We start from the raw sequence: 132,926 nt of genomic DNA, 5'->3' as shown, positions 1-132,926 counted from the left end.
TTTGTCATTGAAGGCAATTTCTCTCACAAAGCACAGCCTTGGCCGTCAACAACGTCCCCAGAACAAATGAGCTCACAGCCCGATGACTCACTCAGTCACCCAACCCCTCTGTTTACCAGCAACCTGTTGCCGTGACAACCGCAACAACACACACTCTCTGATCAGTGCAGAGATTGGGACCTCCACACTCGGCAAGGCCCACGGTCAAACATAAGGGGTCTCTCAGCATCCTGTCCGTTTCATGTTACGTTCATGCAATGCACAAATGTCTACACATACACAGATATGCACGCGCAAACAAAAAGACATGAGCTGACACAAAGGCACTCCCACAGAGGTGAATTATGAAAGGCCCGAACTGCAGCTTTTTACGAGCAGGCAAGCACAAGCAAGCCATTTAAAATTATTTAGAACCATTATGGCACTCCTTAAAATGTGCACCAGTAGGACTACCTCAGTCATTCACTACTGTGGTATTGGTTCACAAGATGGAAAACCCTGCTGATAAAAACCCCCTCCTCCCTAGGTGTTATGGCCCCAGGCCAGAGATGACACAGGTGTGGTCCGGAAATTAATCCCAACTGTAAGTCCCACAGGGTAATGCATGATGGGGATGCATCAAAGGCCAAGACCAAATGATGTAGCTGCATGTGCCACCTGACAGCAATTGTAACTCATTTATGATTTATGATTTATGATGAGCTAATTATCATCATATACTGTTACTGTGCTCATCAATGTAAAGTCCTGTGTCATTCATTGGCCCTCTAGAATAAATTCAAGAATCTCCCTCCACCCTTTAATAGTAGTACTCTCTGCAGGACTTAGACAAGAAGGGAACAGACAGGAAGACACAGACAGGTCAGGCACAGACAGCTGGCACAGACATGTGAGGCACAGACAGGCAATACACAGATGGCAGAGACACAGAAAGGTCATGCACAGACAGGCAGGGACACAGACAGCAGAGGCACAGACTGGAGAGGTATAGACCGGAGGGAAACAGACAGCTAGGACACAGACAGGTGAGGCACAGACAGGAGATAAACAGACAGTTAGGACACAGATAGGAGAGAAACAGACAGCTAGGACACAGATAGGACAGGCACAGACAGGTGAGGCACAGACAGGTGAGGCACAGACAGGAGAGAAACAGACTCAGACGGGTGAGACACAAACAGGAGAGGCATAAACTGCTAGGACACAGACAGGCTGGGCGCTGAGGCATGCAGACAGCCTGTAATGTTGTAGGACAAGTCGACATGAATGGGGAATATATTATTCATATGTTCATCTACAAGGTCAGTGTTTTTGTGTGGATTCTATAATATGTCAAATCACAACTGAGAGCACAGATAGGATTTACGTGGAATTTCCTTTTGTTTTTAAAAAGTAAAATCGCTTCTTTATACCTGTGATGTTCTTTTTTTAAGCATACTAGGGCATGTTCAAACAGAGCTACGCCACTAAGCTCCACATAATCTAAGCTTGACATTGGAATGTGACATGTGCTGCACCCATCTGTTCTCCAGTCATTCCACTAGAGGAAGCTCCTCCCAAACATGCTGCTTCCAAGGTGTGTGAGGCCTTAAAGCATCCCCAGGCTACTGAGACAGGCTAAATGGTTCCTGCAGTCAACCAGAACATAGGAGAGATGTAAGGGCTTGCAATGTATAACCTTACACAGCACACCAAACAGAAAAGGACAGTCTTTTTCATTGACCACTGATTGAAACTGATTGACTTAGTGACTACAGACATACTTTTATTGTTAGTAGTGATGATTTATATTAATGTGGTTCACACCTCTCTCTTCTAGACTGGCAAAGAAAACTAATAGCAAACCACACTAATCATCTGCCTGTGATATAGTTGTGCTTGCTGTCAGTAGATCCAGAGAACAGCATCTCAGGTATGCCCCATAATGTTTTGGACAAAGATACATTTTTTATTGATTTACCACAATTTTAGATTTGTAATCAAACAGTGTACACATGCTTAAAGTACAGATCAGGGGTAAAAATTATTGTTCCGGACTTTACTTTAGCACAGTTATTCAGCTAACTCAATCATAAATTCCATGAACGCGCTTTGGATTTAGAATTGTTTGGTCAACAATCCTACATACACAGGATACGAAAAAAAAAGCTGTGTCTATGCGTGTTTGATTAATCTGGTGGAATCTGGTTTGCTTCCAATTACATATACATTTATTGATAAATGAGGTCCAATGAGCTTGGAGGCACTTGCCTGAATGTAAGGAGATAAGATGCTTTTGTACACATCAAAATTCAACAAAATTCAAATTCTAAATTCTAAATTCTAAATTCAAACTGTCAATGAAGTGAGCCAGCTATACTTGCCCAAACCACATTATACCATGTTACAGAGATGGTATAATGTGTTTATGATCTGTTAGACAGGTTTTCTGGAGTTTTTCTTCATTATTGTGAGACTTCTTCTGTCATAAACCCTACCAGACCCCCTTTGCAGTTATTTGACTCACCAGTGCTCTCTTAATGATGTTCTTAACAGTTGATTGCAGTAACCCAAAGGTTTGGCCTATGATTGTTTTTTCTTATTTATCATTATGGCTTCCTTGATTTTCTATTGGCACAATTCTAGTCCTCATGTTGACAAATGCTAATAACAAACTCCAAAGGCAATACAAAGCCTGGAATTAAGAAAATAAGATGCTTAAATCTATATTATACCTGCAATAACGAAGCAATTGAACATAGAATTGATTGTACCTGACTAATCAGAATCACCTGCGAAGCCATTTGTCCCAAATGATATGGTGCCCTGAAATGGGAGGACCATGTCTAAAAAGGTCTCCTATTCACTTAGTGCATCCTCCATTAGCATGGCCAAGATGACACCCTCAGGCTGCAGATGACAGGCTGATATACAGCCTCTACTGTTTTACGCCAATGTATTTGTTTATTATTGTGAGGCTTCCCAGGCCTGCAACAGTCAAATTCACAAAATGCCTTCTGCATCTGAAAATTAAAAATCCTTCAACCTGTTTAATTAGTCCTGTGCTAATTACCCTACTGTGACAGTGTAATACTGTGCGCTTGAAGGGAGGTGGCTGTAATTCTGTGTCTGCATTCTATAGAAAACTGCTCCTTCAAGCTCAACCAGACAGATTCTTTCTAATTCAGACAACACTGAGGAATAGTACATTCCTTTACAACAGGAAAGAGAGACACACTGTTGACTCAAACAGATAATTATCACAATATAGGACTGATAAATGGCCACTGACCCAATGCAAGGCAAACAGACTTCTGAGCATGCGCAAGACTGATAACAGCACTCAGACTCATGCAGACTTATCCAGACAGGTCTTATCTGCTGATCTAGAGATGTGGTGGCAATCCAAAATGGTTTCCCACACCCATAAACAATCCACTTGCCACCTTCCTTCAGACAAATTTGAACAGACATAAAAAGTAATGAAGACTGAGGTGAGGGGGTATGAAAGACAGGGAGAGAATGAAAAAGAGAGAAAATGGCTGCCTGCTGACCCAGATACGTCCCTCCCTGACATCCCTCCCTGACTTGCAATTCGCTCCCAGCTTTCACCTGGCACGCCTAAATGCCATAGTGTGTTCTGAATAGCTGGGTGTGTCAAGGCGTGTCCATAGCCAATCGCACTGCAGGAAGGAGGGGACAATAAGGTGCCAAATTCTCCTCCTTCTCTTGCCCAAAAGGGCACATCCCAACAAGTACACTCGGAGTGCAAACCCTAGTTTACTCCCCTTGACACACCCAGACCTGAGTCCATCGGTAGAACATTCTGTAACTTACATTACAAATGTTTTGTGAATTTAATAGAATGTTTCCTCTAAGCATTGCTACTTTTTGCAATGCTCCCTGGGAGATGTTGTATAAACAAGTGACATTGGTTCAAGACTTGATGTATGTAATAGACCACAGTATAACAGTGTTTATTCTAATCTAATTCTATTTTAAAATATTCATGTAAGGTTTGGGTGCTCTTGAATACACCCACACACTCTTGGAGAACCATGACCTCCAACCTCAGTTTCAGTGAAGCACAGTGTGCATTATACAGGATCTGCCAATCAAAGCCTCCATTATTCAGCACCTCCTCCACCCCTTCCAACATGCCTGAGATGTCAGGAGTTTCTCACCCAATTAGAGAAGCAGGAGTTGTGACTGACAGATGCTCTTACAGTGCATAAACCCATCCCCCCTTTTGCTTTTCTCTCTTGCTCTGTTTCTTGCTTGCTGTTTGCGTGGGAAAGTGAGAAAGAGAAAAGGGGACACATAGAATAAGTGAGAACAAAAACAGTGTATTTGCACCCAGAAATTACTGCAAGACTACTCCCTCAGAAACACCCCCCAACACCTCCCGATACACACACACACACACACACACACACACACACACACGCACACACACACACTGTGCAGAAAATATTTTGGGCCTTGGGAGGTTCAAAGGAGGGGGGGCCAACTTTTTTAAAATGTTATACTGGAGGTTCACAGACAGGGATTTACAGTAAGAATTACTCCATCTGCCTAAAGGAGTTCCTTTAAACATGCTGTCCTTTTCCTCTCACTCAGGGTCTTCTGATTGACCGCTCTTCTTCTATGCCCACACAAAAATAAATCAAAATATACGGAGAATAAAACAGTTCAACACAGTGCTATAAACTATACTGTCTTTTTAAAAGTGCATGCAACCTATGTGATTATGCTGTTGTCTGTGTTTGCATATTCTGGTTTACCTGTTACCTGGTACCTGTTCTGGGCATGCTGCATTGGACTTTTCTACTTGCTCTTGCTCGGCATTGATGTGGGAATGTTCTAGATTGATTCCTGAATGTACCAGTGCCAGCAGTGGACCAGCTGTAGCCAGGAGCCTGGAGGGGAGGGAGGGTTTCAGTTGACTTCAGTGGCTCTGCAACTCTGCAGGTGCACTACAATCAGGTGTCCTATTTTGAATGTGCCAGAAGTTTCTGTGAACATTGCAGAGGTGGTAAATGGTAGATGCTTAAATTCCATAGTCTGGGTGACAGTACAGACTCGGTTAAGAGTGAGAGCGTCTATCAAATGTACTGACTGCGGTTGCGGTCTGTGGTTGGTCAGGACAAACACAGCCATAGAGTGCAATATGGGTCTACAGATTTACAGATTTATTGCACATACTGTTTGTGTGTGGGAGGGTTATTAATAGCCTAATAATTACAACACAGTGCATTTATCTTTGATTAATCATGTGTAGGTGATTTAGCTGTAGGGCAGCCTGTAGCGTAGTGGTTCAGGTAAATGACTGGGACACGCAAAGTTGGTGGCTCTAATCCCGGTGTAGCCACAATAAGATCCGCACAGCCGTAAGGCCCTTGAGCAAGGCCCTTAACCCTGCATTGCTCCAGGGGAGGATTGTCTCCTTCTTAGTCAAAAATGAACTGTAAGCATCAGCCAAATGACATGTAATGTTAGCTGAAACAATCTCTGTATTAACCTCTCTATTTATTAGTCATTGGATTGCAATAAGGACTACATTAGATCATTTTCCATTTGTGAGAATATACATGAATAAGAATTTGAGCTACTCTAGGAGAAAAAAGGAAGACCTACGGTAAATATTGACTGTGTTTTCATAAGCCCAAATTTCCTTCCCAAAATCCATTGCTGCAGCACTGTCTGCTGACAAAGAGGTAGGGCATTTCTAGGACAGAAAGAAGCAGAGGGGAAAGATCCGCCTTGATGAGTCACGTGCCTGTCAGCTGATCAGAACTCCATGTTGCCTCTCTCACCGGCCTTCCAAGTGAGTCAGCCTCAGCTGACCACACCTCATTTTCAGAGCAAAATACAGTCAAATGAAGGCTACACCCTGCTGTTAAAAATAAATATGTTGAAGCCCTCATACCCCATTCACACCTATACCATGGTGACCAATGTGGAGGCATTTAGCAGAAGCCATTACCAAGAGCAACCTAAACAGATTACATTTTACATAGAATCCATTTACACAGCTGGATATTTCACTGAAGAATTTGACATTACCCTGCTCAAGGGTATAAAGGCAGCTGCAGGATACTGAACCTGAATCTTTGAATTACAAACACGGTTCCCCAACAATCACACTACACTGCCACCATTACGCTCTGCAATATACTTCACATTTCACACTCTTAACATTAATTGAGATGCTGTATGATGGACAGCTGTGCTGGAAATGTTATACTGTACATGAGGGTATGAGGTTCACATTGAGTAACAAAACATGAACACACCTTTTACATACAGTGGTGTGAAAAAGTGTTTGCCCCCTTCCTGATTTCTTATTGTTTTGCATGTTTGTCACACTTAAATGTTTCAGATCATCAAACAAATTTAAATATTAGTCAAAGACACAAGTAAACACAAAATGCAGTTTTTAAATGAAGGTTTTTATTATTAAGGGAGAAAAAAAATCCAAACCTACATGGCCCTGTGTGAAAAAGTGATTGCCCCCTAAACCTAATAACTGGTTGGGCCACCCTTAGCAGCAACAACTGCAATCAAGAGTTTACGATAACTTGCAATGAGTCTCTTACAGGAAGTCTCTTGGAGGAATTTTGGCCCACTCATCTTTGCAGAATTGTTGTAATTCAGCCACATTGGAGGGTTTTCGAGCATGAAGCGCCTTTTTAAGATCATGCCACAGCATCTCAATAGGATTCAGGTCAGGACTTTGACTAGGCCACTCCAAAGTCTTCATTTTGTTTTTCTTCAGCCATTCAGAGGTGGACTTGCTGTTGTGTTTTGGATCATTGTCCTGCTGCAGAACCCAAGTTCGTTTCAGCTTGCGGTCACGGACAGATGGCCGGACATTCTCCTTCAGGATTTTTTGGTCGACAGCAGAATTCATGGTTCCATTTATCACAGCAAGTCTTCCAGGTCCTGAAGCAGCAAAACAGCCCCAGACCATCACACTACCACCACCATATTTTACTGTTGGTATGATGTTCTTTTTCTGAAATGCGGTGTTATTTTTACGCCAGATGTAATGGGACACACACCTTACAAAAAGTTCAACTTTTGTCTCGTCAGACCACAGAGTATTTTCCCAAAAGTCTTGGGGAACATCAAGATGTTTTCTGGCAAAATTGAGACGAGCCTTCTTCTTCTTTTTGCTCAGCAGTGCTTTTTGTCTTGGAACTCTGCGATGCAGGCCATTTTTGCCCAGTCTCTTTCTTATGGTGGAGTCATGAATACTGACCTTAACTGAGGCAAGTGAGGCCTGCAGTTCTTTGGATGTTGTTGTGGGGTCTTTTGTGACCTCTTGGATGAGTCATCGCTGCGCTCTTGGGGTAATTTGGTCAGCCGGCCACTCCTGGAACGGTTCACCACCGTTCCATGTGGTTCGCTGGAGTCCCAAAGCTTTAGAAATGGCTTTATAACCTTTTCCAGACTGATAGATTTCAATTACTTTCTTTCTCATTTGTTCCTGAATTTTTTTAGATCTCGGCATGATGTCTAGCTTTTGAGGATCATTTGGTCTACTTCACTTTGTCAGGCAGGTCCTATTTAAGTGATTTGTTGATTGAGAACAGGTGTGGCAGTAATCAGGCCTGGGTGCGGCTAGAGAAATTGAACTCAGGTTTGATAAACCACAGTTAAGTTATGTTTTAACAGGGGGGGCAATCACTTTTTCACACATGGCCATGTAGGTTTGGATTTTTTTTCTCCCTTAATAATAAAAACCTTCATTTAAAAACTGCATTTTGTGTTTACTTGTGTTTAATATTTAAATTTGTTTGATGATCTGAAACATTTAAGTGTGACAAACATGGAAAAAAATAAGAAATCAGGAAAACAAACAAACACTTTTTCACACCACTGTATGTACTATACACCCTATTTTATATGTGGTATATGGGTGTACTCTAGACTGCAGGTAAATGGTGAGGCTCGGTGGGTAAATTGGCTTGTCTTCTTATTCTCTTTTGTATGTTACTGTACGCTTGCTTCACTGACATGGGCTTGAAACAAAGGGTGTGAAGGCTATTGGAGGAAGTGGCCAGGAGCACAGAAACCCTGATAGGGAAGATGGAGACCTCTGTCCTGCGCATGTCCAGGGTGTCCTTCTGGTACTGAGGCCCTATGGGTAATTACAAGTGGTTCAGCTGTGGATCTGTGGCCATTCAGGATGTACAAGCAGTCTTGCTGGGCTTCGATGGAAACACTCAGTAACCACTTTATTATGTAGACCTGTACATCAGCGAAAAACAAAAAACATCCAGTGAGTAGCAGTTCTGCAGGCAAAAATATCCTGAGATCAGAGGAGAAGGGCCAGACTGGTTGAAGTTGACAGGAAGGTGAGAGTAATGCAAGTAACCACACATTACAACATCGGTATGCAGAAGAGCATCTCTGAATATACAATGTGTCAAACCTCTAAGTGGATAGGCTACAACAGCATAAGTCAAAAAAATAAGCCTAATAGCAACCTAATAAAGTGAGTTTATGTGGCAGTCAGAAAATGACCAGAGATCCTTACTAGCTGCACATTGGTCCTTGCATTCAAAAGCAGTGTGCTTCCATGTTATTTACAATGTTCAACATGGTTAGGCAACTATTGCTCATAAAAATGAAAGGTCTACACAGGATCTCATTGTGTCAGATAGGAGTTTTATACATCAAAGCCTGAATGTGTCGTCAGAGAGGTGACCCTAGATTTGATGTGCTGTCATTGGCTGCTTGATACTGTGGGCTCTTCCCCTGATAACCAAAATTCTAACCGGCAATGGGGGATCATAGAACAAAAATACCGGGACCAGTACCACCTGTGCCAATACTGTGCCACATGCTGTTTGGAACTAAGAGTGTAAAAGCCATATGAAGATTCAGACTGACACCTACAGATGACTGAATTCCGTCAATCGACTAGTCAAATTGGTCAATCGATCATTTAAACTAATCAAGCAGACAATTCAAATCCACTTTGGATTAGATGTTCCTGCAAGGTCACTGCATGTGTTCACTGACTACACATAAAAGCCTCAAAGCTAGCCTGAAACATACAATAACTATAATTTAAAGGGAACAAAATCAATGGTTGATGGTTCGTCCACCAATAGTATGGTCAAAAATATTAAACAATGAAGTAATACTAATCTTCTAGTTATTATATCCTATGCTGAAATCATGTGAAATGACTCACCAGGGCAGCCACACCCATTCTCACGAACCAGCAATTCTAGAAAAGCAAAGCACTTTTATTAGAGCACAGAATGGGTGGGGAATTATTTTATACACAGTCCCCAGCCAATCCCCCACCCACCCACAGGAACAGGGAAGAAAACAAGATGCTGCATTTAACTAACCAGCTTGCATGTTACATTGCCAAGCCAGTGAAACATGGTTAGCACAATTTCTTTAATTACTTTCAAGAAAAGCTATACATCGCATAATGTAATTCCAAATCCTTTGGAGCCTGAGTACATGGACAAGGAACTGAAAAGCAATAATACACAGCTGCATCAGCTAGCACTGATAGCATTTTTCCAAATAAGAGCAGTTTATTTAAATACCATGTCATCTCATACACACACTGTAGTCCATGGCACAACTAGCATTACAACAATGTAAGGAAGGAATTATGGCCCATGTAGTGGTGACACATAGCAGAGCTTTCCTGATGCACATATGCAAACAATATGCAGACAACTACAACTTTTGATTTGATTTACAGTAGAGTGATCAATACAATACAGTAACCCTGTAATTGGATGAGGTTCTGCTTTAAAATGTCCACTGCACTGAAAGCACTTTATTTTTTATTCACTCAATGCAAGTAGTCTTTCACAAAGTCTGCAACACTCATCTGAAACATCAAGCCTGATTAGTTAAAAGGAAGGAATAATCAAGTGTCTTGTGAGTCATAAACCGTTATATTTTGAGAGGTTTACAGACATGCAAAGTTAAAGTTTTAGCAGACACTTTTCCATAGAAAAAGCAAAGAGTGGAGCAATAAATGATTGATCGCCTTGACCTGAGGAAAAATAATACTCACATCACACACACCCGCCTTTCAATTATCCGTTATTAAGATTTGAAAACAATTGTTTCAAGGACAAACCTCTCCTTTACACATGGAGTGCTCACCTTGAGCTGTGCCAGCTAAATCACAAACCATATTGCATTGCAGATTGCAATGTAATGAATCCATTGGCCTTTGGCAAAAAAAACTAAATTAAATATATGGACAGAGTCTGCACATGCGGCAGGGAGTGCCTATTTTTTATGGCCCAACTCTACCCATGTGCCATTGGGGACAATAATGGACCATAACCTAAAATAATTGGCAATTGGATATTCCATGATCTGTAAAACTATTTTTGAGGTTTGACAGGGAATTGTCAAGTGTGAGAGGAAGGGTCACAATGTTGCCACATGGAGAGAAATAATTATTCTCCTATAATATACAACTTCTGTTCAAAACAGCATGCCTCATTCCCAGACTGACATAGTACATGCAAATGGACACGTTGCCCCAGTTTTGATGACACTAAATAAACAAGAACTTTTATCAGGTCTCTTCAGCAGCATTTCCTACAGAGTTGAAATGTTTAAAAACTGGGGTTAGAAAAGGTCCTGTAATTGGATAACTGGTTTTGTCATTGATGACGTAATCAAGCATGACTCAACAGGAACGCTGAAACTCTGGAGGGCTCTATTTGCATGTTGAAACAAACCATACAGGTTTGCTTTCACAGCCTGGCTGTGCCACACCCGCATACGCTTTTACTGACACTTCTGGGAATGGCTGAGGAGAAGCTGCTGCTTCTTTTATGAGAAGGCTACAGTTCAACAACAATTTAAAATGTAGTTTTATTCCTGTATGTCTTATAATTTTGCAAACGCCTACACTATATCACATATCAATACAATTTTTTCTGTTAATAATCTTAATTAATTATATTCATATTCACACACATAAAACACTAACGCCTGGGTTAATTAAACTAACTTTGAGAAACAAAGTGTCAAGTTAATTATTTTTTTAAAGTTGAATTACATTTTCAAAGTTGACTTTGATTGAATCCAGCCCAAACTTTGGGTATGGTACTGGCACACTTACAGGAGACAGTATATGAAATCACTTGCCAATGGTGTCCACAAGGGCATAATTTCAGTTTCAAATGTAAGTGCGGGTGGGGGGAAGGTAAAAATAGCACATCACATTCAACTAAAATTGGTAAACTTCTTAAGTGCAGAGGGTGTGGAGACTGCATCATGGGGTGCATTGGGTCTTGCCACCTTACAATGTTATTCCTTATTTAGAGTATTAAACTGGATATTTGGAAAATACATGCAGCAACAGAGCCTGAACCATTGAAACAAGCCAATTCGCCACTAAACAGAGCAAGGACCAGAATGGTTTAAAACCAATACAATAGACTACAGTATAATAAGGTCTGCAAGATGGGTATGGATGGACAGGAATGCATTTAGGAAGGTCGTGTCTATTAACGCTCTGAAATTCACAAGGAAATCAGAGCAAGGAAAATAAGATACACGCAATTTCAAGTGTCATATGAGGTATACGACACAGCCTCGAGCCTGTGCCAAAAATGTTTAAAATAGGACAATAAAACTCAGGGGAAAAGATACTCAAAATCTGTATGGTGATGACCTGTATATGTAGCACATACAATCGCTGATTTGACTACGAACAATCGTAATTAACGTCGTATTTACTCTAACGTTACAAAGCAAGCGAGGTCACTGACTCGGCTGACTGTGGCCTTAGATTAAACCTAGAACTTGGTAAGCACAGACGATGTTCCACAACTTCTTTGTCTACATCAGACAGACAAGTCGTGTGGATAACTGAACTCAATTGATGCTACAGTGGCTACTAGTCATCGGTGTTGTTAGGGGGGGCAAGATAACCATAGCAATGGTGTTTCTCCCTCGTTCTCATTGGTAGAAACCCCGTCGCCCAGCGCCAGTCGACAGGCCAGCTAAACCTGTCCCACAAGGCCCGCCTTCACTCCCCGCGCTAAGCTTTCACTGGTTAATATTCTGAACTATGACGGTTGACCAGATCAAAATTGACGTTCTTATTGGGGATCAAGTTAAACTGGTAACGCCTTTTCTATCATACTTGGTTGAGAAGGTATACTACTTTTTTTTTTTGCACCTCCCTCCATCCAAGCTCACGGCAGATCAATTCGGAGGAGCTGAACGTATTCTGGAACGTCAAGTAAGTCGCTTTTCATAAGGTCTGATCTTCGAATTTCGTGTAAAACATAGTGTCTGATTTGTGTCATTTTTTTAAACTAGGGCTTTAATGCTTTGTTTTCTGGAAGGAATGGAACAGATCTGCCACTGCGAAAGGGATAACTTAACAGTTACATCGCGGCACTTTTGCTGCATCCATCTTGTCATTGGTAGCTAGCTACAAAATAAAAATGCTTTGTTCTTTGCTGAAACGAGCACACCCCGCGGTCGCGCTTTTATTTTGTGGTATATGATGCTGTTTTAGGCATAGCTCCATTTTCAAAGAAAATAATGGAAACGTTATATATAACCTATACCGTATGAAAGAAGAATGAAGAATGGGTAATTTCTATGGGTCAATTGGGAAGTCTTGCTAACATAGCTAACTTTGCAGTCAGCTTGATAACGTAGACTGGTGTTTGGAACAGCATTTTTCGCTTCTTTTCACTATTGTTGGAAGCATTACTTATTAACTTGGCTAATATCTAGACTGGCTGCCTTGTTAGCCATGCAGCTCAACCATGTTGAGTAATTACCTAATTTATTCGGCAGCAGCAGTTAAGCTAACCTTAGTTATTGGGCTAACTTTGGTGATTAATCGAACAGCGAAAGGCCAATGAGACGTAACGTGGATAAACAGATTGATGGGTTGTTGTTAATTTTACTTTAGGCTCTTATTAGCTACTCTTCGTTAAGGTTTAATGCTATCCAATGGTAGGTTAGACTAAAGGTAGGCTACATTAAAATGGTGTAATTCATTCCACTAACATGCAAGAACGTTTAACCAAGGTTATGTTGTTGGTAGCAAATTGACATGCAGTGAGCACCATAATTCATTGGACAAGTTGAAGTCCAGACTGTCAGCTATTTGAGGGTATTTTCATCCGTACCGTTTCGAAATGGCAGCACCTTTTGTACCCACATTTTAAGGTACTACAAGTATTTGTTCAATTGGCTTCACAGATGTGTTTCGTTAGGCATTCATTTGTGTCGTTAGTAAATTGTTGATGTCGTTGACCGGATTCTAGACTTTGCAATTGCCTTTGGAGATTATTATTGGGTGTGACAATATGAGGAAGACAAGATGCAAACCACTGATAAACCTGAAGGACAGAAAGGCAAGATTAGTTTGTTGAAAAAGCACTAGTTTTGGAACAAAGTCTTGTGGACTGATGAGACAAAGATTAACATGCACCAGAGTGATGTAAAGAGGAAAGTGTGAAGAAAAAAAGGAAATGATCCAAAGCATCTATGAAACATGGTGGAGGGGGTATTATGGCTAGGGCCTGTATGGCTGCCAGTGGAATGGGCTTACTTGTCTTCACCGAGGATGTGACTGCAGACAGAATGAGGCCATGTACAAAAAGTTCTCTAATGGTGGTTCATGGATGAATATACGTCTGCACTTCAACCTCATCATTGTATCCTTTCAAACTGTATCCTTCAAACCACTAGAGTACAGAAGCAAAATAACAAAAAATACATCACTGTTCAATTAATTATGGTGCTCACTGTAGCTAATGTTATCCTCTATTTGACTATTGTTGAGCTAGCTTTTTATAGCTTTGTATTAAGACAGGTATAGCTACTTAAAGACAAGTTGAAATCAAAATGAACTGCAACAGTAAGCACTTATGACAACGTGCATCACAGTTAATGTTGTCTGTTTTCCACAGGTTTGCTTTAAAGAGTACATTACCTAACGCAAAATAAACGAGGCAAGGAACCAGGAATGGCGTCTTCTGATGTTGATAAGGCCAAGTTAGCGGAGCAGGCTGAGCGCTACGAGGATATGGCCCTCATAATGAAGACATTAACAGAGGAGAAAGGGAAATCCTTTAAAGAAAACCTGCCCAAAGAAGATGAAGAAATGAACCTGCTGTCCAACGAAGAGAGGAACCTGCTGTCTGTCGCCTACAAGAACGTGGTTGGAGCACGCCGGTCCTCCTGGAGGGTGATATCCAGCATGGAGCAGAAGAGCGACGAGGACAACAAGAATGGAATCAAGGAATACCGCAATAAGGTGGAAACTGAGCTGAAGAAAATCTGTAAAGAAGTACTGGTAAGTTATAGCAAGCCAACGCACTTGCCACTACGCGCACCAAATAAGCGTTTTGCATCCCAACATTTTAAAGTAAAACCCAGGCTGTGTTCAAAACAACATACTACATACTGCGTTAGTATGTACTGTGTACACTGTATACTGGTCTGCACAGTAGTATCCAGTATAGTATACAATAATTTTACCTCCGACGAGTAGGCACATTTTTCTATGAGAATACTATAGCAATCCGTAAAAGAATTCCCAGACTTTCCATGTTCGAGCCAATAATGAGGCTCAGAGGAAGCAAAGAGCGGCATTTTGACAAAAAATCCAGTGTTAGTGGCAGTATAACAAGCTAATAATTTAAACAGAACATATTTTATTAAAGGAGTAACATGGTGGTTGGTCACACTTTCCTGGGTTTTTATATGCAATTTGCACAAGAGGGCATTGGGGAAAGTTTTGGAGAAATAAGCATTTTAAATTTATCGTCCTATTTACAACCGGTTGAGTGTTCCTTTTGTAGTGCCTCACACGAGGATAACCACTCTCCTTATCCCTCCCCTATAACTTGTGACCTCAAAGTTTACGCTGCTGGCCTCCAGGCAAGACAATACAAATATTTCACTAACGTTAGGTTCACTTAAATTAGAGTCTTTTAAGGGCTACTAGACTATTTCTGGTTTTATTCATTTAGCGTTATCTAGCTAGCTAGTTTGGTTTCATAAGGTGACTATTGATAACGTTAGCTAGCTAATTTGTTCTCATAAGGACGTTAGTTGTGCTTTTGTCTCAACTTGGCTAGCTCGGTAGCTTGCAAAAATGATCATTGGATAAGTCAGCGTCCTTATCTTAGCTATCGATAGTTCATGTACTAAGTTAGCTAGCTTGTGAAAATTCAGTTTCCCAAGATGAGCACGCATCATGGAGATGGCTATGGTAACAAAAAAACAATGTGTGGAAAGTGGCAGCATGGTCTGTTAATCATAGCTAATTGACAGTTCTCATTACCACACCCAGACAGTTAGGGTGAACTCTTATAGTGGGAAATTTAGGCTTAAGAAAAATATGTTTTTAAAATACATTTAAATGACTGAATAATACAAAAATGATGCACACTTGTTTTGTTGTTGCCTAAAGACAACTGGCAAGTGGTCACACTCAACCACCATGTTGCTCCTTTAACGTTGTAATGTAATAGGGATGGGCATGGTTAATCGATTAACTGTTTAATGGAAATGGACATTCAACCGAAACCGGAAAACGTTATTTTATTTTTATTTATTTATTTTTTTCACATTTTAATATTTCTTATTTAATATTATTATTGGGCTATCCAACAGTATTGTCAACCTGAGCTTGAAGAAATAAACTTACTTTCCAATTAAACTTCAGTCATGTTTACCCTTAGGGTGTATATTTTGGAGTCCAGACTTAATTTGGCCATTGTATTAATGAAACAGCATTTCATTGTTTCTACTTTGCTGGATGCATTAAAGAATTAGGCTTTTTCAGTCAACTACATTTATAAATGCATATATGTAGCTATAGACAATTTATTTTTACTAGAAACAAATGTATTAATTGAAACACAATGTCCTTGTTGCTGAGAGAAAATGCTTTGCGCAGCCTAAAATTTCCTGCTGCGACTGAAAGCGAACTGCATCATCGCTGAAGGTCACTAGTTTACCATCGCTAAAAGTAAATATAAAGTTAGCCTATTAACTAATGTTGGTAAGTAATTTGTAGAAATTGGACACTGTATTCCAGACTAAGTCCAAGCCATGACACTTCCTCCACCGTGCTTCACAGATGAGCTGTTTTGGATGATGAGCAGATCCCTTCTTTCTCCAACCTTACCATCACTTTGGTAGAGGTTAATCTTGGTCTAATCAGTCCATAAAACATTGTTCCAGAACTTTTGTGGCTCATCTCTGTACTTCTTTGCAAATTGTAATCTTGCCTTCTGATTCTTACTACTGATCAGTGGTTTGCATCTTGTGGCATAGCCTGCCCTGTACAGAATGTTTGTGATGTCACTGACTGATGTCTTGGGGGCTTTTCGTCACAGCTCTCAAAATGTTTCTGTCATCAACGGCTGTAGTTTTAATTGGTCAACTTTCTTGTCTGTTACTCAGTATACCTGCGATTTCTTTCTTTTTCAGGATATTGTTGTTGTACAAGCTATCCCCAATAGTTGTGCAATGGCTTTGATCGATTTATCCTCTTTCCTAAACTTCAAAATGACTTGCTTTTCTCCCAAAGACAGCTCTCTGGTCTTCATGTTGGTTTATCTTTTCTACCCATCGTACAAACATTTGTATTTGTGTGTCCACAGCATGAGCTATTTATTTCCTAACCAATCAATATAACAGGACACATCTGGGCGAGAAACACCTGTCAGTCACATGTTCCAATACTTTTTCTCATCTAACTATTGGGTGGTCTGATAAACAAGTTAGAACATATCACCTTTTGTCACAAATCTAGATAAAAATACCAGGAATCCAAAGCTGAGATTTGGATCTGTCATCTCATGTACATCTTTTGACCTCAAACTATTGCAAAAACAATGGAATTGACCTTGCTGTTGCAATACTGTTGGAGGGGACTGTAAATAATGGCCTACTGATTTTTCTGGCAAAAATAGACCAGTATGGTATGATTTACAGTGTGATAAGTGTTATTGTAGCAGATTCTTTTAAAAAAACTGCTCTTTTTACTTCGCTGTTCCATATTAATTCTTTGCTCTATTTTTTGAAAGACACTCCTCTCTAGCTGATGGGTCAGAATTCTTGTAGGCCCTGAACCTGGCTACGCTCTCTTCCCTTAAAATGTGAAAACTGTACTTGTAAAACATTTATTAATTCTTAATGGTTAATAGGAATTATATTTACAAAAAGCTAAGTGTTGGATTCTCTAATGTTGTGTGTAATGGACATACATTCAGATATAATTTTCTAAAAATTTTCTAAAAAAGCTTATGTTAATTATGTTGTAATGTACATTAACTTAAATTAAATCTACAACACAATAAATTGTGCAAAAAGTGAAGGTGTCTGAATACTTTCTGAAGCCATTATATTGTACCAGTGAGTAAAAATGGTAAATTATTAACAGAGACTTATTAACCTTTTACCATAGCTTGGGGGTCCTTCAGAAGCTTCTGTATGATACCACTTCCTGTTTGATGACTTATTAAAGTAAAACATTTTAGAAATGTGCTCCGGATGAAATGTGCTTGGATGAAATTGCAGTGCTGGGACAAAGGCCTTCGGAGCCTAAAAATCAATTGAACTTTAATTTGTTAACTTGATAATTTAATGAAGTCAAAATGTCTCAAGTGTTTTTTCCCCCGAAGACCACACAGGGCAAAACGTCACCCATGGCCTGAGCCAAGCGATTACATTGATATATAATTTATTGTATATATATATTTTTTATTAATAGATCTCCCACAATTATTATTCTATTTACTTTTATTTATTTGGAGCAGCCCAGTTTCCAAATACGAGAGGCCAAATACTAGAAAGGTAGTGAAACCATATGTTGCAAAATTATTTTCTTGAAATATAGAATGGCACAACTGATTTAAAATTAAAACGATTAAGAACTAAACTTTTGTACCAAGCACCATTAACGTCATACTAGCCTCTCTGGTCATATCCAATGAGTATCAGGGTCAGGGTCGCTCTCCCGGGTGGGAAAACCTGGGTTGACCCTTTCACAGTGATAGCAAACACAGCAATAGCAAACACAGGACATTCCCGAGTCGTTGCATCCGTGTGAAAGGGGTATAAGGAAGCACATCAATTTTTCTTCCCTTGGGGAAGCCGCACCTTAACTGAGCTGGCACTGTGCTTGCGGAAAGGTATGCATGGATTTTTACAGCCTTTAAGTTCCTCATGACCTGTGCTTGAAGTTAAGATTTGATCGCACACATTAATTTAGCGAGAGGTAAATTTAGAGGTTATTGTGCAGAGTGACTTGCAATGAAAGAAAGCATAACTGCATTCATCTACATGAGCAACATTTTCAGAGCAATGAGTGTCTGCAACATAATTCTAATACTTTATTACGCAATTTACTGTCAAAATTCAAATATTTGAAAATGTGGGGGTCATGTTAGATGGTAAGGGCAGTGGTCTGGCAGACAGATGATTGCCAGTTTAATCCCCTCCCTGGGTGTGTCGAAGTGTCCCTGAGCGAGCAAGACACCTAACCTCCAATTGCTCTTTCAGAGCTGGTTGGTGTCTCGCATGGCAGCCAATTGCCGTTTAAGTGTGAGTTCATGTGTGTGAATGTGTGAATGAGAAGCATCAACTCTACGAACGCGCTATATAAATTCTGTCCGTTTATCATTTACGTGTTTTGGTGCCGATCTTTAAGTAAGGCTGCTTTGAGGTTTTCTTTTCGCTACGTGCCCCACCTTCACATGCATAATGAATGAAGTATTTCACAAAGGTTTAAGCGCAGGCCGAATGTGACAAAAGGACAGGGCTCTACACTACAGTGCTCCCATTTTAGGAGCATTTGCTGCTGAACTGATAATGTGTGTGAACTGACTAAATAATTTAGGAATGTATGAATTGGGGTGCATTAGTGTGCTACTCCTTCAACTTTCGGACCACGTGATCATTGGGGAAAATGTTAGCGTAAGCCCCTTCGGGAGCAGCTACATTAGTGACTCGCCAGGCAAAAGCCTTATACGGCAAAGGTATGTTTGAATGGGTGGAGTACCATTACAGTCATCTTCTTGAATGGCTGAATCCAATTCCTGTTTTCCTAGAGAGTACCTCCTTAGACATTTTCAAGTAATTTTTAAGCAATGGTTTCCTATGGAGCTAATTGGTTGCGAATTAGTTTCACAACTCGCATCTGTTTTCGCAACCACAAAACTCACGTGTTTACACATCGCAAAAGCGGTTTCACAAAATGAAAACCACGAATTGCAAACTACAATGCTCATGCTGTGGACACAAATACAAATGTTTGTACGATGGGTAGAAGAAGACACGCGTATGCACCAATCAAAATTAAGGTATCGGGTAGGGCTGCTCCAGATTTTTTTAGTGAATCCTTAGGCTGGAATTGCTTTGGACGCATAGGGTTTTTGTTGTGGAGCTTGCTTCCAATCGGGTAGTGAATTATAGAGGTTACACAGGCTGCGTAGTGTGTGCCTGCTACCATCCACTAGCGTGGGGGCTGAATGGGAGTGAGCTTCGCACAGCGAGCCCTACGCATCCCGTACAGTTCCAGTGTTAGGCTAGTGTTGCGAAAGCAAAACAAGTCGCGGCTTGTCAATTATACCAGAAGCGCTCTTCCAGGCACAGCGCATTTGTGTAGGCCGCTCTGAAACTGCCTTTAGAAACAATTTGCACGTTATTTTTTAATGAAACTTTCTTTATCACAATTAGTCACGTTTTAAAACTGGTTGCAGTGAAAAAAATATTCTTCGTGTTTTTGTAAATGAAACTTTCCGTTTTACAACCCCGGTGTTGGCTTCTATGTTTACGGTGTCCGTGCGGCCGTAGCATAAGCAACCTAGTCATCCATTTATTGATGTATGCTTATCAAATCTATTGTCTAGGAATATGCTTCTACTGCGATATGGTGACAGTATGACCGTCAACTACTAATTGCGTGCACTATGCAGCGTGTGTAACGGCTATAATTTACTAGCAGGGGTGCCGAATGGAAGCGAGCTAGACACCACAACGCTTTAGCTCGGCTACTTCAAATTGCACAATGGATTAACTTGTTTTGGATATGAAATGGGTGGGCTAACTAGGTGGCTATTTGGCTATTTAAATGTACAATCGAGGTAGGGGAAAACATTGATACAGCAGAGTTTTGCAATTCTTCCTTTCTGTGATTGAGTTCATACAGTGGAAGTATATCAGGCAGATGTCTAAATGGTTAAGGGTAAATTATATCTGTTATTTTAAAGTGTGGAACTGAAATTGCCAAAATCTGTCATACCCAAACTGAAAAAAATTCTAGTGTTATGAAGTGCAACAATAATTCATTTATGTTTTCGCAACTTATTTATGCTTTGTGTGAATACATTTTATGGCACATTTGGAAACCTACACTCACATGCCAACGGCGATGGGGTGCCATGCAAGACACTGACCAGCTCGTCGGGAGCTATTGGGAGTTGGGTGTCTTGTTCAGAGACACTTTGACACACCCGGGGTGGGGGATTGAACTGGCAGCCTTCCCACTGCCAGACGACCTCTCTCACCTCCTGAGCAAATGCCGCCCCTATTTAATTTTTCTATTAATCTGATGTGTGCAGTATATTGGCCTTACACGTTTGTTCCTGCTCTCCATGTAATGCCATTGGCTCTTTTTTTTCATACTTTTTTTTTTTTTTTTTTTACCTCAAGTGTATATGTATATTCATTAAATGTCATGGAATGGAGCAAGCAACTGTCCTCATTAAATGCTGCCACAGTGTGCTATATTAGAGAGAGCAGCATCCTGGCCTACTCTTCAGACTGGATCTGGGGCAAAGTCTATCTAACACACTTGATGCGTGTCCCCAGTGTAGCCCACTTTCCAATGACTTTGCAGGCTAAATATATCCTTTCCGCACAGCCCTGATACTGGTTCACTGCTCTGAGCGTGTATGTGAAAAGTAAATGTCGCTGCCAGATTTCCACATCCAGGCTTCTCCATTTCCAGTAAGATATAATTACATGGTTTGCCACAGCACTGTGAAATTTGTGGGACATTTTCCCAACTCTAGTCCCTGAACTTTGCATTCGCCAACATGATCCCTATATGGGCTTGCAAGTAAAACATTTTTTAAGGTTGTACCGTCGCGACTACAAAGTTACGTTTTAAAATGATTTGCTCATACGGCTTTAGTTCCCCCCGTGTACTATGTGACCTGGGGCCATTCACGACAGCTTGCGACAACTTGTCATAATCTCTAGCTTTTGAATGAGATGTGCTTTGTTAGGGTTTGAATGAAAACCTACAGGATCGTAGATTGCTTGTCCTATGTGCACATTATTGGCAAATAAGGGCGTAACTTATCCCACATTTATGCAGAATCTTAATTCTTAACTCCTCTTTCCTCAGACATTGCTGGACGACTATTTAATTCCCTACTCTACCCCCGCCGAGTGCAAAGTCTTCTATTACAAGATGAAGGGAGACTACTACAGGTACCTTGCTGAAGTTGCTGGAGACGAGAGGAAAGGTGAGTGTTAGAAGCATTTTCGGACCCTAGTCTAAATTTGAATGCACTATTTGGGCGTGCAAAGATAATGGTGCCTAATGTAATGTAATGTAATGTAGTGCAGTAATGTTATATCTCCGATTCCATACCCTGTTCGGTTTCTGAGTTTCATATCTCTGAGGGTTCTACTCTGTTAAATTACATTACATTACATTAAATTATTGAATGGGCGCCTTCAATGTGCTGGTTCTTTGATTTCTCGTAGCTTTCATTGTTGTTCCGTCCAGCCTTAGTCCTTAGCACTACGGATATATGTGCCATTACCACTCCTGTTATTACCCCCTTTGACCTGTCACTTCAATCTGTTGCACATGTGTAGTATTAGATGAAGTTATTCAAAATATGAGGGGGTCAATAGGTTCTATTTGAAAGTGGGGTAATTGGGCTGAGCAATATTTTATCTAAATGGTATTACGATGTTGGCACTTGAAATTACCGCGATTTTTAGGAGATACTGAGATTCATTGATATGCAATCTAATAATTAGAAGAAAGATCCTGAGAAAGAAGAGTAGGGTTTCTCCACAACAAGAATGTTTTCATTTAACGGATAAAACCGTATGCAATGGCTGCACAGTTTAGCTTGAAAAAGTACAACATAGCCAACAATATTTCAGGGTAGAGTATACTTTACCACAACATTTTTCTTCATCAAACAAAGTAGTATTTTTAAGTTAGTGGCTTCAGACCCCTTCACGTTTTGCACACTTTATTGCAGATTTTATTGTAGAAGTGAAAATTGTATTTTTATTGTTATTTCTGCAAATTTATTAAAAATCAAAAACTGAAAGTATTCAGACCTTTTGCTGGGGCACTCCAATTTCTGGTCATGTGTATCCCGTTTGCTTTAATTATCCATGATGTGTCTATAACTTGATTGGAGTCCACCTGTGATTCCATTAATTGATGATGTTTTTTGGATAATTACATTGTGTGGTAGAAGTTTCTGGTAGTGAATACTGTTCCAGGTGGTGTGCAGTGATGACTAAATATTGCCTGTTTTTTGTTTTTGTATTTGCTTTTGTGTGCAATAGAGACTATAGAAAACTCTCAAAAGGCGTACGAGCAGGCTAAAGAGGGTGCGAAGGCAATGCAGCCCACGCACCCAATCCGGTTGGGCCTGGCGCTGAACTTCTCCGTCTTCTACTACGAGATTCTCAACTCCCCCGAACAAGCCTGTGCTCTTGCCAAAACGGTCAGTCATTCCGCTGCATCTGTCCGTCAAACTGCGGCGTGCCGGACTAGCAACGTGCACGATACTGTCTGTAATGCAGTGTTCAACACTGTCCATAATTCTGTGCTCAACATTTCACAGGCAAAACATTTTCTGCTGTCACTGCCAACTGTCTCTGCTCTATGCGCTATGCTACAGTACTGACTTTGCTCCATGCCCCATTTTAATGTCAAGCCGTTATGCTCTATGTACCATGATGCTAACCGTTTATACCGTAACGGCACACTATTTTTGCTGTATGCGCTATTCTACATGCACTACGCTACAATGGCTTTCTGACGTATGCATCAGGCTACAATGCTAATTTCTCTGCTTAATGAGACTCATCAAGATGGGGAGGATTTGATGGTTGGATTGAGAGTGCAGCCAAAATGCTTGTGACCCTTAATGGCAAGATTGAATGAGTTACCTGTTTTCGGAACCTCACCCGGTCATGCACTGTACCTGTTTTATTTGTCACAGGCCTTTGATGATGCCATCTCTGAGCTGGATAAACTGAATGAAGATTCATACAAAGACAGTACTCTCATTATGCAGCTGCTAAGGGATAACCTTACAGTAAGTTTTGCGTTTCCCTCCAGCTGCTTCTGGACCTGTTACCTGTAATTCGCCCTTCTTTTGTCTTTGTAAAGATACAAGTTGAATTTCCTCTGTTGGCAGTAAAGCATGTTGGGGTGCAAATTATTTTTTGAATTTGAGGCTTTTGAGGACAGAAACGATAAATGAATTATTATTGTACGGCAATGCAATGTTTTCGTAGAGTGTCAGTCTGTCAACTTTTTGGAAGTGCTAGTGAGCCTTTTTCAATGATAGGAAGGGATGTACAATGTTTTAACACAAAAATCTTACCTGTTTTACCTTTAAATTGCAGTTATGGACATCAGACACCGCAGCAGACGAAGGTGAAGGTCAAGAGCCCGTCAAGAGCTAGACGCACAGACTCCTCCCAAATGGAAAAACGGGGAAAGAATTTACAAAACCTTTTTACACTTATCCATTCCTTATTGCTCCACATATACATAAGAAACTTCTAGCAATGAAAATGTATCAGTACTGAATACATGGAAATTCAGCAGTTTAGTTTTTCAGCTTTTGAAAAGAAATTGGGAACAAAAAAAACCTCCATTCCTTCATTTGTGTTTGTCCTGGCCTTCCATATGCGTACTTTCTGCTGTAGAAAAGTATTAAGAGCTTCACTTTATATTGATGTCAATTTCCCATTTAAAATACGATTTGAATATTAATGTGGCATTGCAGGGCGTTAACATAGTGTGACAAATCGCACTTAAAATTTCAAATGTGAGCGGTTGGCACACCATCATAGTGAGGGTTTCCTTGTGTTAAACGGATTTAAATTAACGTGTTTCTCAGACAATTTTCTGTGTTCTTTCTGCACAACGCTGCATGGTACCAGCTGCTGTAATAGTCCCCTAGCCTGCAGTGACCCTGTGCGTGCTGGCTGTTTGGTACTGCAGTGGAGGGAGGGTGTTGGTGTCACACAGCCAGTCTCTGACATTGTAACTTGCCTAAATGAACAGGGTTGGGGGACTTTCTGAAGACCAAAATGAAAATGACAAAAAAATACAAATAATAATCTTAATATTACATGTCCTACACTGGAGAGGGAAGTGATGTTGTGCTCATCAGGTCTAAGTGTTGGATCTAATACTTTTCAATGCAGGCTTATGCACATGTAAGGGGGTGTCTGGTTAATGCAGTGGGTGTCATTTTGGAGATTTGGACCACTATTGTGTTTTGCTAATCATTGATTGTACTCCCCAATAAGCCAATAAGTGAAAATGTCCAGTGCCCTACTTAATGCCTGTGTGACATGAATAAAAATGATTACATTTTATAAACCAAGCTGTGCAATGTTGTTAATTTATTCTGGGGTGTGTATGGTATGTGTGTGGTAGGGTTTTGTGAAAATCTAGAAATGTTTAATCCTATGCCATGGGCATTATTATTAGCTAGACATATTTTCCATTATTTCTTGCCAGTACTTTTTACCCATATTCCATCTTCCTTCATTGAACTTGCAGTTGTATCTAACAAGCATGAAGGGTTAAGACTTATTTCCCTGCCAACTGCCAACATTTCCATTGCAAATCAAATGTATGCAGTTTAAAATATTTCATACAAAGTAAAGATGTTAAATCGGTATTTGTTTACGTGTGGGACGTTTTTAGGCAACCAAGGTCTTAGAAGTAATTTAAATGGCTTAGATTTTCGTGCATTTTAGTTTACCTCCTATGACTTGTATACAGGACTGAAGTGGTACTTTCTGAAGAAGAAAGATTCAGTGGAGAAATTGCTTTACTTTTGAGCTCTGATCTGTAGGAGGTGAATAGTAGTAACTAAAGTGGAATGGTGTTACTAGATCTGAAAAAAGCATTTGATTAGATAGATTACAGCATCCCACCTGTAAATGAAAAGCCATTGGGTTTTAACCACTCATCTGTAAATTGGATTGTGTCCAAACAGAACTAGAGCAGTTTGATATTAATGGAACACTGTCAGACCTGAGATTGGCTGTGGGGTCCCACAGGGATGTATTCTTGGGCCTCTCATTTTCCTGCTGTACATAAATGACATGCAGACTGCCTGCTCCTGCAGACTTCCTCTATGCAGATGAATAGTCTGCAGTTGAAGAGATCCTCAGTGTAGAGCTGTCAAATTTGCCGTGCTGGAACAGAAAGACTTGAGTCCGGCAACTGTAATTAAGCCAGACTTGGCTGGGATTTGAGCCAGGAGCAGGCTACAATCGGCCCAAATTTGCGAGTACATCTGACTGGGGGATGCAGGAACCAACTGATGCATCTACCAAAGAGCTGTCTGTACCATAGACCATAAACTTTGGTTACTTTCTGTTCCACAATTTGAATGTGGCTGTGCGCTTCCAGCAACAAAATTGAGAAGGTTATATCTGCAGCCTGTCTACTGAGAGGCTTCTTGCTCTCAGTGGAAAGGCTCTCACAAGACAGGAAAAGGAAACTGATATCATGTATCAGAAAGAGGAAGAAGCATGAGATCAGAATTTTAGAAGAGCCAAAAGCGTGATTGTTGAAACGGATAAGAAGTTAAGCATGATAACAGCAATAGCTAATAATAGCTAATAACGAACAGATAATCGGATAAACGTAACGTTAGGTTGCATGTTATCAAAGATCAATAAGCCTGCTTATCATTGGCTGTCTTTATCAGTTTATCCAAATTTCAAAATGTGTGATGACCCAGGTAGCCTAAAACATTACCAAGTAGCATTTTCCCTCTTTTTGGTAGCTAATTTCATGATTTTCCATGTCTTCAGTGTGTTTTACTCACTTTATTAGGAACACTATACTAATACTAGGTAGGGCCTCTCTTTGCTATCAAAGCAGCCTCAGTTCTTTGTGGCATGGATTCCACAAGTTGTTGAAAACATTCCTTTGGGATTCTGTTCCATGCTGACATGATTGCATCATGCAGTTTCTGCAGATTTGTCCAGCTGCACATTCATGCTGTGAATCTCCTGTTCAACCACATCTCAAAGGTGTTCTATTGGATTCAGATTTGGTAAGTGGGAAGGCCAATTGTTTATGAAAACAGTTTGAGATGACTTTTGCTTTGTGAAATGGTGCATTATCATGCTGGAAGTAGCCATTAGAAGATGGATACATTGTGGCCAAGAAGGCATTCAAGATATTGATTGGTATTAATGGGCTCAAAGTGTGCCAAGAAAATATTCCCCACATCATTACACCACTGTTACCAGCCTGGACTATTCACACAAGGCAGGTTGGGTCCGTGGATTCATGCTGTTGGTGGTAATTTCTGACCCTACCATCTGTATGTCTCAGCAGAAATCGAGATTCATCAGACCAGGCTACATTTTTTCCAGTCTTCAACTGTCCAGTTTTGGTGAGCCTGTGCCCACTGCTTTCTCAGCTTTCTGTTCTTGGCTGACAGAAGTGGAACCCGACGTGGTCTTTTGCTGTTGTAGCCCATCCGCCTGAAGGTTTGACGTGTTCTGCAGTACCCTTCTGCTCACCACAATTGTACAGAGTGGTTATCTGAGTTACCGCAGAACTGCTGCTCACTGGATGTTTTTTTTGTTTTTCGCACCATTCTGAGTAAACTAGAGACTTGTGCTTGAAAATCCCAGGAGATCGGCAGTTACAGAAATACTCAAACCAGCCCGTCTGGTACCAACAATCATGCCACAGTCAAAATCACGATCACATTTTCCCCATTCTGATGGTTGATGTGAACATTAACTGAAGCTCCTGACCCATATCTTCATGATTTTAAACACTGCACTGCTGCAACAGGATTGGCTTATTATATTATTGCATGAGTAAGCAGGTGTACAGGTGTTGCTAATTAAATGTTCAGTGAGTGTATTTTGACAATGTTTTGGTTAAGAACTGCCAACTACCTCTTAGAAGTTAGAACTACTATTAGTAGCAATAATAACTGTTAATTTGGATACACTGATAGGCTAAAATCATTCTTTCATGTATTTTTTCTTATGGGTGAAAAACCACTGTTTGAGATCTGTATCACAAAGAAAGAGAAGAGAAGATTGAAAAGCCATTGGCATTACATGGGTTCTTGAGGAGACTATGTAACTTTGAACCTTTCATACCAGCACTCAGAACATGTTTTTTGTGTGTATTTTTAGTTTGTTTGATGTCAAATACAAGGGATGAGGTGGGACGAGGAGGGGCATACATATTTTTCTCTTTATTCTATTTCTATTTTTTTTTTTGGTACCAAACACATTTTTGCACTTTAGGAGATAACATTGTTTGCAGTGAGTCTGTAGTGATTTGAAAAACAATAATAAAACTGAAAAACAATACAATAAAAAGTTCATATATTTGGATCAGTTGCCATGACATTGCCTATTCTTTTTCAGGGAATTCATAGAAAACATCCATGTCCAAGTTAATTTATATAGCTTTTCAGGAACAAGTTCACAAAGTGCTTCACAGAGGCATAAACATACAAAATTATAAAATGAATAAAAATAATAAAATTAAACTAAAAATAATAAAACTGAAATAAATGCAAAGCCACAAAAACAGAGACCAAAAAAGAACTTTAGCTGAAAGCCACTCGATATAGGTGGGGTTTTAGCTGCTGCTTAAAAGTGTCCAACATTGCCCAACAATCTAATTGTATTGCCTTAAATCTAATGGGAGGCTGTTCCAGAGTTTGGTAGCCACTGTGGCAAAGGCCCAATTTCCTTTAGTTTTCAATCTTGATCTGGGGATTGCCAGCAGCCCTTGATCTGAAGACCTAAGAGACCTATGGCGGCATACGGGCTGTATATGTAATAATACGAATTTTGAACTTGATCCTCAATTTAATTGGAAGCCAGTGCAGTGATGCTAAAATAGACGTTATGTGCGACCATCGATTGAATCTTGTTAAAAGCCAGGCAGCAGCATTCGGTCTAGAGGGGATTTGCTAAAACAGGAAAAAGGGGCATTGCAATAGCCCACACGTGAGGAAACAAAAGCATGGATAATCATCATTATTAATGTATTACAAAAATATATATTTGACATAGGCTGTAAGTATAGAACATACTGTAAGTATAGAAGTATGGTGTAAATAAAAGGAGGGGGGAGCTTGTGCTGGCATTTGGAATGGTGTAGGGTCGTGTGAGAGTACAATGTACTTATCCCTCCCGAATTGATCTAATCGTCATGAACAGAATAGGACTATAGTCGCCTCCATTAAAGTCTGTGAAAAGTACAAAATGTACGGAATGAATAATGACTCATGCGAGTATTTAGGAGTGGGCATTGGCAGTGCTGATTTATTAATCCTGCACAATATCAGATATTAAATGTGAATATATTGGCCCCCTTCCCTCAAAGTGCCTGCCTCTCGGGTACAAAGCTTTATATTTCAATTCTAATCTGGACAGATTATGTGCCGAGTCATAATTATAAAACACTTTCTGGTTAAAAATAGCAAACGCATCTGGATTTGTATCAATTTGTGAATCTGTCATCTGTTGTGTTAGTATTCCTCGTTTTGCTGCAGAGTATTTCGAAAGGACTAAACTACGTTTGAAACTGGGAAAACTACAGAGAAATCACACAAAATCAAATCTGACTCTGGAAAGTGACGAATTTGTATAAGGTATTCCCACAATCAGATTGTTCAAAACCACTAATCTAATGACCGAAATGTAACCTTGTTGATGTCATTGTCAATATCGGAGAACTTCTGTCACGGTGGAGAGATTCTTCCGTTTGCGCTGTCAGAAGCTTCTCAGTAGACAAGCCTCAGTAGGCAGTCTGCGGCAGCGTACTTGGGAAAAATAAGCAATGAATGAGCCTCGTGTTTTCCTGTCTAGTTTCATGTCTATGATCTGCCTACGGCATCACAGGATTTTCGTCAACAATGAGAGTACTTCCGGATATGGATGGTTGCGTTAAGCCCTGCATTTAACAGCTCGGCGGCCGGTTAACTGTAAAATAGCAAAGCGCTTGAACGTTAGATTGTAGAAATGACGTTAGGTTGTTGCAATATATCCCCGATACTCCATTTTGATAGGTAGCTAACTGATTGGGTAGCTTCCTGGTAGAAGTTCAGGTCCAAGTTTCCGTTATTTCGCACTACAGTATTTGCTAGCTAGCTAGTTACCCAGTTTAGCTGTCACATCGTTCAGAATCCGTTTTGTGTTGACATCAATGGGAATGAATCGCTTATGACGAAGTGAAATCTGCCATAACCATCTTTACCTGCGTTGCATTATGCCTGTCGTCCTCGCTACGAAACCGGTTTTGCTTACAGTGCTGCTGCTGCTGCTAGCTTCTGTATGTTGGGTGCGTGGTAGGATAAAAGATTCGCAGGACTTTGAAGCACAGGAAGATGGCCAAGAATTTGGTGAGTACAGTGACACCACAAGCCAGAAAACAAAGAAAATGAAATTTTCTTCCCACATTAGCTACGACAAGGTGCGCGAATGTGACAGTACAGATAATGTTAAGGTATGGACATTATGTCACGCATAGGCTAATTTTCTGCCAAATAGCCAGAACATGAAGTGGGATCCAGAATTATTGGCACTAAAAATTAAGAAAAAGGCGGCATATGAAAAACTAGATTAATTAACATATTAAACATAGATTAATAATCTGTATGTTATATTCAAACATATGGGGAAACTACAGGTGCTTCACTTTTTGCACACTTTTTGTGTTGTAGAATTCTAATGATGATGGGCAGAAATGTCTACACTCAGTAACCCATAATGACAAAGTGAAAACATGTTTTTAGAAATGTTTGCAAATTTATTAAAAACCAAAAACTGAAATCTTTCATTTACATAAGTATTCAGACCCTTTGCTGTGGCTAGACGGTAGCCACTTTTGAGTAAAAGACTTATGAAAGCCCACTTGGAGCTTGCCAAATGGCATTTAAAGGACTCTGAGAGCATGAGGAAATGGTTCTCTGCTCTGATGAGAGACTAATTGAACTCTTTGGGCTGAACTCCAAGCACTATGTCTGGCGAACACCAGGCACTGCTCATCACCAGGGCTAATAGCATCCCTGCAGTGAAGCACGGTGGTGGCAGCACCATGCTAAGGGAGTGCTTCTCAGTAAAAGGGAGACTTGTCAGAATTGAGGGAAGGATGAATGCTGCCAAATACAGAGGGGTCCTGAAGAAAACCTGTTCCAGAGTGCACGCGTCCTCAAGACTGGGGCAACGGTTCACCTTTCAGTACGACAATGACATACGGCAAAAACATACAGCCAAGACGACGCTGGAGTGGCTTCGGGACAACTCTGACTGTCCTTGAGTGGCCCAGCCAAAGCCCAGACCCAGACCATACCCCATAGAACATCTGTGGAGAGACCTGAAAATGGCAGTTCACAGATGCTTCCCATCCAGTCTGACGGAGGTTCAGGTGTGCAAAGCTTGCTGCCAAAGGGGCTTCTAAATGAGATATTTCAGCTTTAGATTTTTAATAAATTAGTAAAGAAAAACATGTTTTCACTTTGTCATTATGGGTAATTGAGTATAGATTGATGGGCAACAATGGCAATTCTATCCATTTAAAATGAAATCTACAATACAGTGCAAAAAGCGAAGGGGTCTGAATACTTTCTGAAGCCACTGTATATTTTAATTTACATTATAAAACATTCATAAGTAATTTCTTGAGGCTGTGATTTGAAATTAGACCGTCTTTTAAGTCCCTGAACCATTTACTATTAGCATTTGGAGTGATACCAAAACAATAAACCCAATGAACAGATTTTTCAAGTTAATCAAGCATGTAGCTAAGCATTACGATTATACTCCATTTAAAAAGAGGAACAGTCCACCGTGGCTATATTGGTAATTGCAATTGGACTCTTTAATTTTAGATTACAGGGTTGTTCGAGGTATGTAAAGATGTATGAAGTTAGGATAGTTGTAAGTGTTGTATAAACAAAACCCACTGAGTGCCAAAGCTAAATCTTTCTAGAAAGGTTTATTACTTTTCACCATATCCAAAGTAGATAATCTTGGTTTCCAGGCAGGGCATGTGCCAAAAATGGGCAAATTGAATCATCCAAAGGTCATATACACTCACTGAGCACTACTTATTCAGACAATTATCTAATCAGCCAATTGTGTGGCAGCAGTGCAATGCAAAGAAATCATGCAGATACAGGTCAGGAGTTTCAGAATGGGGAAAAAATGTGATCTCAGTGATTTCGACCGTGGCATGATTGTTGGTGCCAGGCGGGCTGGTTTAGTATTCCTGTAACTGCCAATCTCCTGGGATTCTCATGCACTACAGTCTCTAGAGTTTACTCAGAATAGTGCGATAAACAAAAAACATCCAGTGAGCGGAAGTTCTGCGGACGGAAATGCCTTGTTGATGAGAGAGGTCAACGGAGAAAAGTTATAGTAACTCAGATAACCACTCTGTACCATGGTGGTGAGCATATGCACAACTAGTCAAACCTTCAGGCGGATGGGCTACAACAACAGAACACCATGTAAAATTAATGCTATTAAAACCTTAGTTTCTGTGGAGTAAACATAGATTATCAATATAAAACATTTTTGAATACTTATACATGTAACCATAATTTTGGATTCGGTTATTTGAATAGACGTGCACATTCCTAACCGAAACACTGAAAAAAACATTGTAAAAGAAACTACTACCTACAATTTCAAAGGGTTCATCTCTCCTCCTCCCACCCTTCTCTGTCTCCCTGTACGATGTCTTTCAGCCACGTTACGCTCCATGCTGGCAGAATTTGAGGTGCTTCCGGTGTCCGGCCTGGTTCAGCACTCAGTCAGGAAGCGGGAAGTCCAGACGCAGTCTCAGGCCGAGCGCCTGCTCAGTTTCACAGCCCTCAACAGGTGAATCCTCCACTCAGCCATCGCACCTGCCATTCGGGCTCAAAAGGCTCCCTGCTGTCTGAACGATGTCTCTTATTAACTGCAGTGTTCTTCAGACTCACCGAGGTCAAATGTTACTCTTTATCTACCATAATTGTTACCATAATTGTTATTAACATTCAATTATTATTTGAAATGCAAAGACATTTGTAGGAGCGCCGCATGGATCAACTGATAGTCAAAAAGGTGCTCTTTGTAAAATAGAGGAAATGGAAAAATATCTTGAAAAAACATTTTGGTTTGCCAATCAAAAATGAGGAGAGATAAACATGGAAATTAAATGGAAGTCCAAGGCGCTCTTGGAAAATCCGAATGTATAATTAACACACTGATTTACTCGTGTAAGTAGTACACGTATCGGAATGGCAAGGTCAGTTCCTTTGTTTTTGCTATACACTACAAGACAATTGAGTCTGAGGTCAAAAGATGTACGTGATGACAGATCCAAATTTCAGCTTTTATTTCCTGGTATATTTATTTGTTAAACAACTTTTAATGTGAGTGAAATGTGAATGTGTTGGGACGTGACTGACAGGTGCTTGTTGCCCAGATCTGTCCTGTTAGATTGATTGGTTAAACAATAAATTGTCCTGAATACCTACTCTTGGTTTTAGCCTTGGGTTTTGCCTGTGAAGACTGAATTTGTGTTAGGAAAGATAAACCAACATGAAGACCAGAGAGCTGTCTTTGGGGGAAAAACAAGCCATTTTGAAGCTTAGAAAAGAGGGGGAAACGATCAAAGCCATTGCACAAGCATTCTGGATAGCTTGTACAACAACTTGGAGTGTCCTGAATAGAAAGAAATCGCTGGTGTACTGAGCAACAGACATCAAACAGGTAGACAAGTGAAAACATTTTAAAAGTCTCTGTGATGCTCATATCTGGAGTTATGAAGCCTCAAAGTAGAACACTGAAAAAATGGGGTTTCCAGATTGGGTAATATAAGATGAACAAATATGGATTTTGAATTTAAAGAAACATGAATATCATTCAAAATAAACACAATAAAGACAAAATGTAAGGAAAGCGAAACATACCAAACTACCAAAAATATAATATAATATATAATATAATATAATAACTTCAAGGGAATACAATTATGACACAATCACAAGAAGCAGTTAAAGTCAGTGTCGTTCACCAATAGTGCTTTGTACTTCCTTATGTTAGCCATGTGTATCTCTCCACATTTGTTTGGCAAACCAAAATTTATTTTTTGAGAGAATTGCATTATACTTTGCAGTAGTGTTTTATATATGCTTTCCTGTATTGATACTTTCTTCCTCATTTTTCTTAGACACTTTAAGCTATATTTAGTGACAAATACAGAGCTCTTCACCAGAGACTTTGAAGCGGTGGTAGTGGACAGCCGAGGAGAGAACCATTATGAGGTGCAGACGCACAACTTCTTCACTGGACATGTTGTAGGTGCGCAGGGGTGGGGCTCTCTGTCACACTGTGCATCTCATCACTTTGATTGGATGCCCATCTGTCTGTCTGTCTTCAGCTTTCTGATTTTAATGATATTGCCTGTCATTTCATTAGTGTCTGTATTCCCAGTTTGACTGTCTAGTGCATCTCAGTACTCAGTACAGTAAATGCGTCTGCTCGTGTCCTCCTATGTGGAAGTATGGGGGTAGGAGATGAGTGGAGGAAAGGAGGGTGCATTGTTTGAGTATTGGGACCTACCCTCTGTCTTTCTGTTATTTGTGTGCATCAGGCTGTATTGAATTTGGAGGAGAAACAGCGTGGCTATGGCAGAGATGTGTGGGCAGATATGGTCTTTGCTGTAACAATGTCTCTCCCTGTGTGTAGGAGAGGAGCACTCTCGGGTGCAGGCCCATATTGACGGAGATGACTTTTCCGCCCACATCTTGACCCGCGAGGCTGAATACAACATAGAGGTACAGCTAATAATGCAGAGGCAGCAGGGAAAGAGATAGGAGACATTTGGGGCGGCCTGTAGCGTAGTGGTTAAGTTAAATGATTGGGAGACGCAAGGTCGGTGGTTCTAATCCCGGTGTAGCCATTGGGCCCTTGAGCAAGGCCCTTAACCATGCATTGCTCCAGGGGAGGATTGTCTCCTGCTTAGTCTAATCAACTGTACGTCGCTCTGGATAAGAGTGTCTGCCAAATGCCAATAATGTAATGTAATGTAAATGTAATGTAACATTTATTGCCAACTAGTGGTGAAACGGCATACTGCTCTGTGTAAGCAGTGACATATCATGAGCGATGCCATTCAAATACTCTATGCCTGGCCTTGAAGTGACATATGTTTGCTATTTTGTTGCATGCAACTTTATATGCAAAATAAGTGTTCTATGTTCAATGAAAGTGTTTAAAAAGTCAACTCTCAACATGATGAGGATGAGGCAAAACTGCAAAGAGAGGCAAACGACACAGGCCGAAGTCATATAGAAATGTAATCTCACATCGAAGGTTAATAAAATGGTGTTAGCATTGTCTTGGTTGGCTGCTGAATTGGCCTAATTCGGGTGTCCCCCTCCTGTTCTCCAAAGCCGCTCTGGAGGTTCACAGAGGCGCCCTCTGGTGGTCGGCTCCTGGTGTATCGCTCTCAGGACATCAGGAACATCTCTCGGCTCGCCTCGCCCAAGGTGTGCGGCTACCTGGACGTCAAAGCGGCCGGGCTTCTCCCTGATGGGGTACAATCGTCTGCAGAGGAGGATGACAAACGGCGTGAGTAGGAGAGAAAGGAGAGAGAGAACGAGAATGAATGGAGAGACAGAACATGGCCACTTTACTGAATGAGCAGTGACCTCCCATGGCTTCAACTCCCCCCCCCACTGCAGAGCCCCTCAGAGGGAAGCGTCAGGCTCATGACCACAGGAAGAACACCTGCCCCCTGCTGCTGGTGGCCGACTACCGCTTCTTCCAGAACATGGGCCGCGGAGAGGAGAGCATCACTCTCAACTACCTGGTTAGAGGGGGGGAGAGAGGGTTATGTGCCACAGAGAGTCCTGTCCACACTCACATTCAGTCGCTCAGTTACTGGCTGAATTCATTTACTTGCTCACTTGCTCATTCACTCACTTTCTCACTTACTCCCTCATTCGCTAATTCATTCACTCACTGGCTGAACTCGATAATTCACTCACTCAGTGGCTGAACTCGATAATTCACTCACTCAGTGGCTGAACTCGATAATTCACTCACTCACTGGCCGAACTCCATAATTCACTCACTCACTGACTGAACTCATGCACTCTGTTTTTGTGAAGATTGAGCTGATGGACAGGGTAGATGACATCTACAGGAACACGTCGTGGGATGAGGAGTATAAAGGATACGGAGTCCAAATCCAACAGGTGAGCATTTAGCACTTTTATTAAATCTGTTATTTTATTCTTATAATAATAATATATAATAATATAATAAATACAACTGCAAACGGTAATTAACAGGGTCCAGGCAGCATGCAGCAAGTATGAACTGTTAAGCTGTTAAGACACACATCTGATGAATGGTGTAAACATTTTCAGTCTCTGTCCCAAAATTTTCCATGGATATATAGTGCCCCCTCCCCACACTGCCCCTCCAGAAATGGTCTATTCTTCCTCAATCTCTGCAGATCATCATTAATAAGGAGCCAACCCTGGTGCCTGAAGGGGGTGCTCACTTCAACATGCAGGGAAGTCCTACCGAGGGCAAGGAGGTGTGGGATGTAAAAAGGCTCCTGGAGGTGAGTCAAACTGTTATATCACAAACTGTAGAGAAACCCACCTGCCTTAAAGACAAGCTGAATTTGGTAAATTCTAAATCTTTCTTCTTTCACTCGAAAATGAACGCGGCCGCCTCTAATTCCCGCAAACTGTTTTCATCCTTCTTCTCGCTTCTGGCCCCCCCTCCCCCCCACCTCCCTCATCACTCACGCCTGATGACTTTGTCTCCTTCTTTGAAAAGAAGGTTGACGCCATTCGCAATTCCTTCTCCCAACCCTCTCCCCCTGCTGACCCTCCTACCTTCCCCAACTCCCTAGCCTCCTTTTCTCCCCTCTCTGACTCCGACACATTGAAACTCCTTACATCCCACCGCCCGACCACTTGTCCTCTTGACCCCATCCCCTCTCCCCTTCAACAATCTATATCTAATGACATTCTCCCTTTTCTCTCCTCTCTAATCAACACCTCCCTCTCTTCCGGTACCATGCCCTCTTCCCTGAAGAGGGCCAGAGTCACTCCCCTGCTCAAAAAACCTACTCTTGACCCCTCTGCTCTGAGCTCTCTTCTTCCCTTTCTCGCCAAGACTCTGGAATGGGCGGTCTGCTCCCAACTGTCCACTTATCTTCTTCACAACAATCTCCATGACCCAAACCAGTCCGGCTTCAAGAGTGGCCACTCCACTGAGACCGCCCTGCTCGCGGTCACTGAGGCACTCCACTCTGCTAAAGCCAAATCCCTCTCCTCTGTCCTCATCTTCCTCGACCTGTCGGCCGCCTTCGATACAGTCAACCATGAGATTCTGCTCTCATTGCTGTCTGGGATGGGTGTCACAGGATCTGCACTCGCTTGGTTTTCCTCCTACCTCTCTGGTCGCTCCTACCAGGTGACTTGGAGGGGCTCAGTCTCTGACCCACACCCCCTTCTTGGTCCTCTCCTCTTCTCGCTATACACCATGTCTCTTGGTTCTGTTATCTCTTCCCATGGCTTTTCTTATCACTCTTACGCCGATGACACCCAACTCTTCATTTCCTTCCCCCCCGATACCCAGGTCACCACACAGATCTCTGCCTGCTTGGCTGATATCTCTGCGTGGATGACTTCCCACCACCTGAAGCTTAACCTAGTCAAAACTGAGCTTCTCTACATCCCTGCTAAATCCTCTCCGTCAGTCGACCTCTCACTGACTATTGAGGACTTTGTAGTTTCCTCCTCCCGTACGGCAAAGAATCTTGATAACTGCCTCACCCTGGCTCCACAAGTATCCTCCACTGCAAGAACCTGCAGGTTCTTCCTCTACAATATACGCCGTATCCGTCATCTCCTAACAGAGAAAGCTACCCAGCTCCTAGTCCAGGCGCTCGTCATTTCCCGTCTGGATTACTGCAACTCCCTCCTAGCCGGCATGTGCCATCAAGCCTCTCCAGCTGGTCCAGAATGCTGCAGCCCGCCTGATCACTAGTCAGCCCAGGTCGGCTCATGTCACCCTGCTTCTCATTGGCCTCCACTGGCTTCCTATTGCCGCACGCATCCAATTCAAGGCCCTTGGCATTTCAGGCTGCTAAGGGGACTGCCCACCTTACATACAATCCTTGATCACTCCCTACTCCCCAGCTAGACCACTCCAGTCTGCCAGCTCTGGTTGCCTTATGGTTCCCTCTCTACGAGCACCTGGCGGTCGAGCTGCACGTTCACGCCTGTTTTCCGTTCTGGTTCCTCAGTGGTGAAATGACTTGCCTACCACTGTCAGGACAGCAGAATCCCTCCCCCTATTTCAACGCAGACTAAAAACACACCTTTTCAAACTCTACCTTAGTCCTCCCTCCTGATTTCCCCCGCCCCCCTTTCTGATATCCCTATCCCTCTTGTCAAACCCCCCCAAAAAAAAGCACTCATGATGACTATATGTTTAGAACAGCACTTCATGTGTGTTTTCCTAGTTATGGATGTGATGCTTTGACTTGAGGAAGAACCTATGCACTTGTAAATCGCTTTGGATTAAAAGCGTCTGCCAAATGACTAAAATGTAAATGTAAATGTCTTCATAAGCATACAAACATGTCTTAAAGCGTATATTCCAAAAAAATTTTAATTTAAAGTTTAAAATTGTGATACTGTACACTGAAATTTTTTTCCATCCACTTCCTGGAAAACAAGATTTTTATGTAAATTTTCCATTCTCCTCCAATCAATATCCTTTTCACACAGCTGCAGGCATCCTCATTTGACGTCCCCTTCCTGATTTCACGTCAGTCAAATCGACTCCCCGCCCTTCAAACTTCTGTTTCAGCTTGTCCTTCAGTTTATAGTGAGGCGATCTTTGCCAATATCGATTATCACATTTGATGGTTGGTCGCAAAACCTTTTAGTTTTTACTAGAGCGATGCATGATTTGTTGTTTTATCAAATTCTTGATAACTTAAATTTTTATTGAACTTCTACCCCACTTCTGGCTCAGTTGCATGACATTATTATAGAACATACTGATTTCCTGGAGTAATCCCTGGTGTATAAGGGTATCAAATAGCCTAACCTTAAAATAAATAAAATGGAAGACCACACATTTGTTGAGCCTTTGATAAACACAATGACAATGTTTTGTTGCCTGTATCCTACTGACCGGGCACGCTACCAAGATGTCGTTAATGACTCCATTTTGGTAATGCATTCTTACATTTACATATGGTTACATTTCAACATGTTTTGGGCCCTTAGAGAATATGCTTTTATAGCAGGGCTTAAATCATGTGACAGAAGGGAATTGTATTGAAAATGTTATTGAATTGTAGGGTTTTAGTGTTGCTGGTAGTGAGCCCTGTACATAATGTGTATGGGATTTGCCTGTTTCCTTCAGCAATTTAGCTCGGACATCGCAGACAACGCCTCCACCGTGTGTCTGGCGCACCTGTTCACCTACCAGGACTTTGACGAGGGGACCTTGGGCCTGGCCTACGTCGCCCCCTCAAAGGCCCACTCCATGGGGGGTCTCTGCCCCAAAGGCAAGACAGGCTGTTGGGCTATGTTTTGGGCCATTTCTTCTGAAGGTTACTTTTCTGTAAAGTGTCTTGAGATTCCTTGGCACCCAGTAAAAGCTGTAAAGAAATTTTATTTTTCTCAATAATTAATTTAGAACATAAATAGTGTTTTGTCCAATCATGTCTGTCTGTTTGTCTGTTTTCAGTGTACTATCCCCCAGGGTCTCCCAAGAAGCCCAGTTACTTGAACACTGGATTAACCAGCACAAGGAATTATGGGAAAACTATTCTAACCAAGGTTGGGGTCAACTGTGAAAGTTTTTGGATCTTTATTCTGTTCCTTGGGACAAAATAATAAGAACAGAATTTGCACCATTGTCTCATAATACTTATGGTCTGCACTGTAAATTTGTTGGTGCTTCATAGTGAAAATGTCCTGGTAGCAGTACATAAACAGGCAGGGAATAAACATTGTTAGTGCAAATCTGATTACATTTTACATTTCTGATTACAGGAAGCAGATTTAGTCACCACACATGAGTTGGGTCACAACTTTGGAGCTGAACATGACCCTGACAACGTCCCTCACTGTGCACCCAGTGACGATCATGGTGGGAAATATGTTATGTATCCTATTGCAGTGAGTGGAGACCACATCAACAACAAGGTACTGCTACACGCCTGTCTGACAAGATACTACTATTTACACTCTCCGTTTCTGTAAAGTAAGTACTGCGCTACTGTACTAGTTAACCAACCCTTTGCTTATGTCCTACAGAGATTCTCTAACTGCAGTAAGATTTCCATTGGGAAGACTCTTCGGCACAAGGCGCCCGTGTGCTTCCGGGAGAGGAACAGCCGGGTGTGTGGGAACTCTCGGGTGGAGGAGGGCGAGGAGTGTGACCCGGGCCTGCTGCACCTAAATGACGACCGCTGCTGTACCTCCACCTGCAGGTTCAAGCCCCACGTGCAGTGCAGGTGGGGAAGGTTTGGGAGAGGACTCGCCAAGTGTGAGGTCAGAGATACTTCGATAAGAGATGCCAAGTGGTAGTATACGCCGCAACGCTCATAGAAATTAATCGTAGCGCGAGTTAGCAAATCTTCCCTCCGTTGTGAATGGCCATGCTATTGATTATGGCAAATCTTTCTACAAAGGAGTGCTCAGCTTGCTTCCGGATAAAAAAAAAAAATGAATGGAAGTCAATTAGGAACTTCATTAAGGGCGTTACTTAAACCCTGATAACAATGATCATAAATATTTTATGCCCATGGCGCTGAAACATTTTACAACAGAAGACCACAACATACGGTATCTTTTTTTATCTGAATTAGGACCTGAGCCGCAAAGTGCAGCCGCTACGCCGTCATGCATCGTATCTGCTCCTATTGATGCATCTCTTATCAAAGTATCTGCTGAGTTTCACACATGGAGTGACCAGTTTCTCCAGGGTTCCTTTTATATGAACACTAACTGAACACTATTAGAACAATTCTAATTCATACTGTAGTCCGCACCTGTAAAGTGACTGGAAACTGAAGTGACCGGAAACTGTAAAGTGACCGGAAACTGTAAAGTGACTGGTCCAGTGGCCCCTCAAGCCTCATTTTAATGATGTTATGTAAACCCATTTCCATGGTTTTTTGACTCATCCTCCAACATTGCTCTCTTCGGGGGACTCAGTGATAGGAACAGCCCGTGCTGCCGCAGCTGTATGTTCGAGGAGGAGGGGAAGCGATGCCAGGAGGCCATCAATGCTACCTGCAAAGGCACATCTAACTGCACAGGTGAGCTCAACCCAACCACACCGGTGCAGAGACATTTTATTTCAACTGCTTGCTGGAGTCCGGAGCAAAAACGTCAAAAAAATCTTACCACTGTCCAGATACTTACGGACTGCTCTGTATGTAGTATTTATGCTGTGCTGTATTTTCTGTATGCATTACATTACATTACATTATTGGCATTTGGCAGACGCTCTTATCCAGAGCGACGTACAGTTGATTAGACTAAGTAGGGGACAATCCTCCCCTGGAGCAATGCAGGGTTAAGGCCTTGCTCAAGGGCCCAACGGCTGTGCGGATCTTATTGTGGCTACACCGGGATTAGAACCACCGACCTTCCGTGTCCCAGTCATTTACCTTAACCACTGCACTACAGGCCGCCAATATGCCTTATTGGAGTGTCTGTGTGGCCCTGTCTACCCACCAGGTAACAGCAGTGAATGCCCGCCCCCAGTCAACGCCCCCAACGGCACAATCTGCGTAGACATGGGGCGTTGCCAGGACGGCGAGTGCATCCCCTTCTGCGAGGCTGAGGAGAAACTCAGGTCCTGTGCCTGTAATGGTGAGCATCACCTAATCCCACACTGCCACCTGCTGGACAACTACAGCATGACAGCTTTAAACACTGCAGCTCAGTCTGATTAACATATCATTCTCATGAGTTTCAGGTTTCAATGAATATTAAATTACAAATTATCAAAACAAGATAATTTTCAGAAGCCTACTATTACAGTCAGTGCCTGTATAAGAACAGCTGTATATTCTGTCCCTCTACTTTCTTTGGGGTTGTGTTTTCGGGAAGATTCAGAGTTAGACGGTTAGACTGTGATGGTAACTGAGTGACACAGTGAGTCAAAAGGAGACTCGAATAGTGTGAGGTACAGGGAGAGACAATGGTAGTGAGTCACCAGCTGACTGAATAGAGTGAGTTACAAGGGGACATCTTATTGCAACCACTATCCAGAGTGACTTACAAAAGTGGAGAATGGCAGTAACAAGAATACAGAAGTGCAACATCACCAAGAAGGCATAGACAGCCCATTTATAATGCAGTATAAAACCAAATAAACAAACTATTTGTAATATTAGTATAACTGTACAATGTACAACTTACTACAGCTATACCTAAGACAGTATCTGAATTAGGACAGTAAGAGCAAGTGACAATAAATAACTTACACGGAGACAGACCATTACGGGGAGACTCGGATGAAGCCTGAGTTACTGGGTGACCAAGGTACGCGGAGACAGTTACACTGAGACAGAGTAACATGGAGACTGAGTTATAAGGTGATAAACAGTTTCGGGGAGATTCAGACTAATGGTGAATCGCTGGTAAATTATATCACAGCTTGCAGGACAGCCAATGAGCCTATTTGAGTAGGCTTTTATGTCTGTATACTGTAAATCCATGTCTATGTTCATGTCTTCACTGTTCTTTATATGTTCTTTTCTGTGCTTTGGCAACATAAGCTCTGTCTTGTCATGCCAATGAAGCAATTTTGAATTAGAATTTGATTTGGGTAAAGACATTTACAGGTTTTCAGACAGTTACAGGGAGAGTTGGGTAAAGAGTTACAGTTCTGGAAGGACTCAGATAAACACCTGACTGAATTATAATGTCACAAGACAGAGAGTTGTGGCTAGACATAAGGCGGTCAGACTGATGGTTTCCGCTCCTTTTCCTTCCTCTACAGAAACGGATGACTCCTGTAAAGTGTGCTGCAGAAACGCAGATGGAATCTGCACCCCATTCAGGAAGCGCAAAGGGGACTTCCTCTTCTTGCGGAAGGGCAAGCCCTGCACCGTGGGCTTCTGTGATGAGTCTGTGAGTGGCCTCGCCTGCTGGGCAGGGCTTTTTACTGCCTCTTAAAGAGTCTATTCACTATTTAAATATTTAAATAGTCTATTCACTAATAGTTTATTTCAGCCTGGCTCCACCTATTACTATTCTCTAACCAGTCAGGTGTCAGTAATATTATGTGTAGTATTGATCCACAACAGCTGGCTATCCAACTTTAATAAAGAGCGGATAAAAAGTAAACAACAAATTTGCCCACAAATTTGTTCCCACTTGATATCCTGATTGATATGTATATGACATAGAGCAGCACTACTCACCTCCTCTACTCTTGACATCACGAATGGGGCGGGGCCAGAGTGGAATGCAGAAAGATTTTTTAAAACTTTAGAGGGCATCAGAAGCTTTTCTACCAGTTTCTTCTGCCAAATTATATTATTTCATGGTGTAGATTAAAATGGTTAATTTTATGGCTTGCACCATAAAACCCAGTGTGTGAATTCAATAATGCGCTGAGACTACATTTTATATACTAAATACTGTATTCACATGGGCAGCTAGAGTAAATAGTGAAATGACACCAGTGGTATGTGTTTGTGTTGCAGGGGAAGTGTATGAAGCAGGTCCAGGATGTGGTTGAGAGGTTGTGGGACTTCATTGATAAACTGGATATAAACACATTTGGTGAGTATACACCTGTCTGGCCTATTCGTCCTCACACTGAATGAGGATGTGTTGTTTTCTGCACATTTTTGCCTAATAACAAATACGAAGTTAGAAGTTGTGACTTATAATATAATACAATAATATCATAGCTAATATCACTAGGGGAGGTAGTTGTATAAGCCTACTTTGGTTTCTTACCTCTCCTGCATTGTCCCTTTAATATAGTCTATTTTCCATTTTAAAGCTTGTGGAAATCTAATTCGAAATTCACTGGCTTTTGGCTGGAGCTGTAGGCCACTGTAGTTCACTGTAAACACTGGAGAGCAGCAACTTTTTTGTACATGTAATTTGTTACTTCCCTTCTCTCTCTCTCAGGGAAGTTCCTGGCAGATAACATCGTAGGCTCTGTCGTCGTGTTCTCTCTCTTGTTCTGGATCCCTCTCAGTATCCTGGTGCACTGCGTGGTAGGTCATGTGACTGAGTGACTGTGTGGTATATGGAAGGTCACATGACTGTGGTAGGTCATTGGACTGTGGCAGGTCTCATGACTAGGGCCACCAGTTCTTCTAGAGCATGTGGCACCCAGGGATTTCAACTGGCTTATCTCCGATAAGCATCTTCAAGCATTTAATTGACTGCAATTAAATTCCTTCGCAAAGTGTATAGCTTGCTTGTAGTTGTTTTAATGAATTTCATTTTTTAATTAGCACCCCTACTGCAATACCATTTAATTATGATGAATAGCTTTCTATTAATCTTTTTTTGTGCAGGGGACATGACTGCTTCCGACAGATAACAAAGATATAATTAAACCATTGTACAGGACTACAAATATATGCTACTGCCACGTGGCTGTGGTTCTAATAACCACGTTGAATACAGCGCATGATAGTGTGGGAGCAATGCTGTCAATCATCGTAGGCAGTTATGTGATAACTGTTTAATAAGTGCGTCTCACGGAAGGCTGTACTGACCTCATGCTGAAGGGTAACTCATGCAGCTGAGAAAAACTACTTTGGGAAAATGGCTGAGCCTACTTATGACTATCGTAAGCCATATGACTGCGTTTCATTGTGTGTGCATAAATGACCAAAGATTTACACAAAGTTACATTTTTCATTGTTCTTGGGCACAAATGTGGCACAAATAATAGGCCATATAAAGACTATACGTATTTGTTTTTTGTTATATGACATTACAGTGTAGTCTGTCCAGTTAATGTATGTGTGATATGTAGTTCATAATCTGAGTCTGATCTGAAATATGTTGGATATACAAATATGTGATTCCACTGTGTCATTGATCGATTGTCTTCTTCTGTGGTGGTCCTGTTTTAGGATAAGAGTCTGGATAAGCAGTATGAGCAGAATACCAAGAATCAGTTTTTCCCCAGTGTAAGTATAGCGCCTCCTACTGTTAACCGAAGCGGCTGTGCATAAATACTTCATTCAGATTCAGGGGCAGCTGGCAGGGCAGTGATGCTGCTGTTGATCAGGTCAGCCTCATGAGCGCAGAAGTACAGAAGCCAGCAGATTGTACACTCGTATACCTGTACACTCAGGTTCTTAAGAGTTTAACCTACAAGTGCACAAACTCTATGAAAAATCAGCTAATTTGAGACGCACTTGTATTATAACGTCATGACTCTTCTGACTGTAATGTGACATCTGAAGTGAGTTAACTAGCTAGCTATGCTGAAAAATTGATTTGTTATACGAATTTGTGGTGAACATATGTAGGTGTATTTTTATTAATAAATGATGAAGGCAAAAATGCTGAGCAGTATGTATATTAAGGTTAAGATGAGAGAAAACGTGATATTCGCGGCTAACGTTAGTCAGTGACATTAGCTAGCATATGTAGTTTTATGCCCTCATTAGCTGCTGCATTGTATTTTAGCTATATAGCTTACATTCCTTTATAGTTGATTGTGTATTTAAAATTCCAATTTCTTCTTTGCTGTGGGCTCTGAAAACGCTATGACTACTGGGAAAGGATTACTAGTGTGCACCGAAGCCAACCTCGATTTTCAGTACTCCCAAGTGCAACAAGAGAACTTCCGGCGAAACCGATGTGTACTTACCAGTTTTCGTACTTGAGTTTGGTCCACAAGTCTGCAATTTGAGACAGTATTCACCTCAAACAGCAGCAGCTAGAAAGCAGCCCAGCGAATCACAGGCTAACAAGATCAGGTCAGTGCTTTATGAGATCAGATAAGAAGTGCAGGAGCCAGACTCAGTACTGACCTCTTCCTCACTGTCCACCCCCCTCACTTGGAACTGCTGCAGATGGTGGAGGAGTTTAGTAGACCTCCAGCAACAGGTGGGTTAGGTGTGTTGCTGGTGAGTGAGGTGTGTAATATTTGTATGAGGTGTGTAGCAGGTGAGTAAGATGTGTAGTGTAATATGTGAATGAGTTGTATAATATTTGTATGAGGTGTGTAGCAGGTGAGTTAGATGTGTACTGTAATATGTGTGTGAGGTGTGTTATATTTGTATGCGGTGTGTAGCAGGGAAGTGAGGTGTGTAACAGGCGAGTGAATAGTAGTTGAGTGAGGTGTGAAATCTTTGTATGAGATGGGTCATCTGTGTTGAGGTGTGTAACAGTTGAACGAGGTGTTATATTTGTATGAGGTGTGTAATAGGCATGTGAAGTGTGTAGCAGTCGATTGAGGTGTGCAAGGTGTGTACCAGTGAGGTGTGGATGTATTTGTTGTAGCTATGTGTGGTTATGAGAAGGTTATTGTGTGTGTGTCACCAGAACGCGGAGATGCTGAGCACTGTGGAGTCCGCATCCGTACGCATCATCAAACCGCCTCTGGCCGCGTGGTCGGACGCCGGCGCCGGCCACACTCCGTCCTCTTACCAGCCCCTGGGCCCCGCCTCGTCCCCCACCGACCCACGCACGGCACCGTGCCCCACCGGCCTCCACCTGGCCCCCATCCAGGAAGACCCCAGCCAAGGCCCAAATCTTTCCCAGGGCCCCTTCCTCCCCAGCGGTACCGCCACAGCATCCTACGCGGACCTGACCGAGCACTGCCCCCCACGCAGCCACAGGCCACACACCTTCCACCTGCACAGGCAGAACCGCATCGACAGCCCGGAGACCGAGTACTGAACGCAGCCTGACCGCTCGTATGCACATGCACACACACGTACACACTTTACACTCGCACAGGCAGAACCGCATCGACAGCCCAGAGACCGAGTACTGAACGCAGCCTGACCGCTCGTATGCGCGCGCACACACACACACACACACACACGCGTACATACACACTTTACACTCGCACAGGCAGAACCGCATCGACAGCCCGGAGACCGAGTACTGAACGCAGCCTGACTGCTCGTATGCGCACGCACGCACGCACGCACACACACACACACGCACACACACACACACACTTTACACTCGCACAGGCAGAACCGCATTGACAGCCCGGAGACCGAGTACTGAAAGCAGCCTGACCGCTCGTAAGCACACGCACGCACACACACGTGCACACACACACACACACTTTACACTCGCACAGGCAGAACCGCATTGACAGCCCGGAGACCGAGTACTGAAAGCAGCCTGACCGCTCGTAAGCACACGCACGCACACACGTGCACACACACACACACACACACACAAAGAGTTACTGTATACATACTATACCCACCTCAGAGGAGTGGCTACACACACAACACAACAGGGGCGGGGTCTTCTCTGGGGTCAGAGGTGAATTTGAGGCTGACCAAAAACAGGCTCAGGGCACAGCGCATTAGCAATCACTCTGCTGTGATATAGGTTATTGCCTATATCTGTGTCATAGCATCTTGACGCCACAGGCTTCACTTAAAGCAGTGGTCACCAACCCTGTTCCTGGAGATCTACCATCCTGTAGGTTTTGATTGGCACCTGATTCTACTAATGAGCAGCTCCACACGATCTTTAGCGGTTGAATTAGGTGTGCTTTGCTCAGTTTGGAGTGAAAACCAACAGGACAGGTGATCTCCAGGAACAGGGTTGATGACCCCTGACTTAGAGGGTTAAGGCCTAATGAACCAGCGACATTCACACTTGCAGACCGTGTTACATGCACACTCCTGTCTTGCGGATTTCCACTTTGCTTTTGTCACTTAATTAAACGTATTAATTACTTGAATGGGATGGAACTTTAATCAGGAAATGCGCTGTTGATTCAGCAAAAGAGTGTTTACAACCCCTTTGTCACAGAAAGCCAAAGGCGTGCTGTAATCCGTGGCATGAGAATCCAGCTGCATCACCACTGCAAGTTCACTAAGCCAGACCTCAGGCCTGTTTGCCCCTGGTCCAGAGTACATATGACTGTGGACTCCAGATCCCCACAGAGGCTGTGCACTGCAGTGACATGTGTAATGGTCTCAGCACAGAGCTTTCATTTTGTTTTTCTCCTTAGTTTGGCTCATTATCTTTTAAATGTGCCCACAGCATTTTGTAGTAGGGCTGGGCGATATAGCCATCGCGGTATAGCCACCAACTTTCTGAGCCAAAGTGAAATCCTTCTGCGGGGAAAAAAGGCCACTCGTATCTTTTCAATGTTGATTTGACAGCAACAGGGACATGCTGTTTACATGTGGTAGATAAAAACATGGATACTACAAGGATAAAGAGTGAAAACATAAGCGATGTGTTTTTCAAAACAAATAGGCAAGTTAAATAGATACGAGTGACGTTTCATTCGCCTTACCCGATTTGCTAAGGTTAGAGGTTAACACTGGGCTGGTTACCAGTAAAACAGCACACTTCTGGAGTTACCAGGGCTGATAAACATGTATACGCCATTTTCCTTGTAATGTGTGATGCAGTCTCATGCAGGTATTCTGCACGAACATTCCAAAGCTACTAAGTAACTTGTAAACTTGCTTGTTCAATACTAGTGCAAGTGCAATGAGAAGAAAGCCATATAGACTGGCATATTTGAGGGAAATATTCACAGCACAGTAAACACCACAGTAATCATCAACTTCTGATGTTTTGGTCTGTTGGGCTCGGTTGCAGTATGAACCCAGTGACACAAGTGGTTAGCACATTTTTTTAGTGTATTGCATGACACAATGCCACAAGTTTAACTTTAAAACAAAAGTCAAAACTTTAATAATCGTCTATAAATGGGTACATTTATGCTGCCGCCCAGTCAATACTTTGTGTGCTGTCTGTGATTATTCAAGTATTTTGTCTGACAATGCCTTTGGTTGTGGTAAATAGTGCCTTTCTGTAATTCAGCCAAAATACTGTATGTATGTTGTGAAATTGACCACTAATGTCTAGCTGAATAACAAAAAATGTGAGATGTACCAGTGTCACTATTAACACAATTTACTGTACAGTTGAAATTGCAGTGTTCTGTATAAGTGGATGCACTACTATACCTTCCTGTTGCAAAGACTACTCAGTGTCTAATGTTGCACTTATCTCAGCAATGGTCACATGTTGTGCAAAAAGTTCCTTGCTGTGAAATAATTATTATTCGGTTGAGTACATTCTGTAGTTGAGTTAGAGAGAAAGCTGGTGAAACAGGGCTCTGCCGACACAGTTATATCAGGTGAGAGCCCTCACTCAGTTTCTTCCTGTCACCACTAAAGCGTCCTGGTGCCAGCTGCATACTTATAACACTAAGTCAGTCAAAAAACTGACACTTGGTTGCGAATGTTCCCTTTTTTATTCTGGTTGAAGATTATGCACTTGCTTGAATTAGAATTGTAAGGAAACAAGCAACCAGCCTCACTTTACCAAACGTAATGGGAACTCAGCAACTACAAAAAATTACATCTCAGTATTTGTAGAACTTTTGCTTGCACTATGTGCTCAGTGCTCACTTGTGTATGGTTCTATATTACAAAAACAATGCTTTATTTTATTGAAGGTGTTCTTCCAAATCAGACTTGTGCTGATTGTTCAACACAAATGTCCAAATAAAGATTTATTTTGAACCTCTGTACTGTGGCCACATTGTTATTAGTCATTTCTGCTAAAAACTGGTACAACTGGACTATTGTACTCTAAAATTCCCAATAGTTCTTGCAGGCATTGTGAAACACTGTCCGCTACAGTGCAGTAAAAACATTACCAAGGAATGCCCTGGCAAAGGAGGGGCATTGCCTGTAGTCCACTCTTCATTGGTCACTGCAGCTGTGACTCAGCAGGCAAGGCTCTGGCTCCTTGTTGTCCACATCCCCCCAGTAGGGCAGGATCAAGGGTAATGGATCCACTCGCTTCTCCAACAGGGCCCACAGGTGCTTGGCCACAAACTGGCAGCCTTTATCGGATAGGTGCAGTCCGTCAGACAGGTACACGGAGAAGTCCTGCCAAAGGTCAAAGGCCGCAGTGAGATGTGTAGTGTCAAGCCATGACTGTAATGTCCACCGTCAATTTGGATTTGCTTTCCTTAGAAATGTGTGTAGCCCCAGGTTCTGTTGACTCTGCACTCCACCAACTGCCCTGCACAGCCATTTCATTGGATGCATGAGACGTGGCTGACGCAGGCTGACCACAGATGCTTAGCTGATGCGGGGGAGTTGCTATTGTATGATGAGGCGAAGGAGTTCCCAGCCAAATCAAACCCTCAACCCTAGATGAAGCCATTGCCAATTACGCGTCAACCAAAGAGAGGGGTAATCCCCACCTCATCCCCTAGTAAGAGAGTGATGGACACCATTTCAGGTTACTGAGTGAGAGAACACTCTTCTCAGGTCAGTTCCTTAGTGAGGGACATTCTTAGATGTGTAAGGGAAGGATGCTGTTCTCATGTCAGTAAGTAAGGGAGGGACACTGTTCTCAGGTCAGTGAGTAACAGTGTGAGAGACTAAGATGTACAGGTGTGGCTTACCTGGCCATCTCTCTGCATGAGTGTCCAGAGGTCCAGCACCTCCACCCCACACTGCCCTGCTGCCTGGACGCAGGCCTCAGCGTACTGACCGGCCACCGCATTCATACGGTTCAGAGAACAGCCTGCAAGTGACCACATACTCAGTTCAGCTGGCTTTCTTGATGATTCTGGAGAACAGGCACTAAACTGTCAGCCCCTTTTCTTGGGGGTCCTGAAGCAGTGGTTGTTCTGTGATATTCAGTACCATCCACAGAAAAATGTCACCAATGTGTGAAAGTGTCCTGCGCTGATAAGAATTTTGTTATGACCCTAGATGACCACCTGAGCTTCTCTGAACACACTGCTGATTCTTCCTTCACAACATTTGGGGAATTGCTCCCATCCTCGAGACTCAATAACTGGTCATAGTCATTGTAATCTCAGGGGTAAGAGGTGCAGGACCCCTTCCTGAGAAACACAGGCTCTGTGTCCCTCTGCTAGGGCCTTATACCACTTGTTTCTGGTTTAGATTTGCACTTTATTGTACGTCGCTCTGGATAAGAGCGTCTGCTAAATGACTGTAATGTAATGTAATCTCTTGTCTGGGCTATTTTAACTCCCTGCTGGCTGACTTACAGCCTATGTCAGCAGGCCACTGCAGCTAGTCCAGAATGCTGCCATCTACCTGGTCTGCAAATGGTACAACCCATCCTTCAGACAATGTTCACACCATACACAGACTTCTCTGTTCAGCATCCTCTCACCAGCTGGCTTTCCCACCTCAGCAATACCTAATCATGTAACCCCCTCCCCACACCTTATGATCCCACCTCCAGCTCCCTGGCCCTGCCCATCACCTTTCCCGTGGCACTCTTTCTCCCAGTCAGGCTCGTGGAGAGGCGGGGGAGTGATGAGGATGACTTTGTCTGCGGACACACCCACAGCAGTTAGATGGGAGACCATGTCCTTCAAGTTCTGCGTGTACTCCTGCAGGGGCACGTGCTGTTGCGGGTTCTTCTCTGCAAGCAGGAGAATGGGACTTCAGGTCAAACTCTCACCCAACGTACCAGGCGGAAAACTGCTAACCCCACTCACCCACATGCGACATGTTCTAACCGCTCACTCCCTGAACCACTCACCCACCTGCAACACCAATCATCCATAATCCACACCACTCATGTGCTCACCCTGTTGACTTACTTGCGTGGTTGCTATTCCACATCAAATAACTTTTGTTTTATATTCCATCTCTATGGATATGACGTATACATTTTATTCCGGTGCATTTATGCTATATATTCCCGTCGTTTCAGGATATTATATGATACCTAGACTCAAGTCATGTTGGGTTAATACAAATTGTGCTTTTAATATTCAACTGATACTGTTACAGAGTAGTTTATTTTGTTATAAGGCAACCTTGGGGGTGGCAGTGTAGCATAACGATAAGGGAACTGGACTTATAACCTGAAAAATGTGGAGGTTAAATTTTCAGGAAGGTCACTGCTGTTGTACCCTTGCTTCAGTATATATCCAGCTGTATGTATGGATAGTACGTAAACATGCTACGTACTTTATGGATAAGAACGTCAGATAAATGCCTGGAATGTAAGGCACTGTGACACAGTATGGCCTATTATTTGTTACTTGTATTGGCCACACATTACACTTCATAAATCACCCCTGATAATACTTGAAGAAGACAGTAACAGAGATAGCACTCTATTAATCTTGTGTTCATATTTGTGATTACGGTGTATCACTACTCTATTTGCTACACTTGACTCTGGTAATGATCGTTGTGCAAACAATTATTCAACATAAAACCATGTCCTATGTAAGTAATCACAAAAAATGTTCAATGTAGCTGCCTAACCATGGTAAATAGTCATTTGATTGTTCTCAAATCTGTGGTGAATCAGTTCAAATGTGACTAATTTCATAAATCTTGCTTGCATTCCTTCGTATTGGCATTCTGTATGCACAGAACCTACATGTCAGTAGCTTGTATTGTGCATTGTATAAGTCCACGAAATGGTGGATGCCTTCTGCCTATAATGCCTAGATATGCAAAATGTATAACAGAAGTATAGTCTGAAAGAATCCAACAATAACTTAGCATTGCCCTCTTATTACCAATACTGTGTGATTTGGGGAGGCCCCCTCTGGTTTCTATATAAAAGTAATGACATCACTGAAAGCCCAGGATCTCCACATCTGGAGAATAGTGGCTACTGACCAAAATCCAGAAAGTCCTTACCTGCTAAAGAACAGTCATTGGCCCCAAAGAAGATGGTGACAGCTGCAATATTTGAATCTGCAGCGCTGTTGTCGATGATGCGAGGTAGTGCAATCTTAGCCCACCTGGTGTTGTAACCAGACAACCCTCTATTCATGACATCACATTTCCTTAAAGATAAAACACAGCCTTGATTACAGTTAGCCTAATCACAGCACAGATCAGAATAAGAGGGTAAGAACGCAAAGGACATTTATTTGGAATGCTGTCAATAACTACACAATTTCTGTGGTCTGGGGTTGGAAATGATGTTTAGAAACTGCTATGCATAGCTATTGGCAGATTTATGCAATGGTCAGTCACTATACCATTTATCTGACAATATAAAAGTATACACATATTATAATTATGTAGTACAGCAGTCTTGCAACTCAGAAGTTGCAGGTTCAATTCAGAGGTTGGTCATAGCAGTTGCACCCATGTGTAAGGTACATGAGTAAGGTACTTAATCTGAATTGATCCATTCAATATACAATTGTATAATTGGAGTGTACTTGTAAACATGTGCGAGTCGCTCTGGATAATAGTGTCTACTAAATATGTAAATTTAAATGTAGATGATATGGCGGCACGGATGGTGCAGTGGGTAGCACTGCCACCTCCCAGCAAGGAGGTCCTGGGTTTGAATCCCCGTCGGCCGGGGCCTCTCTGTGCGGAGTTTGCATGTTCTCCCCGTGTGTGCGTGGGTTTCCTCCCACAGTCCAAAGACATGCAGGTTAGGCTGATTGGAGAGTCTAAATTGCCCATAGGTATGAGTGTGTGAGTGTGTGAGTGAATGGTGTGTGTGTGCCCTGCGATGGACTGGCGACCTGTCCAGGGTGTATTCCTAAGCGGATAAGCGGGTTCAGATAATGGATGGATGGAAATGTAGATGATGACACATAATGCCAGTGTGCACCCGCCTGTGCTGACTTCAAAATGTGTTTATTCCTAGGACTCACCTGGCAAGCTTATCTGCTATTTCAGAGCCCCATCCGTTAGCTTGGAAAGCAAACTAAAAAAGAATACCAGAGACTTGTTAATTTGCTCACTTCGACATACAAAAAGTAAACAATCCCAACATACACGAGTGTTTAGGTTTGTCTGTGGTCGTATTTGGCGATAGTTGAGAGTGCATTTTGCAGTTTTATTTGCGCGCTTACTGTAAATGCATCCTGCCAGTGATAAGTCAGAGTAACTCTAAAATAAAAGGGTAGCAGGCATGAAAATGAATTGTTACATATGTCCGGGTTGAAGTCTGACGTTTCAAAATCAGATGAAAATGAATTTGAGAGATTCACACAGAAATATATCTTTAAAAGTTTGCGAACAAGCTTAATAACGTTACTCTGTAATGTAGACTTGCCAACAATTTTACTCCTGTAGCATTTAGGCAACTAATATCTAGCGTTAAGTAAATTGCACATTCTATGGAAAATACCTTTGCATACAGTGAATCTGCTGACGATCTCTTACCTGTGTGATAGAGTCCCCAAACAGCACGACTTTGGGCCAAATAATTCTGTTTAATTTTGACATAGCTAACTAACTAACTACCACTTCCAGTTGATCACACGTCCTGAGTGTCGCTCCTATGGTCGCTCCTCAATGATATGGTCTTTATTAACGAATCAGTTTGGAGAATGGTAGGAAATTGTTCCGCCCTATCGGAATCGGCTCTTCTTATTCGTCTAATTATTTGAGTGACATACACTTGAGCCTACAACAGCATGGGGGCAGAAAAAACTCGGGATTCTTAAAGAACTAGGCGTACCAATGTTCGGTCTTGGCCAGGGCAGAGCAGAACCGAACCATTTTTCTGTCCATTGGTTTATCCTAGGTCAGGTTAATCAGTGTAAGACCTATAATCGGTCTGACGGTAGTTATAATGAAAAGAAGCGAAATATTGTTTGAAATGTATATAAATGTTTGTAAATGTATACATTTTGATATATTAAGAGCCCTTACCCCCATTTCCTGGCTGGGGCAAAATTATCCTATCATTATTAGTATTAACATGAACCAATCAAAGCATTTTTCTTTCCATAGAGAAGCAAAGTTAATATGTAGCCTAATTCATTTTGCCATTAATGAATCCTTGTCTCGGCGGCCTGTAGTGTAGTGGATAAGGTACATAACTGGGACCCACAAGGTCGGTGGTTCAATCCCCGGTGTAGCCACAATAAGATCCGCACAGCCTTTGGGCCCTTGATCAAGGCCCTTAACCCTGCATTGCTCCAGGGGAGGATTGTCTCCTGCTTAGTCTAATCAACTGTACGTCGCTCTGGATAAGCGCATCCGTCAAAAGCCATTAATGTAATGTAATGTCTCTACTGTTCCATACCCACTGCCACAGGGGTAAATCTAAGGTGAAGAGGCCATGAGGAGTTCTTTAAGGTTATGCACATAGTCTGCCTGCCTGTCAGAGCTGCAGTTTGGCATTCAGCTCAGCCCAGCAGGTCCTGCTGAAAGGCCTCTCTGGTCCAATTAAACACTGCCATTACAGTATGTCATTATCCTGCTTAAGACTTCTGCTGTATAGTGATAAGACAATGGATTTAAATGTGCACCATAATTCTACATGCCGTCTACAACTTAAAAGTGTTGAGGACCTGATGATTTATTAACTGTGCCGCTTAGCAATCTTGTCACCACACTTGAACCTGGCTTGTCACCAGTAGGATACAGGTTTGAATCCTGTGGGATATGAGCACTGTATCCCAGATCATGGTATGCAGATCTCATCCAGATAAATTAATATAATTTTGGACTTGAAATGAATGAAATATAGGTTTGAATCTTCTAAGTAATATAGTATTGAAGGTCTGAATGTTTGTAGTTTTTTTTTTGTGTGGGGGGCTGGTCACAAATGCACTAGAAATGTGAGATACTGAGGTCAGGATACTGATAAGTCTGGAATCAGTTAACTTTGACTCAATGCATTCCTTCTTTGCTATATAGCCAATGAGTGTGTACCATTACCCCCTTCCCATCTCTCTGTGAGTCAATGAATCTATGAATGAATGAAAAAATGAATAAATACCACCTCTACTGCCCACCAGATGGAGCACTTGACATATCATCCGCAGAGAAAGGGCTTTGAGCAGAGATGTGTTCAGGGTGCTGGTTGTAACCCATTGTTGAACCCACCAAGAGTAAATGGCTTGGTGCTCAAACTCAGTGACTCCAGAAAATGCTGGATATTACTTTCAGTCCTTTGTTTGTACTGCTCAAAGCTATCGCCATTTCAGTTAGGTAAAAACAGTTTTTAATTCAATTCAAAACTTATAAATGTAAACAAGAATGAATTTAAGCATGGTTATTAATGTAACCTATCTATTAATAAATATTTAGTACTGTGAAATGAATGACAGTGAGTGACTATAAGAAGGCAGATTCGTCAGAAAATTTTCAAAATAAAAGTCCCTCCAGTAACATGTACATACAGTGAATACCATTAGACAGAGAACTCATTGTACAGTGACACGTTTTTGTTATTTTGGTTCTATACACTAGCACTTTGAGTTTGAAATGATACAATGACGTTGAAGTGCAGACCATCAGCTTTAATTTGAGGGTATTTTCATCCATATTGGAGGAACGTTTGGAAATGACAGCAGCTTTTGTACAGGGTCCCCCCATTTTAAGGTACTACAATTATTTGTTGAATTGGCTTCACAGATGTGTTTCGTGAGGCAGGCGTATTCATTTCATTAGTGAATGCAGAAGAGAGCTGTTGATGTCTAGTCTTGATTCTAGACTTTGCAATTGCCTTTGGAGATTGTTATTGGGGTGTGACAACATGAGGAAGACAGCAGTTCGATGCAAATTAAGCTGGCCGTCATAAGGCCCAGAAATGAGAATCAATCAATCAGGAATATTGAAAAAAACACTGGGCATGCCCAAGTCAAATGTTTGGTTCAAGGGAAAAAACTGGTGAATTAATTTATGTCAAAAGACCTGGTAAATCGAAGAAGACCACTGTCGTGGATGACTGGATAATACTCTCTATGGTGAAGAAAACCCCCCTGACAATGGCCCAACAGAAACACTCTCCTGGATGCAGGTGTAGATGTGTCAAAGTCTACCATACGTAGAAGACTACAGGACTACAGAGGGTACACTACAAGATGCAAACCACTGATAAGCCTGAAGAACAGAAGGGGAAGATTACAGTTTGCTAAAAAGCACCTAAAAGAGCCCCAAGAGTTCTGGAACAAAGTCTTGTGGACAGATGAGACAAAGACTAACATGTACCAGAGTGATGGAAAGAGGAAAGTGTGGAGAGAAAAAGGAAATGCCCACGCTTCCACGATCATGCAGGAGAAAGACATAATGGTAGGTCTGCTGGCCTTGAGAGCAGTGCGACACACACGACAATCACAGTCATCACTCAGTGTAGTGTTTCATCGTTTTATTTTTAGTTGTTTTCCAGTTTGCTTCCCAGTTAAGACGAACGTAAAAATCTGTTCTGCAAGTCAATGTAGTGTTCTCTGAGTCAATGCAGTGGATCTGTATGCCAGTGCAATGAAGCAGAAGAACCAGGAAGGTGATCCAAACAGCTTGTTCCTCCTCAGCTCGCGGTGTGCAGAGGGGAGAAAACTGGACAGGCTAATCACCACAGTGCAGCTAAGGACAGCTTTTACTCTGAAGGCTAATTTGTACATTTAAATATGGAAATAATATTTACAGTAACAGACTCGTTTCCAGTGAGTTAACAGGTAAAGAAAATTGTAGAACAGACAGTTATAATTACACACCTCCCCAGCAGTCTGGGTTTACTTGTAATCCATACTCAATCAAGGGTATATTTCATTTAAGATTAAATGTTACACTATATATAGAAAGAGTTGCTCTGCAACCAAAATCAAATTAATTACATAAAATTCTCTTTTACAGTAAACTAAAATACGATCATAGCTGCATGTGAAATGCTCCCTTGGGCTGGGAGTCAGGGAGGGCGAGGAGTGGGTGGTATTGAGAGGGTTTAGGAGAGGGATGTATACATTGGGGCTGGAATAGGGGGTAGTGAGTGTGGAATGGCAGTAGGAATTATGGAGTTAGGAGCGGGAGATGTTTGGTGGGAGTGGGCTGTGTGGATGATGAGTGGGTTTTGTGGATTGGAGGTGTAGAATGTGATTGGGAGTGGAGTTTATGGAATAGGGGCAGCAATAGGGATAGGTATGGGGACGGGTGGGTTCCTTTAATATGGACTTTCTGTCTGGTCTACAGTAATAAGAGTGCTACACACAGAATCACAGACAGGTGCCGTTATCCACAAAGCAGCATGTACAGCTGAAATATCATCACAGATGTCCAACTTTGATCCAAACACTTTTGCTTGGACCAAAGGAGGAAGGCCAAGAAGCGCGAATATCAGCAATGGCTCCTATAGCACTGCATGGCAGTAACAACATTCTACCACTAGAGGGTGAAAAAGCTTAGACCTGTAGTCACAGTCGTTGCACAGGGCTTGTTTGGTTGTTGTATTGAGAACATCTACATTCAGTTGTTTTTCTTGTTAAAGTGCCACTTAATGCAAACCGCAGCCCTGAAACACAACTATACAATGAAGTCCTGACACTTTGTACATACACACATTCATGTGCACATGTATGCACATACTGCTCTGCCAAATTTTTGCTCCCTTCTCCGTGGAAACCTGATCATTGTGGTTCAGGACCGGAGAGCTGGGTTTGTATTGTCCACAGCTGTAATGTGCTCTAAAGCAAAGCACCTACCCTGTGTTTCAAATTCTGTGTTCCGTGATGTGTTCAATGCTGGAGTGCGCGTACAGAGTGGTCTTAACTAAGCTAAAGCTAGCTTTCTACCGACAGGGGGTGATACTTTCTTCTGAATGAGCTTTGAAACTTCCCGTCTCTTTCACTCATTAGCACACACACATACACACACATACACACACACACACACACACACACACACACACACACACACACACACACCTCCCAGGTGTGATCAGTGGAAGCAGGCAATGGGCTATTTATGTACCTATTGTCAGAGACTGGCGGAAAACAGGGTCAGCAGAGCGCCCTCAGGGGGACAGATATTAGGACAGCAGACTGATAGGTTAGCACCATTTGAAAGAGTCCTACACAGTTCAATGTCCTTGTTTTGAACAGTTTGCCTATAACCATGCACTGAACAGTATTAGAAAAAATTTATATATTTACTTACATTTAGAGAATTCCCACACACATATACATACGTATTTTATGCTGCAGCAAAATAATTTCCTGTACAGTCTTCATTCACTTGTGTCACAGTTGAACTCTTGAATCAAATCTTGCTTGAATCAAATGGAATACCTTGAAAAGAACTTTCTTTTTCTTTTCTTTTTTTGACAGCAACTTAATGTCGCGACCGCTGAATAAATTAACCGAGTGAAAAAGTGCATTTATTGCAAGGACTCACTGTCTACAATCACTGTTTTTTTTTTTTCTCTTCTCCGATTCAGACTTTTTAAAAAACATGTTCCCATGAGTTCCAGGGGCGTGGCTTTGGGAAGGGCGTCATGGCACGACGTTCCCAGGGTGTCCGTTGATAGGTCACTTGATCCAAGTCACCCATACTGGGGGAGGGGGGGGGGGGATGCACCCGTCAGTCCAGGATGAAGTGCACAAACGTCACTGGGAATGCACCCCTCCTCATTGGCTCACCGTCGATGTGACCCAGCTGAAGAACAAAATTACAATTTTTCACAGTTAAAAACACACCAGGAAAAACTCAACAAAAAAAACAAACAAACTCAAAAATAAGATTTTACACAGACTGGCCAATTCTTCACTGGCACCAAAGACTACTCTAAATCTGATGTCGATATAGAGGCTGAAATTGTGTGTCTTGGCAGGAATATTCTAACAATCTGTTCTTCAGTTTACAGGACTATTTTGGCATATGCAATTAGTATGTAATGTGCTTACACACACAAGCCACTCTGAGCATATAAGAGCACAGTACCCAGATCACTCCTTTTTTTGTCATATTCATAAATTATGGTCTTCGTCCTTACTGATAAAGTCACTCATGAGTCATGACCTTGGAGTCTCATACATGCAGAATCTGATAAAACTTGCAGGATCACTTTGTGTTCAGAAGAAGCTGAATGCTGAGTCCTCGGTTATTTAAAAACACCTGGGGCACAAGCTTTTAGGCTTTCCATACCTTGCCTATGGAACTCCAAGCCGTATGAGCTACGACTACAATTGGGCCTTTTCAGTCAGGTCATAAGACTTTACATACCTGTGCCTGTTCCTCATAGATAGGATTCCTTATCCTCATTTCAATCATTCCCTTACATGTATTTATTTATTTAGACACTCATATGTGTTCTAAAGTGTGACAAGAGGTTGTGTTTGTTATCATTTTGTGAGTACAAACACTGTAACACACTTCATCCTCATAGAGGCAGGCACTCAGCTAACACAGAATGTTCTCACAATGTTACTTGAATGTTTTGTCAAAGTTATAACATTGCCACTACATGGCAGCAACATTATAAGAATTTTGGTAACACTTTACTTTACTCGCCATAAGGCTGACAGAACACTGTCATACACATGACATCACATCTGTCATAACATTCACCGATAAAAGTATGACAGTTTTATATCATGTGACATCAGCTGATTTGTAATGCCATCTTGTGACAGGGGTTATGCCATGTGTATGACAGTATTATATCAGAGAGGAGTTCAAATAGAATGTTAAATAATGTTTTGTGTTCGCTGGGCACACTGTATAAAGTGTGTTGTGCAGGTGGCCTGTTCAGACCACAGGTCTTATGAATGAAGGAAGGACGAGGATGACATCATAGCTGTGTGTTGTAGTTTCCGTGGTTACTGGCACATATCCAGGGGTTCCTCTTTCTGTATTGACAGAGTGATACTGATTCCAGACTATCCTCTGGCGTTACAACTTACCCACCACTCCTGGTCCTCCTCCCCATCCACCACGATCACCTCTCCCTCAGAGAAGGTAAGCTCATCAGGGTTATCCGCTACACAATTATAGATGGCCTTCACTCTTTTCGGCTTGTGTTTCTGTAACAAACGCACACTAAATTGTGAACACAGACAGGATATAACACATGCATACATATTTTCATTAATGGCATACAATGCAGGATTCTCTCCACAAAAATATATAATAACCATGCTCAGTCATATTTATGATACATTGGCAATCGGTCCGCACGCATTTGCCAAATCTGTGTTCCTCTGTCTGTATATTATCTTCTAAGATGTGTTTGGGTTGTTTCTGGAGGTGACACTCTTTTCTGCGGGGAGGGGTGGGTGTGGCTACAGGGTCTGTAGCTAGCTAGCTACGGCAATGACGTGGTGATGAAGCACGAAGCGAAATGATAAGCTGAAAGGGTTTGTTCAAAAAACTAGAGTCAACACTGGAATTGCTTCTACATGGCGATGAAAAGCAACGCAGAGGTGCTGTGGTTTCTGTTGGACCTGTAAGCAACGTTACCTCTAGCTATCCAGCTAGCTACGCTGACTACGCTCAAGGGTGTTTCTTGCTTTCAATGAAGGTGAGTGGTGGGGCTGAGGATGGAGGAGGAGACTTCTTTGATTGTAAGCAGGACTAAAAATCCTGCATAGTGTGCCTTTAATTGACAGATGGATTGTAAACACACGTGAATAAATGCACAAATATACTAGACAAGAAATATTGCTGTACTATACGTGGCATTTTCCAGCTTTATCCCTGTTTTACATTCAGTATTACTAGAGACTATTAATCAGAGACATGGACTTACAGAGCAGGACTTCCGGGGCATCGGGGCAGGGGGTGGAAACTGGCCTATAGAGTTGTGAGGGCCTCCAGGAACTTCCTTTGCTGCTCAGAAATACAGGAAATGACATCACACCACAAACCTCAGCCGCCTGAAGCATGTTCTCTGCTTAAATCTCAGTTGAGCTGTCCTAATTTTGTCTGACACAGAAAAAACTGGCAATAAGTTTTATAGGTTTTATACTGCTATGACCCACCCCTTGGCCCTCCAAATATGGGCAAGAAAATCATAGCAACAGCTGGAGGCACTCATACTGTCCTATTAAATACTGAGGAGTATGTTTATCCTCAAACTACTTTTAATGATTAATTTATTCACTAATTATTTATTCATATATGATTAAATTAATGTTCATGGTTTTCCAAATTTTCATACTCTTCAATTAAGTCTAGTTTTACACTATTTTTGTAGTTTCATTCCTACCAATATGTCCATCTTACTTTTTTTTAGAATTAGTCTGCAAAAAACTATTAAGTATTAAAATGCTGTCTTCTAATTATCCAGAAGTCTGGATAATGATGCCTGCTAGTAGGAAAAGAACATAATAAAACGTAATGAACATAATATTTACCTGGTCTTTCAACCGACCCAGACTGAACGGGTGGGCCTTTGCTGAAGGGTTTCTCTGTGCTGAAAACGAACAAACATCCAATGCTCAACTATAGCAGGAAAGACCATTCAAACAACTCTCCGTGCCAGAGAACTAACACGCGGAACCGCCACGCTATTCCCGGATTTCCTGCCTCACAGAGACGTCCTCTCTGCCAGAGTCTGAACAAGGCGGTTCTCTGAGAATTTTAACGAGTGGGGACACACGTTTGATGGAAATTCATTCATTTTAACCTCCTTGTGTGTCTTCCCCTCATTTATAGACCGGAGGGGAAAATCACCCATTAAATAGATTTAACTTGTAAATACCGCTGTATGCATCATTCTCATAATCCTTCTCATTACAGAGAAACGACTGAAAACAAGTTTTAGCCAGCTCTAGCCTGGATATGCCAACCAACAGCTCCTCGACTACACCTGAGATGATCGTGAGAAGAACTACATTTGACTGGTCAGTTCTCTGAGAATGGCACGCAGTGTTACGAGCTGAACTCTTTCTGCAGTGCAGTCAGTTTAACACACGTTTAATACGTTATACCCCAGCGTCCTCTGGGCCACCGCTCGGGGAGGTGGAAGTGCGGGGGGCAGGAAGTGCTCACCCGGCGGGGGACTTCTGCAGCGGGAGCCTGCCGGGGCCCTGTCCAGGTAGCGAAGGCGGGGACGACTTGTTTGAGACGGGTGGCGGCCCTGCTTTCGACTGCATGTTCATGGCCTCCATCACGCTCACCGTCTTCGCCACGGGGGGCGGGGGGGCAGCTGCCAGAACTGTGGGGAGAGGGGGGGGGGGGAAGGATTCCATTTTTGTTACCAAGCCTGCAGTGGAGGGGGCCATGGGGTGGTACATTGTGGTAGAGGCAGGGGCATACTTCCAGTTTCAAATGTAGGTGGAGGCACAGGAGTATCATGAGTATTGGTGGGGGGCTTTATGTTAAGTTTATGTTACAGCCTTCTGTGAAAGCGTTACAGCCCCCCTGTATACTGTGCCTATGGGTGGATGGGAAGGTAGCGGTACTCACTGGACGTGGAGGTGACGCGCATTGGCGGTACGGGCGGGTGCATGTTGGGGGGGTCAGAGGAGGACCTCTGTCTGCCCGCCATGTCCAAGGGGCCAGGCTTCCACAGGCTGGAGCCGCTGGTCTGCACACCCCCGCCCACGCCCGACATCTGGACTGTATAAGGAGACAGAAAACCAGGGTTCGGCAACGCATGGTCCACCCGGGCTGAGAACTGCTGGATTTCCACGCTGGCTTTACTTGAGAGTCAGTTTGAAGACAGTGAGTAGCACTAATTACCCAGGAGAAAAGACAAACGGGGCTGCATTTGGATTTGAGGGCCAGAGTTAATGATACCCGATTTGGACCACATTATGGTTCAATCACAGAAAAAAGACCAGGGACCAGGCCAGCATGAGGAGTCCCAGAGAGTACATAAACAATCCTGATAAGAGCCCTTTAAAAATGTTATTTTTGTTCCAAATAACTACTCTCCTGTTTGACCAACGAGATTCAAATGAATTACGACCGCAGAGAGATTACAAGATCAGTCGCCACTTCTTAGTCGACCCATATTGAAAAGTTGGACCGTGCCTCGTAAGGCGTGTAGGTGGGTGATGTCATCTTGGACTGGCACCAGATGAGCACTGCTACATTCTCGCTGTGATTGCATTACTTTCTGCAAGGCCCCGAAAAACCGTGCACCGATAATTGCACGTTCCCAAACTTCCCATTCCCATCTACCACTACTGCCAGAGCTGGCATTAGCATCCGGCTTTATCATGCCCGTACAAGACCCTGCCTTACTTCCCGCCTACGTGGAATTCTCCAGATTCACCAATGAAACAGACACTCCCAATACACGTCATTAATCACCAGAGATGATACCAGTCCTAGTGTGTGGTTAGCGTCAAAACCAATCAAACAACTGCAATGATTAGAACTGGGTAAAATACGTCATCAGATTCAAATACTTTTCTGGGCTCGACTGATCTTGCCTGGTGCAAATGAGCAGACCAGAAGAAGACCAGAAGGTGGGGTTTGTACTTTTTGACCATATTTCATAGGTTGCAACACACCAGACAAACTCAGTAAAGCGTAGAAAGGTATTCGAATCCAAATATATTTGGCCCCGATCTGATAATGATCGTCTCAAATTTACTCTGCATCAACACTGGTGGTGTTTGTTGAATATGACACCATCCTTCCCGGAGAATGTGCGTGTGGGTTTTGACCCCAACCGCACACAATGGATTCCACTGGGTCCCCACTCCCCAGTGGAATGTAAAGACTTTGGAAATGTTGCCCCCTGGTGCCTGGTCCAGTGATAGGACGCAGTAATGAACGGTTAGCGGCGCTCACCTTTGGCGATGTTGCGTGGGGGCAGTGGGGGGGCCGTGGTGGTGACGGGGAGCCCTGGTTGGCCGGGGGGCGGGGGATTGCCCATGAGGATGGTGCCGTAGGTCTCGTTGTTGACCAGGTTGGGCACGAAGGATCGCTGCTTGTCCTTCACCAGGCTGGCGGCGTCTCGGGCGAGGGAGGCGGGGCTAGGCTGGGCGGGGCTGCTGCCCGGCGTGTAACAGCTGACCGGTCGTTCGTCCCGCCGGTGGGGACTGGGCTGGTGGAGAGAGAGAGGGGGGGGGGGGGGGGGGGGGTCATTTTGACATTACTGGTGACCTACACTTTTAAATAACCATTTCTTCATAAAATATGAACAGAACCAGCTTTTCCTGTCGTCATGTTTCATTTTTCACTTAATCCAAGCTCTAATGAGCTTCAGAGAAATACTCTCATTAGTGTCAGAGCAATATCCTGACAAATGTTACTGAACCTCAAGGCAGCATTACCAAACTTTCTAAGCCCATGACCTGTTAAATGAGAGAGATAGTGGGGTCCAAAAGTCTGTGAACACATAGAAAATCTGGAGGGGGTTTTTCATGTAATGACAAAATAAAGAGAAAGTTTCAGGATTTTGGAAAAGAATAAAACAAATGAAATTTATTTCAAAGCTTTGCAAGAACTAGCAGAAGGTGGACATACAAAATACTAACTTCTGAACTTAATGTAATTTTCAAAGATTCAACTTTTCACTCAAACTGTTTTGCTGAGAACATAATTTGTAATTAAAAAGTTTTAATTAAATTAATTAGCATTTTCACTAGTGGTCTCAGACTTTTGGACCTCACAGACTGTACATTCTGTGACCAACACATCATGGAAATGTAGCCCCAAGTACCTTCCAATATGGCATTTCTTTTTTTTTGTGTGAAACCAAAGCATACTACAGTCTGCAGTGAATGTAACACATGCAGTGTTTCATTTGACTCATGTTATTGTCAATGGGAAGAGTACAATAGAGTTTCCACCCATTTCCTGCAACCCACTTCAACACCTGTCATGGGCCACCAAATGGCCGTGACCCAGAGTCCGGGAATCGCTGTTCTCAAAGGAGTGTTGTGAGTAATGTTCCAACCTTCTCATCCAGGTCCTCATCGCTCTCATCCAGGTCCTCGTGGTGCAGCCGCCACTCGTACTCCACGTGCACGTGGGCGTTGAACTTCCCCGCCAGAGCCTGGTTGAGCTGTCAAATGAATTTGTCCAAATTGAGTGGGCAAAGCTAGAAACAACACCCTCATGACAGTGACTAAACTGGACCTTTGGCCTTAAATATATAAATAATGTGTTATTTAGCTGCTGCTTTTATCCGAAGCGACTTACAGCTGATTAGACTAAGGGACAATCCCCCCTGGAGCAATGCAGAGCCAAGGGCTCAACAGCTCTGCAGATCTTATCGTGGCTATGCCGGGGCTTGAACCACCAACCTTCCAGGTCCCGGTCATGTAGCTTAGCCACTAGGCAACAGGTTGCCCCGGTCCCCCCAGTCCTCGGATTAATAAACCCCCCCTGTACTACAAACAGCCTGACTCCCACCCTCTCTAGCCCCTCCAATAGAAGCGTCCAGAACAGGCTGTCCTCACCAGTTCCTCGCACTGCAGGTGCTTCAGTCGCCGGGCGATGTCCAGCGGCGTCTCGCCCGCTTCGTTCGCTGCGGAGACATTTAAAATATGCAAATGAGACCGACGAAGCAGATGGAATATGCTTGTGTCCGTCTGGCGGACCATGAAGCCTTTAATGGTGTGTAACACATAAGGGCCTGGGGAACGAATGGCAGACGACTGCTGGCTGTAATGAGCGTGTGCAATGAGCCTCACAGTGGCTTCAACACTACTGATTACTGATCGCGGTGCTGCGCACAGGCAGTGACCCTCATAATAGCTTCAACTCACGCTGGTAGCAGCATCAACACTGCTCATAGACTACCCTGTTGAGGGACACTCAATCCTTCCCCTCTTGGAAACCTTCCTTTCTCCCTTCTTTCGCAAAGCGTTTAGACGTTGGCCGTTGAACTTTTATGGCACTACTCAATCAAGCTAATACTGAATCTGTTAGAAGAAGCACACTGCAACGGGGCTGGATGTAGGCTGCTGATTTCCTGAGGGACACCCAGGGCCCAGAGAGTGCAGTGAGAGTGCGTTACTGTAGCACAGAAGCATGTCTCACATCCCCTTCTGTCCCAGTGTCATTATGAAAGCAGGTTTCCCACAGGCCTCAGAGGGCAAAGAGGCCCACACTCAATTCTGAGTCTCTGTGTTTCTTCAGTTTCTTATCACTGGGAAATTAGTCAGAGTAAAAACAAAAGTCTGATTGTGAGAAAGCAGTAGTGGTAAGGGGTGGGGTGGGGTGGGGGGGGGGGGGGGGGGGAGCCAGAGCAGGGAATTCTGGGACAGGAGAGGCATGTTGGGGGGAGGGGCTTCTCCAGTTCTGTTTATCCTGTTGGCTGCTCGAGTCACTGATTAACGGGACTATGGGGAATCCCCTTAAGGAACTGACAGTTTGCAGCTGGAGAAAAGATCAAATATGGCCTGTGAACAGCCCGCTTGTGTGGCAAACTGCATTAACTAAATTAACGAAGCAACTCACTACGACTAGATTGCTGATACCTGGGTTTCACAGTTTATTGTAATGGAGGCAAGGTCAGATTTCAGGGCACTGGATTGAAAGTTATTATCTGGAGCATCTGACAAGAAGGTATTTTACTAAAAGTTAATTTAAACAGTCAGGGGCAAGTCCACGAGTAGCTTTAAAAGGTTTGAATCCCCAATTGTAGGTTTGAATCCAAAGTGGGGCAGTACTGTGTACTGGACTCGCTTCAGTAAATACGCAATAAATGTTTATGCTGAAGTAAATAACTAATCACAGAATTTGAGTTTTATTTACACAAATACATTAACCCAACTCTTATGCTTGGGGTCAATGTGACCCTATTCAGTGTTTGACATCTCTTAAAAACCAGTTAACCTATTTTTTATCTTGATACTGTATGAATTTTCTATTTTGGTGGGATTAAACAGTAAACATGCAATAAACATAATGCGATGTTTTCAGAAGTCCTGCACCAACTGCATGTGTTGTATGGGCTTATTTTGACCCTCTGTAGCTGAACAAAATTAATCTTTTTTTGTGGATGATTCTGGTGTTACTTTCCCATACAGGTGCTAAACTTTTATGTCCTCTACCTCAGGCTCTAAAATGAAATGTTTCTCAGGGATTTTTCATATTTAAGGATAAAAGACTAGTAATTTGGGAGACAATAAGAAGGCGACACAGAAAGTGTCAATAATCCCTACACTGTTTGGGTCAATTTGCCCCCTAATCTAAAAGCGGTCATAAACGCTTAACATAATAGGAGAATAGGTTAAGAAGCGGGAAGTGGGGTGTCTTACCGATCTCTATGGTGGCCTTCCCTCTCAGCAGCAGCTTCAGGCACTCGCTGTTGTCCGTCAGGCAGCAGTAGTGCAGCGCTGTGCTCCCTTTCGACGTCTGCCTGTCCAGGTTCACACTGCGGGACATGAGAAGGAACAACACAGCCCGCACATTAGCCTGCTATCGCATTCCTCATCACAGGTAGAGGTATGGCCTGCCACAGTGTGTATCATTTTAGCCTACCCCCTCTGAATTATACCACCGGCTCACCGCTGTCTGCCCAGTCTAAATATAGTCTGAAATAGTGCCGACTCATTTTTCTGAGGTGACGGGGTACGTGAGGGAGCGTTTTTCCTTGCCTGTTCTGGGTCAGGAAGTCCACGATGTGGAGAGAGGTCCGGTCCACCAGCCGGACAGCCAGGTGAAGCGCTGTCTCTCCCTGCTCCTGTGAAACAGTGGGTAATGACACGGGTTCAAACACGTAAATACTTCAGTTGAACATTTAAAGGATACAATACGTGCAAGGCATTGTGCATTTTAAGGTAAAATGCCATACCTGTTTAACACAAAATGTTAACTGTACATTTCATATTCATTCTCTCTGCAACATGTCATTATCTTCGATTTCAAAATCCAGTGAGTACTGTAACATTTGTGTGTGACAGTTGAGCAAGTATACACTTGACTGCAACAGTTGAGCAATTTGGGATGTCAGTATGATGATTTTTTTTAAACTTTTTTGAACTAGTGTTACAATGCCAAATCCGAATAGTGTTTTGTCGAGCACAACAAAAAACTGTCAGACTGTCAAATTTTACTTGAAACAGTGGTGTAATTCTGTAAGCTGATTTAACCAATGGCACAATTCTGCATGGCAGATTCAGACGGTGGTGTGGTTAGACAGAGCCTTTGGAGGAGGGGAGATGGGTGGACTCACATGTCCATTGGCCAGGGGGATGGGCTCCATCAGGTCCATGCCCTCAGCGTACACCTGGACAAGAGAGAATATGTCGCGGGCTTTGACCGCGTCGCAGAGCGTATGCAGCTTTGACGCGGTGTCCGGACACTTCTTCCGGGCGAACCGCCGCTCCGTGTACTTGGCTGTGATGAAGTCCTTCCGTGCCTGCCTGAAATGCCAGGGAGGAAACGCGTATGACATCAGACTACGACACCCTTATTGTACGACATCATCAGGGTCATGGAACAATCGCCTACAAATACTCCTGTGTTAAATGCAACCCGTTTACATTTCCCCCAATGCTTCCAAAGGTCACTGAGGTCATGTGACCAAGATGAACCGTCAAATTGGCTCAATTACATTACATTTAGCAGACGCTTTTATCCAAAGTGACGTACAAATCCGTGCATATCAACGTCATACAACAAACAACCGAACACTCCAGATAAGGTACAATTCATATAGGGCTGGTTGTTAGACTATGAACATATGTCAAGTCATTCCCTGTGCAGAAAAGTGGGTGGTAGAAAAGTGGGAAATTAAGAGAGTAGGGGTGGTAAGAAAAGTGAGTTCAAGTTTCTCGTGGGAGAGCAGGGATCAGACAGCAGAAGGACAGCGTGGCTTACATGTCACTCGTGGGGTTGGGCTTAACTGGGTCTTCTGCTGGCAAACAGGCCTCCATGATCTCGTTGAAGCCTGCATTCCCCACGTTCTTAGCCAACTGGATAATACGCACACACAAAAAAAAAAAAAGAATTACTTCTGAGGTGCGAGTAAGTGCTAAGCCAATACCACATGTATGGTTGTAACTCAGAACAGAAAGCAGAGGGGCATTCATTACATTTATCAAGGAAGCCAATCAAAGCTGTCTAAAGAGCCTCAAGTGCAGTTCAATGAAAACACTGCATATTCATTGTGCCTGACCACAAAAACCGACTTGGCACTGCCTAAGTAGCCCCATTAGAGAGCAAACCTTTTTAATTACCTCAATTTGAACATTAACTGCTTGGCTGCACTTCATTCTTGCTCTTTTCTTTACTTATTCTACTTAATTTAGCCTGCAGCCTGTTTTTGCCCTGCAGAACTGCTGCTCACTGGATGTTGTTGGATTTTCGCACCATTCTCTGCAAACTCTAGAGACTGTTGTGCGTGAAAATCCCAGGAGATCAGCAATTTCTGAGATACACAAACCACCCTGTCACCAACAATCATTCCACGGTCAAAGTCTCTTAGATCACATTTCTTCCCTATTCTGACCTTTGGTCTGAAAAACAGCAGAACCTCAGCATGCTGTAATGCATTTAGTTGCTGTCACATGATTGGCTGATTAAATATTTGCATTAACAAGCTGGTTTAAAGGTCTACCTAATAAAGTGGTCACTGAGCATATCTGATCATTTAAGTCGGCTATAGAAAGCTAATTAATTAATTTGTTTGTTTGTTTGTTTATTTGACAGATGTTCATGTCCACATTGACTTATGGGCTAGCATGGCAATACAAACATATCAGTGAGAAAGTGTTAAAAACTGTTATTCTGTGGAGCAAAATACTTACATCATAAAAAATGAAGACACTTCCCAACAACAATTTATTAAAGCAACTGTACTGTAGACGGTTAAATCATAATGTTGATTACACCCAGACAGTGATCTATGAGAACAAGTCTAACTTCATACCACCATACTTACAGTCAATATTGATCTGAAATGTTCAACAAATATCCTAATTCAATAGGCCTAATGGACAAAGCAATTAGATTCTGTTTCAATAAGGACAATGAGACAGACTTTCTATCATTGCGTTTTTGTATGGTTGCATTTGGTTTCCTTCCACGCTGAAAACTGAATCTTAAAATTTATTACAGTGACCTTACCATCAGTGTCTTACATTTTCCATCAGAGAGAAAGAGTGCATAGCATCTCCGAAACGCACCGTGTCAAGTTTGGCTGGCTGGCATTTAATGGCTGGCATTTTTTTTTATATAGCGCCTTTATCCAAAGCGCTGTACAATTTGATGCTTCTCCATTCACCCATTCATACACACACTCACACACCGACGGCGATTGGCTGCCATGCAAGGCCCCGACCAGCTCGTCAGGAGCATTTGGGGATTAGGTGTCTTGCTCAGGGACACTTCGACACAGCCCTGGCGGGGGATCGAACTGGCAACCCTCCGACTGCCAGACAACTGCTCTTACTGCCTGAGCCAGTCATCTCAAGTAGACTGTTGTAGACTGGTCTTTGAGCATAGGGCTAAGTAATAGACAACACATAGATGGTTTGAAAAATGGGGTCCTGGGAATATAAAAGTACTGCACCGCTATGGTGCTTGAAGCTTATAATACCATCACACAAACCATAAAGAGCCCTACATCAGTGAAACTGTCCCTTGGGCATGAACACAATAATGTAATTCAGCACTGTAATGCATCAATGCACAGATAGGATGGGATTCTGAATAACCGGGCCTCCCCGGCGAGTTTTCCGGCGAAGATCCCAGAACTCACCAAGAGCTCGGACGTTCCGAGGACGTCCAGCGTGAGGGACTGTATGCGGGAGTAGTGCACGCCCAGCTCACGGTGGATTCCGGAACATTCAATGCAGGTCAGGATTCCCAGGTTTGTCGAGAGCCAAGTGGGGCCTGGGGGGAGGAAGAGGTTATGTCAAGAGTTATTGACCGCATCTGATATACAGTGAAGAGGTGGCTGACTTCATTGGTCCAATCAGTTACATTGCCCAATTAGTTTCAAGATTTCGACCGGTGGATTTCTAAAAATATCTTACGGTAAAATGTTGGTGTCAGGCAGAAAACAGTACAATTTCATTAAAATGTACTATATGCTTTGCCCATTTTTCTCTCAAACGACCCCATCCTCAGGCATCACTAGAGCCACTTATAAATCAACACTGTAGGGCTGCTGGCCATAGTCGCTCGTGGCACAGTGCAGATTTGATACCCGACCATAGAGTATGCACCCCCACAAGTATCATTTTAAGATGGGGTGCACAAAATGAGCAAAGACTGAGGTATAGAAGAGCTGAGACTTGAGTGATGAAAAGCATCTTGATACAAGCATACAAACACACACGCACGGGTGCACACACACAGAAACACAAAGATACACAAACAGCATATACATTTTGGAATTATGGAATTTCCAGTTTTACGGAAAACCAATAGCCAGATTTCAAAATTCTTCCTAAGTCGTGGCAGTGAAAAGCCAAACTCTTCCACAGCACCCCCCCTCCCCAGTGCGGAGTCACATGTACATCCTGTGCCTCCCACACACTGCCTCTCCCACTTCCCAGCATGCCGTGCTGCTCACCGGGCGCCCCGCAGTCACAGCACACGTCGTTGCCGCTCATGCGCTTCACCTCGGCCAGGATGGCCTTGGTCAGCTCCTGCACAATGTTGTTCTCGCCCACGTGCTGGTCGCCCTTGAACGCGTTGTTCAGCGCTTCCTCCTTGCTGTTCTGTAGCACGGAAATCCATCTGCAGAGGAAGGGTCACAGACGGGTCAGTGAACCTCGGCGTGACGACAGGAAACTCACACTCACGGTCATACATGAATTTACCGGCTCACACACTCGTACATACTCGCTCATTCACGGTAATGCTCACCCGCACGCTCACCGATTCAAACACTCACACATTTCACATGTGGCAGTGTCCTGAAACAGGGAGCGGGTATTGGGGTTGGAGGAGGGGTTGAAACAGAGGGAATAAGTATTGGGGTTGGAGGAGGGGTTGAAACAGAGGGAGCAGGTATTAGGGCTTGAGGAGGGGTTGAATCAGGGAGCAGGTATTGGGGTTGGAGGAGGGGTTTGAGGAGAAGAAGGAGTAGGGAGGGGTTTGAGGAGTAGGAGTGGTGGCGGTCTCCACTGGAGGTCATGCAGACTTACATCTGACATTCTGGCTCGTCCTCAGCTTGAAAGTGATACGTTCTGTCGTCTGTTTGCGAGAGAAGGAGAGAACACATTTATGACAGCTGTGAGAAGCCGGACCATCTGAGTACCAAGAAAAAGAGGAGCCTTTCACAGACACCAGGGGACTGGAGGAAAGCAACGACTCTTTCAAAGAAAGGAGGAATCACATGAGCACCTCATGGGCCTTCTGAATGGCTCTTTTATGAAAGGCCACTGGGCACGACTGCAATAAACAAACCACACGTGAAAAGTTAAAGAAATGTTTGTGAAATTGCAAAAGAACACAGATTTAATCGATTTAGCGATGGAATGTCTTTAAAACAAACTCAAACAGAGGAACATTGTAAATACTACCCACATAAAAATTTTAATGTCCCCTGTTTGCATTGTTATACAGTGCAAAAGTAAGGGAACGGTAGATTGAATGTGTTGATGTGTTATTTCTCGAAGGACAGTTTTTATTTCATGGTGTTTACACTTGTTTATGTTTTACCAGTTTACAGAAATAGTTTACAGGTTACACGTAAAATGGATGAGTCCATTTTAATTTTCAATTTCCATTTTTCAGCTCCATACATTATTAATATCCTACTACTTACTGCACTGCTTAACAGCCAATTAAAGCTGCAGCCTTCTGATTACAAGTCCAGATGCTTCATCATAGCATTACAAACCCCTCCCTTCCATGTTGGCCAGGTTACCCAATGCACCACCTTGGCCAGCTCTCACCCAATTCAGCACTATGCCACTGGTACAAATATCTTCCCTGCAACAGCTCAGCTACAACCTCAATACTGAATGAAAGGGACCGGATTGAATGCCTTGCTTGGCTTTGGCTATGAACATTTTATGAGCCCCGACTGGCTTTTCTACCTCTCTCAATAGCTGGAGTGCTATCAGTTAACTGAGAATGAATGACATACAGTAATTGTGCTATATGAGCTCTGGAAATTTCCTCTGAATCATTTCATAACCTCTTTTGTCTTACTGCAAGTGTTCTGTGTAACTGCACCATTTTCAAAGGAGAGACAGGGAGGGAGAGGGAGATGCAGGGAAAGAGAGAGAAATTGGCAGAGAGAATGACTTGCTGCAGGTGTACAAAACAGAGGCAAACATTAACACTGCAGAACACTGCTGTTGGAGGGCCAACAGTGAAGTAAAGGAAAAAGAGAAAGAGGAAGAGAAATACCTGTCTAGCTATGTGAAATTAGACCAAACTGTGATTCTGTAAAATGTGCGCCAGCAGACCTGGGTGAAATACATAAATGTTTTGGATTCAAATACTTTTCTGCGCTAGACTGATCTTGCCTACAGCAATTGAGCCAACCGAGAGGACCAGAGGTTTTGCACCACTGAGTATTTAATAGTATTTTTCTAATACACCAGAAAAACTCTGTAAGGCAAAGAAAAGTATTTGAACAATTACGCATTTAAGGTCTGTGTTCCGGCAAGAGGAGCTTCTCCCAGGATCCAGGAGGAACTCTGAAGAGAGGAGAAGAACAGCAGAGAAGATACATACGTGAAATCAGGTCGAAGCTCTTCTTCTCCTCCGGGTTGTGCTTCACCTGACAGGTGAGCAGGTTGAGCTTCGCTGGGGGTCTGTTGGCCTGGGTGAGAGAAGCACAGCGATTTGAAACCTCTGAAACGCATTCAGGAAGAGCCCCTCATTTACAATACCAGTTACACCAAAAAGAACAAAGATAAGAAAACCATCCACACACAGCACACCGCTACCTTTCCATTTCAATTAAACATTCCACTATCGGCATTTGGCACTTATCCAGAGCGGCATACAACAAAGTGCAAAGTGCATACCCATAACCAGGGACAAGTGCGCTGAAAGACCCTAGAGGGAAGTACAATTTCAAGTGCTAAGAGTACAACAAAGATAAAGACTAGGGCATATTTGATTAATCTGGCAATTGATTACATTCATATCTAAAACTGTTTTCATACAGCACAACGCAATAGAATGATTTGACAACAGTCAAATCCTTCTAATCACAAGTACGAGATTGAGAAAGTATTTTCCCAATAATCAACCTTTAGCCGTGGACAAGCTAAATGCTAACAGCACTTAGGCTGCAGACTGTGTTTCTTCTTTCAGCACTGAAAGCTCAAGGCATCGCAAAGGGAGTACTCGTATAACACTTTATTTTTCTTACGCAGGTTCTCTAATCTAATCTATAAATCCTCGGGCCATTACGATTTCATCTGAGGATTAGCCTGCAGTCCGATTCTTAAGTAAGGTGGGAAAGACGGGCTAGCGTTTCAGAAGGCCTAAATGGAGATGGGATTGCTTTACCTCCCTCCCCCTCTTTCTCGCTTTCTCTCTCCTTCAGACAATGGGGAAAGAAGGGGAGTATATGTACGCTAATAGAATGAAATGGATCTCAGGGAAGATCAGTGCGGTGACCTGGCCTGACTTTTGGAGAGTAGCCGAGTTATGTGGACACAAGCTGTCCTGATGAGGTAAGGGAGGAAAAGAAATGGTGGAGAGAAGGCTCCTGTCAGTAATCCGAGATATACTGTAAGCTGTGGTGTAAAGACTCTTGTACAGTGCAGTCTATAAGTATTTTGACAGTGGTACAATTCCTGTTTTTATGGCTCTGTACTCACACACATTGGATTTGAAATGAAGCAATGAACAGTGTTAAAAAGCACTGCCACTTTCAATCTGAAGGGATTCACTTCCATATTGGATGATCTGTGTAGGAATTACTTCTCCTTTCATACGTAGTACCTCCATTTTCGGGAACCAAAAGTAATTGGACAGTTGGCTTCTCATCTGTTTCTTATTAGTCGGGTGTATTCCATTGCTTTCTTAGTGCAGGTTTAAGAAAGCGTTCAGTATCTAGTCTTGATTCTTTTGACTTTTCATTGCCTTTGGAGCCTGTTATTAGCATGTGTCAACATGAGGACCAGAGTTGTGCCAATGCCAGTCAAGGAAGCCATTATGAGGCTGAGAAATAAAATAAAAACAGGGGGACATGGATTTTTTATGTAATGGTTCTAGTTTTATATGAGAATAATACAGGGCAGGAGTTACTTGGCTAAATGAATGCTGAAGCAAATGCAGCACATTTTCCTAATGAGGAACATGGAAATGAATTCAATTGAGGGCTTTCGTCTGGAACAAACCTCTGACAGCTTGGTTCTGGGCTCCAACAGGCTGCTTGCCTGCCTCCAGTTTAACTGGGGCATAACAAGAGCCGCAAATGAGGAGGTGTTTATTCGCGAGGGGTTCGCACACATTCATGTCGTGAGTGAGAGTGTGCTAATGTGTGAGTGTGAGTGAATGCGTACTGAACCTAGAGTGTTTACTGTCTGTAGATTTGGGAGGAGTTAACAAATTCACGGGGTGAGCAAGCGGGTAAGTGTGTAAGATCAGTGTAAGTGTGTACTGAAGGTGTGTGTGGCCTCTAACAGATGCCTACAGGATAACCGTGTCTCACCGTTCCGTGAGAGATGGTCAGGTATCCGTTCTTCACAGAACACTTCCTCTTCTGCCACACCTTCCTCAGCCTGTGGACACACACCGTTTAACACTGTATTCAGAATAGCATTCACACACACACATACATGGGCATATGATAGAGAGGGAGAGAGAATGACAGGGGTGTGTGTGTGTGTGTGTGTGTGTGTACTCTCACCCGTCACTCTTCTTGTACAGGTTACCGCTGCGTTCAGTGCCATGCTCTTTGTTGCCCTGGGGTTGATGTAGACTATAGGTGGCGCTCTGTCGCACCTGGGAATCCTTCAACAATAGTAACAGACACAGGTAGATAAGTACAGCCTCACAATTTTGCCTCCATCTCCCTCTCCCTCTGAGTGAAAGCATTTCAATACATAGCCTACAGAGGTGATTGCATGCATGAGACAGGAGTGAGAACATGCGGGGGGGGGGCTTTCAGCGAGAACAAATTGCAGGTTTCCATCTGCTTTTTACAAGACAATATAAAACTAGGCACGAGCATGATAAATTACAATGGTGTTATCCTCACAATATAAAAGTCAAAGTCATGAATGATGTCATCACCTGAGGAAAACAATGAAAGTCATGGAGGCTGTTACTCCCAAAAAATTATACGTCAGGAACGGTGTTTTGCCTCAGAGTATGACACTAAAATGACTGTTGTTATCATCTGCAAATTGATGGCGGTTGATCATAAGCGCACAGGGACACAGCCGGGGAGGGACACACACACACACAAACACACAGGCAAACGACACTTACTCTCCTAGACTTGGTTCACAAAGGAGGCAGTGAAGGAAAGAGAGATCAGCATTCAGACAGAGAACCTTCAACGACGGCACATAAAACAGACACTCTTACACAATACCGCAGTAAATCAGGACCCGTCCCTCCTATTCTCTCTAACGGCAAGGTGGTTTACACTAATCATACGCCATTAATTCAGTATCAAATTGAAAACGTGTTATGCTCTTTATAGCCAAGAAGCGGATTCATAAAATTTTATGAGACTAGTATACTCACAAGGGACTAATGGAAAAGTTAAACTTGCTTAAGTGTGTCGTTTACGTTAAGGGCATAGAGCACAAAGACTAGCCTGTAGAGTTCTTAGAGCCCTAAATAATGGAGTCCTCCTCTCTGAAACAACATTATTAAACCTGAGACAAAGGGCTGAACTGCTGGTTGAAGAATCATACACCAGCACTGATGCACTGATGCTGTCCTGCATCATATCCATTCCAAATCTAATCACAGCAGATGCTACACAACGTGAGAGAGTGATTGAGTGAGAGAAAGTGAGAAAGTAAATAAGTGGGCAAGTGAGTGTGAGAGTGAGAGAAAGTGAGTAAGTGAGTGTGTGAGATTGAGAGAGAGTGAGAGAAAGTGAATAAGTGAGTGTGAGAGAGTGAGTGAGAGAAAGGGAATAAGTGAGAGAGTGAGAGAAAGTGAATAAGTGAGAGAGTGAGAGAGAGAGTGAATAAGTGAGAGAAAGTGAATAAGTGAGAGAAAGACTGACTGAGTAGGGGAGGGAATGAAGCTACTGTTTCCAGGGCTACCAATTTCAGGTGTATTAAAAAAAATGGTACCATGATTGAAAGTGATTGTTGGTCAACTGATTGATGAGCTGCAGGGATTATGGGATTGTTTTCTGACTGGTTAACTGATGGATTGACAGACTGGTTGACAGGAACAGCTCTTACCTCTTTCTGCTCAACCTGCAGCGCTGATTTCAGAACATCGCGTAACTGGGTCAGCTGTTTCCTCTCCTCATCCTGGGCCTGTTTTATCTGGGGATCCAATCCAATTGTTTTGGATTCAAATACTTTTATATGTTTTACTGAGCTTGTTTAGAGTATTGGAACCTATGAAATACTCTCAAAAACTGCCAACCCCCCCTTCTGGTACTCTTGGTTGGCTCAATTGTGCCAGGCAAGATCAATCGAGCACAGGAAAGTACTTGAACGCAAAACAATTCCGTATTTGACCCAGGTCTGGTTTCTACTGTGCAGGTAAATGTCCACGTGTGATGGGATCGAGCAATCCTGAAAGAACCCTCTGAAACCACTCTGCTTTTTCTCACCGTGTGCAAGTCCGTGGCCAGTTTCTCTATCGAGGGTTTGAGGTTGTCGACGGCCTTCAGCCCGTCCTGGAAGAAGCTGAGCACAGTAGAGAAGTCATGGTTCTGCGCCGGAAGTTTCCGGAACACATCGTACACATTAAAGCAAAACCCGAGGACCTACTTGCACTGGGCATGGAAGTACTTGATGAGGTTCTGCAACAGGTCCACACCCTTCTTCACTTTGATTTCGTTCACTTTGAGGAGGTACTGCCAAACATAAACACCCCACAATGAGAATCTACCATGTTGCACAAGCAAGAGTTTCTCTTACTGTTACTTCTAATACTTGAATGACATATATAACTGGTTTAGCATATTATCTTTATTTCAAACACTATTTTAAGCATACAAATACCAGACAAATATCCTTTCACAATTCAAGCATGAAGTATCGCAGATTAGAACAATCTTCCCGATCTGGCAATTCCAAAAGTCTGTGCACTTTTGAATCATTATAGATTAGGCAACTCTGCAATACGGTGAACACGGTATTGATGAAATCTGGTATCCCCGGCCAGTTGGTGAACAGGACCGACAGGCGACCTCTGAACTCTGACCTCGCACATCTGGAGCTGGAAGAAGCGTCTCTCCTTCTCCATCTCCTCTGCGATTTCGGCGCCGCTGATCTCCGTGCGGATCATCCCGTGCTGCCGCGCGTGCTCCTTCTTCTCCTTCTCGATCTTAGTGCTGCGGGGTCGACAGTGCCAGAGGTCAAAGGGCGCTCCAGACCGGCCACACACACACACATGCACTCACGCACACACAAAGACGTGCACACATACACACACGCCTGCACAATCAGGCACACACACACACACACTCACGCACACACAAGGACAGACACACATACACACACGCACACACAATCATGCACATACAAAGACGTGCACACATACGCAAATGCACTCACAATCACATGCACACACAAAAAGACACACATACACATGCACACCTGCACTAACAATCACGCACACACATACATACACACTTGCACTCACACACACAGACAGACTTGCACACATACCCACACGCACTCACACACACATGCACTCACAATCAGGCACACACACACGCAAATGCAAAGACGCACGCGCACACACACACACACACACAAAACGGGCACCAAACCATGCAGCAGGGCATTCTTTTCCGTATGCTACAGTGGCATGTACCCTACGGGGGTGCAGCAAAGCCCTCCCGCCCTCCCCACTCCCCCCTCACCCCCACATAAGAAGGGCCACAGAGCTGCACACCCTCATGCGGTTCTGCCACGGTCGAGAAAAGCCGGTCAGAGGCGGTTCATTAAAACCAAGCTTCAGGTTCCTGCAGCCCCAGTCCTCTGGGCTTCTGCAGGAGCCTTTCTGATTTTAATCCAGACACACAATCCCCCCCCCCCCCCCAAAAAAAACAACCAAGCTCCAGCCAAGCTACAGCCAAATGCTGCGTCGCGACATCTCGTCACGCGGAACGGAGCAACGCTTCGATTTAAAAAGGGTCCGGCAGACACACGTCAAACGAATAATCCTCCGCCAGCCAGCAAGTCATTCCATTATTTACAGAGGCCGTTCCCGACGAGGCGGGGGCGCCGCGTTTATTAGCCGACATCTGCGCGCCGTCGTTCGACTCTGAAGCCCATGCCAGCCGACAGACCAAGATCAAATGGAGCTCAAACAGAGACGGAGACAACCGGGCGCTCGCAAACCAGTTTAGCGCGGCAGGGGCCAGAGAAGTGTTTGAGGTAAAGTACTTCATCTCTCTTTGTCTGTAAATACGAAATGACTCGTCACAAAAAGGCGATGGACGAGAGACCTTCAGCTCTCCATCAGCAAACCTAAGAAACAGGGCGGGGCCTGACGGACAGCGGGCCCAATCAGGAACCACGGAGACCTGGGTCTCGACTGACCCGAACAAACCGCATCAGCTTTTTTAAAAGAAAAAGAATTACCCTTTCAGTAAAGAATGTCCTTTGCAGCTTGTAAAATATATAAAAGGGCTATAAAATTTCACACATCACTGCATGCGATAAAACCACAATGACTGTAATCACACAGAATGATAACTGAAGCAGGTCGTCAACGGCAATGTTTCCCTGCATTTGAAAAAAAAAAAACAGGTGCAGCATTTGAGATGACAGAGTTGTCATGACCCCAGAAATAAATGTTAGCATCATATGTTTTCATTGACACAGTGATTTGAACCAATTGTTCGCAACAGAGGACAGTAGGTGCGTCCCAATACTCTGTAAATGTATTTTTTTGAGTATTGGGACTTACCGAGAGTCCAGTGACCAACAGCACACGGTCTGATCTTTAAACCCCACTCTATGGTTCTTGAAGCCTCACTCTCTCGTCACAGGGTAATAAGTAAAGGCAGACAAAGGCACAGACTGAGAAAACTGAAGTGTCTAATGCTCAGTAAATGTCATTTTTTCATACTTTTGTAGATCCTCAAGTGCTTATCAGCAGTTTGCCAGCTCTTACAGCTCAATGGTGACCCACTCACATCTCACAATGAACATTCTATCCGGAAAGACTTAATATCTGCTCTGGGTTCAAAAAACTTTCCACTACAAAAAAAAGGCAAGCTTAGTCAAATGCAGAGAAGTACTTGAATCAAATGTAAATACAATTTGAACCCATATGTGCTTACTATCATGGTTTTGAAAATATAAATCAATTCCAAATAAATAAGTTCCTTTATTTCAGGACAATCAGGCAGTGCTGTCCGCAGAACAACACGGTGATTGGTTCAGCGGAGTGGGTCCTGCATAATAATTCCGCCCATTTATGGTTTCACTCACCCACCTCTAAAGCTCAGCTGAAAGGGGCCCTTAATGTGATTTGAAATGGGCATGGAGAATTAAGCGAAACATAAATATGAAAGACTGAGTTTAACCTAGCACTGAGGTATACTCTGGTTGCTATGGAGATAAACATAACATTTCAAACATTAAAAACAGAAGTGATTTTCTTTTACATTTCGACACACACAAATGAAAAAGACAATAAAGGGGGTCTTACACTTTCGTCTCGTAATCTTTCCAGGCCTTATCGAAAGGCTTTTTCAGATCCTGTGAGGATGAGAAAAGAGAGACATGCGATCAGTATGCAGCAGGTTAATGAGATTAAAGACCCATTAAAAGGCAAATAATAGCTAGAGTACTGCCAAATAATTACTTGAGTACAATTCAGACCTGGGTTTAATAGTTCACCCAAGTCTATCAGAATCTATCTATTGTATCAAAACTAACAAAGACTAAAACGATTCTGGGACATAAACATAAACCATAAGAGTTTATATTAATGTTATGTTATGTATTTCTCAGACCACATTTAGCGATTTGTGTCTAGTTCTGGAAACTAGAAATATACAAAAGAAATAAATGCTTTTAGGAAGTACAGAAAAAGAGAACTAAACTGATATCAGATATCAAATTTAAAAGGTGTAAGAAAACACTTGAACCTTCAATTTCTCCTGGCTCAGCAAAAGAGGTGGGACTGACTGAGATACAAGTTTAGGTGGCATAGGTGAAGGGGGTTAAAAGTACATTTCAGACTGTACAAAGTACTTTCACTACATGGAATGGCAGGTCTGAGACCAGGCTGAAAACGTAAAACCAGACACTCTGCAGGAAGCAGTCCAGTAGACCGAAGAAGAGCCTAGATATTCTGAATGGCGGCCATGTTTATTTTGTGGCCATGTACCGTTTCATTTTTAGTGATGCTGAAACAAAAAGAAGGACTCAAGCGCGGGCAGTTTGACAAGTTCAACATAGTCTTGGAAAGCAGCCCAAGCCAGCCCCATCACAAGTTAAACACAGAAACAACCAAGTCAGTGTCTGGAAACCAGCGGTCCAGTGAATAGTTAACAAACGGCCTGCATTCAAAAATAACCCCTCGCTGGCTGGACTGCGAAAACCTGAATATATCAGGTTCAAATGTCAGGAGGGACATGCGCTGTGTTAAGACAGTATGGGGTTCCCTGCATCTAATCCAAAGCTCCATCCATTACAGTAGTGACAGGGAACATCTTCTACGGACTGAATAACAGCCTCCTTGTTAAGGAACTGGGCTTTCAACTAGAAGGGAGGCTCTGCTGTTGTACCCTCAATGGTACTCAATCCGAACGGCTTCATTAAATACCAAGCTCTACAAACTGCAAATACGTCAAAGGTAACCTTCGGAAGTCATTTCACACAGTGGGCCCCATGCAGATTTGTTCTTAAATCTCTTAAAGATACTGATTAAAGAGAACTTGGCGCAATTCTCTTATTGAAATTTTTTATTCTTATGTAGGAACCACATTTATGAGTGGTCCCGACGTGTCGTACAGTAAGAGACATTCTATCGTCATGCTATTCACTATAACGATGATGCAATTTGCATTTGTACAGCCAAGATCATAGATCGGAAGGTGAATGATTCAAAAGCTTGATTGTTCAAATATGCGTATGCCTTGGCCAGTAAATTCAATATACCTTAAGCATCGGAGGAGAAAGTTCTTGAGATAAAGTCGGCACTACACCCAAGCCTAACATCTCAATAAACTCTCTAATGAGTACCTAAATCTGAATAAACTCCCCAATAATTATATAAATAGATTTTCCAATAGAGGCAAAGGCACACAACAGCTGGTCAATTTGTTGTAACTTTACGCATCATTTGTTTCCACCACCATGCCAACAATTACAATGCCATTAAGAACAACAACAGGGAAGCATTAACAAGCCAAACTGTCTGTGTAATATAGACACTGCTCTCTGTGGTCCCTGTTGACCAAATATAATAACACACATCATGAGTCATCGTTTTAGTGCAGCCTTGTCAGTCATGTTAAAATTACACCACTTACAAACCACACACAAGTCACGGAGAACGAGTGGTCCTCAGTGTATTTATTTAATGTCCCGTAAATGCCCTGGAGGTATTAATAATGAATTGAAATAAAAAGCAGACAGTTGCTGATGGAAAAATGTGGCCGACCGCTGAATGTTACGATTTAGCCACATGCTGAATTGCATTTTTATTTACTTTATTTATATGAAAACATACCGATTTTATTGTGAGCTTACTTTTTGCTAAGCTTTAGCAATTTTATCGAAATATCTCATGATAATAAAAATCAGTTATTTGAAATTGTAATTCATCTGAAAGGCAGAGAGAGACCAATGGAGAATAGTGGAAAAGGTGTGGCAGTGTGGCAGTACACAGCAGTAACTGGTCTTGTTACTGCAGGAGGAAGTGCCAGGTCAGCTGAGAGAGAACTGCTGGAGCTTGTCCAAGTGGGGTTCACTCACAGTCCACTCATTTACTGCCCAGAGACATCAACACTGTACACTCTCCCTCTCTCTCCCTCCCTCTTTTCCCATCCCCCTTTCACTAACTCACATCTCACCTCTACACATTCATTCCACCCCCCCCCCCACCCCCACATCCTCTCACTCCCCGTCAATCTCATTCTCACTAATGGGATGGACTTGAATTTCACTTGGAGAGCGGGTGCAGGTGTTATGCTAGCTTTACTTTACTCAGTCATTACCGGCGACGGTAGAGCAAGACCTTGCAAGCGCCATTATGGGTATGCATTATGAGGGACTCGGATTTCAAGTAACCACATTTAGCTATGGCGAGAAAGGTCTTCTCCGTAGTTGATATGTCAGTGACTGGCAGAATGTGGTTTGCTCCATTCATTGGTTCAGGAAGCCTCACCTTCTCACCTCTTCCAATTCTAAGTGACGGGTGATCAATTCTAGGAGATCAAACCCAGGAAAAAAATCCCTTCCAAAGAAAACATGGCAACACAGTGAAGCACCCTCCTGAAAAAACTTCTAAAGCTAGGTTTTGAAACAGCTGGTAGCTGGTAGCTGGTAGACCAGTTCTGACCAGCTCCCAGCTCGACGTGGTCTTGCTGGTTGACCAGTTAAGACCAGCTCCCAGCTTGACATAGTTTGACCAGCCCAATATATGTTTTGAAACAGCTAGTTGCTGGTTGACAGACAAGGTACTAGCACTAGCTAGTTAAACAGCTTGGCCATGCTGATTGACCGGCTCATACCAAGCTAGACCAGTTTACGACCAGCTTGACCAGCTCAATTTTCAAGCTGGCATAGCTGTATTTTAAAGCAGGGCAGTAGAATTGCATGGAGTATGTACCCAGAAGGCTGACTGAACCCTAGGTGGGACGCAGCTGTTGAACCATTATGTGTGGCTTAAGTGGCTTCAGTGAATATCCTGCTGTATAGACACATATGATGGAAAACCCATAAGCACTGGGTAAGCAAAGACATAATGTGCTAAATAATGGACTAATGGACACAAACCAGGTCAGTTAGTTTCCTGACACAGAAAGTATCCCCCAGAGCAAACAGCTGACTACTGCCTCTGCTCCTGCTCCCATTGCTCTCTGTGCCTACCTACTATGCAGGACAGGAAGTGGGATTAATGAGAAATGAATTATACACTTCTGGAATATTTTAGGAAAACCAGCTACAGCTTGTTTCCAGGGCAACACACATTGCTCCACAGTTAGCCGTGTATATAAAGCAACATTCCTTCTGACCAATCAAATCTCATATTTGCCGTTCTAAAAAACTGACATCACCTTGTTAGAGGTCACTGTTGATACTGGGCCTGGAGGATAGTAATGAAAACGTTTGCGCTCTAAGCTTTACACAAGGTTGTAAATTAAATTCTTAGGCAACTCTCAAAGTACTATTTGGATGATTTCATATCCCATTAATGGAATCAAGCTAAATTGATGTCATGTGCAGAAGTGTGTTATGTACAGTACATAACAGAGACATTTCTCATATACCATATTTGATCATTTTCATCCAAACTGAAAATAACTAACCAGGATGTGAAGATAAAGTCACAATTAGCCAGGATGTGTACTGTAGATGATGATGTAGCAATTAGGTGGTATGTGCACATTTAGTAATGTAGTAACTAATCAGGATGTGCAGAGGATAATATAGCAATTAGCCAGTTTTGTGTGCTGTAAATTATAGCACTCCTCATACATATTTGAAAAATGCACATCGATTACTTAGCATAGATTACAGCCGCTTATATTCCACCAGGCGGCTGGCACTGTTGCTCAGCAGTTATGATAATATGCACTTGAGACGCTGAAATATGTATTGAAACTTGTTACTTTATTGATGCCTGCAATCACTCTTTCCATGCCTGTACCCCTTTTTCACCAATAAATGATTGGTCCGTGTACATAATATAATAATATATCACACCTTCAAAGGTGTGATATATGTATGCATTTAGTTCCATCTATCAAGCTGGGCTTGAGTGGAACAATATAACATTGAATGCTGAACTATCAGACTTGCTTTATGTTAGTTATGTTTTATGTTCATGCTCAGGTTCTTGTGCAAAGGCGATACTCATTAAAGGTAAAATAGGTAATTTCGGACTTCTAACAGTCAAGAGCAGAATTGCAGCAACATACACCTCAAACCACAACACTGTTTATCCCACCCCTTCTCTGTGAACGCACTGAAGTTGAAAGCATGAAGTTGAAACGCCATTGGCTGTGGCAATTAGAACCAATTTTCAACCAGCTAAACAATGTTTTGGTACAGAGTGCCAGCCCATCAACTGCATATTTTGAACAGGTAGAGGGTGAGTCAACATGTCAGTGAGACTTTTTCAATGATAGGAAGGGATTTACAATGGTCTTGTATCAATATTTTAACATAAAAATCTTACCTATTGCACCTTCAGTTCATTCAGTTTCCTTGAACATTTTCCTTTTAAACAGGTGTCATAGGTTAGCCAGCAATTGAGAGCAGAGCCAGTTAGTCCGCTGACTTGAAACAATTCTTCAAGGCAGCGGCTTGTGGAAATGACAATGGGATCAGCGAATCCATGCTTCCACCATGACATCATCGCCATGTCTGTGTGTAAATCCTCTGGCCCAGCTCCATGTCTGTTCAGAGGATCCGCCCCCCCCTCGAGACAGGGCAGCGGCCCCAGTTCAGTAGTGACTACTGTCTGAGGGGGGGGGGGGGGGGGGCAGGGGGTGAGCGTGCAGACACCAATCCAAACACCCCCCATTTCTGCTTATGTTTATTCCGCCCTTATCCCTAACTACTAACCAGAACCATTCAGATACAAGCAGACCATGTCCACATTCACTGGCAACTCAGTGGATGACTCAGCAGATTACTGAGAAATTAAGTCTAACAGGTTTTTGTATTTGTCTATTGCTTAATATTCACGGTTAAATCACTAACAAAGCAGCCTGTGATTCTGCGGTCAGAACGGATACAAAAGTACTGTATAAATCATGGGCAAAAACACACTCCGTAAGGATTGCAAATGAAATGCACCTTGTGTATTGAATAATGTATGAGATACAGCCTCTCCCTCAGACTCTTTGGCTTAATGGTGGCAGAATGCTTAAGCAGATACCAGGAGCCTGTATCAGCACTATCAAACATAGGCCAGGCTGAATACTGAGAAATAGTACAAACTGTATGCTACTGCATATACTAATAACATCGATATTTACAAAACAAATACTGATGATTGACAGGCTGTAGAAGGAATGATTTTATGTTTACAGTTAGAGAGTGTTTTTTCATGAAAATGGCTGGCATGGTGGTTTCATTTTATAGCTCTAGGTGAACCATGCTCATCCAGAAAGTACAGCACCTGACTCTTAACCAATCACTAAATAGTCCACTAGAAAGCCCGAAAGCCTTCAACCCTGAAGGCCTGGAAAAACAATTTTAGATCTCAAAAGTTTCCCTGGTTAAATAAGGTTAAATAAGTTAGGGGGGTTAGACTTGTTTCGGGAGGTAGGGGATAAGGATTGGACTGTGGACATAAGGACATGAGGAATTTAGTAATGGTCCCACAATTATTTATTAACAGACAGAGTTTTCTTTATTTACTGTAGAAAGAACATTCAGGTAAATTCCTGTGATTAAAAGTACCAGGAGAGTGCCCTACCTGGGATATAAACCTGCCCAAGCCCAAAATGGCCGCCGATACTCCTATCTCGGATCAACACCTGCATATACCGTAGTGCTTGAACCGAACTCCCTACAACCCATTTCAGAATGATGGTCTCAGTGGGCTCTGGTCAATGGCATCGCAGTGTGGGAGTCACTCAGAGAGGAGGTCCCCGAGGACACACTCGGGCACACGTAGTTAAGTAAGCGGATATAAGCACACACTTACCCCTTTGACTCCCTTCAGATCACCTTTCAGCAGGCTATCGAGCGGGAAGGTGATGATGTTGTTCATATTCTGAAACTGAAGATGGAAGAGCGAGGTTTAAATCATCACTGAAATAGGACAGTCACAGTCCAGCCACCACTTTGACACAGTCCAGCCCTGTACAGCATTCGTAAACCTGGATTGGGTAGACTGCATCCTTTTGTCTATTTCGAGGATAACATCCTGTGCCCCAAAATAATGTATTCATTGAAGCATACTGGAATTGCCTTACTAGTGGAGCAAATTACAGGACTGCCATTACTATTAGAGCTAGAGGCCCAAAGGGCAAATATATTATTGCCATGTATTTCAGATTGATTCATTACAATCGGTTAAAAAGGAGTAATATTATTTGTGGTCCTCTTTAGTTCCTTTTTACAGCTTCAAAAGCCTATAAATGGCGACATGTTAGATGGTCACTACCAGAGTTGGAGCCAATTCCATTTCAAATCGGTAAATTTCCAAAAATGATCTGAAATTGAAACTGTAAATCCCTCATAGCACATTATGACCATTTTTCAATTAATGAAGTGAAACTCAGTTCCTTTGCATGCACGTGCAGTGGCACACTGGTCTCACCAGGTTCTTGAAGAGGGCTGTAAGCTCTTTCGTGAAGACGGAGAACTTGAGGAAGGCCGAGCCCAGGTCAGGATCGTCCCTGTAGACACAGTTCTCCCCAAACTTCTCCAGCGCCTGGGTGTACTGTTCTTCATTCTCCACATGTGCTGAAACACAGTACAGCCCCAATGGTTAGTCACTGCTGTGTACACATTACATTACATTACATTATTGGCATTTGGCAGACGCTCTTATCCAGAGCGACGTACAACAAAGTGCATACCCATAACCAGGGATAAATTCGCAGAAAGACCCTAGAGGGAAGTACAATTTCAACTGCTACCTGTACACACACACACACACACACACACACACACACACACACACACTCGCATACTCACGCGCACACACACACAAACACACACACAGTCCCTATGTACAGCAATAGGCATCATACACACACACCCACAGTCCCTATGTACAGCCATAGGCATCCTGTTCACACAGAGGCTACCAACTGCCTTTCCTCCGTGACAGGATGAACCAGGATATCAATGCACAGAAATATTTCACATGCAAAACAGGAGGACACAGTGCTTGGATTTCCTTGCACAGCAGAGAAAGCCAACCTGGGAAAGCCCCCAGTATTAACTAGCTTTACCGTGAGACCTGAACAGATCCCAGTATTAGCTACAGAGTTTAACTGAGAGAGATCTGAGCACCGTTTTCAGTAATACAGAGCTCTAGCTACTCCACAGAGAACTCTGCACTGTAATAAAAATCTACAGAGAGGCCTGGACACTACTCCATCACAGAGCTCAACAGAGAGAGGTCTGAACACCACTATACAGCACTGGAACTTTCTCTGACCCTATTTCTCAGATGTTCACATAGCTACACAATGATCCACAGATGGACGGTGAACAAAGACGCCTAACAGTAGCATAAGCATGGCTTGGATTACATTACCGAATGCCACAGCTCTCATGTTTTCGTGGAGATGAGATTTCCCAAAACTCTCTAGATCTTTCTAAAGAACAGCACACCCACCTGTGCACACTTTGGGGGGAGTAGCATTGCTAAAAAAATTCTAGAGAACGTCAGAAGAAATTTCTCACTCTAAGCCACACAACATAGTCCTATATTGTTGGTGGTTGAGGTGAGTTTCCTACTCATCACTGTAAGGCGCTTTGAGTGGCTAGAAAAGCGCGATATAAAATGTCATAATCTATAGTCCTATAGGTCAGTTAGTAGAGCATTGTACTGATAAAGCTAAGGTTATGGGTTCGATCACAGGGGACTAAATATACTGAAAAAATGTATGCATTTATCTATGTATGCAACATCCTTTATGTTGACTTGGATGAAAGCATCTAATAAGAAACATATCTATCCATCTACGCTACAGGCAGGGCACTCATAATTGCAGCTAAACAGAGCCGTTCAGTGCCAGTGCTTAATGGCACATAATTATGCAACAAATGAAAGCTGGCACTGTTAGTTCAATGTTGGCATTCTCACAATAACAAATTCCCCTAGAGACTCCTGGGATATGGTGGCAAATAATGTAAGCGGTTCGCACTTTGACAGCTTTTGAAGAGCGCTGTGAACAACAAAAATTGAAATGCCAGGGCTGTGTGGATCTCACCGTGGCTACACCGGGGATCAAGCCACCGACCTTGCGGGTCCCAGTCAAGAACCTTAACCACTAAGCTACAGGCTGCCCCCAAGTACACAGCGACACATAACTGGCCTCAGTTTCACCCAAGAAGGGAGAGTTTCAGTCACTAGGGAACGCCCAGCTGGCCTGCAGTCTGTCTGAACCAACTGCACAAGAAGAATAGAGCTCTGGACCAATGGCTGCTGAGTGACTGTGCAGCTCAGCAGGTGTACTGCAGAGTGACTGCGCAGCTCAGCTGGTGTACTGCAGAGTGACTGCATAGCTCAGCTGGTGTACTGCAGAGTGACTGCGCAGCTCAGCTGGTGTACTGCAGAGTGACTGCGCAGCTCAGCTGGTGTACTGCAGAGTGACTGCATAGCTCAGCTGGTGTACTGCAGAGTGACTGCGCAGCTCAGCTGGTGTACTGCAGAGTGACTGCACAGCTGGTGTACTACAGAGTGACTGCTCAGCTGGTGTACTGCAGAGTGACTGCATAGCTCAGCTGGTGCACTACAGAGTGACTGCATAGCTCAGCTGGTGTACTGCAGAGTGACTGCATAGCTCAGCTGGTGTACTGCAGAGTGACTGCACAGCTGGTGTACTACAGAGTGACTGCTCAGCTGGTGTACTGCAGAGTGACTGCATAGCTCAGCTGGTGCACAACAGAGTGACTGCATAGCTCAGCTGGTGTACTGCAGAGTGACTGCATAGCTCAGCTGGTGTACTGCAGAGTGACTGCGCAGCTCAGCTGGTGTACTGCAGAGTGACTGCATAGCTCAGCTGGTGTACTGCAGAGTGACTGCATAGCTCAGCTGGTGTACTGCAGAGTGACTGCATAGCTCAGCTGGTGTACTGCAGAGTGACTGCGCAGCTCAGCTGGTGTACTGCAGAGTGACTGCATAGCTCAGCTGGTGTACTGCAGAGTGACTGCACAGCTGGTGTACTGCAGAGTGACTGCACAGCTGGTGTACTACAGAGTGACTGCATAGCTCAGCTGGTGTACTGCAGAGTGACTGCATAGCTCAGCTGGTGTACTGCAGAGTGACTGCGCAGCTCAGCTGGTGTACTGCAGAGTGACTGCATAGCTCAGCTGGTGTACTGCAGAGTGACTGCATAGCTCAGCTGGTGTACTGCAGAGTGACTGCATAGCTCAGCTGGTGTACTGCAGAGTGACTGCGCAGCTCAGCTGGTGTACTGCAGAGTGACTGCATAGCTCAGCTGGTGTACTGCAGAGTGACTGCACAGCTGGTGTACTGCAGAGTGACTGCACAGCTGGTGTACTACAGAGTGACTGCACAGCTGGTGTACTACAGAGTGACTGCATAGCTCAGCTGTCCTACTTCAGCGTGACTGCGCAGCACTGCTGGTGTACTGCACAGGGCAGGGATACAACTGCACACTCTCCATGAAGTAACAGAAATGGGACTGGCCTACATCGAAGACTTGGCATTCCAAATTGTGGAGAAGAGTAGCTTTAGTACAAACTTCTGTACACAACAGGTAGCCAAGTGCTCAGATATGCAGTCTAGATGTGCGGCATCACGAATACTGATGCCGCACCCTCAGGGATACACCCGATGAGAACAGTGCTACAGTTCTCATTGAGAGTCAGGATGTGCATGTGCCATCTGGAGCCTGCCGGCAGCATAGGCCAAGCAAGACGACACACCCAGAGCAGCACCTGCCTTTTCATTTGTTTGAACTGCAGACATCCAGTTGAATGCAAAAAAAGAATTAATGCAAATCAACGGCCATTAAAATCACACCCCCTGGACACGGAGAACAGTGAACGGCCCTTCAAAAAGGCAAGGGCCAGCAATCCCATGGTGCTCCATTGTGTCTGTAGACAAAGGCCTTTTAAAACACACTTAACAGAGCAATTTGAAAATGGGAACCTGACATTTAGCTTTCAGTATTTAACAATGTATATTTTTCATGCTCAAAAATATTAATATATTTTGTGAGAATATATGTGCTTTGAGTTAAAGCCACTGGCACAATGACTCGACTCAGTGACGTTTGTACTGGTCTCAGTAACAACATGCTATCCGCTATGCTTGGTCTAATAACAAGGAGTACCAGCTCTTTCCCTTTCCTCTGAGATAAACAGACAGTCAGACCAGCAGGGAGAGGGGCATGTGGTAAGCTGATGGTGCTCATGTGCTTTCTGCCAACAGATTTCACATTCCCGCTCATTTTTTTCCGCAAAGATTGGCCTCTTTCCACAGCAACATTAGAGTCAGGGGGCAATACCAGCTGACAGACTGTGTACACCTGCATTGTAAAGCCTAAATGACAATAAAATACTGAATGAATGAAGTAGTCTTAACTTTAAAAAGTCATTATTATGACAAAGTTATTATTACTCAATTCAAAACAGTAAAAATGAGTTTAACGTAAAAGACAAAGACCAGTGACTACTTGAACAAATTAAAGGGGCAGTCCATCCAAAAAACGGAATTAAAGTATGTTTCCACAGATGTAATACACGTAGTTCTCCCCTCTGTAAACCAAAGAGATAAGTTTACTCACATGATTTGAGGAAACCAATTACCTGGAATCCTTTCAGTATTTGAATACTTAAAGGAGCAGTCCACCCAAAAATGAAAAAGTATGTTTCCACTTACCCAGATCTAGGTAGTTTCACTGAGAAACTTTCCACATTTGACAACTTTTTTAGATGCAGTTCGCCATGATATAATGGACTTCTATGGACTTTTTTGTTTCTGGTAATGAATCAGTGAAAAATTAGCATTTACAATGTACAAACTCGACAGCAATGTCTCATTCTGAATATTATTCTGAATTATAATGCCACTGTTGCCACAGTTACTCGCAAACATCAACAAAGTTAAAAATTGCACAATTTAATCAAGAACTACTGTGGGAACTTGCGTGTGTCTGCGCAAGAAAAATAATTCTGCCAAAGCACACACATCTGAGCAAAACTATCTTGACGGATACTCTGGGTAAGTGGAAACATTTCATTTTTCGGTCAACTGCTCCTTTAAGTATTCAGACGGTCAAAGGATTCCAGGTAATTGGTTTCCTCAAACCATGTGAGTAAACTTATCTCTTTGGTTTTACAGTGTGGGGAACTATATGACATTGTTGGGACGGGCACCATTGAAAAGTGATGTGAGGTAAATGTCCTCACCTTAGCATGCCTGCCTGTTAGCGTTTGAGGAACACACGAGCCTCCAGACACTTCTGAGGGATGTAAACAAGCCTCTGGGTGTAGAAGACAAAATGGGGGCTGCAACTGTTTGTGGAATGGTGTGTTTGTGTGCAAATATTCATGTGTGTGTGTATGGGTGAGGGGGTGTCATGCTTTTATCTCCAATTACTAATTATAAAATTATCCTACAATGTTTTTCTCATATAGGCCTATCGACCAATCACTATGTCTTTTTCTTCAACATATGCACGAGGCTACACATTGCCATTTTCTGTAAAATGTTACTTCCAGATAATTACATGCTGGAGTAGGATTTGATAGAGAAGGGAGAAGAATAAAGAGAGTGTGAGACAGGAAGAGAGGGAGAGTGTTCTGGTAACGCTGGATTACTCCTGTCAGGCAAATAAAATCTGAATCCTCCACAGGGGCAATGAGGGGGGGAAACACAGCAAAACAGTCATCAGCGGCTTGTAAAAAAGAGCATTATTATGGTGGAAAGAAGAGACTTCTAAGGGATCTATCCAAACCCCTGTAAAGTGGATGGAGGGGAGTGATCAAGCCAATTGCTTTATGAGTGTACTGTTTACAGGGTCCAAACAAGTGTGCTTCGAGGTGAAGCCCTCCCTGTTGAATAGCACGCAGGCAGCACAAAGCCCTATGAACACAAGGTCATGCAGGAGGAAGGGGCTTTTAGCATGGCACGATGTAATGAGATTCTGGTCCTCTTTCCTGCTGTCCAAGCACTGATACGCAGACTGTTTGCTGTGTTCCTAGGCCAGAGACAGACAAATCATACTTTCCTGATCTATACAGGCCAGGAGCACCTACCCTAAATGGAAACTTCCAGAAAGAGAGACCTTCACACTCAGCCAAACAAATCTCTCAAAGATGGCAGAGGATATGTTTTTCCTTGTTGAATTAAGCATCACAAGCAACTGTAGATAAGAGTTTTTACATTGAAGTCCCAAGGTTGCAATTCACCAATCTCCAGGGCAGCCAGGATGATCATCACAGGCGTGAACTCCAAAGGACCTCAATACTGAACCCCAACAGACTTCACTACTCAACCACAAAAGACCTCAGTAGTGAACCCCAACAGACCTCACTACTCAACCCCAATAGACTTCACTACTCAACCCCAACAAACCTCACTACTCAACCCCAAAAGACCTCAGTACTGAACCCCAACAGACCTCACTACTCAACCCCAACAGACCTCACAACTCAACCCCTACAAACCTCACAACTCAACCCCAACAGACCTCACTACACAACCCCAACAAACCTCACAACTCAACCCCTACAAACCTCACAACTCAACCCCTACAAACCTCACAACTCAACCCCAACAAACCTCACAACTCAACCCCAACAAACCTCACTGCTAAAGTCTTAGGCTAGCTGAATGGGGCAGGGGTGGGTGAGGGGCATAATCTGGCACACGTCCCTTCTGGCTGTGACACCGGACACACCGGTCCCCACTCAACGGAAATTACATCAGGAGTCCCAGTCACACACTCTTTGTGTGTTACGTAAGCCATCTGCATTTGGAGGTCGGGGACATCATTAAATCAGCCTGCCAAGATGGAAACAGTTTCCTTTCTCCTCTGTCCTCAGGCACACTCTCTCCATTTTCTGGTGGGCTATATATCCGTTTGGCCAAAGAACAGTTACCATGGCAAAAAGGACAAACAACGAGCCATATCTGTTGCTGGGGGAAACACTGTCTGGAGCCCACTGCCGCTCATGTAACAATAAAGACTGTAGGCTTAAAATAACGGGGTAACAACAAGTCAGCTCTGAGAAAAACAAAGACCCCATACATCCATTTAGAAGACAAATTAAACAACCATCTCAAGAAGCCCTCTCTTTGAAACAATCTGGCACGCTGGCGACGAGAGTGGGATTTCAAGGGAATTGAAAGTCATCACATAACCTTTAAAACAGGGACACAGAAATCTGGCCCTCGGGGCGTGTAGCACTGCTAGTTTTCAATCCTCCCCTGTAATCAGGGATCTATTTAAACCTGACATACCAAGTAATATAACGTCTGACCAATCAGTGGACTTTTATTGGCAATTATTGGACTATCAGGCAGAAGTTTGAGCTTGAATCCCTGCTTCCTGGGAAGTTCCGGTAATGCTTACAGTCAGCACTCTTATTCAATGTGGGACATTCCGGGTGAATTCGGACACAAATTTCCATTGATGACTCACAGTTTCCTGAAATTTTCTGCAAAGAATTGTCCAGTGCAGGAAGGATATTTGACGCATATTTAAGATTTGGGTCACAAATACAGTTTGAGAACCACTTCTTGACAACATCTTGACAAGTTAATAATAACTCAGGACATTGTTTTAGTTCAGGGACATATTCATTTTGAACACTAGCAATATTAATATTTCAGATTTATTTATATTTTTGCTTCTATTTTTATGTTGTACTGTTGCATAAACACAGAGACTATCAGAGACCCAGGCTTGATGCTAGCTGCAGGCCAAGCCGAGATTGACTAAGTGGCCTGTTCTTGTCATTATGTATAGTATACTTTTGTTGATTTTTTTTAAGAAGGAGAAATACATTTTTATACATTTAAAATGTTTCTGTTACATATAAAACTTGTTCTGTTGTGGGGAGACCATGTGATGCAGTCTGTAGGGCAGCTGACTTAACCCATGAACAGATCCCCAATATGGTTGGGGCTTCATCTTTTGGTATGACACTTACTTTACTTGTTTATAATACCTTGTTTTGTGATGATTGTATGGAATAACACATTCTCTTAACACAGACACATATTTGCACTTTCCCTGACATGGTCACACTTTCCTGCTCTTTCACTTGCATACATATTTATGCATACACAGAAGCACACACACAAGCACACACACGCACATACACATACATATGCACACCGGGTCAAAAGGTTGTGCTCTACTGCAGCTGCCATCCTGGCTAGAAACAGCTGTTGTCTCAAACACAGAAGTAGAGCTGTTCCTAAAAATGCCCTGCTCAACCTCCCCCTGTCCCAGGCAAGAGACAAAACAGAACCCAAGCCAGTCACACTATGATCAGCCACAAAGTCACATCAGCTGCAAAACAACGACACGCAGTGATCAGCTATAAACCCACAACGCGGTTGCACAGTGATCAGCTATAAACCCACAACATGGTCATACTGTGATCAGCCGTAAACCCACAACACAGTAACACTGCGTTCAGCTATAAAGCCCCAACAAGGTCACACTTCATCAGCCAAAAACCCACAACAACAAGTCACAAATATAAGTACAGATAAACGGGTAACTGTGAAATGTAAATATTCTTTCAAATATCTGAACAATATACCAAAGAGAGTCACACACACTTTCAGACATAAAATTATTAGTAGCAATACATTTTGTTTTTTATGCCATTTCATAGGCTTTTCTTAATATGAAAATGCTGAAGGGAAGGGGCTGTTCAGCTCATTCATGAATTCATCAATTTCAAATTATCGTTAGAGATTAGATACAGCAGCTGAAGCATCAATATAGCCTCGCACTAACTGCCACTTTTTTGGGAAAACAATGGCGCCCCTTCTCTATTTCCTTTTTTAGAAATGAATTGAATTAAGTTATAATTCCCCTATGGAAGTTCTACTCACAGCAGATTTCCTCTCATTATCCTCAGCTAGCTGACCCTTTGCTGATCCCCTTTAAAATATCTTTAAGAGATTAGTTTAGCAGTGGTATTAACGCTGATTTGCTTTTGATGATTATTCTATTGATACTGATATTTTGCTCCACGTAATGTATAATGTTTATTTCAAATTGAATATCTGATTTGATTCAACATCATTCAAAAAATAAGAAATGGCTCTTTTTAAAAAAAAACCCAATACATTCAGAAGCTGAAGTCTGGACTCTCCACACTCCACTAGTTTAGCACACAGAAGGAAACACCAGCACCGTGAATCGCTCCCTGAAGTGAATGAAGCTCGAATGAATGGTCAGGGATCTTGACTTCAGCCCTGACCTCTGACCCTGGCATCTGCCATCACCCTAGAACAGAAATTCTCAAACTCAGTCCTGGGGACCCTCTATGAAGGCTGGTGTTAGTTCTAACCATATTTGTACCCTCTGCATGCTGGTAATTGTTCATTATTCAACAATTTGAAAGCCTACTGAATGATTTATCCACTCAAAGACAGATTATGTCAAAAAAAACTACGGATGTCATGAAGAATAAATGCCCCATATTTACATCCCAGGAATTCTAATAAGTCAGTTCAACCAATGCCATCATTTTCTGTAATGTGCCACAGGGCCAATTATTCATTTTATAGTACATTTTAATTGATAAAGAGATGGCTCTAACAGGCATGAGCATACAGAGTGAGTCCCCCAGGCCCAAGTTTTAAAACCCCTGCCATATACTTCAATGAAATGTGCATTTTAAATCAGGCAATGCTTAGTCTCCCTAGCAAAGCGAAGACAGAAGTAAAGGACCCCACTCACCCAGACCAGAGGTATAGATGGCCTTCACTGACTTCTTCATCTTGTACAGGACGCTGCGGTCTACGTCCAGTGCCTGGGGATGCGGTTGACCATGGTTAGTTCAGACATCACTCTCAGACGATTTTCACTTTCACACAAACATGAATTTCAGATGAGAGGAAGCATAATTTGTTTGTCTTCAACTCACCCATCAGAAGTGTTCCATCACATTCACAACATTACAAGTTGTGATTGTAAGAAATATGTCAATGAGCTTTTATACAAAACTTATTACAACAGCTGCTTGCTACGTTTCTTTGAAATGCTGATGCTGTTCATGTGTAAAGTAAGGCTCTTCAATGTAAATGTGGGGGAAATATATACAACTCTAATGAACATACAATGGGCTCTAGACTAATTGTCACCCCTGACTGGCAGTCCTCTGACCGACTGGTAAAGGAACACATTTGGAGGCATTTTGCACCATTCCTCTATGCAGATTCTTGCAAGATCCTCCACATTCTTGGGTATGCGCTTATGAACTGCCCTCTTCAGTTCAGCCCACAGGTGTTTGATTGGATTGAGTTCCATTGCCTTAGATAACCATTACAGAACATAGATTTTGTTGTCATAGAACCATTTCTGTGTGGATTTTGAGGTATGCTTTGAGTCATTGTCTTGCTGGAAAGTCCACCTACAGCCAAGTCTCAGCCTTGTAGTAGGGGCAACCAGATAGTCAGCCAAAACTGCCTGATACTTGGTGGAATCCATTATACCATTGATCTTAACCAGTGCTCCTGGACCTCTGAAATGAAAACAGCCCCAAACATCACTGACCCACCTCCATATTTCACAGTGGGTATGAGGTGCCTCTCCTTGCATCTCTGTTTTGATGCCAAACATCTCACCAAAACATTCAATTATGGTCTCATATGATCATTTCAATTATGATTGAACAATGCTGCTATGGTCAGATGAGACCAAATTTAAGTATTTTTTGTGCACAGCCAGTCAGAGGAGCTAACAATTCTGGAGCCCAGTGTATATACCACGTCAAATGCGCCTGCCTGGCTCTAGCTCTACAGCAAAGGAAAAGGTGTGTAATGAGTTAGCCTGGCTCCAGCTCAAAACTAATGGAAAAGGGGTATAATGAGTCAGCTTGGTTTCAGCTCTACAGCAAAGGAAATTGGATATAAGAAAGTCACAGGCTGTCCTCACCAACTTTTTTTTTTTTCACACCCCCACACCTCATGCTCCGAGTATCTATGACAGCAGGCACTCAGAGTTCTGTAAAGGGAGGGTGGGTCGGGGGGGGGGGGGGTGGGGGGGGGGGATGTTGAAACTGGGCATATGAAACTTTCGACTATCTGAAGGTGATTCATTATTTAGGATGTTGCTAAAAATAGGAAGAAGAAACTGGGTTCTGCTCCTCTAGAAGAGAAGGAGCAGCCATGTGTATCGCACAAGGGTTTGTGTGTCTCGGCACAATGGAGCTCATCTGTAAACGACTGCTGTGTACATAAACAGGGACACACTGCGCTGGCTGTCTGTGTCGCACACTCGCACACACGAGGGCCACTTCTCCACCCATTTCAGCCGAGTAGACGCATACAAGCCCAAATATCTTGCTTCAACCCATTTGTTTTGCCAAAAATAAAGTCACATATACCCAACGTCTCTCATTTTCACTAATTCCACCTTGGCTCAGTTTAAACAAGCAAAGCCAATCTACTGCACACAAAAATTAACTTCTTAAAAATAACATTTCTCCCTCATGCTCTGCAACTTGATTGTGTGTATAAATAAGAACTGAGCTCTACTCTGTTTTTGCAGTCTAATATACTTCCTGAGCCATTCATAACCATACAGTGTGCTAATTCATATTCATCTGTCGAGCCAAACTTCCAGAGACACCGTTCAGCCCAGAAATCCAGCTTTACAGGGTTTATGAGTGAGGCAAACTAAATCCAGGGGATTAAGTCACACATTACTGACTCTTTTTTACATGCATGCACCTGTGGTTATTTACTCATGCTGAAAGGGCTACTTTGTCACCAGAATACCACACGAGGAAAGCTGGCTCCATTTTACAGATATCTTAAAAGTAAAAATGGGAATCCCTAGAAAAAGTCTAAGTCATTCAGCACAATGTCGTGATGAGGGTTGAAAACACCCCCTCTCCCCAGAACTCCCTCTTTAAGATGCAGCCATGGTAACTCAGCACTGAGAGTTCCCTTTCAGAGGAACTCAGGAACTAGGGGGCGGGGCTAACTCTGACCCGACCTTGACCCGTGAGATCAGTAAATGAGAGTTGCCGAACCGTTGCCCTGGGTTACAGTCGGCACCTCACTAGGGACAGAAGCCTCTCTCGTCTAATTGGCATTCCACGTACTGCACTCGGAAACCTCCAGCAAAACGCACCATCGACAGAGATTAAAGGAATCTGTCATAAGCATTGACCGAGTTGTCCTTTTTCATCTGAGCGATTAGGCCTTTTATCCTCCAGTGGCAACCCGGACAACGACGGACAAAATTGTGGATTAATTATCAGTCCACAGCAGACAGATATTACATCGCCACCTGATGCTTCACACAAGCAGAAGAGCCTCACCCTCAGTTAGATGAGATCATGGAAGGCCACAAGGCTAGCTGCCCTGGCTGGGCAGATAGGGCAAGCCATTGGAGCCTGCTGGCTGATTCTTTATGCACTGAAACAACAGATGGAAACCCCAAGAGTCTCTGTGGCCGAATGCCCTCCTGATACGCGGTTAAGCCGACACGAGGATAGTGCTCAATGCAGCTCTCTTGAGGGGCTGAATCAGCACATATGAACTTACAAAACACTGCCCTTTTGTGTGGGAGAAACAAGACCTGTTTGGGTATACTATATACGCTAAGGTTTGGGTTCCTGGACACCCAGGTGGCTAGCTACATAGTGGGGGGTGGCTCACCCCACTATCACAGATCCAGTTCCATACAAATGCAAAATACATAAGTACATACCCTTCAGGTAACTCCAAAGTAGGAAAGGATTTAATTTCATGAGGCTTATTCACAATTATAAACAGAAGTATCAGTTTTAATATTGTGCAGGTACTCCTTTCTTAAACTTTAGCTATGAAAACTATATAGTAAAATATAGTTATAAGAAATATAGAAACAGTTGCAACCAGAAATAATATAAACCTGACTGCAAAAATGCTGCTTTGGATTACCTGAACTGTATTTTCAAAACCTGAGTGCTCTATAACTGCCATTATAAAGCCGGCAAATTGTCAGAAACTTCTAAACTGTCCTTCATCATACACAAAAACTGTCTGGGCATATTGGAAACATAAACTATTACTAAAAGTATATTTTGAAATCCCTTCTTTATGGAGAAAATATCCACTAACACAGCTACTGCAGCCAATGGACCCATCACATGTCAAAAACAGGAAGCTGCTCATATTACCATGTGTATCCATGGCAACAATCCTACACCTGTGAAGACTGTTGATGAACCCTTCTGCAGAATTCTACAACAAACAAAAAAAAAAAAACCAGACAAACCAGACACACATCCCACCTGCAATTAAACGGAAGTGTGAAACAATTTAATCCTGGCTGGTTAGCTTGTCAATTATATATAGTCTCATTTTTTAATTGTCTGAAATAAACAATAAATAATTTGTGGTCTTCCAGCATGGACTGTGGTTTCAACCAATATCAGTTGGGGAAAACTGCTCGACTTCTCCCTGTAGTACTGGTGCATTACTATCAAGGATTCATTTTGTTCTTGCCAAATACAAGTACAAACAGCAGTGTTCACATGTTCTCCTCCTCTACGACCAAAAATATCTTGAGGTTCATCTTGAGGTATCTTCATTAGGGGATGTCACATGCACTGTTCCTTCGACCAAGTTAAAGAATTGTTGTGGTCTAAAATCTATCCCAAGACGTTGACAAACCAGAAGGCCCAGATTCCAAAAGAAGGACACAATTCAGTCACTTCTCAAGAGGCACAGACATCTGAAAACATCAAATGGGTCTCTGTCCAGGGTGAGCACACAGGCAGATGTCCTGAAATTTTATTTTTCATTTATTGCTGAAGCACAATACTTCTAGTATGTATTAAGAACACATCAATATTGTTCATATTTTTGACAAAATGCAAATAGATACAGAAGGGACAAAATATACTGCAGTTAAATTCAGTTAAATAATTGGAAAGTCATCTGAATACCATTTGGAGTCCACGTCAAGCCAATTAGTGAACGCCTGACTTCACCTGAACAATTCTGGCTTTTATAAACAAATCTGATCTCATTAATTAGCAGGGTTTTCATAGTATTTTTCAACTGTGACTAAGATGTTGCTATGTATTATGGTACAAATCCCATTATAGAAAAGCACTTCATGCCCGAACAGCTGAGGATGTTAGTCATGTCTTATTCTCCAATATTAGTGGATAACACTGGTTTATAATAACTGGTTTATTTCAACTTGGTAACCACTCAGGCTCCAGTTGCCTTCCCATTGGACAATACATTAACTGTGTGTCCACCAAAACAGCTGGATGAACAGCAATTACTCCTCTTTATTTGTGGTTTTGGGAAAGAAACAACCCCTGTTCCCCCATCTGAATTCTTACCCCTTTTAGGTAAGGTACCCATTTATATGTAAGTGTATTGTAACAGCAACATCAAGCTTGTTTGCTTAAGAAAGAAAGGAACAAAATGGGCTTTGAAAAGCACTCTGACTGGCATCTCCATGGAAAGGGCTTCTGCAGCCAGAATTGATAAGCAATTGTTTTCAAATGCTTTTATTTGCATATTCTCTTCCAACTGTTATGCGGTCTCACAATGAGAATTCCCAAAGTGCATATGCACTGGGGCCAACCAGCCGAATTCAGCAGCCTCTGCCATTTACTGCATTTAATGTCAACTAAATGCAGGCACAACGATAGGCAAATGGAGATTTACTGGGCATGGTGATGGTTTTGCATTTATTAACCTCCCAGCAAATGCGTAGTAAATCTGACTCTGAATGGCATGTCTCCCACACAAGACATCATCCAGGGTGAACTTATTAACCTTCCGAGGAAAATCTTCAGCTTTCTCCGTCTTGTGGGGGACCTAGTGTGACGTCAAGGGCCAGGGTGCTCATGTTGGAGAGACAGTGGAAAAACACTGGGGCTTTCTCAATGAGCGCTTATTTTTGGCTTCTCATTTCCAAGCACGATGGTCCCCAGTGGAAAACTGGCAGGTGGGACAAGGGATGTACAAATTAGAGAAACTAGAGTGAGTCACCGTAAAATTTCGGTTTCCGCATGACTCACAAACCAAAACATTACCATATTTTACATGTAAAATAAATCGGATATTAGAGAAACTCACAGAGACAATGGTGGATAAAGATTTGAGAGCTGCAGGGACCAGCCATAAAGACAGCTCATCTCATCAGAAAGCATAAGCTGACTCTAAAGGTAAAAATATTTTGCCAAAATAAAAAACTAAAAATATTTCCCAATGCCCCCATTTTAAAGCACCACACACATTTCTGGGTCTGCAACTGGGACTGGTTAAAGACTACTACAGCACAAATAATTTTCCTGGTAAATGTCTGCAATATATTCATTTTACTTCCAGCAATACTTAATTTGCAGAAAGTACTTTATGAACAGCAAATTCAGCATTTGAGCCTGGTACAGTACGGGTCCTTTTAAGAGCCATTCTGTTTTAATCCACAGCATCTGAGTTACTCTCAGCATAATGCCATTTGGGATACAAGATTGAGTCTCATCCCCATATTCCAGCGTATGGGCACCGTGTTAGCCTGGCAGATAGCGGAGAGGCTATCAGAGCTTTCTCCATTACAGTTGATATTTGACTCTCCCATGAAAGGTAATTAGTGCTAATGTCCCTGAAAGCATTTCTGCTGATGGCTGTCCAAGGCTGTGGCAGCCACAACTCCAGGAATGTAAAATCTCCTCTACAATGGGTCGACATTGATTTTGAGTTCCTTTCTCCATAACCCCCCCTCCCCTCAGGGACATTACGTAATTATGCCCCTTTTCCTGCTTCATGGCAGACTTTTATGAAGCATCGCTCCAGCCAGGCAGCTCTTCATCTTTTGACCAACGATAAAATTGGAATGGGGCCAAATTGTAGGCTGGTCAGATGGTGCAGGCCAAATGGTTAGGTGGAACTATGGTCAAACTACAGGCAGCCCCATGCACTCACCGGTAACTGTGCCACCGACCATGCATTAGCAGGTCCTATCACTCAAAAGACCTTCCATCCAAAAACAGCATGTTCTTTTTCGCTGCAGGCTTGGTGTTACCAGGAACAGGACCCTATATAACCACAATAGAGTCTAACCATCAGTCACTAGGGTAGCACTAGCTTTATAGAAATATAAGATACCTACAATGTATACTGACAATATACCATAGTGAGGTCATGCATTTTTTTTTCTTTACCAAGTAAACAAAAATAACATGCCTTTCTGTGTTTATCATAAAGTGGCCAAGGCGAAGGAAACGTGCAGACAATGAGCGAACTTCCTCTCTGGATAAACTCCAGCACTACCAGCAGGACTGATAACTGAGCCCTGGGCCTCAGCCTGTGTATGCCCTGCTCTGCTCAGGGTTCTTCTGACACTTAAGCTACACATCAATAGCCATGGAACAAAGCGTAGATTTTGTAATTCACTCAAATGTATTCATTATTACCCATATGCTTAAAATACTGTGGCTGAATATATTTTTGTGGCTATTTTTATCTCTCAAATAGATTCTCTAGTCTTTAAAAATGCTTTTTGAAAAACTAATATTTGTTGTTCAAGAAAATCACTTTCTCTGTATACTTGTATTGGTAAAAAAGAATGCAAGTTTTTACGTTTTACATTTTTGAGCATATAATTTCGGCCAAGCTCAAAATGTATGTTGCTTATTTTTTTACAGGAAGTGTATCATTAGTTTAAGAAGTTACAGAGTATTTATAAAAAATAAAAAGCAGCACAGTTTTAAATGTACTGTAAAGTGCTACAATTTTAATTAGAAAATTAAGTTGCAGTGTTTAGCATTGAAATACACAAAACGGCATTAACCATAGAGCTAAGCCTTTGACTTTGGTGCCAGAGGTCACATACATTACCCTTCATTTGTGGAAGTATAAACCTCTCGTCTCACTGTAATCTCCATCCATATGTGTTTGTTTTAACCATGTTCATTTCAAATCATTGCCATACTGTTTTAAACTCATTTTGAATGCATTTCACCCGTTTCAGTGGGACCAAAATGAATGAATGGATTAATGAATGCGATGACGCTGAATGGCTGGCATCTGGCACTATCGTGCTCGCTGAGATCAGAACAAGTGTAGTCTCCAAGGGCGTCTCCAGGGCAACCACACTATACTGTTGGCACCACTCAAGGACAGAACAGCTCCACAGTTCTTGCTGTCTAGTAAGGTATAGCGTACCATTCATGGGGACTTCCATGCAATCATATGCAACTTATCGCTTATGGTTGCCTTATATTTCCATAAATACCATAAAATGTATTTTCCGAAAAATCTTTTTGAACAGGTGATGGCTGTCAGTGAAATGCAGAGGTAAGTTTGATTGTTACTTTGTAATATAATTTTGTAATTTGCAGTAAAATATCTGTAATATTTGTAATATAATATGCATATTTAAATCTAAAAAATACTTAGATTAGAAGCATACTAGCACTGTAAACCAGACAATGAAATCTATTTAAAAAAGCTTAATGATAATGTGAATTATGTGAATGTGAATGATAATATCCATTCAAAATCAACAGGTTTAGGTTCATTCTTAGCATTCGTTCTGCCTCTATTCATTGCCTGGATTTATTACAGTAACCATTAACAAAAAATAAATGTCGTCACTTTTCCCGTAGCCTAATGGTCAAATTGATACCGTAATAGAAAACGATTTCTGGCCTGACAGACTTCTGGCCACATTCCCGCTACTCCTTGGCAGCGTGCAACTCGTCAAACACCACCGCAAAGCCTATAGCATCATCATGACATCCAACCAATCCACAGCTGTTCCCTGCATCTGCCGTCTGCCACCAGCTTAGCGCTGAGCAGGCTGGCCTAATACTTACAGAAGTTGCCCTACATTATTAACAGACCTTAAACTATAAAAACACCGGGAGGGAAAGGGAGGGGGCATTCATATTTAATGACCTTAATACAGCCACACCATTGTCTTTCAGAGTACTTTCAGATACTCAACAGAACCATCCGGAGAAAATGGATAGCCTTCCTTAAACACTGTTTCTCTTCGCAACGTTCTATTCACTTTCACTGTGCCCACACCACAGGAGATACTTCACAGGGTAAATGCCATGTCAATACCTGATCTCACATCCTGATAAAGGCAAATAATAGCGATGGGGAAGTGAAATGCACTGTATTATCAACAGACCAGGGTCGTAATTATTTTGGATTCAAATGCTTTTCTGTGCTCGGTTGATCTTGCCTGGAGCAACTGAGCCAACCAGGTGGGGTTTGCACTTTTTGAGAGTATTTCATAAGTTCCAATACACCAGACCAGCTCAAGCTCAGTAAAGTGTAGAAAAGTATTTGAATATTAAACAATTACGTATTTGACCCAGGTCTGGTTAACAACGACTCAACTGAAAATCAATTACTTTTGACCAATCATAAGGGTTTGACCTTGGAAAACAGTTGTTCCAACATCAAACACATCACTCCATTGGTACACCCATCATTGCGTTCATGACTCCAGTCATATAAAGCAGGCAATGATAAAGATGTATAAGCTTCACTCTTAGAACATTTAGAGGAGTCAGTCATAGAAAGGAACATATTTAAATTGTGTTGCCATGGCCAAAAGTAGGAGCTATAGCCTATTATACAATGTCATTGCATATGCAAGTCATGATTTGTTTTGTGCACCTTAAGTAGAACGAGTGGGTAGGGAGCCTTAGGTTACAGGAGCAATTCTGTGCACAGCATGCTGATGTGCTGCAGGGAGGGAAATGCTGCCATGTTTGAATAAAGCTCCCAAATTGACATGAAAAATTATAGTGAAGAAATATATAGTGGGGAAAAGCACTTCATTTGAGTTTCAGGACAATCGCTTTCATAAGCAATGAGTGGCCCCTCCCCCACAGCTCTTGCTATGGAACAACTTGATGACGACACGTCTGGGGGCTGTGTCACAACCTGACCCCCCCCTCTCGGGAACGCACAGCAGCTCCACTCACTCACACTGACTTCCACAAGCTGCAGTGCATCATGGGCAGTAGGTAGAAGAGGGTTATTAAAGAAAGTGGGCGTCTAGTCTCAACCTGGTGTCATTTTGTCAAGCCTTCCACTTCCTCACTGCAACCACTTAGTCAAGACAGAGTGCTAACACGCTCTAGAATAGGCCCAAAACATGGAGAGCATCAACATGACCGTAATCCACTCACTCCGGAAAACACTGTTAATCATTAAACCAGTTTCTCTTTACAGAAAACACTGACATCATCAAGCCTGTGTTTTTCCCAAACACTGATAATCATCGAGTCTCTGTTTTGTGCTACCACCACCACTTTTGCTATGGAGATAACAACCCCGGTCATACTGGAACTCTGCAACCAGGGCAAGGGCATCTGCTGTTCATCAGTACTGAGAAGCGCCCACGTGAAAGAGGAGTTATTTACTGAGGACATCCCGAACAAAAGAGCAGTCTCTACGGAGGGCTGGTCGTGGGAAGGAACAGCCTTGTGTCTGTTTGACAGAACAGTTTGACTGCTGCTCTTCATCTGTACTGAGAAGAGCCCATGTGAAAGAAGAGTCCTTATTTACTAAGGACATCCAGCACCAAAGAGGAGTCTCTACAGGCTCTCTGTACTGAGAACAGTTCTTTTCCGAAAGCTTCTAGCAGAGAGAACAGTCTCTGTAGTGAGAGCAGCGTTGTGTAGGAACAGCCTCTGTACACTGAGAGCAGCCTTTCGCTCTGCACTGAGCTGGCCGATGTGAAGCATTCCCGCACCGTAATCGCAACGGTAAATCTTCCAAACCGGCCCTCGTCCGGGCCACGGAGCTCGATAATGACCCTGCTGTGAGTGAGCGTGAGTGTGACCGGGAGCGAGACCGTGACCGCATGTGCGTGACCGTGTGAGCGCACATACGCAGCACCATGCCATTAAATAACCTTCGACGACTGGAAACCAATAAAACAACCGTGCGCCTTTACAAATTCATAGCCACAATGAATACCACCACCAATAAGCCTTAAACGGTGTCACTGGCTACACGCAGTGTTTTCTGTCACATCTGGCATGGTGCTATAGCTGTTCTTATTCAGATAAGAATTCATGGAAGGGGTTCTTTTGTACTAGTTTATGTTACAGGGTTCAGGGTATAATCCTGAGCAACGAGGCCCTCACGGAATTCAGAAGCTATAAAAACTTAGGGTTATCTAACAGTGTTCTGAAAAGAGATTAACCTGCCTTTTATACTTTGGCTTGAATACCTGCATTCAATACCTGGGGTTCATCCTGGGGGTGTATGTTTTCACAGTCATCAGACCCCCTCCCGCCTTCTCACCCTGCATTTGAACCCATTACATTACAGTCATTTAGCAGACACTCTTATCCAGAGCGACGTACAATAAAGTGCAAATCAGAACCAGGGACAAGTGCGTTGAAGAGCCTAGAGGAAAGTACAGTTCCAAGTCCCAGAGTGTTCACATAGATAAAAACTTGGAACCCTTGAAGAATAACTCAACTGTTCAAGTAGCATACCACGCTTGGCAACTAGAATACCCCAAATACATCAAAATAATTATACACAAGTGCAATTATAACCTATAGCATATGCATAGCTTACATGGCTAATTTTAACAGTAAGGTAGGGAGGGAAAGGTGCAGCCTGAAGAGGTGAGTTTTCAGTCTGCGCTGGAAAGTGGTCAAAGACTCTGACGTTCACAGGAAGGCCATTCCACTACTATGGGGCTAGAGTCAGTTTTTTAAACCATGAACGTGTCACATGTCACAGTGTGAGGTAGGTCACTCACTGCAGCGGAACCACCATTCTAGCACCGGAGCAATGCTGCAACACAGTGCACCTGGAGCGCATCTCTACCCCATTTTGGAATGCTCTTTGGGAGGTTGGGATGAATGCCTGACATTAGGCTAATACAGCGAGACCATTGCGATCCACACAGACTCACACAGGCTAGTAAACACAATTATAAATGAAAAAACATGAATCTGGCACTCACTCAACACACATTTACAGATAAATATTGTGTACTTCCAGATAGAAACATACATGTACATGAATAGCAAACACACCCACAGCCCTAACATACCCATACACCCATACACTTCACACAATGGTGCCCATGGCCCACTACACAGGGTCAGAGTTGACTGGCAGCCATGTGTCCTGCACAAACAGAATACTATTCAGAACAGGGAGCTTTCGCCGTTATGAAGACTGGTAAATGGTACTCATCTGCAGATTCTAACAGAACAGCTTCTTTAACACCTCCGTGTCATAATATTAATATGAAAATGAGAAACCAAGGAGCCAGCCAGCTGAGAGAATTAATCATGGAAAATCAGGTTACCAACTCGGGCTGGAAACACATGTTTATGCCAGAATTCCAAGTAGTCAGTAGAAAGTATCAGAACGTGACAGAAAAACGCTTGTGTAATCCGCCATGTTGATCTAGCAAATAACCAGTGAGCCCCAACACTGCCCACTTTATTAACAGAGTATGTTAATAAAGACCACACTTGCTTTCTCAGCTCAGTTTCCCTGTTAAAAAGGAAAACAGAAGGGTGGAAACATGAGATATGTATAATAAAATCAGTCTACTCTGCCACTTAAAAACCCAAATGCCTGTGCCCTGGGACCTTGTATGCGTGCCACAGAAAAAAAGGTTTTAGATCACAACGGTGAACACACCAGACCTGGGTCAAATACGTAATTGTTTTGGATTCAAATACTTTTCTGTGCTCGGTTGATCTTGCGTGGAGTCTCCACTTTTTGAGAGTATTTCATGGGTTCCAATACACCAGACAAGCTCAGTAAAGCGTAGAGAAGAGTATTTGAATTCTCTGAGTTTTTTTAATTACTTATTTGACCCAGAGCAAGAACAACATGCTCAGTGCGTGAGGCCCTTGTGCTCCTCAGTCTCAGAGCTCAAGCCTGTTTTCTTTCGTCGTCTGGACCACATCAGGGACACCTAGCAGAACCTGCTAATCCCAGGGTAAATGGAGAACATTAAACCTTCTTTAGAAGGAAACTAAAAGTCAAAGGAAGGCGAGAAGCTCTTCCAGTTCCCTGCACTGGCTGGCTTACATCAACGGACAGGTCTACTTCCTTTCAGGATAACCTCTAACACCACGGCAGTTATTCAAACAAGTGATCTCACTTCCCTCAGTGCGGTTGCTGTACAGGACAGTGCTTGACCATACATGTGGCCTTCCTGATTAACCCCATTTTAAAGGCACAGAGATTAAATAGCTGCCTCTTAAGAATTTTACATTTACATCTTTACATTTTAGTCATTTAGCAGACGCTTTTAATCCTAAGCGATTTATAAGTGCATAGGTTCTTCAACAAGTTAAAAACATCAAATCCATAACTAGCAAAACACACATGAACAGCTGCTCTAACAAAAAAACTATAGTCATCGTAAGTGCTTTTTACATTTTCTTTTTTTTTTTTATAACATAGGGTGCAGTTGAAAGTGGGATATTGAAAGTGGGGTGGGCTAAGGTATAGTCTGAAAAGGCATGAACGTGCAGCTCAACCACCTGGTGCACATAATGAGGGGACCACAAGCAGAGCAGAGCTGGCAGACTGGAGTGGTCTTGCTGGTATGTAGGGAGCAATTAAATATGAAGAACCTAAAGAATAGGTTCATATTAAGATTACAATAAACATTCTGCATTAACTGACAGTGACGCTTTGAACATAAATTGTTGCAATTGCGAAAATGTTACATGTGCATGAGTTCAATGTAAAAAGTAACCACACTTTCAAGTGGCATCAGCTTCTAGCATTAAAGGTAACCAGACAGGTCTATAGACGCCAAATCCCCAGTGTGTTTTAGTGTCCTTGATATGAGAACGGTTTATGGCTACAACTTGGGTGTGTGCTGCGGTACTAAAAAACAGCAGGGAGCCAATGAAAATTGCCCATTGGGCGGGGCTGAGGAAATTAGGACCACATGTATGGCTGATCTGGGTGACGTACAGCGAACTGTGTGGGCTGAGCCACTCTCTGAGCTGACATAATAAACCATGTCTTTGACTAGAACATAAAACCAAATGAAGAACTTGGCTTGGGCGCACTGTACATTTATAAACTTGCCAGGTATGCATGTGGGTAGTACATCAACACTGGCCCCTGTGGTGCACACTGGTTGTAAGTTACATCTAAAATAACTATGTACTTCAAACTACATCAGTGAACACATAGAAAAGGCACCAGACACCCTTCAGATAAAAGAACTCTTAGAGCTTCTTTAATGTGGCCTGGGTTCCCATGGTGGGCCATCCATCTTCAGTAACAGGCATGATGTAGAAAGGGTGAAACTGCAGCAGACTGGTTTACAGGCTTCATGGAGATGCTAAAAATGCAGCCCTGCTGAAAATAGAAGCACAGCTACCAACCCTCTCCCGGAGCCAAAAACATCCAAAACACTACAAACTGTGAGTTCATGTCTCGGGGTTTAATTAAATTCTAAAGATGGTCTAAAAAGCCTGCGGAATCTCGCTGGAGTAGTAGGAAACTAAAGACGAAACGCAGGAAATTAAAGGTGATGTGCTAATAGCTGCAAAGCTTCGCAGAGTAACGTATGGGACACATTTCTGCATCCCATTTCCTATAAAAGCCAAGGCATTACCCTAAAAAAGGACTAATGATATTGGTCATTACAAGATCATGCAACAAAAAAAAAACAAAAAAACAAAAAAAAGATTTAAAAAAAGATCATAATTAGTCGATGCACAGGTTAATTTATAGATGTATTTTATGAATCCCCCGCCTGTAGCTTACTCCTTGATTGATCAGAAAAATCCCCAGTAAAATTGATTAAACTCATCACTCATGTGTCGAAAAACTGGATCTATAATAGTGACATGGAAACCTCAAAAAGCCCTCAGATTTTCAAAGGAGGCAAAGATAAATAAATCAATGTAGGAGTTCATTAAGTAAGAGGTGCTGCTCGTGAGCGAACAATACCTTTAAAAAAACAGCTTGTCCCAAATGATTCGCTCTGGCTGCCATGACAACTGTTCTCACCAGTACTTGCGAAATGACAACGGGGAGAGGGGGGTCCCTGGCTTCCCCTGATCAATGACTCATGCCCTGTTATGGCCAATCCTGACTTCCCCCAATCAATGCTTCATGTGCCACCTAAACCTGACCTCTTCCAATCAATGCCTCACATTCAGCCAATTAAAGAGATTCACTTCCCCGCCCTTCTGACAGGATTCCGCTTACAACACCACCCTGCCCCCCCTCCACCCGCCTCTCCAGTGACCAGCAAAACGCTCCCCCCCCCCTTCCTTTCCTTAAAGGGGATTTGACTCCCCTTAATATGACTTCGGTTAATTTGCTTTTCACCTTTTTGATAAGCCAGACAAATCGACCTAGGGACATCGCAACCTAGCTGTTTCAAGATGGCTGCATCCTATAAGTGCTAGCAGCTGCAAACAAAGGCAACTTCATTTCTCTAGAAAATACAGGTCAATTTCTGATTTGAATGCAGGGCCATATCTTATCTAAGGTACAAAAAACTAAACCAAATGAACCAGAGTCATATTACCAAATGCTTGACTTCCCCTTAAAAGATCACAGTGGATAGAGTGTCCTTGTTTAGCTGTGATGCCTTTCAACAACATACAACACCCCACCCCCCAAGAGTCACAATCCAACAGCACAGTGTTATTACCCCCCAATTCCCCCATCTGTCAAAAGAGTTGCTAAGTGCTTTTGAAAACACTGAATCTTTTGAAGGTCAGTTCCTTTTGATATTACCTTAACCTTTTTTGAAAGACCATTCACACATAAATGATCCCAGGATACATCTTGTGGAAGAAATAAAACTCTTCAAGCCTCAAAAGTTTCTTGAGAGCTTGGGGGGGGGGGGAAGAGTATGGGCAACCATCTCATTCTACATTTAAACATATGTAGATTCATACCCAAAGATGTTTTGATGACATGTGGAGAGCATTATAGCTGTGGGCGGTAGCATCTTCAGTCAGGAATCAGTGAGTGCAGTCCATTGACGAGAACTGCCACATACAAGTTAGTATCTACTATTTATATACAGTACTATTCAAATGTATTGTTTCAGATATATTCAAACCAATTAGATACAATAGATATACTTGGCAGTCCAGAAAAGTCTTTCAGCTGTAAAGACAGATTCCCCCTCCCCCATGCCCCAATCCCACTCCCACGTTTATCTAACATGGCTTCCCACCGTCATGGGTGGAGGAACCAGTTAAACCAAAACAAAAGGACAAATGACAGCCATTAAAGGGTTAAACGCCTCAGAGAGCAAATGGCCCATAACCTTTCCCAAAACCAGCCAGAACAGATAAGGGTGGGCTCCTCATCTCCTGCTTTTGGTCCAACACCCTTCGGAGTAGGGGGAGGGGGGTGTAGGAGGGCTATACCATTTCACTTATGGTGAACACTAACCGCTAAAATGTCCTTATAGAAGGAAGGACCCGACCGTAGTTTCTGAGCTGAGGAGCCGTGAGAAAGTGAGCTGTAATCTATCAGCACCTGTTCAAACTCTCTCCCCTCCCACCTGTTCACATGTGCAGCTGTCCAGCGCACCCGGAACATTCTCGTGGCTAATGACAACAATGGCCACCGTGTCATCAGGGTGGGGACATGCCCGAAAGACAGGCGGGGGTCACATGCCGTCCACATAACCACATACCAGACAGTCAACGGTGTATCAGTCTTCCACACTGCCCCCATGCCCAGGTTTCTGTCTGTCACAGAGCTGGGTCAAATACTACTCGTTTTGGATTAAAATACTGTACTATGCTTTACTGAGCTTGTTGGGTGTATTAAAACCTATGAAATACTCTCAAAAACAGAGAACCCCACCTTCTGGTCCTCTTGGTTGTCTCAATTGAGTGGCAGGAGACAAGACTTCAGTTCACCGAGGTTTATTAACAGACGTCATCACCCCAGAGGCTCATACAAAAATGGCACAACAATATTCTAGTACGGAAAACAATACAATCTTCAGTCATCTCGTGATTGAACCAATAGTCAGTCTCCCCCATATCTCAGCCTCCCGTAGCAACAGGTATAGGGAATACTGAACTGGCAATGAAAGGCAGTTTCCATAGAAACATTAAGTGAGGGAATTGCTTCTTGCAGAACTTTCTAACAGAACTCTCCAGTTCAGACTGCCTAAAGACCCAAGCCGGCCAAGTTGGCCACATACACACACAGACACAGACACATAATCTGATAATGTCAGCTGTGTACAGTACAGTACATCTGACTCCCACTGGACTCATTTTCCGGCCACTGCCACACAGTGCCTAATACTGTAAAGAGATCTTCGGAATGCTGTGGAGATACCCTGAATATCTCCCAATAATCTCAGAGCAGCTGCCAGATACTACAAATTTCCGGAATTCCAATTATGAGCAAAATTGTATTGCGCCAGATTAAAATATCACGGATGGCAAAATTTTGGGATCCTGGACTGCCTTAACCAAGCTAAAAATATCCGGAACATTCGCCCAAATGGGAAAAGGAAAGTGGACTTGGCCCAGACACATGCGACCTGACCCCCCCCCCCCCCTGCCCCCCACTCTTAGACCCCCAACCCCCTCCAGACAGGGCACCCCAGCTGAACTAAGCTCAGGCCTGCCAGACTGCAGGAATGCTCCTTGTGAAAGAAAGGCCCGATTTGCCCAGTAACTCCAGCATGACGCACAAAGGGAGGGCCGTTTGCCTCTCACCACTGCTCCTCGACACAATAACACTAAAACGCTAACTTACCATTTGTTTTGTTACGGCTCCTGCCCCCACACTAGAATCTAACCGCCTGGCTAAAGACCATGTGGTTGCATTGGTCCGCCGTCATACGGCTTCCCGTAACGCTCTCCGAAGTGACTACCGAGCGGCTGAAAGATGGGTTTCCTCTCCAAAGTCTCAGAATGGGCGTTTAGCTTGACCCAATGCTGCCATCTCTTCGGTGACTTTTTATGTTTTTCTAATGTCATCATATGGTTGCAAAATACATGTTTTCACTCCCAGCAAACTGTATAAAAGTGTAAGGAACTGATAGCCTACTGCTTCTGTGAAGCGGATTTATCACTGAACAAGAGCTATTAGTGAATGAAACACAGAGCTGTTGCTAAAACACGTCGGTAAATCAGGTCTATTGATCTCTGCCCCCTTTACTCTTATGTCTGGGCCGAGGGAAGCCCTCAAGCTGAAACCCAAGGACAGCTGGTCGGAGTTAGTTGGACAGACAGCACTACATTATTGGCATTTGGCAGACGCTCTTATCCAGAGCGACGTACAGTTGATTAGACTAAGCAGGAGACAATCCTCCCCTGGAGCAATGCAGGGTTAAGGGCCTTGCCCAAGGGCCCAACGGCTGTGCGGATGTTATTGTGGCTACACCGGGATTCGAACCGCCGACCTTGCATCTCCCAGTCATTTACCTTAACCACTACGCTACAGGCCGCACTAGGTACTCCTGCTGTCTTGGTGGGGTCTCTGCGCATCAAATCACTTTCCAAGAGCTTATTTACGATCCTTAAGGGGGCTCCTTAAATAAACTGAAGTTAATTTTATGTTATGACTGTAAATTTGTAAATGGTAAAGCATAGGATTGTAGTGAAAATAGAATTTCTATGCTTTAAATATGAATTTGGTGACAACAATTGTCGCTCACATTGTAATACGTGCATTTGCCAAATTAATGTAATCCAATAATACAACAAAAGATACAAACATTTTTGCCTCGTAAAAAATTTTTTTCATGTACTGGGGTGTTCTCCTACATATTTACACAAACACTGTTATGATCTTCAGCTCACAAGTGAGAAATCTGTATACTAAGAGCTACCAGCGATGATGTCACACAGCAGAGGTGAGAACTATGAAAAGCGCAGTGGGACATGACATAGCTCAGTGTGGGTGTCAGCAAGATGGTATCACCACTCCCTGGAGCCTGGAGTTCTATCAAATGCAAAAGAGTTACAGAGCCATTTCACTGTCACTGCTCTTTGTAAAAATGACATTCATCTGAACCCAACATTTAGCGAGAGGGGCTAATGCTAGAAACAGAATTCTATTGAATACATTTCCTTTTCCTCAAAGTTGAGGCAACAATACATCTTTTTAAAGGAAAAGTTTAAAACCAGGTGAAGAGATCCTCCAACAAAATTTGACAACAATCTGAAACCTTTCCCATGGAGGATAATTTGGTGAAAGAAACCACTTTGCAATTCAATTCATTCCTAATCAAGCAAATAATCACCATGCACAAATGACATAACACCTCAGACTTTAGGTTGGATTTCTGGATTCTGTGCCTTTATTTAATCTGCCTAGTTATTACTCCTTAACACTGTGACACTGAATACTGTATTCTTGGTTAAAATATTACACTCCGTCCTTTGTAAGACTGAACCAGTCTTAGTGTATAGAGCTAATTGGCTGATGCAATTCTGTTCTATCCAATCATACCAGTTTATTTCCCCCACCAACAGCTTTTTGTATTTCCCTGAAAGGCTCTATCTGGTAACAAGCAAAATTAAGCTCTGCCCAATAATCGGCCATAGCTTCACCCAGAAAGAGAAAGAGTTCCTGTTGGCAGGGTATTCTTTACCTCATTATGCTACAGTGACTTGTGCCTCATTTGCTCGCAGTAGGGTATTTGTTGGTTGATGCTGCGCCTGCAGTCTTATTGCGCTAGCGTTGCAGTCCTCTGCTGAAGCAACTACAGCATTCAGCTGAGTGAAGGGAAGATGACTACATGCATTTCTGAGAAAGCACATTCACAGCCAAAACTAAGGGAGGACTAGACCTTGCCTCAGTATCAACTGCATAATCTGAACCATGTCAATACCAAATCGAATGGAGTCAACACTGAAGGACTGTCTGAGGGATCTCTTATTCGGATATTGTCATTTTATTATGTCTGTATACATGTAGAAACTCTACATTTTAACGACACTAAGATTCAGCTGAACTGAACTGCATCGCTGGTAATACAAACAGTACATTTGCATTGCAAATTATATATAAAGGAAAGCAAAATACCATCTCTCCCTCTCTCTTTCGTTCCCATGGCAGGTACAGGTACTTGTGAGTGTGTATGTTTGTGCTGAATTACAGTACATTGTGGGAATAGTTATTTCTACAAAAGCGGGATCAAGGTCTCCCCTTTGTAACTTGTGCTACTAGTGGGTACTGGAACAGATCTTGCAGCTTGGCCCATAATGATCGCTGGACAGATCTGTGATTAACTGCATTTCTCTCTGAATTAATCTCTCTGCCCAACAAGTTTTCTCCTCAGCATTAATCATTAGTTGCTGGACCGCCCATGATTCGTTCCACCCACCACAAAGATTTAATCAAAACCGCTGAGCTATTTATGGATGAATTGGATACATTGAAGTCCGATTTCTCAAGGAATTTGAAGGCAAATCACACAGCCGTCCTCAGTGATTTTTCAACCAGTGTTCTAACGTTATATCTTGGTCTCCATATGATTTTGAAATACAGTGCCAGCAGCCTTTGAACATGAACTGGTTTGAAACTACAAAATTATGTTCAAGAGCTATATTAATCCAGTCAAGTGTTTTCTCAGTGTCTAAAAGGCATAAAGCATAAAATTACAATTACTACACAGGAATTATTGCAGGGTGGCTCCTCTTGTTAAGCCAGTGTGCTAGTGCATGCATGAAACCATAGTCTGGTATCAAATCTAGATCATGCCAGGGAGGGGAGGATGTCACTTTGGCCATTACAGCATCTCCTTGGTCACTAGCAACCTCCCACTGGCAATTGGACACCCACAGCTGTTGAGCAGCACATGAACTGTCTGACTCCAACTTATATCTTTGTGAAGTACAGTATGATAAGAGGCGGCGGTGACTTAAAATGATTCAGACAACACATGCTTGTCCGCACTCACACACCACGCAAGACAGTGCAGTACTTTGCCAGAATGCTGCCGCTTGCCTAATTTACAACACCCACTTATCAAACTGAGAAAGCAGGATATAGACAAAATATTTACATCACAGTTCCAGTTCTGACTGCATTTTTATCCTGGTCTACATTAAATGTAATTTAATGAACATTTAACACATCTGACTCAGCAAAAAAAGAATATGTTTTCCCCAATATAATTTGATTTTTAAAAGGCATGTTTAGTTGGAACACAAATGTAGCTAATACAAATTAATGGTCATTGCCAGGCTTAGAGAATGTAAACTATAACCTTATATTTTCCATGAGTTTTATTTGTTCATATAATTATGTGTACATGATGACATTAATTGATGAAATCCAAACTTTGATGAACTGCAGCAGTTCTCCATATTTACTGTAATGTAGAGCTCATTGTTGACAGGGGCTGAATGTAGTTAAACCAAACGAACAGTGCATTTCCAAGGCTTCCTCCTCTTCCGGAACATTCCCTTCCATTCATTTCCACTACTGTGCACACCCCTCACTTCAAGCTACGGTGGGTTATCACATGCAGTATCAATTCACACTACGTCCCCAGAAAGGTTCAACCGATCATATCCTGACTATGTCTTTGAAGGTAAGTCACACAACAGTGGAGAATGCAGAGAAAGATACTGGGAATAAGTAACGCAACCATAAAATGAAACAATTTTTATGAATATCAACTCTTCAATTGACATTCAGAATGCAGCCTTGCATACTCACTCAAAATACAGTCATCATTACCATAGGTTGGCCTACTGTATAGGCTACACATAATCCAATAATCAGAAGCCAAGCAGCGTAACGTACACCGGGGCTGCAGCTCATGTCCCGTGCATGTAATTCAGACTGCGTAGGCAGCACTAATTCAGGGCAGCTGCCTCAACACAATATGTGGAAGTGTGGAAGCACTAGTTTCCAAAGTTGCGTTGTCTAATTGGGCCAACAGACGCGGGACTTTTCCTTCATAACAATCGGCCCTGTGTTTTCCACCACAGGCTAGAGAGGACGCAGCTATAAGAACCAGTCTGGCCACATATTTCCCCCGGCTCATCCCTGCTGCAAGTGATAGAGGATACTGAGTTTGGGGCTCCGGCCTGTGTCCGAGAAGCCAACCTAATTACTCATGAGAACCACAGGAGAGGTGTGACACCCGCTGGCCTGCATCCTACAAAATCACTTCCCAAATGTCTAGCATTCAAGGCAGCAAGCTTGACAATCTGGGAAATGACAAATTCAAAATGCCACCTTTCAGTTCCCATTGAATGTTGTGGACTGGTCAGCCTAAAACAGCAAGCAGGCTGACATTTCACACACAGTATGCCAAACCTCTACCAACAAGCCCTACAATGAACAGATGGCAAACTCATCTGGGTTGCAAGATAGCCTAGTTGTCCCAACATGGATTATTCTAACAATCCGTCAAACAAGGCAACAGATCACATTATTCCTGCGATAGGCACAGATTCTCTTGTGTAGAACTTGTGAAATACATTTCTGAAACTTATTAGCTGGAAAAGTTTGCCAATGTGGGTCAATGAGACCAAGTATATTATATTGCTAAATTCACTGCATATAATGGACAAACGAAAGTTGACAGGTCATGTGCAATGACAGGTAGATCCGATCACTAAAATATTGGCCAGTTCCCTCATCACTATGGATGAAACCAGTCAGCATCACTATCTACCTTCAGGACAAAAAAACCTTACGTACCAAAGTTAAACGCTGAATGAATTTCATTAGTTGCTATAAAATTGTCTCATGCTATCATGTGTGATACTGCCTCGTGATGAAGATAACGATAACATCCACAATACATATTATAAAGAACACTGACAGCACAGCATTATTAGAGATCTTCCCGAACTGATACGCTTATTAATGCTACATTTGAGAGTACAGCCCTATTGGGGAATCCCAGGGTACGTATGGCTGTAACATTTTTATTAGCATACATTTATGACAACATACAAAATTCCATTCCTCTCAACTATCGTTAGATGTGCACCTGAATAAATCAATAAAAGTTAAAAACCAACAGTAATTCATAGCCAGCTATGAACAAATAAACGTGTAAATAATATATATTGTAATGCGTTTTGGTTAAGTAACGTGAATGGGATTAATTTGTTTAGCACGTGAAACTACAACAAGAGTACCGGCTGGGATGTAGGGAAGCTATTTATATCTGACAGGGCGAGGCTCAACTCCCTGGAGCCGTCGGTCGGCAGAGAATGGATACAGGAGGCTAGACCTGTGTGGAAAGCGTTAATTGAACAAAACAGAAACATTTTGCTTGTGCAACAGCGCAAAATTGTAGAACTGTGTTCAATGTTGCGTCGAAAATACCACTACACTGTTATAAGTGATGGAGTCATTATCTGAAAGCCTTTGCAGATGCAACTGTGAAGACAAAGAGTGATGCGATATAGCTAGGCAGGTAGCCTACTCGCGAACTATCCCACTGTAGCCTATGGCATTTAGCTAGGAGCTAGCCTCTACACGAATGCTTGCCTTTGTAATCAAGGATAATAGTCTACGGTCCAAAGCGAACTACGGGAAGAAAATGAATGATTTCCAAACAGAAGTTTCTATTATGACCCTTGGTCAGGAAATATTATAGAACTTGTGTAGCTTGTTGTCTAAACATCGTATCCCACGTTAGCTATCAAACACGCCAGTTTATTAATCGGCTTCGATTTTGAGCATTTGAACGGTTTAAATGGTGAAGCAACTCTGCGATGTCAACAAAGGACAGTTTCCCTCTGGTTTGCAGTGATGCGGTAGCCTATAGTGAGTGGAGCAATGGGTTCAGGGTATAAACCTGTTAATGTAAACGACTTCTCACAAAAAAAAAACTCACCGGCAAAATATAGCAGGTAGCTCCCACCTATCAATCTAGCTACGGAGATGCGCATTATGAATCGATCGGCACACTTGTTTGATATACTAGGCTACGCTCTTTTAGTCGACTAGTTTACAACCAAAGCAGCAAGGGGTAATGCAGATATTATAAAGGAACTGACTGGATTTCCATTGTGTTATTCGGAACGAAACTCACCTCTTCCAAACCAGCCACTGTGTTTCTACAGTGAGACATACGGGTGGTGAAGTTTGAGGCAGTGGGTGCTTTATAATCTTCATTAGTCTCTGCCACGAATTCCGACACTGTAATCTGGTCAGGCATCTTAAAAACTCCCTTTTAAAATTAATTCACAGTATGTTCCTTGAATGCTTCGTTTTCTGCTTTAGAATACGTTGACACCAGGTTGAGAAAAGTTCAGAATTGAACACTATGATGAAATCGTTCCAAGATCATTGCTGGATACGCACTGTTCCTACCAAACTGCCGGAATAAAAATACGGAATAATCTACCAATTCCCAGTGAGTAGGAGCCTAGTCAGTTCGTTTCTATTAGTGCGGTTCTCCCGTTTCTGCTGCAAGAATACAGCACTGTACTCTCTCCTTCAACTTGGAGGATCGCATCCAAACTACTGTAACGTCCGGAGTGATGAGGATTTCCTTCCCCAATGTTTTCTTTTTTCCGAGGCGTTCGGGATCTCTTCTCTTGTTTTGGGCGCCGTGCAATGCGTTTAAATGGGCTATATAAAGTTCGCAGCCATGAGAAACAAGAGATTTCAATGGAAGCGCATAAACTGACAAAGTAAAACTGGAGGGGGGATTCAATGGACAAGCCATTAGCCAATGGGAAAACGCAGTCAGATTCGGTCCAATTGGAGTTTGTGTAAGGCGTGGCCTCTTTTCAGAACGCCGAGTGTCTATTTTTAAGGTGGAATTGTAGTTAAGAAACCTCTGAAATAACTACAATCGCGTGTATCACACTTTGCAATAAATTGTTTTGCGCTTTGCCAAAAATACATTCTTCGTGAACATAATGCGCTCCGGTCATATTGATTCGCCACAGGACAGAAGTAGGGGAAACATCATCGACGGAAAAACGGAGTAAATCCATTGATTCCATGCGTCATCCATGCATCACTCACACACCTATGGTAAAATTACAATATGGCAGCTAGAAAAGTTCAGCCTAGCCTAACTTGGTACTGGCAGATGTCATATCCATAGTCCATCCAGACCTTTTGCCTGTTTATATATACAACTTTTTCTGTCTCACAAGCTCCCAATAAATCTATAAACACAGTTCTGCCATCTGATCATCAGAGACAACACACACACACACACACACACACACACACACACACACACACACACACACACACACACACACACACACACAACTAAGCCCTCAACAAGTGGGGTTTTAAGAGCTTAAAGAGTTCCAGCTTTAGTCCAGCTGAGATAACATCTACAATAAGGTGCTTTTGAGTGAACATGCACCTTTTCTTGGGATGTCAATTTAATGAAGTTGAATCCCAGTTTAATCCTTTGCACACATGGCTAGGGAGAGCAAACCCGGAGACAGGAGTTTATCTGACTGGGATTCCCAAACAAATACCAACTGATTCCATTCTTTCCAAAAAAACAAAAAACAATTTTATCTGGCTAAAAGGGGTCTTCATCTGCTTTTATAAGGTTTATTTAGCATTCAATATTTATTCAAGCATAATCATGTCTCTGTGGCAAATGCATGCCTGAGTAGTTACCCAATGCTTAGAATGCATCCCCATAGAACCGGAAAAGGTTTTTTTCCTGAAGTCTCTGTTTCAGTGTTGTTCTGTTATGTGCTATTATTTGGTTGGCATTCTGTGTCAGTAGCAGATTTCTAAATTACATCATTAGTTGTCACTTGTACATATGTAAACATATTTATTTATTTTTGTTTGCATATTTATTTGTTAGTTCACAACTAGAGTTGTCCCACTGATAATGCTGCAGCTCCACGATCTCAATTCCTAGGGCAATGGCTGTCTGTGCTTTTGATGGTTTTTGTAGCAGACTCGTCAAATTAATACTTTGTGAAAGCAAGGAGCAGACCTCAGATCTTTCAAGTCATGGAAAGCCCATAGAACTTTAATACTCTATATCACCACTCTGTTTCCTTTAGATCCATCCCCTTTGATATAGCTCATATGGCGACCAGATGCCTGAGAGCCCAGATACCCACGCCAGTTTCTTCTGTTTATTGGAAAACACATTCAAAAGCAGTGGTCTCATTCAATGTTGTAGAGGAGCATGTGTATGCTGGTTTTTATTCCAGCCTCAGATCTTGATTAGATAATTAGTTCAATTATTTGCTCATTTAGGGCTGTAGATTTGCACATCATTTATATTCAGTGTAATATGTTATTTGTGTGTTATCTAAATAACAACTGTTCTTTGTTCTTGGCTGAAGTAACTTGACTCAATTAAGGCAGTATTAATTGGTTGGAATGAAAACCTGCATACATGGGCATTCTTTTGTTTTGAAATGTCAGAAAATGGCAATTCAGGTCCTGCATCACTCAGAGATTAGATTACAGTAAAATGGGGGACACTGGAAGAGTCCTCGGCTGTCATTTATGCACATCAAGAAATGTACTGTAGCTAAAATATAAGATGGCTTCAAAAGTAATTAAGGACAGAAGTTGGTGTGAAAACCATAAATGGATACATGCCTTGTCGTCATATGATGACTTGGCCATGGAGGCTGCCTTTTGTTGTCTTTAGGGGATAAAGAGTAAACACAACATATTTCTATTTGATTCTGTATTCATTGAAATATTAAAATGTTAGAGAACAGATTTTCATTTGATTGGACAGTGTTGTGTGTGTGTGTGTGCGTGCGTGTGTGTGTATGTGTGTGTGTTAGTACATATATGAAATTGTTCTTGTGCATCTAAACAGAGGTCTGTGACTTGGGGGGACGACAGCAACATTGTGCAGAGAACAATGGGAAGTAGGAAAAGCCTTGTTTGTGTTTTTTAGAAATGTATGGTAGGAAATGATATACTGTATATTCTAAATATCTGATGAAGTGCTTGAATGACTAGTCACTATTCATCATGCATAAATATGCAGATCATTTTGTGTTGTATCATACTGTGACAGGGTAAGATTTAATGTAGGTTTCAAGACATTTTAATCAGCCTAGTTGCCACCAATTTAAGCAATTAAAAACATCCTATTTTCAGACTGAACTGATGCCAGACAAGAATTAAAATGGTAATTGGAAGGATTAATAGCTCGCTATCTTTTTTTACAAAGAGTAAAAAATGTTTACAAAGAGCATTAAATATTGTATAATTAGTTATATGTTTATTACCATGAAAATGAAGGCTTACTTCACTTATCCAGAAAGTACAGTACAGCATATGTTTTCAGATAGTTATAAACCATTTTGTGTATTTTAATAGGGGGGGGGGCAAGAGAGGAGGAATAAAGTGGCCTCATTTTGGGGTGCCTTTTTTGAAGAATGTCCCACGCCTGGATATCTGGGTGCTCAGATGAGTGATTCACTTGGTTCCTGGATCTGTTTTGCCTGGCCTTTTGTGATGAAAAATCTGCTGACGTTTACCGGTTCATTCAACCTCGGTGGGACAGACATTGTTATAAATAGAGTTGCAGCAGCAGTCTGCCGAGCCCCGGGCGGGCTGTAAATCACAGCCTCTGCTCTCTTTTACATCCTCCGGCCTTGTAGTTCCACAGCGCTTTCACTGCCAAGTTGCCAAGTTTAAACGCAAAGATGACAAACTGTCTCCGCTGAGGGGCTTTCATCGACATCAAACGAAACACTTGTCCAGTCTGCCTATTAAAATTCACAGACAGAATTGAGTTTCTCCATGTGAAATAAGTACGCCAATTATCAATATGGGGATTCAAAAATGTTTTATTGTTGCTTGTTACCAAGACACAAACAGCTCGTGATAATGAATGGAACTCAATGCGTTGCCAATACAATTTGCAGTCAATATGCCTAATGAACTGAGAGAATGCCTGTTTCAGAGTCAGCAGAAATGTGGAGCCCTGACATTTGAATTAATTAATAACACTGAGTAGCTGCCAAACTCCATTAGTGGATCTCTCTTATGCTGTGTTGGGCAAGTGCTTAAAATATGGTCTTCTAAAGAAGGAACATGCTGTGATTTATTTATTTATGGAAATGTCTTGCAAATATTTAATCATGATAAATATTCAACTGAAGACCTTGAATGAAATACATTCCTGATTGGAGAAACAGGCATATCTTTTTTTGAAATATTGAATATTAGGTTAATAAATATTTGTAAAATGTGTAGTTTAGGTTGAGGGTCAAAAAGGAATGTGTAATACTAAAAGAGCAAACGAAAAATAATATTTGTGAGGACATGGATTTTGGAGTAGTGCAATTGTGCATTAGGGACATTCCTTCTCTTCCTTGTTGTTATTTATGTAGTTTTGAATTTGTGCTACTGTATATACGTGCACAAACACACTCATAACACACGCACATAAACATGAGGATATAATCCCAATGCACATTGTTGTATATTTTGATGTCCAGATTAGGACCATTTACAGTGGGTGTTCTGGTAGAATCCTTAAACTGACCAAGAAAACAAAGTATCTGCTTCCAGTCAAATCACACAGCTCTTCTGTATGCAGAACTGAATAGATCATAGGAGAGGACTGCTGATGATGTAATACTGGTGAATTAACTGGTCCAATTTGACAAAATATTAATTTTAATACAAAAACATATGAAATTCAATGGATCTTATTATGTCTAATCTCTTTCTAATACATTCAGGTATTTTTCTCTTCTCCTTATCCGTACATTGTCTAATTCATTATTCAAAATCTGTGACCACCAGAATTTAAGTAATCCTCAAATTTGGAACAGATTCGTTTTAGAGAAGGGTAAGATAAGAGTACCGTTCATGCCAACATTGTCTCAAGGAAACTTACCCATCTTATGAGTGCAAAGGTGTTGGTAACACAGCCACTGAACCGCATGGTGAGCAGCTACATTGACCCTATAGAAATAGTTGCGTTGTGTCACCAGTCCCAAACGGGAAGCATTTGTGTGCACCAGTTCCCAATGGAACCCCAAGGGAATGCACTGGCTCGATATATGCACTCATGTACCCCCCCATGTTTTTGAGCCACTTGGGGTCCAAGTGTAGACCGCTCAGCTACTCCTTCATGGGATGCATGGAGTGAAGGCCCAATGGTATTGCTGCTGATGCCGTAGATGTCAGCATACGGAGCAGTCGGAGGAATAGACTAAGCTGAACACTGTGTGCCTCTGAAAAAGAGAGATCAGGTGCAGTATGGCCTCGATACATCCTTGGGACAGGGAAGCTCTCATAAGCTGAGAGTTTGGTGTCCTCCCCAGGAAAACTATTTGTTGACAGTGTGAGGGAACTCATAAATCATTGTCAGGCCCAATTGGCCCCATGAGCGTGCAATTGCTGCATCCTGCACCACTCGTCCTCTGGTTGGGGACAATCAACCAGTCACCAAGATGTGGCAGGATTGTTACTGATCTGGCTTGTAACGGTGCAAGGGCTGCTGCCAGGAAGGCAAATGCAGACACGTTTTGTGATGAATGGCAATGGGAACATGAAAACATACCTCCTCTAGCCCTATAGATGAGAACCAGTCCCCCTGTGTGACACTGTGGAGCATGTCCCCTGTGTGTAGCATATGAAATAGCAGGACTTTTAGGAACTTCTCCAAACCTCTCAGATCAAGGATGGGACAAAACCTGCCTCCCATTCTTGGATTTGAAAAGTATAATGAGTAGAACCCCCTGTTGTGGGTGAGGCTCTACTCATTCTATGGCATCCTTCTCCAGGAGGGATGTAACCCCCTGGGTGAGGGTCAGAGATTGCCTCCATGGAATTGTTGACCACAGAAATTGTGATCCATTGTATCTTTGAGGCTGGTGTCCAAATTGTGGATGGTACCCCTGGTTCAGTGTAGCCACCACCCAGGGATCTGTGGTTTGAGATGCCCAGTAACTCAAGTGATGCTGGGCGAACCAACCGCCAGCCAGTTGCATGGCATCAGGACCCAACCGGCCTGGAGGGGGCAACACCCTAGAGGACCCAGAGTGTGGCGACAGGACTCCCGGAAAGCAGTCTGACCTGACAGTGTCCATTAGTTTGCGCTGTAAAGTGCTGGGTCCTTACACACCTGGATGAGCAGGTGTGTAAGAATGCCTCGTCATCGCTCAGAAGGACCGCCTTGCCCAGATACAGGTGCTGACCTTCTCTGCAAATCAGCATGGTCTATGTGCATGCTGTGCTCTAGCTGGAACCAAGTGAAGAATCTTGCAGTGCCTCTGACAAGGGGGGAATGAGACCAGACCTGGTGATGAGCCAGTGTCATGGTTGACATAACATACCAAGTTGCCTTGACATAACAGCAAATGCCTGTAGCGACGCATCAATTAGCATCTGAGCTGTTGCATAACCTGATTCCCATAGAGTGTAATAAAGCCAGAATAAGATGGCACATAGACTTGCCTATATGGCTACTATGTCATTGTCTGGTCATGCATGGTGTGTCAGACAACTCTCTGAGGTGGTCCACACCAAGGCATGCAGGGCACCAATCATGACCATCCGCTGCCTGCAGGGTGCAACAGTGGGAGTTTGCCATACTGCAGCAGTGGCACAGTGGTAAAACGACTAATTTACCTAGTCAATCTGCCCTTAGTCTTTGATCAGCAGCAACGGCTATGGAACTGCAGCTGGTGTACAGCGGAAATGCTGACCCCAGTATGTAGTCTTTGTTTAGCTCAGCATCTTTTAGTAGCAATGGCTAACGGAACTGCAGCTGATTTACAGCGGAAACGCCAACCCCAGTTTGTAGTTTCCTTGTTTGGATCTGAGTCATGAGCGCACTGCTCTAGACTAGAATCTGATGTTGTAGGCTACTGCCAATAAGGCAAAATAAACACTGCTTAGCAATCCATATGTAGAATGCTGGACAGAGCTTATCGCCTCTGGAGGATGAAATATCTGTAGCTCCAACCTAGGTTATGAGGCTATAAACGGATCAGCTACCAGCAAGAGAAAATTTTACCAACCTGCTTACCATTCTCTGCAATTTTTGAGATATAAGATATTAGGAACAGTTGGGCAGATGACGTGGGTACTTATGGGGGGCTGCCTTACGTCATCCACCTCACAAGTGACTTTGTTGTAATAAGGTCTCGACCTACAGTATGTATGCGCAAGATGTAAGAAATTCACATGCGTGAAATTCACATCCTCTGACAGTCAGGAGGAATGAAATAGAACTAGATTTTTAAAACCCCCTCTCTTTTTTATATGATACCATGGCCACGGTATATCTGTAAGATGTTATAGCTGCCCTTGATCAAGCACACAAGCTCAGAACAATTACATGTTATTGATTCAATTATTGTCACTCCATTTGATTCCATGCTGCTGCAAATTCATCAATGCTATTTTTGGTTAGATCCACTATCACTTGAATTGTTTCAGCTAAATGCAATCTTTGTCTTTTGTGAACATTTCTTTGCTGGAAGCACTGTGCTCTGTCAGTGTAATTTGAGTGATCAATTGATTGAATGACAAAAATAGAGCCGTCAGTAAGTCTGTTTGTCCTGAGTCAGTCATTACAAGTTGTGCAGTGACACAATCTAACCCTTTTAATGTCCCCTCTTTTTCACTGAAAGGAACAGGAGTGGATGGGTAAAGGCGTCATTGTAACAATAGTGTTTTGTGCTCCCATCTTTACAAAACATGGACAACCTCAATTTCAAGGAAATAAAACACCATGGTCCAGAGGCTATGGAACATAACACAGAGAATTCAGTTTTAGGTGACAGTCTCTATATCAAACATGCCCTTAATGTCCTCTATATTGTCAGTGTCAGTCTGATTACTGTTACTGTGTTACAAAACTCACCAACCAACAAAGGCTTATTCAATGCCACATGTAAATAAACTATAATCAGATACTGGAAAATGTTAAATAGAAGCCATTTTCCCTGCTCTTGAGAATATGAGGTTTACTGTATACACAATATCCCATACAATATGGGATATATAATATCCCCTTAATGCATTGGCCTCAGCAGAAGACAAATGAACATTCTTCAGCAAGATATCAAGAGCCTAACCAATAATTCTTATTTCTAGTATTCAGTAACATTCTTTGTTGTTTTTAATCTAAAACACATATGCTGCGCATTAATGATATTGTGTGTGTGGAAAAGAGTAATATCCTGCTGCTCTCTGGTGACATCTAACAGATATCAGACTGAAGGCCTATTGTCATTCAACTGCTTTTCTTGGTATACACAAACTATCTATTTATTTTATCACTCTGTCAATGAGCCTTGGAGTATATAACTTTCCCCTGTTATAATAAGCATTTTCCAGTCCTCCAGTCAGTATCATATGAATTCACTAGTCATGAAAGTTTCAACATATTTTGCGTCTTTAATCATTTTACTGTTAATAACTGTTTCCGAATGGACATTGATAAATATAAGAGCTAATGTATACTGATTATTTCTGTAGCTACATTTACAGTTCTCTTGGTCCTACCAGGTCACCTGGATAGGGTCTGTCTCTGCGCCTTGTCCCCTTGTTACAGGAGTCCTGCAGGGATCTGTACTGGGGCCTCTGCTGTTTTTTTCTATCTACACCTAATCTCTCGATTCATTCATTACTTCTCATATCACTGTTATGCTGATGATACTCAACTTCCCTTTCTCTTGTCTTCTTTCACGCAGGTGAATGTGAAAATATCACCTGAAGCTCAACCTAGACAAGACGGAACTGTTCTTCATCATGACCATCATGACCATCCTGGGGGTGGTCATGGACAACTAGCTAGACTTCAAGAAGAATGTCTCAGCAACACCACAGTGCTGCAGATTCCTTCTTTTTGCCTGTCACTGTTGTACATTGTATCTTCAGCTAGCACTGTTAAGTTGAATTTGTATCCATCTTAGTGCTGTATTTGTTTACCATATCTATCATATAATGCCTTGCTTCTAGTCTGACATACCATACCTACTGACTGAGCCTATATTTACCATGTGAACTAGATATGAAGTTCATGGCTGTAGACAACTGATCCTTTATGCTAGTTGTACCTTATGTGACCTGTGTCCTGTTGTTGTTGTTACAATGACCTTTGGTATTCACTTATTGTATGTCGCTTTGGATAAATGGGTCTGCTAAATATATGTAATGTAATGCAATGTAATCCACAAATAGATCGCTAAAGCAATAAGTTATATATTTCTAATACACAGTTAAAAGAAACAAGGTTGAAATACGAGGTCAAGTATCATGTAGGTGTTAGAAAATGAGATCTATGGTTATAGAGAGTTTGGTTTTGTTTTTCATATTGAGGAAATCATTCCCCTACCAAATTATCTCATTTGAATTTCAAAGATAACTTTCCTCAGTGCACAACAAATTCAAAACTACCACCTCAGCAGCAATAACATTATTAGTAGTGATTACTAATAGGTTGATTGTTTACATTTATTGGTTGGGTTTTATTGGTCCATAGCTTAGGGACTGCCACTGACTTTTAAGGGCATACCCCACAGGCCAGATGTGGTTTGCAAGAAAGCTGCCAGAAAACTAACCCTGGGTAACTTATATTTAATATTTGACACATTGTCAGACTAGTACAACAAACATATAATACGCTACAGTGGGCTCCAGAATGATTGACACTCAAATAATAGTTATTGACATACAGTAAGCTATATTTTCCAACATTTGTAAAGCAATCTGCTTCATTAATATTTTATTGAAATCAACTAAAGACTTGAATTTTTGCATTTCCCCAAAAAAACTGCTTTTCCCATGATGATGGATGACAAAGGGACTTTGCATGGTTGTTACCTGATTCTTATTCTCTAGTGAAACTGGAAGTGATGGAATGACACAATATAGTTCCTTTACACCATAAAGGTTCTTAACCTGGGTTCGATCGAACCCCAGGGGTTCGTTGAGACAGTCTCAGGGGTTCGGCAGGGGTCATAAAATATATACCTATGTTTTGAAGAAATCATATTTTATTTTTCAAATTATGAAGGGTTCAGTGAATGCACTGATGAAGCTTGCAGGGTTCAGTACCTCCAATAAGGTTAAGAACCACTGCTTTACACCAATTTCTGCCAATTTCACTTCTTTACATTTTATTTACAATAATTGTTACAGGTACCAATAATTATGGCACCTATAGTTTTCATTAAAAAAATAGATTACTTAAAAAAGATATAAACATGAGAGTAAATGTATTGAAATAAAAGTCTATAGTTTTCCCATATGTTTGAACATAATAAATTGATTATTATCGGTGTTGGTTATTATATGCAGCCTTTTTTCTTTTTTTATTCAGGTTCCAAATAATTCTGGATACCATACATAATGATAAGTAAATATGAGCGTAGTGATAAGGGAGATATTCCTATAATGTATCACCAGAAATGTAAGCAACACTGAAATAAATTACATATATTAATGAATAAGAATACTAAAGAATGTATTTGCATTATAGGTTACATAAACGTGATAATCTGTGATGGGGATACACTGTATTATACAGAGACTTTAAGGATTACAGGTACATGATCCTTAAAGTCTCTGCAGTTTGATTCATGGTTTCTAGGACTAAAGAATTCTAATATCCTTTCCTTTTCTTCAAGGTCAGCTGTCTGTATTTAACCAACAATATGGTTCTTTAGATAGAACACATGTCCTTTGTACAGGGAAGGCAGTACAAAACAATTGGCTTTCATATGTTGAATGTACATTAGGCTAACATTCTCTCTTTTTGCAATGCCAAACAACCCATTTACACAGCTCAGTCACTGTGAAGAATTAGCATTCCTCGGGGAGACATTTTGTTTCGAAGTAAAAAGGGTCATTTGCTTTCACACAGTGCTGTAGCATTCACACAGAAACAGGAGTGTGCCTTTCAGAACCAGCTATCTTCTGGGACTCTGTAGGAAATCTATTTTTAAACCCAAAGCCACTTTCCCTCCTTTTTTTTTACTTAGCCACAAATAGTCACTGTGGATGTGAGTCCTTGCTGTGAAAGGATGGCAGGGTTTGTTTGTTTGGCTTTGGGGTTAAACAGACCAAAGACGTGGGACATGGGTGTTTTAAATGTGGTGTGTCTGCTATACGTAAAGTGATTCCACTTCTATGAGGCCTTCTGTCACACATTTTTACTCAGGATCAACTGTTTATGTTTTGGAATAGTGAGAAAGCTTGCTAGTGTTAATTTCTTTTCATTTTTGCTGTGCATGTCAATGAGGACTCAGCAAGGCTGGCTGACCTGCTGACTCCCCATTGTTGAAATGCGCATACACGAGTAGGTGTGGAGTAGGTGGCAGTGTTATTAAGCATCGCTAGTTATTCATGTTAATTAGACACTAGGTGTGTGCACATTGTATATTTGTTGGAAAAGCAGACAAAAAAATTCACTAATTCACTTGCTAGCTAACTAGTTTCTATTTTATAGTACATTATCTGTAGCTAACATTAAAGGTGTACGAAAGCTTAGTGATGGCTGACTAGCTACTTAGCTATGGAAGCTATTCCGTGCCACATAATAATGAAAACTCAACAGGTGAATTAATAAACAACCACATTGCATGCAAACTCAACACATGAATTAACGTCAATCAAAAGCCATGCCCAAGGATACAGATCCATGTTTCGGCTACCGATCCTTTGCCACAAGAAATAACAGTTTTGCAGCTTCGCGCAGAGCGATATTGACATTTGCGATAGGCCTACTTTTGCTGAAGTCAGAGGTTCAGCCACATGGATTTTGAATGGAATCTAAAAAATATATTTTCATTTTTACTGTACAAGAAAGCACCAATTGAACGAGCAGGCAGTAGCCTATATTTCTTTAGTTTGCTTGAGTAAAGCGATGCAGACTTGGGATAGGCCTAAATTGGCTCAAGTCAGAGGTTCAGAGGTTTTAAAATATTTTTCCTAACCTAATCTAATGTAATTTTAATTTATCATAATCATAGATATGGTGTCCAAGGCTGGTCATGCACACAGGTGGTCGTATCACTAGCTAGCCAACTAGATGAGAGGACCTGGAACTGGAAAATGTTATTGTAGCCTATATTTAAATTCTGATTGTTTTTCAGTTGTAATGTTACATTTCACTACATGTGAGTGACCTATAACACAAGCTACAAATGGGTGGCAGTACTTGAATTTGAACCCTAAGTCATTTACTAGTATGGAGGTATCTACTGGAACCTACTTGAAGAGCAGGTCCAGTGCCACTTATGGGCAAAAAGTCATTAGTCAAAGGTTTCAGTTTCTGACTGACAATGTTCCCACAAGCTGCACAACTAAAGAGTGGTAAATTCACTCAACGAAAAATACAAGGACCTACACCCATACACAAGCACACGCACACACACACACACACACACACACACACACACACACACACACACACACATTTTTCAGGACTAGTATTTATCAATTTCACACACACACACCTTATGGTAGCCCACTGTGTCCGATAATGACTACTTCCGTTTACAGTCTACTTCCGTTTCATTTCGTGAGTTTTCATGTGACTGTAAAGTCCAATACGAGAGCCACAGGTAGGTATTGCAGGTAGGGCATGTGTTGTCAGGGATAGTTTGGGCTGCAGTGACCATATTCTTCCTTTAACGCCTCCTTTCCTTCGCCTCACTCAAAAGCCTTGAAGTCTTTCTTGGTAGAGTTGCCTCGAAAGAAAGCATTCTGAGGCAGAGCTTTCAAGCTTTTTGTGTGCTGTATT

The 132,926-nt window shown here is 42.5% G+C and overlaps 4 protein-coding genes across 8 annotated transcripts; 2 read left to right on the top strand and 2 right to left on the bottom strand.

Moving 5' to 3' along the window:
* The first annotated feature begins 12,077 nt into the window (after positions 1-12,077).
* Positions 12,078-24,644, top strand: LOC133139432 (14-3-3 protein beta/alpha-1-like). Its single transcript, XM_061258974.1, has 6 exons — positions 12,078-12,235; positions 13,929-14,314; positions 21,389-21,509; positions 22,582-22,742; positions 23,244-23,339; positions 23,653-24,644. The coding sequence occupies exons 2-6, from the start codon at positions 13,985-13,987 to the stop codon at positions 23,710-23,712; spliced, it is 768 nt and encodes a 255-aa protein (XP_061114958.1). The 5' UTR covers positions 12,078-12,235; positions 13,929-13,984; the 3' UTR covers positions 23,713-24,644.
* A 4,458-nt stretch (positions 24,645-29,102) lies between these two features.
* LOC133129777 (disintegrin and metalloproteinase domain-containing protein 17-like) lies at positions 29,103-49,055 on the top strand. 4 transcript variants are annotated; one of them, XM_061244068.1, is made up of 20 exons: positions 29,103-29,669; positions 32,019-32,151; positions 33,488-33,618; positions 34,006-34,094; positions 34,713-34,890; positions 35,004-35,131; positions 35,433-35,519; positions 35,783-35,893; positions 38,725-38,869; positions 39,052-39,143; positions 39,360-39,512; positions 39,624-39,823; positions 40,527-40,630; positions 41,055-41,189; positions 42,325-42,455; positions 43,034-43,112; positions 43,470-43,558; positions 44,432-44,488; positions 45,383-45,416; positions 45,855-49,055. In XM_061244068.1, exons 1-20 carry the CDS (start codon positions 29,537-29,539, stop codon positions 46,220-46,222), a joined length of 2,577 nt encoding a protein of 858 aa, XP_061100052.1. In that variant the 5' UTR covers positions 29,103-29,536; the 3' UTR covers positions 46,223-49,055. The 4 variants fall into 4 exon arrangements, 3 of the variants coding, with proteins under 3 accessions (XP_061100052.1, XP_061100060.1, XP_061100074.1); XR_009708854.1 differs by having other exon boundaries at positions 29,104-29,669; positions 44,432-45,286; positions 45,855-45,953; XM_061244076.1 differs by lacking the exon at positions 45,383-45,416.
* Positions 48,192-53,809, bottom strand: iah1 (isoamyl acetate hydrolyzing esterase 1 (putative)). Its single transcript, XM_061244103.1, has 6 exons — positions 53,681-53,809; positions 53,167-53,219; positions 52,187-52,335; positions 50,784-50,945; positions 49,948-50,069; positions 48,192-49,423 (listed from the first exon to the last, which is right to left on the bottom strand). Exons 1-6 carry the CDS (start codon positions 53,741-53,743, stop codon positions 49,235-49,237), a joined length of 738 nt encoding a protein of 245 aa, XP_061100087.1. The 5' UTR covers positions 53,744-53,809; the 3' UTR covers positions 48,192-49,234.
* Positions 53,810-56,603: 2,794 nt separating this feature from the next.
* On the bottom strand, positions 56,604-120,860 carry LOC133129738 (arf-GAP with SH3 domain, ANK repeat and PH domain-containing protein 2-like). 2 transcript variants are annotated; one of them, XM_061244014.1, is made up of 29 exons: positions 120,276-120,860; positions 97,008-97,080; positions 87,692-87,837; positions 87,074-87,148; positions 80,891-80,940; positions 79,573-79,632; positions 78,428-78,557; positions 77,992-78,077; positions 77,832-77,907; positions 77,452-77,538; positions 75,930-76,033; positions 75,732-75,801; positions 73,796-73,883; positions 72,253-72,301; positions 71,676-71,842; positions 70,857-70,990; positions 68,975-69,069; positions 68,328-68,517; positions 67,750-67,835; positions 67,411-67,526; positions 65,605-65,672; positions 65,100-65,207; positions 63,989-64,244; positions 62,651-62,803; positions 62,234-62,399; positions 61,597-61,655; positions 60,990-61,069; positions 60,145-60,264; positions 56,604-58,897 (listed from the first exon to the last, which is right to left on the bottom strand). In XM_061244014.1, the coding sequence occupies exons 1-29, from the start codon at positions 120,399-120,401 to the stop codon at positions 58,823-58,825; spliced, it is 3,093 nt and encodes a 1,030-aa protein (XP_061099998.1). In that variant the 5' UTR covers positions 120,402-120,860; the 3' UTR covers positions 56,604-58,822. The 2 variants fall into 2 exon arrangements, with proteins under 2 accessions (XP_061099998.1, XP_061100005.1); XM_061244021.1 differs by lacking the exon at positions 79,573-79,632.
* Positions 120,861-132,926: the final 12,066 nt, after the last annotated feature.

Source organism: Conger conger, chromosome 1, assembly GCF_963514075.1.
Source record: "Conger conger chromosome 1, fConCon1.1, whole genome shotgun sequence".
In the NCBI taxonomy this organism is placed as follows: domain Eukaryota; kingdom Metazoa; phylum Chordata; class Actinopteri; order Anguilliformes; family Congridae; genus Conger; species Conger conger.
Note: the sequence above shows the minus strand (reverse complement) of the source record. Positions and strands in the feature narration are given on the sequence as shown.

What these genes read in the sequence shown, in the direction of transcription:
- LOC133139432 (XM_061258974.1), top strand. Translation starts at nt 13,985, where the DNA reads ATGGCGTCTTCTGATGTTGATAAGGCCAAGTTAGCGGAGCAGGCTGAG. An exon ending in TGCTGGAGACGAGAGGAAAG is followed by an intron (nt 21,510 to 22,581) that starts GTGAGTGTTAGA and finishes TGTGTGCAATAG; the next exon opens with AGACTATAGAAAACTCTCAA. An exon ending in TGCTAAGGGATAACCTTACA is followed by an intron (nt 23,340 to 23,652) that starts GTAAGTTTTGCG and finishes TTTAAATTGCAG; the next exon opens with TTATGGACATCAGACACCGC.
- LOC133129777 (XM_061244068.1), top strand. Translation starts at nt 29,537, where the DNA reads ATGCCTGTCGTCCTCGCTACGAAACCGGTTTTGCTTACAGTGCTGCTG. An exon ending in GCATCACTCTCAACTACCTG is followed by an intron (nt 35,132 to 35,432) that starts GTTAGAGGGGGG and finishes GTTTTTGTGAAG; the next exon opens with ATTGAGCTGATGGACAGGGT. An exon ending in ATGTAAAAAGGCTCCTGGAG is followed by an intron (nt 35,894 to 38,724) that starts GTGAGTCAAACT and finishes TGTTTCCTTCAG; the next exon opens with CAATTTAGCTCGGACATCGC.
- iah1 (XM_061244103.1), bottom strand. Translation starts at nt 53,743, where the DNA reads ATGTCAAAATTAAACAGAATTATTTGGCCCAAAGTCGTGCTGTTTGGG. An exon ending in TTGGGGACTCTATCACACAG is followed by an intron (nt 53,220 to 53,680) that starts GTAAGAGATCGT and finishes ATTCTTTTTTAG; the next exon opens with TTTGCTTTCCAAGCTAACGG. An exon ending in TCATGCAGAGAGATGGCCAG is followed by an intron (nt 49,424 to 49,947) that starts GTAAGCCACACC and finishes GACCTTTGGCAG; the next exon opens with GACTTCTCCGTGTACCTGTC.
- LOC133129738 (XM_061244014.1), bottom strand. Translation starts at nt 120,401, where the DNA reads ATGCCTGACCAGATTACAGTGTCGGAATTCGTGGCAGAGACTAATGAA. An exon ending in GCGCGTCACCTCCACGTCCA is followed by an intron (nt 62,400 to 62,650) that starts GTGAGTACCGCT and finishes CTCTCCCCACAG; the next exon opens with TTCTGGCAGCTGCCCCCCCG. An exon ending in AGGAGGACCAGGAGTGGTGG is followed by an intron (nt 58,898 to 60,144) that starts GTAAGTTGTAAC and finishes TTTGTTCTTCAG; the next exon opens with CTGGGTCACATCGACGGTGA.